At 37.0% G+C, this 144,179-nt stretch overlaps 5 protein-coding genes across 8 annotated transcripts; 1 reads left to right on the top strand and 4 right to left on the bottom strand.

The window, feature by feature from the left end:
- Positions 1–13,357: 13,357 nt before the first annotated feature.
- LOC118924784 (killer cell lectin-like receptor subfamily F member 1) lies at positions 13,358–24,126 on the bottom strand. Of its 2 annotated transcripts, XM_036909886.2 has the most exons (6): positions 23,943–24,126; positions 20,087–20,185; positions 19,226–19,381; positions 16,442–16,581; positions 15,882–15,994; positions 13,358–13,924 (listed from the first exon to the last, which is right to left on the bottom strand). In XM_036909886.2, exons 1-6 carry the CDS (start codon positions 24,025–24,027, stop codon positions 13,816–13,818), a joined length of 702 nt encoding a protein of 233 aa, XP_036765781.2. In that variant the 5' UTR covers positions 24,028–24,126; the 3' UTR covers positions 13,358–13,815. The 2 variants fall into 2 exon arrangements, with proteins under 2 accessions (XP_036765781.2, XP_036765784.2); XM_036909889.2 differs by lacking the exon at positions 20,087–20,185.
- Positions 24,127–57,066: 32,940 nt separating this feature from the next.
- On the bottom strand, positions 57,067–59,852 carry LOC118924785 (NIPA-like protein 2). The gene has a single exon (XM_036909890.2). The coding sequence runs from the start codon at positions 59,726–59,728 to the stop codon at positions 58,577–58,579; it is 1,152 nt and encodes a 383-aa protein (XP_036765785.2). The 5' UTR covers positions 59,729–59,852; the 3' UTR covers positions 57,067–58,576.
- Positions 59,853–66,885: 7,033 nt separating this feature from the next.
- On the top strand, positions 66,886–74,747 carry CD69 (CD69 molecule). 2 transcript variants are annotated; one of them, XM_036909892.2, is made up of 5 exons: positions 66,886–67,076; positions 70,632–70,754; positions 71,774–71,901; positions 72,259–72,362; positions 73,428–74,747. In XM_036909892.2, exons 1-5 carry the CDS (start codon positions 67,013–67,015, stop codon positions 73,534–73,536), a joined length of 528 nt encoding a protein of 175 aa, XP_036765787.2. In that variant the 5' UTR covers positions 66,886–67,012; the 3' UTR covers positions 73,537–74,747. The 2 variants fall into 2 exon arrangements, with proteins under 2 accessions (XP_036765787.2, XP_036765786.2); XM_036909891.2 differs by having other exon boundaries at positions 66,897–67,076; positions 71,702–71,901; positions 73,428–74,744.
- Positions 74,748–93,587: 18,840 nt separating this feature from the next.
- On the bottom strand, positions 93,588–135,078 carry LOC118924787 (C-type lectin domain family 2 member D-like). Of its 2 annotated transcripts, XM_057492499.1 has the most exons (5): positions 134,688–135,056; positions 112,836–112,943; positions 99,940–100,124; positions 95,908–96,011; positions 93,588–93,825 (listed from the first exon to the last, which is right to left on the bottom strand). In XM_057492499.1, the coding sequence occupies exons 1-5, from the start codon at positions 134,743–134,745 to the stop codon at positions 93,687–93,689; spliced, it is 594 nt and encodes a 197-aa protein (XP_057348482.1). In that variant the 5' UTR covers positions 134,746–135,056; the 3' UTR covers positions 93,588–93,686. The 2 variants fall into 2 exon arrangements, with proteins under 2 accessions (XP_057348482.1, XP_036765788.1); XM_036909893.2 differs by lacking the exon at positions 112,836–112,943 and having other exon boundaries at positions 134,688–135,078.
- On the bottom strand, positions 106,873–111,360 carry LOC130680868 (zinc finger RNA-binding protein-like). Its single transcript, XM_057492498.1, is given in 4 exon segments — positions 106,873–109,610; positions 109,612–110,372; positions 110,375–110,565; positions 110,567–111,360. Coding segments are annotated over 4 exon segments (3,117 nt in total). The 5' UTR covers positions 111,337–111,360; the 3' UTR covers positions 106,873–108,215.
- Positions 135,079–144,179: the final 9,101 nt, after the last annotated feature.

Genomic DNA, 144,179 nt, shown 5'->3' with positions numbered 1-144,179 from the left:
CTTTTTAAAAAGTCATCCTTCTTTTCTTAAAACATAAATTTAAGCCACCAAATTCTCCCTTTATCTTTAAGGCAATGTGTATATTCCACAATTTAGTTGTACCCCATAAATTTTAATATGATATGATATATGATATATGATTGATATATATGTAAATACATATCCATATATCAAAATATATGTAACTATTTTCCACTCCAAAATATTTTCTACTTTCTATGATTCATCCTTTGATTCATGAGTTACTCAGTATTGCGTTGCTTAGTTTTATGCTAATTTTATTTTGTTATTATGTGGCTCAGTTCTACTGCTATCAGGTGATATACTGTAAACATCTTCAATCTTTTAAAATTTATTGTTGCCACTTCATTGTTCTGCATTTTGGTAAATATTATATGTGCACTTAAATGTATGTATATTCAGGAATTATTGCATGCAGGTCTCTGCGTATGTAAACTGGCTTAGTTTTGTTAATCATGATGTTCAGATGCCATTATCCTCATATTTTTTGCCTTTTGTTACACTAATGAGTAAGAGAAGGGTGTTAAAGGTTTTACTTACCAGAGGTACTTGGCATCAAGTGACTACAGGTGATAATTTAACTATTCACTTTACCTCTGTGTACCATAGATCGCCAGCATCCCATTTGCAACTGGTGATTGGGATCAATACCTTTAAAATGAATCACATTGGAAAACCAGTATCATGTTTCATCTTTAAGTTTTTTCTCCCTTAGACCAACTTTTAGTACCAAAAATGGATTCAGTCTGGGTGTGTTCAGCAAAATAGACACTACCCATGGTACAAAACAGAATTTTAACATAGGAATTAGGGATAAAATGACTCTGGGAGGAGCTGAAGAGTGATGGTCTGGGAGGCTCCATACCTAGAGGAGAAATAGTCACTAATGGTTTTTGCTTGAAGCACTAATGTGCTTGGAGAACTTGGAGATGAGAGTTAAAACTAAGAAGCTAACACATGTAAATCCCAAAACTACAAAAGGAAAATCTGTGAAAAGCCCTGGGAGCTCTATGCCCAAGGTCTCAAGAAAAATGGCTTCTGCTTTACTTCATCCTTCCAAATCTCATGTTGTGGGTAAAATTGCAATATTTCCAGAATCTCTCACCTGGCCTTAGTGCATCTGCATGTCAATAGGTATTTCCAGGGGCTGGAGAGAAGTAGTCCATCCCCATATCAGTAGGTGATTACAAGGGGAAACCAGGACATATCTGGACCCCAGGGGTTGGGTGAGGTCCCTTTTTGCATCTGGGTCGTGAGAGAAACTGGCGAGCAGAATTGGACGACTGCTTGTGAGCAGTATGTGGGCTTCTCCCACTTTATTTCTCCCTTTGACTGATTTGGTTTCAAAGGTATTTTGTCCCGGGCTGGGAAAATATTTTCTCCCCAGAGTTACACATATGGATTCTTTTCATTGGTTAACCCAGAACCATACAGTGCTATTGGTACTTAATTGACAACAAGCAAGTCAACATATATCTTGTTAGTTATATATTCATTTTTAGTATTTTCATTGCTTTCTTCCAAATTAAAACACATGTTCTTGATTCTAACAATCAAACATAAATTAATATTTTATTACTCACAAGTAATGCTAGGATTTATTTATATTTTGTTTACCCAGAAATGGCAACAGTGAATCAACACAAGTGAACTCACACTGGTTGCTCTAGGAAACTTTGCGTACCCCTGAGGTTGGGGTTGAAGGGAATATTAGTGTTCTCTCATGTCCTGAACTTCTATCATTTAACCTAACATGAAATTTGCTTTCCAGCTTGTTATATAATAGATAGTAATTCTGGTCATGATCATAATCTTTTGCATCACAAGCCTGTCTTTTCCTGAGTGATCTCAAAACATGTCCTCATATTATTTCATCTGGCCCTAAAAATATGTATTTGTTTCTTTTCCAGTTAAGCATTGCTGGTGTAGACAAGTTCAGAGTATCCCACATACAACTCAGTATTTCTGCCCAGAGGATTGGATCGGTTTCCAAAATAAATGCTATTATTTCTCTCAAGAAGAAGGGGATTGGAACTCAAGTAAACACAACTGCTCTACTCAACTAGCTGATCTAACTGTGATTGACACTACAGGAGAAATGGTAATTTAATACACATTCTTTATTAATTATTGTGAGTTGGGGCATTAGAAATATTCAAATTCTATTATGATTTTTTAAACTTTACCCACATGCCTATGAGTATATGCAGAATACTGAAGATGTTCAGAACATGCCATGTGAGATATAATTGAAAAACCTGGTGGTTTTTTTGTTTGGATAGTGTAATACTTGTGCTAAGTAGTAGATTTGATAGCTATTTTTATAGTTGAAGGAGTATCAATAGAAGAGCTAGATTATATTCATAAAGTTTTTAAAAGTTAGTGCACCACAAAGAGAGAATTGCCTCAGGAAGAGTGGGATTCTCCCCTCCGCTCCCTATGAGGAACATTCCTGACTTCTCTGTCTTGCTTCGTTGCCTGTCCCTGGGGTCCCACGGCAGCCTCCACTTGAGCACTCACTACTAGGAATACAGTAGTGTGTAACTGAACATCTCCCTATTCTGGAATATGAATTTCGAGTAAGCAGACAGCATGTTTTATTTGAAATGGTCCCCTTTGCTGTAGCATAAAGGCAAGTAAATTAAAAGCTCAGTGGATCTTTGTTGAATAAATATTGTCTTACATGGAAAAAAAATCCTATGAGTAAAAAGAATCTCCAAGAAATTCAACAAGGGATTGCAAAACTGTACTTCTGCACTTGCGAAATCTTTCTCTGAGTCATTATGGGTTATGTGTATGTTTTTCACTTTTGTGTAGTCTCTTTAAAAGTAGAAGGTCAATACAAGGTAGAAAGACTTTATTTAAAATTTTTTGTATGTGAATAAAGTGCAATTAAGGAGTGTTTAAAATGTAAAGTGTCACAGACAGCAGTCAACATTGTTAATCTTACTGCTGCAGTGAAGAAAGTATATTTATACAATGTGCCTGAAGACTGGCTCAAATTTAAATGGATGTGAACCAGGCTGAGGCAGGTTATAGACCAGTGCAAGGAAACCAAACTATCTGGGAAGGAACAAAAGCTATAGAAATCTGAATAAAATGTGAAAACCTAGATATGTTAAGAGTTGATATAGCAAATCAAACAGATGCAGGTTCAATTTAACAGGAAGAGCTTTGATAATCAACAGTTTCACTGCTGAATTTCAAAAGATTTTGAAAATGAACATTCTGAGAAATGTTTAACTTCCCCTTTACAGTTCTTCATAAGGGGTAAACAGGCTAATAGCAAGATAGAAAAATAAGTGCTAATAAGATTTTTGAGGGGTAAAGAGATAACATGGCAAATATTTTTTAAATCTTCACTTCCAGGAATTTTGTCAGCAAAGACCGACAAAAATAGGGAATATCATAGAACAAAAAGAAAATAAGTCATTAAACATATCAGATGAGGATGATGATACTGTTTGGATCAAGAAAAAAGACTTTGAAAATATAATGTCCTGATGTGTTTTGAAGACCATAGATGCCTATATATGCCAACCATATAATCTGGGCAAATTTAACTGGCAAATTGGGTTTAGTAAAGCTATCTGGGAAGGGCTGATCAAAGTAATGCATAGAAAAAATTGTAAGGGCTGTTTATTTTAAATAGTTTAATTAAAATATTACATATATTTACTTAAATTACAAAATATTTTCCTTAAGGTGACATGAAACCCATTTTATGAAATATTTTCCATATTTATGTTCACCTATTTAAATTTATCTTGATTTTTAATGAGATGCCACAGAGATCCCCTTTATTGAGCAAATAACAGCATTTATCACAGGACAGGCTCTAGGATGCATTTTCCAGGCCCCTGTCACCAACACCACAACTACTGAACCTCACTTGATTTTCCCAGTTATCCAATAATACATATCCTGTTGGTTTCTAATAAATTCATCCTCTTACATTTTTTCTGCCAAGCTTTCTTAAACCTAGACTATGAGCTGCCCTCTTCTCCTTTGCCTTCTGTAGTGGTCATGAAATCTTCTACTCTTGCCTTCCAGATGCACTTCTTAGAACACATCTTTTGTGAAAATAGTCCATGAAAATTCAGGTGTTATGTCCTATAAACTAACTTCACTCTGTATTTATTATACTCATAATCTTCTCCTTAGTTAGTAGAATATTTTCTAACTCTATGTTTACATAAATGTCCTCACTCATAAGTGAAACCTTGTGAATCCAAGGACAGTGTTTTATTAATCTTTTCCTTTATAAAACCAAGCTTGGCCCAATGACTTTCAATTTTTTTCAAATAAATTCATGAAATGCTGCAGAAGATGGTATATTAAAATGCCAAAGGTTATTATTAGTGGCACTGTATTAGGTAGGAATGGACCATAGCCTTGTGGTCTGTCATAATTCCCTTATACTTGCCACTAAACTGAAACATGGAGTGATACAATGTCAAGCTTATGGATTCCCAGTTATTTGGTAGCTGAGTTGACTCAATGATTTTCTATATATGTAATTCTATGGTAAAGGCTATAAGATAGAAAGAAATTTCAATATTGAATGAATAAGGAGGAAAAAAGGAGACATATCAGGAAAAATTGTATTGTTCCCCAAATGATGTTTTTAGAAATCAAAATATTTGTCAGAAACATAAAATTTGAGAATTAGATTCTAAAGGAGTCGGATATAGAAGGGGAATGTGTGTGTACATGTGTGCATGCTTGTGTATGTGTGCATATACATGTGATAGTTTTGGGAGAGAAGTTGAAATACAATATAACATTCAATTCAATATACTACTATTTACTGGGAAATGAGAAAACATAATAAATATCTGATGCTTAGGAAGGCTGAGCAAGAACTCAATAAACTGCTGACTTTCCAGGATTTTCCAGGTTAAAAATCCTAGAGGGATAGATTGTCATATTGAATACTTACCAATTTGGAATAAAAAAATATCTTAAAGAAAATTTATCTCACATTTTTGTTTCACAAATAAGAAACTGAGGGTCAGAAGGTTTAAATACTTTGTCAAAATCCCATAGGGTTTTTTTGGTGAAGGCAGGAATTGAGCACTTGCTGCCTTGTTCCTCAGAATTTGCAAAGCAAGAGAGGATTGGTAGGTTGTAGTAAAAACTGACAAGTAAAATTATGAAATTTATTTTGCCTCTAAAGGACTTTCTCAGGAGATTCAAAAGTAGTTCCGATCACTGGATTGGGCTGGAAATAACAGAAGATCAAACAGCAAAATGGATAAATGGAGCCATATTTAACAAATGGTAAGTTTCTTTCTTTCTGGGATTATTTAAATTTAGCAAACTTCTCAAGAATTTGTGCATGTGGGGTAAACTGCAGAATTTCCAGAATCTTCTGCCTAGCCTTAACTTATTTACATATCAATAGGTGTTTACCACTGCAGCTTCCTGCAGCCCCCAGGGCAAGGGCTGGAGAGATAACTGCCATTCTCTCCTCCCCTCCATCCCTGGTACATAATTGGTCTAGCATCTGTCAGTCACCAAGGACCCACCAGTGGAGTTCCTCCCAGAAGGGGAAGGAAGGAAGTAAAGAGCTTGCCAAGGGAGCAGAGTGTGAGCAGCGGCCAGAGAAGGGGGTCGGGACTGGGCCAAGCTAGCGAATTCAAGCAAGCCGTGAGCAATAAAAATGTTTTTCCCCATATACTTCTCCCTTGACATATTTCAGTTTCACCAGTTTCACAGGGGATTCATTGCAGGCCAGGAATACCCGTCCCCACCCAGAGCTACAGTGCATTAGCTACATTTCTCTAGAGGCCAACATTTGTGTGCATGTTGGGAAAATAGGGTGAGGAAAAATCATATCATGCATTGAAATTACTTTGAAGAGTCAATCCAGCTGGTTGAAAATCAAGGTATAAGAGGGAAGATCTCTTAGTTGGTTATTTTGAAAATAAAGACCTGAGGTTTATATATACAGTCTCCCACCCAGCAAAAAAAGTCAACTTTTGCTGATTTGAACCTATCCTCTTCAATTCTATATCTATTGTCCAAGTTTCATGCACCCTGCTTGCTGATATCTTTGACAGTTCAAGTAAAATTTGTTGTTCATTGTAACCTGATTTTAATTGCACTGGCAGTGCAATTTATCCTGGGCTTTGTATTTTCCATTTTATGACATGGAAAATTGGATCTAAAGACCTGAGATCACTGCACACATGACCTCAGCATGACCTCTCCAAATGGTGACTACCAGCTACTTAGCCACTTAGTCTATATAGAATTTCTCAACAACATAAGTCACATTTTGGATTGAATAATTCATTGTTGCAAAGAAAGGATACTTTCTCTTGCATTGTAGAATGTTAGCAGCATGTCTGGCCTCTGTGCACAAAACAATAGCAATCCCTCCCACTTTTGTCTCCAGATATTGCTAAAGGTCCCTTTTGAGGATTGTGGGAGATAAGTGGAAGGCAAAATTGCCCCAGCTTAAGAACTATTGGTTTATAAAACCTGATAGTTCTACTGACTGCATGTAACTAACTTAATGTCAGTTTGACAAATGTAAATTCTAGAAGAGAGACTCTATACCAATACAGTATACATATCTCAACTCTAGCAAGAGAGGACCGGTCACAGCACATCTTTTTGGGACTCTGGACATACAAAATTTTTTTTAAAGTGTCACTGGGCAAGGGAGAAATCACAGGACTCCCAATACATAGTTTTAATCTCTCTATTGTAGGTTTAATATAAGAGGAAGTGAAAAATGTGCTTACCTGAATGATGATGGAGTGGCAACAGCCAGATGCTACACGGACAGAAAATGGATTTGCAGGAAAAAAATAAACTAATTATCCTACCATTTGCAACAACATGGATGGAGCTAGAGGGTATTATGCTCAGTGAAATAAGCCAGGCAGAGAAAGACAAGTACCAAATGATTTCACTCATATGTGGAGTATAAGAACAAAGGAAAACTGAAGGTACAAAACAGCAGCAGAACCACAGAACCCAAGAATGGACTAACAGTTACCAAAGGGAAAGGGACTGGGGATGATGGGTGGGAAGGGAGGGACAAGGGTGGGGAAAAAGAAAGGGGGCATTACGATCAGCATGTATAGTGTGTGGGGGGGCACAGGGAGGGCTGTGCAACACAGAGAAGACAAATAGTGATTTTACAGCATCTTACTATACTGATGGACAGTGACTGTGAAGGGGTATGTGGGGGGACTTGGTGAAGAGGGGAGCCTAGTAAACATAATGTTCTTCATGTAATTGTAGAGTAATGATACCAAAATAATAAATAAATAAATAAACTAATTAAGTCACTGATTATGGACTTAAACCCATGGGTAAAATGACTTTAATATCTGTAACCATTTTTTCTTTCCCACTGAATAACAACTTTCAACCTTTCACTGCTTTAATTTTATAGCCTAATAACACATCTTGATAACTGATAATTTCCTTCAACTTGTTTTTCCACTTTTCAAACAACTTGTATCTTTGTTTCACTATGTCAATTTCAAAAGAATCATATAGTTTCCAAGAATATATTGGTCAGTCTTAGGAGTGCTGTATTTGTAATGATATTTTATATAATATTTTATAAATACATCACTTATATATGCATTATAGATAATATATATTTATTTTATATTTATTTTTGTTATTTTATATAGCTTACAATTTTTCTAAACAGTTATTACTTATTTAATATGTGTCCTTATTATATGTATCTAATGTTTTATTACTTCAATTATGTAATTTTACTGTATTTCAAAACAGCCATTTTTATATAGAAATGTAATTGCTTTGGATATTCTTCTGCTCAACATAGATTCTGGAAATTCTCATAATTTCTAATAGTTTGTGGATTCTCTTAAACACTATAAAACATAGCCTCTAGTAATAAGTTTTATTTTTTCTGTATTGTAACATACTTATTCCTTGTCTAATTGATGGGTCAGACTGCTGGGAAAATGTTTATGGGAACAATCTTGAGTTGCTTCACATTTAAAAAAAAAATGCTTCTAACATTTCAACTTTAGTAGTGCTTTATCTAGGCTTGCTTAAATACCTTTTTTAAGCCAAAGTAGCTCTTTTACTATTTGCTAAGAGAATATCTTTATAGAAAGAGCTTTTGAATTTTCTCATATACCTTTGTTTCCTTCATTTATTTCAATGCTCTTCCTTTGAATATGGTGAATGACATTTATAAATTTTCTTAATATTAAATAAGTACTTTGCATACCTAGATAAAATTCAACCTGGTCATGATATGATGTCATATTTATTTCAGATGGATTCTGTGGGTAAAATTGTAGTACTTCCAAAATATCTTGCCTGGTTTTAGTACATCTGCATATCAACAGGCGTTCAGAGGTGGAAAGGAGGATGGCTTTAGTGCATTTGCATCATTCCTCAGGGGTGGAGAGAAGTTCATCTCCACATCAATGGATAATTACCTGGGCAAGGAGGGCTTATCTGTACCTGAGAGGGGAGGGGAGGGTCAGTTTTTGTTGTTGGAGCAGAAGAGAGAGATGGGCCAGACTGCAATTTTGTAAGCAATAAACAGGTTTTATACTTTATTTCTCCCTTTGACTGATTTTGGTTTTTAGAGGTATTTTGCCCTGTGATTTCCTCTCCCCAGACTTACAGATTCATTCTGATATTTCTTTTTTAATATTCTTATATCTAAATTCATGAGTGTGATTTCCCTAAAATTTTTTATAAGGTAGGGATTACATTTTAAGTAATTCAATGAAGACATAGTTAGAAGATGTGTTGCTGTACACTTACACTACAAAATTGTGAATGGCAAATTTCAAATGTCTAGAAAATTATTGTTCACATTTTCCTTCATATTTTAGGTTAGGTTTACATTTGTGATCATCCATGCTGCAGCAGCATGGGAGAGAATTCCTGGAAACCAGGAGTCACAGACAGTGCGGTCATGTAACCAGCATTAACTGCCTGGTGCTACAGACCTGAAAGCTCGTGAAGAACCATTTCATAATTCTGTGAATTTAATTTAATAATTATTTCTATGTATTTAACATGAAAAAGTATTAATTCTATCCCATGTGGTAGTAGTAATTTTTGTAACCTCTTAGTCTTATATAGATGTAATAAAACTCTTCTTCTCTGTTATGGGTTGAATTATGTTCTCAAAAAAGATATGTTCAAGTCATAACCCCCAGGACCTCAGAACGTGACCTTATTTGGAAATAGAGTCGTGGCAAATGTAATAGTTAAAATGAGATCATTAGGATGGCCCCTAATCTCCTTATGACTAGTGTCCTTACAAGAGGGGAAATTTGAATTCAGTGAGGGACCTTCACCAAGGGAAGACCATGTGAGGACACTCAGGGAAAAGATGACCCTGTCACAGGAGTGATGTAGCTGTTAGCCAAGGAATGCCAATCACCTATTCAGCTATCCCCAGAAGCAAAGTTTCTTTCTAGGAGCAGCCTAAGAGAGCATGACCAGCCAACACCTTGATCTTTGACTTCCAGCCTCCAGAGCTGCGAGACAATAAATTTCTGTTTTAAACCACTCTGTTTGCACTACTTTGCTGTGGCAGCCCTACCAAGTGAATACATTGTATTATAAAGATCGCTTTATGTTCATTTGTGTGTTCTATCTTTCTCAGATTTGAGTTTGAGCTCGAATGTCCCTTTTTTGACTCAGGACCGTTCTTTAAGTTCAGGAGAATATATCCTCTCAGCGTCTCAGTCAGATCTCTTTGTAATCTATCACCCCACATAAGCAGCTTTCACCAAATCAGCTCTGATCTGTATTGCTGTGTCCTGTGGCCTTGCTTTAGTTAACATCTCACATGTCCTCTCTAGCAAGTTAACATTTCTTTTCTATTTTATCCTCTTCAAATACTGTCTTCCAAGAATTCTGTGGCACTGAATTCACTCTGACTTCTCTGCTCTCTCTGATTTCAGTCCACTCTTTAGTCCCTGCCGTATATGTCAGCCTTCCTCTAGTCCGAGGCTTCTCTTCTTTCTTTGTACGCCTCCCAAGTCAATCTCCTTTACCATTTTGGGTCAACATCTACTCTAAAGCATCCCAAGTTTACATGTGGAACAGTGAAACTTCCTCTGAATTCCAAATTTCATACCTACCTGCCTACACCACTTCAACATCTCAGTTGCATCTTCATCTGAATATATCTAAAATTTAATTTAGAATCTTTCCTCCAAAATATAGCCCTCATCAGTGCACTAGATGGAGACACCATCCAATAACTGCATAACAAGAAATCTGGCATTGTCCTTAACATTGCTTTCTTCCTCATTACCATTTTCAGTCAGTCAACAAGTCCCAGCAGACTGGTGGTTGCCATAGTGAAGGAGGGGGCATGGGTGAAATAAGTGAAGGAAAAATTAGTGAGAATGTTTGATATCTTGGTCTGAGCGATGGTTACATGAGAGTATACACGTCAAACTTCATCAAGCTGTACACTCAGATTTGTGCATTTTATTGTATGTACCTCAAAAAAAAAAAGTCCCCCCCCAAAAAAAGTCCCATTAATGTTTGCATTTCAGTTAATTTCTCTTTATCTCCAAAGCTTTCCTTCTAGCCCAACATCTCTTGCCTAACAGTCACCTAAATTTACCTTAAGAATCCACTTCCTCATGTTCCTTTTCCCACATGATAGCCAGGGTTATGTTTCCAAAACTCAAAGCTGACTGATTTACTCTGCTAATTAAAGCCTTTTATTGGCTTCTAATTGCTGCTGAAAAAAATAACTAGAAATACATGACGCATAAGACATCTCAAAATTCTCAGACCCAGCTTTTCCTTTCTTGGCTTTCAATAACTCTAACTTTCCTTGTATTTTTAAAAAGCATAACATACTCACTAAATCTAAAAGGCTTTTGCACCTATTAGTGACTTATCTGGGGCGAAGGTTTCTTCTTTTTTCTACCCAATTCTACTCACTTCAGATAATAAGTCATTTGTCACATAAAGAAGTACAAGCTAAATTCAGTGACATCAAATCCCCCTACCTTATATTCTTAAATGTATCACACAATTTTTTTTTCACAGCACATATCAAATTTTATTCAATCAATATTTATTGAGCACTTATTAAGTGTCAGGCACAGCTTTAAATTAAAAAAACACAACAGGAATCCAAACAGGAAAAAAACCATTGCCCACATGGAGCTTAATTCTAGATGGGGACACAGAAAATAAAAGCTAACATTTTAAGAGATACAAAGAGAAACAACTTGTTGGACAAATAGAGTTTTGTATGTTTATTTTCATCTAGGTTAATCATTTTATTAATGCTTATGAATCAAGCCAGAATGTAAAGTCTAGTTCAAACATTAGCAAAAATGGTTGCTGGCATTCTGCTGAAGTTATTACCATTTTTTTAAAAACTACAAACCAGCAAAGAATTGTGGAGATTAATGATACATATTGTTAGGCTGCAGGCATCAGGGGAAGGGGTGAGCCTGATGGACAAGCTCAGGCCTCACCAAAGGAGGCAAAGAGAACAACAGATTCCGGTCTGACAACATTCCAGAGCCTGATCGGATAACCCTCCCAACTAGAGCCCTTCCCCCAAGCTAAAGGATTAGTGGTAACTTTCCAGTACCTGGCTAAAGGCCAATGAGAGACCCCCACGTACCCTAGACGAGCCAATCCTCGCGCCACTGTACACCTTTGCTCTCCCTCCCCATGCCTTCTTTAAAAACTTGCTGCCTGCCCTGCTGGGTGTGACTTCCCTGGCCTGTGTTTCAGACCACTGAACATCACCCGGGGGTGGCATTCAAATAAACTACCTAGCCCTTTATTGCCTCTCTTCGCCTGCTTACTTCGGTAGAAATTTATTGGAATTTATCTTACACAGATGTCACCCTGAAGGTGGCTCTCATAACTAGGTTGGGAAAAACTTGACCATCAAAATAGGAGACTATAACCCACTGAACAAAATGTGAAAATGGGAGTCCACAATACTGAGTTAAATTGAAATTTTGATGATGAATGGGATATTTACAGAATTTAAAAGTACCTGCTGTCAAAGCAAAAAATTGCAGCAGACAACATCACACAGGAAAGGCAGACTATTCAAGGCTCTTGCAAAGGGGAGATGCACCAGGGCTCAGTCTGAACTAAAATCTGCTGAAACAGAGGGCAGTAGGGTCTTTCAAAACTGAGGAGAGGGGGACATCATATACCATCTATATTTGCTAAGTAGTTTAACCAAAGGAAAATTGAACTATTCAGATCTTTGTGATAAGAGGTGGTTTTACAACTTGGAGTAAGTACTCACTGGTCAGGCTCCTGCCCTCCCATAAAAAATGAGAAATAGAGGTGCTATTTTTTCTTGATGATTACATTTCAAAGAGATGGCTGCCAGGTCCTTGAGAAACATTATCTCTAAGCTGTAAAATCTTTAAAGGGCTTTTTAACTGATTTACATCACAAAGGGGCAGAGAAAGAATTTCCTACCATAAGTTTTCTAAAGTAAATGCTCTAACAAAGGGGAGGTCAGAGATACATGGTCAGGAAGAAAGAAGCTTGTTCAAACTGAAGGGAATATCAAGGCCATACTTGCCTTAAGGTCCCTCCCCCCAAATTATTTATTAATGTATTAATTTTATTAATTTATTATTAATTACAAAAGAAAAAGCGTAACTTTACAGTGAAGACTGGTAGACACTACATTAATCATGTAAACAAAGTGACTATCACCAATAATGGAAGAAATAAAAGTGTGTCCCACTCTGAAAGGTTGCAGTGAGATGAACAAAGCTCTACTCCATCTTCTCTGCTGTTCCTGCTAAGGAGGCCTAACCTGAGCTAACCACGAGAAATAGATACATTCAAACTGAAGACCATTTTACAGAATATCCATCTTGTAGTATTCAAAAGTGTCAAGGTCACAAATGTTAAGGAAGGCTAAGGAGCTCTTCCAGATGGAAGAAGACTAGAGAGACATAGTATTAAATGCAGAAGATGGTTATTTTACTCTAAAGAACTCGAATTTTGAAAATGGGCAACTTTTAAGGGAGCCTGAGAATTAGATGGTAGTATTGCGTCAATGTTAATTTGTTGATTTGGATGATTGTACTGAGATTAATTAGGCAAGTGTCTTGTGTAGGAATGAGACCTGAATTTTATAATGAAATGCAGCAGTTTGGCAGCTAATTCTTAAGAGGGTCAGGAAAAAGGTTAAGTTCTTTTTTCTGTACCATACTTCTTAGAAATTTGTGATAGCTTCTAAATTTAGATAAAAGTTGTATAAAATCTAAAGCAAAGAACATATTAACACGTTTTACCCAGAATTTTCAGTTTTAAGGTTTATAGCATAGAAATGAAAGTGCTACTATTTAAGAAAATATTTAGAATATTTATTGCAAACATGGTTTATAGTAACAAAACCCTGGAAACAAAGTTAATGCTCATCAGTGAAGGAATAAAAAACATATATAAATCCACACTGTAGTGCAACTCAAAACTACATAAAATTTACATAGGATATTGTTAATAAAAACATGAAATACAGAAATGCAGACATTATTTGATCACACTTTCTGTAAAATTTAAAAATGAAGGAAAGTCCTGAATATAAATGTATGGGTTCACATAAAAATTGGAAGGCTGTCTTAGGCTATTAATGTGGGCTACTCAGAGCTTAGGACCAATGTAGATGATGGAAGGAAAACAGAGATGAGATTTGGATGTTTAATTGCAGTTTTGAATTCTTACTCCTTAAGATTATTATTAGAAGCTAGTAAACAAAAGACTTTGATCACTGATTATTTCACTACCAATTTTTTTCTAATCCTAATATTGGCAAATCCATCTGAAAACGCTGCTGCAGGCTTCGGAGTAAATTTTGTTTTCCTTGGTGGAAGCACAGCTGTTTTCTTTAGCTGGTCCTTTTATGAAGAATCTGCAGAAAAAAGGAAAAATATAATAATACTCATTATTGCTGAAGACATCCATTTGTGTTTCCAGGTAACACTCTCCTCAATAAAAAGGTAATTCAAATTTCAAGGCTTTTCAAATGTGTTGATTCACTAAACATTACAATATCTCTGTGACTGGCACATGTTTCCCAGAGAGTCTGTTTACAAATGACTGAGTGAAAAATAAGTGTGTCCATATACCTGTTCTAGTGTCCCATGCGGTCATTAGATTAAAAAATTAGTTGATGTCACATAGAACAGTTCACTTAACCTTTCTTGGCTTCTCGTATCTAATTGTAAAAAAAATAATAATATTTACCTTATGATATTGTTATAGAGATTTTATAGATGTTTGTAAAGAACTCAGTATGCAAATTGACACTGGAAGCCTTTAATAAATTGTGCATTTATTGTATTGTTTATCCATGAGGCAAATGTTAAATAAAATAATAAAGTTAGCTATAAAATACTGCAGCATCAGTGATTTATTGGAAAAAGTTCAAGAAAGAATCATGGAAAAGATGCACATGATCATTAAAGCTTCCAAATTAATAAGGGGCAAGTAAGTACTGAATTTTTACAGAAGAAAATACACCGCACCCAAGATTATATCTGAATTTTGTACTGAACATATTTTGTACAAAAATCCCTAGGCATAGGATAGAGTTAAAATCAATCCTAACGGTAGTGCTGAGTGTATGTGGCGTAAGGAAAAAGACTGAAGTTATCATCTTCACAGTCGTCTATCAGGTAATGTTCACTGATATGACTCAACCCTCAGGACACACCCATAATTTTGTTCTCCAACCCAAATAATGTCTTTAGTTGACTCCCTTAGATTAATTTAGTGCAGTGAGAAAAAAATAAGTACTATTTATTGATGAAGTAATAGCAAAGGGAAATAACACAGTGGTATCGTTAAGTTGGTTACCATACTATATTATTTTCTTATCACTGTTATAGTGAATTAACACAAACTCAGTGGCTTCAAGCAACACAAATTTGTTATCTTATAGTTCTTGATATTAGAAACACAAAACTGGTCTTATAGGACCAAAATCAAGTGTCTGCAGAGGTGCCTTCAGTGAGCACGAGGGAGAAGTCCAGTCATCAGTCTTCCGGCTTCAGAGGCCCCTGCATTCCTTGGGCCAGGGTCACATCACGTGGACTCTGTGTTTGCCATCACACCTCCTTCTCTGACTTCCCTTACTTATTCCCTCTTATAAGGACTCTTGTAATGACTTGGCCCAGCCAGATAAGCCAGCATAATATTTCTATCTCAAGATTGCTAATTGAATTACACCCATGAAGTCTCTTTTGCCATGTAAGGTAATGTATTCACAGGATTTAGGGAGAGGATATGGACATCTTTGGAGATCATTATGCAACTACGAACATAGGGATAAGATGTGAATTTACTGGTTTTACTATTTGTGTTTCTAATTAAATATTTTTAAAAATTAATATAAGCACACAAAGATGTTGAGATTTTTCAAATCTCCAATAATCTCTTGCAATTGCTACGAGAATTTTGAATTATTTTGTTTTGTCTTGTACTTCTTTTTTCTTCATTAATATTATGATAATCATGCAATACAAAAAATTGTACATGGGTTTTTCTTTTTTAATTACTAAAAGTGGTTTGGGTAAGCATTGAGCACTTTGAAAACAGAAGGCTACGTTGGTTGAGTCCACCTTTCCATATACGGTGTGAGCAGCCTTTAAACATCAAATGCACAACCTTTATTGTTTCCAAATCCTTTTACTTTAAAAACCAAGTCAAAATATCCATCACTACCCCAGTGAATATTAATTTTCATCTTTTCAAATTTTAGTACCAAAAACTATTTCAGAATTGATTCTTATAGACTTGGAGGTGCCTTATGAAGATAAGTTCTACAAATAGGCAACAAATCAGATTGCATATTAAAAAAGACTCACATCTTTGAATCTAATGGAGAACCATCCACCCAAGTCCATGTCTTCTTCAGGGAAGTAAAGTTAAGTCCAATCCACACATAGTTTGATTGTTTTAGGTTTCTCTGAATAAAAGCCTAAAAAGTGAGTGAAAATTAAATAGATGAACAGAATATTTTAATAATTCAGATGCACCAAGTAAGATTTTAGAATTTTATTTTAATATTTAAAATAAATATTTATTTTTAATATTTAAAAATCAGAATTTTATTTTAAATGCAGCCAGGACTCTGAATGAAGATTCAATACTGATCAATTCGTATCTTATTTACACACATTATATAATACCTCATATATCATATACATAAACACACATATATTACTTGCAAACTGAATACAAGTTTTTAGACCAGGACCACCATAAGTCAAGCAAAACATTGGCTTTGAGCACAAAATTTAACAGGGTGCCAAAACCTCATAATCAAGATAAATGATATTTAATGGAAGGGTAGGAAAAAACAAGAGGAAAGTCCCTTTTAACTGCAAAGAGGCTAATGCCATAATCATGATACTAAACCACTTACCATTTCAAATTGGTCCTGAAGGATTAGTAGATGAGAGTTTCTTCCCAAACAATATCCATAACTGTCACTCCAACTCTTCATCTCCTCAGAGAACCAATAACACTTTCTTTTATGTTTGATCCAATCTGATGGGCAGAACCCTATAGGTAAATGATGGAAACAAAGAATATTAAGTTACATATGTTTCTTTGAACATTGACAATGAAAATACTTATGGGTTATATGAGTAAGAGTGGAGCTATAATGAAATCACTCATAAAAAGATGTTCAGACTCACAAGGTATCCAAAATAGAAATGCTAATTCATGGGAATTAAGAATCAATTTAGTGAGATGAAGCAAACCCTAGACATAAATTTTGTTTCATGCCAGGATCTAATATAATTACTAAAATAAGAACCAGTGAAGCTATATATTACATTAATACTATTTGAGAGATTAAATAAAATATTATCTATGCCATTTGCTTATATATCCATATGAAATTTTAGAATCTCCTTGTTTTATGTGTCTAAATTTCTTTAATATATTCTTTTGATATTAAATAATATTGAGATTAAGAGTATTCTTTCAGCCTCTTTATAATTGCAAGTTCATCAAGTCCTTTGACTTCTTAAATTAAAATGAAATTGAAGTCTTCTTAAACTAAAAATATCTGAGATGTCTGCCATAATACTGAGGAAAAGGGAAGTGTATGTAAAATATAAGTGTAGGTCAATATAACCATTCAAACTTGTGACCATTAAAATCTCTTTTTTTTATTGAGAGTTTTTAATATAATCTTAAGATACTAAAGACCTACTTGATACATGATTTGCAACATTTTTCTCATTGTATGTGTTGTCTTTTCTATTTTTGACACTATCCTTTGAAGAACAAATTCCTTATTTTGAAGCTGTTCATTTTATGTTTTTTTCTTTTTCCATCTGTGCTTTTGATATAACATTTGAAATAATTGGCTAATCCAAGGTTATGAAGATCTACATCTGTTTTTCCATGTAATAATTGTATAATTGAGCTGTTACACAGGTTTTTTATTCATTTTGAATTGATCTTTTTATATCATAGGAGCTACGTGTCCAAATTCATTCTTTGCCTGTGGATATCCAGCTGACCCAGGCCCATTGTTGAAAAGACTGTTCATTCCACATTGAATGTTTTGGGACCCTTGTCAAAAATCATTTGCCCATAGGTGTATGGGATTAATTTAGAACCTCGGTTTTATTTCATTGATGTGTCATGTCTATCTGAAAGCCAGTGCCACATGGTTTTGATTACTGGTGATTTGTAGTAAATTTTAACATTAGAAAATGTGAATCTTCCCAATTTATTCTCTTGCAAGATTGTTTTGCTATTCAGGATCCCTTGCAGTTCCATAAAATTTTTAGTGTCACCTTGTCCGTTTCTGCAAAAAAGGCCATTGGGATTTTAATAGGTATTTTTTTGAATCTGTAGAACACTTTGGCTATTATTGCTATCTTAAAGAAATTGTGATATATATATATATAGTGTGTGTATATATATACATATATATATATATATACACACATACACATAATGGAATATATGTCCTAAAAAAAATAAAAAGGAATAGACTGCTGATATATGATACAATGTGAACTTGAAAAACATATGAAGTAAAAAAAAAAGAAGACAAAAAAGGTCAAATATGGTATGATTTCATTATGTGGAAATACAGAATAGGCATAGATACAGAAAGCAGATGAGTGGTTGCCAAAGGCCAGAGGGAGAGAGAATAGGAAATAATTGCTTATTGGGTGTGGGATTTCTTTTTTGAGTGATGAAAATGCTTTGGAAGCAGACAGATGGTGGTTGCACATTTGAATGCCCTAACGTCACTGATTAAATTTTAAATGGTTAACTTTATGTTTGTAAATATTACCTCAATTTAAAAAGAAGAAAAAATATAGTAAATTAATGTCTTATAGTTTTATATACAATATCAGTCTGACTTTAATGAGTGTTCAATGGTATCTACATGATTTCACATTTACCTATCAAAGCTTTCTTACCTCTGAAAAGGTTCTATTACAATACCCAGCATAATGAGGAATTAGGTAGTCAGAGTATAAAATTTTATGTAATAAAATTAAAAAATTTCAGTTAGCTTGGGACTTTTACACATAGAAGAGATAATCTAGCAGAAAAGAGTGTCAATAAAGTACACCAAAATATATGACATTTTTATATGTGATAAAGGGGGACAACATAAACTTGTGGATTAGAGAAAAATCCTTTGATAAACAAGTATAAAATAAATTAATCTTTACCTTCTTCACATACCATGCTTTAAAATAAATGTTGAAAGCTCAAAGAGTTAAGTGTTGAAAAGTTAAACTAAAAAAAAAAAGTAGAATGTACTGTTTCCCAAAATTCTGTATGATAGGAAATTTTAAGCTTAACATCATGAATAGTTTGCTAGATAACTACTTATATCTATTTTTCATTTCAAAAAAGGATAAATAAGCTAGAGACAGAAAAAAATAGCTATTTACATACTGCCTTATAATCAGAATTAACTTTCAGTAGTTATATGTCTCGACTTGATTTTAAATTCATGGAGGAAAAAGCCTATTTGTTACATTCTGTCTTAACGCTCTCCTGCCACCACAAAAAAAATTTTTGAATATGAATCAAGTTTTGAACGAAAAGTAGATTTGTCATACTGTACTTATTAATTTAATCTATTGATTTTTCAATAGGATTTTTCAAACTTAGAAAGTCTTCAGATTTAAACTACTATAGGCCAGGACTTGAAAGATACCTGCATGATTTGTAGCTCTTGAAACACAGTGACCTGCATCCTTATTACTTATATTTCTTCTTGTGTCACTGCTCATTTTCAGATTTCCAATATCATCATGCTGGGTGATATTTGAATCATTTCCTTTTTGACATTTCAGCAACACTCCCTGAGAAACTTGAAAACAAGATTATTTTAAGATTGGGTAAATATCTCCTCTGTGCAAAGTCTCAAAGACAATTTCTCTGGAATAATTCTGATTATTATTATAAGAAATAACTGAAGAAGTAAGTAGAAAGTTTTTAAAAATTTTCCTGTTTATTTAAGTACAGATAATTTCAAATATTATATAATTAATTCATTTATAGAACACATATTTGTTGAGGGTCCATTCTGTGTCAGCTATTGTCCTGAGAACTGGTGATATAAAGAAAGTAAAGCAAAGTTCCCAATTTTGGGAATTTGTAATAATGTTTGGGGTATAATAGCAATCAATATTTGATAAATAAAACAAAAATAAACTAAATGCATCCTTAGATAAAACATATCAACATTTTTAAGGAAAGTAATGTAATTCTACCTATTCACAATTATCTAAGAAATCTGAATATATGGTTTCCAATTTCTAAATACACCATACCACACACACACACACTCAACTTCCCTCCTATGAGACCACATGCCACTTGAGGAGAAAACACTTACCTAATTTGACTTGCTGTTAAATACATTACTATGAAGTATAATATACTACTGCTTTATACATAATAACTCCTTATTAAATTTTTGTTAAAATAATAATAAAGAATGAATGAATATGAAGAGTCACGAGAAAAAGAGAAAACATCTTTTCATATTCTTATTTAAGATCTTTTAACTTACCCAACAAAGTCAGAGAGATCAAAGTCAGAACCAGAATAGAATTTACTGTTCCAGATATTCCCAGCAAGATTTTATACCGGTGCAACATCACAGAACAGTCTGAGAGATTAATCACATGAATTAGCTTAGAAAAGTACATTTTCAAAAAGTGACAGCAAGTGTAATGATAGGATTGTATATAATATTGGCTTCAAATTTCAAAGGATATTAGGCAATCAAAAGTATAAACCTTAAATAAATAGAAAAATACCTATTCATTTTATTTAATAATGATAATATTCTGGGTGGTCAGAAGCTATGATATATAGTACATTGGATCTTAAGAAATTGCTAATACTTGACATAACTGACCAATAGAAAAAAATTTTTTATCTATACACCTAATAATTCCCTAAGCATACCCACATGTATTGTGTACTATACATATGTATATAAAAAATAATTTCTAATTAATCTTATGCTTTAACATAATATTCACAAGTCACTTGACTTATTTCATTTACTGAGGATGTAATATAAATCCAAACTAAATATAACTTCTGGTACTCGCTATTTTAATCTTTAAAAAAATCCTAAAATCCTTCCTAACCCAAGGAATAATGATGCTTCAGCTTCTCATTAGATGGTAAACTACTTAAAAGTAGCAGTTTTAGTTTTCATATACTTGTGCTGCTAGGTTCAAGATAATAGTGCGCCCTCACTGATGGTTATGAATCAATAAACTGATATCATTAAACAGAAAGTAAATAGTCTCAAGCATTACCTCAAGTATATATGTTGTTATTTTTCTCTATCTCATTGAAGAGGACTTAGGTTGGTGGACACTGATTTATAGAATTATATAAGTAGTTTATACTGAATAAATGACATCTATATTTTGCATAATAGATTATGGCCTTATCAAAGATAACTTTTGCAAATGAATCGTAGTTATTGATGAGAAATCACTCTCATAACTGTGATCATTTTATTGTCAGTGAATAAATTGAATTATTAATACTGAAATTCATATTCCAAATACCCTTGAAACCTGTGGGAATAGAGAAATGACATTTAAAGTTGTCAAACCCAGGCAAAAAGAAGCATAATAAACCATACACAGCAGTATTTCAGAGAACTGATATGCAGTTTTTCTCTTATAATATTGACAAAAATAGTAAAATAAGATTTATCAGAATTTCATTAATGAATACCCTGTATTTCCCAGATTATTTTTGAATATTTTTAATTATTAGCAGTAGTAACTAGTAAACTCCAAGAATTCAATAATAACATGTAACAAAATGCCATTTATTATTATTATTTTTAATCAAGCAAATAGTTATCAGAAAACATTAGGAGAAAGCATGTGGAAGCCTATTCATATTCATCTCAGGCTCAATTATTCCTCTCAAGCAACGTGGGCGACCTTCACAGTATGAATTTGAGGCATATTAAAGTTCAGAATTAAGGAGAAAATAGCATTTTCATTATACTGTATTCTCTCTTGTACAAATGAGGTATAATTTAATTTATAAGGTTAAGACATAAGCCTTTACCATCAAAAAAAAAAGTTTTTAAGAAACTGAAAACAATCACTCTTATGACTGTCCATACAAAAATCTTCATTATACTATTAGTAACCAGTACATACTATGAAGAACTTTCCAAATGAAAATGGGTTCAGTATTCCAATGGCGTAAAGTGGCTATATGGATTAAAGAGAAACAAAACCCAGCTACGTGCTGCCTACAAGAAACTCACTTCAACTTTAAGAACACACTCAGGCCCAAAGAGAAGGAACGGAAAAAGATATTTGATGCAAATGGAAACTAAAGGAAAGCAGAGGTAGCTGCAGTCATATCAGATAAAAGCATAAATCTTTAAGTCAGACTGTAAGTCAAACTGTAGCAAGTGACAGAGAAGGTCATCGTATAATGCTAAAGGGGTTAGCTTATCATGAGGATATAACAATCATAAATATAGGTATCCAACACTGAAACACCTAAATACCTTAAGCAAATATTAAAAGATCTGAAGGGAGACACAGACAACCAATGCCATAATAGCAGGGGGCTTCCGTACCCCACATTCAACAATGGATACATCATCCAAACAGAAAATCAATAGGAAAACTTTGGACTTGAACTATACTAGACTGAACAGACGTAGCAGACATACACAGCATCCCATCCAATCCCAGCAAAGTACACATTCTTCTCAAATGCACATGGAACGTTCTCCAGGATAGAGCACATGTTAGGACATAAAACCAGTCTCAGCAAATTTAAGAAGATTGAAATCATACCAAGTATTTTCCCAGCAACAATGGTACGAAACCTGAAATCAAGACAGTGGGAAAAGCAGAAAATTCACAAATATGTCAAATTAAACCACATATTCCTGAACAGCTGATGGATCAAAGGGTAAATTTTTTTTTTAAATCTTAAACAAACATGGAAACACAGCATACCTAAACTTATGGGATGCAGGAAATTCCCTTATAGTAAGAAAGTTTATAGTCATGATTATCTACATTAATATAAGAAGAAAGATCTCAGATAACTTTACATGTCAAGGGACTAGAAAAAGAAAATCAAACTAAGTCCAGAGTTGGCAGAAGCAAAGAGATAATAAAAATCACAGCGAAAATATAGGATGGGAGCTGGATTTATGGGATGTAGAGCTCTCTGGAAGTACCTTGCTGTATATTAAAAATATATAAATACTTTAAATAATTGTAAAATAACTATAATTATATTGTATAAGATGTATAATATATAATTGCATAATATGTGTGCTTACACATAAGAATAAGATAAGTTAAGCCAAGATGGAAAAAAGGTATCTCTAAAAATAACAAGGAATAATTAAAGGTCCCTAACTGGGCATTAGCTAATGGCATAACCAGAGAGAGGAATTATTTCAAGTAATTTTAAAACAATTTGTGCAAGTCTAATGGAATATATATAATAACATATATTATTAGTAATACTATTTCTATAATGATTCTGAAACTTTGTATATATGGCAAAAATGTAATTTCTTATTATCATGAGCACCAAAATAGGAGAACAGGGATACAAATATTTCATCACAAAGTTAAGTAAAACCCTGTGTAAAATGACAAGGCTTAAATTGTCAATTAGATTAAAGTATAACATACACTTCTCACCCTAAGCTTTATCACATATTAGCAAAGGATCCATTAGTAAAAGATAACTATTGGCATATGCCACCTAAATTACTGAGAGTTTAATTTTGCTATTTGCTTAAACTTGCTATTTGCGGCTGCCCGAGTATCTTCTCTGCACCAAACACATTTTGGTTTCCAAGTCACATCTGCCAACTGAGTGTGAAAAAATGTTCGCACAGAGTAACCGGTGCGTTTTGTGGTCTTTCAAGTTAATATTTCTCTTTTCTAAAACAAATTTTTTCACCTAGTGAGAAACATATTTTAAAGTTTTTAACCAGGGGAATTAAAAGTTGGCATTTAAAAATGCTGTATTTTATGAATAATATGGAGGTGGATGACTGGCACAAAATACTCATTTTTTAAATTACTACTTTTAATAGAATGCATGTATTTCCTGAGAATATCTTTGAAGAATTATATGAGACAAAATATTATTTTAAAAGAAATAACTGTTAGTCCCACTTTGATAAATGTGAGACAGAGACAGATACAGACAGGCTAGAGAGAGACAAAGACAGAGAGAGGAAAGCACAAAATAAAACTATCCAAGAACAGAAAAGAGCAGAACATGGGAAGCAACCATCCACATTATTATCCATATTAATATTAGCCCATATTAAATCCACACCCAGATTAGCCCATACCAATTGGATTAATTGGGTAAAAAACTTAATTTCATACCTTTTAATTTAAGTTGGGTTGTTTGGATGGAAATCCTTTTCCTCAACTCTACGTTCAATGTCATATATCTTTCTTCATCTTGCATCTTCAGTGTGAGTGAATGTGTGTTTATATATGCATATGTTTTGTTTTTTTAAAGTATGATATGTAATAAGAAAAGAATAATAAAACTGTTGATAAGACTGTCCCCAAATTGTCTGCTCAGGGACACACAAGGGTTCATGGTTTCATCTATTGGTGAAAACCTCACAGGAAACATTTTTTATTTTTAAATTCATTTCCCATGACCTCGATAATACCTAATTTCTCAAATGTCCACCACATATTGAATTTAGTATCATATTTGTTTCTCTTAAAGCTTTTTCTTGATAAGTTTTTAAAAGTCAGGGGAGTGGAAATTGTATTCCTCTAAAAGAATTGAGCTCAATGATATACAGCTGCCTTTTGGTTTAGCATAAATACATGATCTTTCAATTACACACCCTAATATATTGATATTTGATTTTATATACTAGCTTGCAGTTACCTAAGAATTAAATTATTTCCTGATCCTAGAACAACTATATTGATTCCAAAATATGCTAATAATTTAGTAATATAGTCTGAAGAAACAAATACCAGCAATTTTGAGCATTCTAAAGACATCCTAAATACCAAAAAAAAAAAAAAAAAACAGTCCAGGACTAATTTAAGAACGATATCATTCATGATGCTGGGAAAATAGTTGAGATTTTTTTTTCTCTTAGCTTTAGTGAAAGCTAATTTACATACCATGAAATTCACCCATTGCAAGGGTATGATTGAATTTTAGCATATATGTAGAGGTGTGCAACCATCTTTAAAATTCAATTTGGGAACTTTCCTATCATTCTCAAAAGTTCCACTGAACCCACACTAAGAAGAGTAATACAATTCTGGACATTCTAATATCATAAGTTGAGGTGAAGTAGTTTAAAAAGTTGGCAAATAAATCCCAAATCTCTGGCAACTGTAGCAAATCTAGAATGGAAACTCAAAGCCTTCAGCCATGAGACGTCCTGAGTGAGGCAGAAGACTGAGGACAGACTGCAGACCAGAGCACGCGCCCCTAAAGGAAGCACAGCCGATCCTGGCCTCCCAGGAAGGGGCCCAGGACCATTGGCCCTGACTCCTAGCTCATCCCTCTGCGTTCCTGCTGAGCACCAGCTGGCCAAAGGCAAGTGGAAGCCACTGGGCAAAACTGTCATCACAGTCTCCAAGGGCAAAAAGTGAGATGAAGGTGGGCATCAAAGCTGGAGGGGCAAACTAAGGCTATCTTGTATAGTCATCCTCTTATATTTGGTAGTGACTTAGTGCTTATATTTGATATTATCATAGCTACAGTAGCATTATTTGGGTTACTGCTTTCTGTACATTTTTCCCACCACGTGTCTTCAACTTTCTGGTGCGTTTATCAATAGCTGGATGGACAAACTGGTCTAACCTGTGGATGTCAGTCAGCCTCTTTCCCAAGCTGTTCTGGAACTTATTAAATGGGCATCTATAAAATTGCCTAAGATGAGAAGGATGGAAGCTGTGTAGATGCTCAATAGGGTCCTCCCTCATCAAGGCAGATTTTGCAAAACCTCTGCTGAATGCCTAACCAGCAGAGACCAAAACAGCACAGTTTCTGAGGGAAACCAGCCACCCACCTGCAAGAAGATCTATTACTTAATCCCCTTCCATTTTGGATAGGATAGTGCTTCATCTGCATAGGAATAATCTTATTTTAGGAACGAATTTGACTTCTCCACCTGCTTCTACTAGCATCACCATTCACAGAGTTACAGAATATTTTATCTGTTGTCATGGTTCCTCACACAACCCTGTATTTGACATTTTACAGAGAAGAAAGTTTGGCAATCAGCTCATACCTATAGAATTGACTTTACTTATTGTGGGTAAAATTGCAATATTTCCAGAATCTCTCCCCTGGCCTTAGTGCATCTCCATATCAATAGGTATTTCCAAGGGGTGGAGAGAAGTAGTCCATCTCCATATCAATAGGTGATTACAAGGGGGGATGAGGACATATCTGGACCAGTGAGGTTGGGTGGGGTCCCTTTTTGCAGCTGGGTCGTGAGAGACATGGGTGAGCAGAGTGGATGACTGCTTGTAGGCGATAAACAGGTTTCCCTCACTTTATTTCTCCCTTTGACAGATTTAAGCTTCAAAGGTTTATTTGCCCCAGGCTGGGAAAACATTTTCCCCCAGGAGTTACATCTGGCAGTAGTTGACAGGACCACTGAACCTGAAATCTGTTTTCATGGGTGCAACCCTTGGGTGTGCCACCCATAGAGATGGGAGGGAGATACCCAGAAACCCCCCTGTGGATGGTGGGGAGGACCCAGTGGCTACAGCAGTGGAGAGTGTGGCTTCACCCAGGAGCTCCCTATCCATGAGACTTCCAAATGGGGAGCCCCTAGTGGGGAACTGGTCTAGGGTAAAACATCTCCTAGAGGGGTGGGGTCTTCCCCAGAACTGGGGAAGGGTGGAGACACCAGAAGCTGTGGAATTAGCCCTCCATCAGACACAAGACTGCTTAGAGGCCCTGAGTGGCTGTGTAGCAGCTGGGATTACGGGGTGTTTGTTTCTCAAGATAGTGGAAGGGGTTATGGAGCCCAGAAAGAGACTTCAGAGCAGAGAGACACACTTCAGCATCGCTTGGAGGAGCTGGGTGATGACCTATGGCATGCCCTTAAGAAAGAGAGACAGTTATTGAGAAGACAGGTCATGTTTCTGGAAGATACATTAGCAGCAGCAAGGGAGGGGGCAGCAGGAGAATTCCGGTTACAGTAGGCCATGGGGTCGGGGGAGGAAAGGGCAGTGCCATCAGCCCCAGAGATGGTAGAAGAGATGTCAGGGGAGGATGAGGGTGTGGGACTGAGGGCCAAATTGTTGCTGAGGCCACCACCTGAGGCACCAGCGTTTCCAGCATTAAAGGCCAGTCTGGTTGTAATTAAGAAAATAAAAATGCAACAACCATGGGCTGCTCAAGGGAAGGAGCAGAACCCTCCCTGGGTTGTGGAGCACTCCATGCTCTGCCCCTATGCCCAGGATGAGCTGGTGGACAAGAGCATCTGGTTTTGGCAGAAGCCATAAGAACCTCTGCCTTTATGGCTTTTGCATCTTTGGGATATGGGGGTGGAAAACATTGTTATGTCAGGTTCTGAAATGGGTAGAATGGCTACCCTGATGACTCACCCTTCTCTCCAGTAGTGGTTGCAAAGTGCCCATCACACCTCAGGGAATCGGGTGCTTCTGGATTGACTGACAGCAGCCATCTGGGCAGTTTGGCCTAATCAGGGTGATTTACCAGATTTACTCCACTAGCTGGAAAAACGTATGCAGAACTCCTGCAGGTGTTATGGGAATTGGGCATGAAAAATATCATTAATAATATGGACCCCCAGGACCACGATGAGGAGTTGTTCACAGTGGGAATAAGAAATCTGGTGCTCCATACAGTTCCCCATCTCTCTTTGGGTCCCTAGCGAGTATTCTTGCTCCCCACAGGTGAGGTGAGAGACCCATAGGTGAGGCTACTCATGCTTTAGCAGATCTGGGGGAGGTTGAAACAATAAGAGCCTGGAAGGAAATAAGGGCTACGACTGAAAGGAGACATGCAAAGGGCCCCATGAAGGTCTCGAGAACTCAGATGTGGGTTGACTTGATTGATAAAGGCCAGGGCAGTGAAAGAAAAACTTGATGGGCAGCCCAGTAGGATCCTGTTAGAACTGTGGCGCCAATTACAGCCAGACCAGCACTTCCAGCAGCTGAGGTCCAGACCACAGAGGCCGGAGGCAGAGCCCCAGGTCTGGCTTGTGTCCCTGCAAGACTTCCTAGGGGGCAGTACTCCGGATCTGCCTGGGCCCTCACCCCCACAGAAGGACAACTGGGCATCCCAGTTTGACTGAGGGGTGGGTCAAGGCCGCCACCCTGGGGGACGTGGTAGGGGCTGGAGGCCACATGTAGAATTAGCAATTCATTGATCCCCTATGAATAAACAGTGTGTCCTGGCGCTGGTGACAGGAGTTGAATGTTCTCTGATTTATGGCAACCTTGAGCATATTCCCGGGACCCCTGCTGTGACAGATGGCTGTGGGGTAAGGCAGTTTGAGTGAAGAAAGCCCAAATCCCATTGGGAAGAGGGCATTTACCCCCAATGGAGCATATTGTGTACATTTCCTCATCCTTGAATATATTTTGCGGGTAGATATCCTGCAGGGCCTGTGGTTACAGACCACGGCAGGTGAGTTCAGACTGAGAGTACATGTGGTAAAGGCGGTTCTGAGGGGACATACTAAGCACCCACCTGTAGCTTTGCCTATATCTCAGTTGGTGACAAACACTAAACAATACAAATTGCCTGGGGGGCACAAGGAAATTGGAGAAAATCTACAGGAGTTGGAGAAGGTGGACATCATAAAGCCCACTCATAGTCTTTTTAATTCCCCAGTATGGCAGGTGAAAAAGTCAGATGGCTCCTGCCATATGACTGTAGGCTACAGGGAATTGAATAAAGTCACATCCCCTTTGCATGCTGCTGTCCCCTCTATAGCAGCCCTTATGGACACCCTCAGACATGAACTAGGGATAGTACATTATTTTGTGGACCTTGCTAATGCTCTCTTCTCTATTGACATAGCACAGGAAAGTCAAGAACAGTTTGCCTTCATGTGGGAAGGCCAGCAGTGGACATTCACTGTCCTTCCACTGGGATACGTCCACAGTCCCAGCATCTGTCACGGACTTGTAGCCCAGGACTGGGCCACAAGAAAGAAAGTGCAAATGGTGTGGCTATATCACTACATTGATGACATTATGCTCACTTCTGATTCTTTTTCAGATTTAAAAGAGGCAGTTCCTAGACTGCTGCAACATCTACAGGGGAAAGGATGGGCTGTGAACAGCACCAAGGCTCAGGGACCTGGGTTATCAGTAATATTGTTGGGGGTTGTCTCATCAGGGAAAACTGGTTATCCCAGAAGCAGTAATAGACAAGGTCCAAGCTTTCCCTACCCCTACTACTGTGGCAGTATTACAAGAGGTTTTGGTCTTTTGGGCTACTGGAGAGTGTATATCCTGAACTTGGCACAAATTCTGAAGCCTTATACTGGCTGATATGAAAGAGCATCAGGTGGAACTGGGATGAAACATGTGCAGCTGCTTTTTCTGCTGCTAAGGAAGCAGTCAAGGCAGACAGGCCTTGAGAGTAATGGGCTCATCAAGGCCCTGTGAGCTAGATGTTCGTGTAACTGAAGATGGTTATGGATGAGGCCCTTGGCAGCGACTTGAATGGACACGCCAACCTATTGGATTCTGGTCACAACTATGGAAAGGAGCAGAGGTCCGGTACACCTTGATAGAGAAGCATCTGGCTGCTGTGTGCTATCTCTTGCTGGCTATGGAGCCCATCAGCGGAACAGCTCTGACCAAGATAATAACCACCTAACCGATTGTGGGGTGGATGTGAGACTGGACCCAAAGGCCATGGAATAGTGTGACACAGATGCTTACACTGGCCAAATGGGGTGCATATTTATAGCAGTGTAGCACCCTCACTACTAACCCCTTAGGTGGAGAACTCCACGCTTATTGGGGTCAGTGACCTATACTAGTGGAAAGCAGGAAGAACTTGTTTTTCAGCCCTTGGTAGCAGAGAGACCTTATCAGGAGGGAAAAGCCCCTATACCAGAAGATGCTTAGTACACAGATGGCTCTAGTAGTGGGCAGCCCCCGAAGTGGAGGGCTGTGGCTTTCCATCCTAAGACTGAGACAATATGGATGGAGGATGGAGAGGGGAAGAGCAGCCAATGGGCTGAGTTGCAGGCAGTATGGCTCGTGATCACCCAGGAGCACCCCCTCTCTAGTTGTCTGTACTGACAGCTGGGCCGTCTATAGGGGCTTGACCCTGCGGCTACCAACATGGCACCATGCCAACTGGATGGTTGGTCTCTAGCCCCTTTGGGGGCAGGAACTGTGGCAAGAACTATGGGCCTCTGGTCAGACTAAGATAGTTACCATATATTATGTGACTGGCCATTTGCCTTTGGCATCCCCAGGGAATGATGAAGCAGACACATTGGCCCAGGTGTGCTGCTACAAGGAAAGCCTGCCTCTGATGTGGCCCAAAGGTTACATCAGAATTTGTTGCACATGGGGCAAAAGACAATGTGAGCTGTCAGTTGGGCTTGCCGTTGACCTTTGAAGAAGTCAGCAGAGCCTGGAGGGAATGCCTTGTGTCTTCTATGAGGGACTTAGAAGTCTGTCTTACACCGAGTCCTGCAGCAACATGGGGCAATGATAGAGGGACCAATACCCCTTGTCAGGCGGCAGACAGACTATATTGGGCCTCTGCCCTTATTAGAAGGATATCAGTATGCCATGACTTGGGTGGCCACAGCTATTGGCCTGTTGGTTGCTTTTCTTGCACATTGTGCAGATCAGCAAATGACCAAAAGGGGCAAGAGCATCTCTTTGCAGCCTATGGTTGGCCAGCTGCAGGTGATTGAGAGCAATCAAGGCACCCACTTTACTGGGCATGCAATACAAGAATGGGTGCGGCAATTAGGAATGAAATGGCATTTTCATGTACCATATAACCCTACTGGGGCAGGCATGATAGAGAGGTACAATGGTTTGTTAAAATCTGGCCTGAAGTCGGACACCAGTAGTTTACAGAGCTGGTCAGTTCACTTATGGACAGTCCTACAGTGTTTGAATGAGAAGCCCCTGAAATGGATATGCTAACACTTTGCTGCCTCTCCTATACAACTGTATATGCAAACCAATGAAGAGTTATTGAAGCAAGGATATGTCCATCAGAGCAACATCCTGCTGCCAGCCCCAACTGTGTTAAGGAGTCTCCAGGCCTTGGACATTTTGACACATGGACCAGTAATGGATGGCCCTTCTGGAGCCTTAGGGAAAAGGCCTGGAAGCTGGCCTCCTGTGTGTTCCTGGAGTAACAGTAGAGTGGCTCCCAAAGATCACAGCAGTGTAGCCAAAATATCCGGGAGGTAAGAGCATTTTATGGGGAAGTTTTGTTTTATCTTTATGTCCAGTGCATATGCCTCCCATAGCTCTATATATTGACCCATCTGTAATTCCCACAGGGACGGGGGTGAAAGTTTGGTATACTAGACCAGGATGAGATCCCATTCCTGTACTGTCCTATCACAGGACCACTGTCTTGCATGCATCCTGCCTGATGGACAAGATTTGTATGTGCTGATGTCATTAAAACATGTATCTTCTCACCCTTAAAGTTATTTTCTTCTATAGTCCTTGTGGCCTGCACCTGCCCCCTGGGTGCAGCTGCCACATGATGACTGCTCTGAACTCCCTACCGGTTCAGTTACTCACTACCTGTGGAATAGGTGCACTAAGGACTTAATCTGCATAGGACGTTGAACCTAGCTGAATCCTCTGATTTAAGGATTATCATGATTTTGTTGCTGTTGTTATTGTAGTTATTAGTCTTGTTACAATGCTCCAGTTTTCTCACACAGGGGTCATTGCAGAAGATTGAGAGCAGGTAGATTGTGAGGCAAGATTTCTAGAGTGGTTTGCTGTGGGTAAAATTGCAATATTTCCTGAATCTCTTGCCAGCCTTAATTCATCTCCATATCAGTAGGTGTTTCCAAGGGGTGGAGAGAAGTAGGCCATCTCCATATCTATAGGTGATTACATGCATGAGCAAGGGCATATCTGGACTGGAGAGGTTGGGTGGGGTCCCTTTTTGCAGCAAGGTCATGATAGACACAGGCGAGCAGAGGTAGACGACTGCTTGTAAGCAATAAATTGGTTTCCCCCACTTTATCTTCACTTTGACTGATTTCGGTTTCAAAGGTAATTTGCCCTGGGATGGGAAAATATTTCCCCCCTGGAGTTACACTTATCCATAGGTAACTTGCAGGATATGATGTTGAAATGACTTTCTGAATGCATGTTAGTAACACCAGCTAGTGCCATTCACAGAATGTGCAATGTTAGAATTCTAATTCAAAGTGGCCACCATGATTATACCTAGTAATTCACTTGAAGAAAATTGTTTCTTTCCCCAAGATCTTGTTTTTGTTGGATTTAGAATTTCCAATACAAAGAGAAGACTGTTCTAATAAGTAATGATCAAGGTCACAATGAATTGGAAGCTGAGACTTCCTCTTTGCACTTTTATCTCCTCAACTGTTGAAATAGCAAGCAGAAAATAGAAGCACTGTATAGACTGCAGCTGATTGGAGAACTATGTCTTAAACCCAGGCAAAAGGAGATTCACAGAAACAGCTCTTAGTACCATTTTCTCATAGTCCTGGTAAATACAGTACTATTCCAGTCCAGTAAAAACAGCACCAAGAACTCAGATCCTTCATCTTGCAGATCAGAATAATTTATGAAACACAGGAAATAGCAAAGAGTCTGAAATTTTAGTTTTGTATTTCCAACATCCATCAGTCACTGGACCATTAGTTTGTGTTTCGTAAGTGTTTGGCTGATGGCTGGATGGGAAGGTGGGATTTGGTGAAGGTATCGAGTTGGGGGAAGGGAGATGTCTGCAGAGTGCTGCAGAAGGGCCCTGCACTTCATTGTCCACGTAAATGTGTCTGTCTCACCATTGCCTGCAGCAGGCCCATTAAGGCCTCACCCAGCCACTAGAGGGCACCATTCACAAGCAGAACTCAAGATCACCAATGAGATTACTTGTTTATCCCTGTTGGGAAGGCTGAAAGGCAGCATTGTGTCAGAAATCAGCCTGCTCATTCCTGCAAATTACTCCTAGGCAGTAATTTGGAACACAAGAGTTGTCATGCTTTAACTTACTGGACTCTATGGTGTCTATTAATTAATCTAATTATGTTCTTGAGGCTTATGTTTGTTCAATATTTAATCATCTGGACTGATCTGGACACTGTACTCAGTACTGCTCCATTACCTACAAATACTTGCCTTTGTGCTCCAAGTTTTCTGTGCAGAGATAATGAATCCATTCTTTTAAAATTTAGTTTTCAGGATTACTTTCCCCTCCAAAAGATTAAAATTACTAAAATAAAATGAAGTAGAGTAATCCAGATTTAAAATTTTTGTTGTATACTACCTAAAATAACTGAAAATGTGTTTCCAGTTTATGGCTGAAAATAATAAATATCTATGCTATTCATTTGTAATTCCAGTGTACTAAAGTCAATTCCCTTGAAACCAGTAAAGAAATGAGAGTTTCTTCTTTTCAGTTTTATTATATGAAAAATGCATGTCACAAATAAACAAATTTTATTGCTTTTTAAACATATTTCCTTCTAAGAATGCTAAGTAAAAATAACTTATGAAAGTTTGAATGGAAACACTCTCAGTGCCAGTCTGTTTTGGAGACCCTATGTCAAATACCCTTCAAAGACCTGAAGTTTTTAACATTACTGTAAAATTAATTTATTTTCTCTTTTTTTAAGAAGTAAAAAATGGAATTAATAAATATGTGTTAGGTATTGTTTCAAAGTAAGTCACACTAAGATCTGTTTAACCTTTGTTAAAAAGTCCCATTTTTAAAATTGCAGTAAATAAAAACATGACCTATTTTTTTCAGAAGACATTGCCCTAAATGATGCTAACTTCCTGTTTCATATTCTACCAAGAAAATAAATGGAGTGTGCATTTTTAACACAGTGCAAGTTAAATAATGGAGTTAACATTAGATCTTATCTCATTACAGCCGATTATCTTGCTCATGATAAAATGATCAAAACCTTAATTATCTGTGGGGACCACTATCCACCACCTTTTGAAACAGTTGCCCAAGTGTAAACCAAAGCATTTAGATCCACTAACCCAAAAAGCGTAGTGGGAAAACTTATGAAGGAAAAAAGAAAGAAAATGTATTAGCGCAAGTCTGAAACCAGCCAGCCCAGATAATATCTGAATGTTTTCTATTGTTTTGAATTGAGATCAAAGGAACAGTGAAAAAAGAAAACAAATCCATGCCTAGCTCTAATTAATTCTGGAATTTATCAAAAGAAATCACATCAGGAAGTATGAAGCGTCAACGCAGGCTCATGAGAATAGCATTCATTCTACATTAATCCTCTACTGTTAAATCAGATCACACAGGAAGAGACATATGATGGTTACACATATGACTGATTTAAAGAAAACACCCAAAAAAATTACGATAAGACAAAGCGCAACTTTTATGCATACTTCACATGAGAAAATAGACAGCAGTGTAGTCAGTGGACGTACTATAAGCAATAAAGATGCTGGTTTTGATACTGGTGGTGTCACTCATACTACTTGTCTAGCAGCCAAAGGAAGACAGTTTAGAGAGGAAGGGGAAAAATCAATAGTGTCAAACTCTTCTGAAAAGTCCATTAAGAAGAAAATTGTGTATTAAATACAGAATATAGCAATAGGTCAATAAGGATCTTAACAATATGAGAAACATTATTTTTAAGATTTATCCAGAAGAATACAACAGGGAGCCAAGATTTCTTTCCCCCTAAAGAATATTACAATGTTTTCAATAAGCGGAATTAAATAATAAAAATAATAACAAGTGCAGCAATGATAATATTAAAGTCTTCCCAAACTAAAAGACAACCACATCTAGGCTCCAGCTCAATTTTTAATTTTTGAATAGTCAGACTGGATGTGAAGACTGACGTCATCAATCACATGGATCTGCCTAAAACCCAGGTAAATGCCAATGTGTTCATCTTCATAGTATCTCAGTGGTCTACATACCACTGCTCCTTAAATTTCCATCATTCTCCTATGGAGAAGATGTGGAAAGTCTTGAGGATGCAACTTAAATCATGATAAATATTCAGTGGTTAACTGACACAAGAAAAGGAATCCATACAATAAAAACTGTATGAAAATTGATTGCTCAGACTAGATTCCTCGCCAAGATACCACCAATATCATCTACCCAGAAAAAAGAGCAGGAGATTTTTCAGCAAGCTCAAACTGGGCATATAATGGACCACTGGAAATGATGTTTTTTGTGAGATACAGAGTCAAGGTATCTTTCAAAGCAGGGTAGAACTGAAAGGGTGCATGCTACTCCAAAGATATAAGGCTTCTGTGCCTTCTTTCTTGGTGTTGGTATCTGCACCTCACTTCTGCAGTGTCTGATTCTTCCTTGGGCATGATTATAGCTAAAAATATGACGTCCAGAAGAAATCTCCTGAATTATTCAGAGAAGTCTTCTCTGAACAACTGTTCTAATATGACCACCTTCAATCTATTCGGTTTGTTGCTCACTGTCATATGCACACATTGATTTATTCATTAGTTCAGCAAATAATTATTGAACATCAATTGTCTGCCTGGCAATGTCCTAGGTACTGGAGCACTGAATACAACAAAAATGATGCTCTCATGCTGCTTAAATTTAAATGGAGGGAGATTAGCAATAAGCAAACTAACAGCTGTTTAACAATTCAGGTGGTGGGTAAGTGATTTGAAGAAAACTAAAGCATGATCCAAGCATAAAAATGGGGCGTAAGTGCTTTGCAATTTCTGCAAGGGCAGGAACAGAAAGATCATAATCAAACCCTATTACAATGGCAGATAAGAGCTAGTGTTAATAGAAATGCAATGGTAGCAGTGGAAATGGTGATCTGTAATGTATGAAGGAAGAACCTGAAACTCACAGATGTGTTAGCTGTTGTGTTTTAGAAAAAGTGAAGAGATAGAGAACGCTCAGGACTTTTTTAGTCTGAATTACTGGGATGAAAGTACTGTTAACTAAGATATGAAAAACTGGAGCATAACCTGGTGTGAAAAGCAAAACTTAAAGATTAGTTGAACATTTTAAGTTTTGAGATGCCAATTTAATTTTGAAGTAAAGAGGGTAAGCAGTTGACAGAGAAATGTGGAATGTAGGGAAAAGTCATGGTTAGAAAATATAGGTTATAAAAATATGGATAGCATTAATTCCATGGGGCTGTATAGGATCACCTAAAAAGCTGATGTAGATAGAGTAGGAGACAAAAACAAAAGAGCATAGAAAGGATTCTGCAGAGGATAAAGAAGGAGTGTCCAGTGACTCAGGAGAGCTTCATGCAAGCCAACCTGTGAGGAAGAGACAGAGGTAAGAGGGAGGGAGAGAATAAGGACAGAGGGAGAGAAATTGGAATCTAAAGGGTCATGAACTCCTGATGGGTTAGGGTAGATGGAAACAGAGAATCAATCGTTGGTTTTACAAAATGAAGGTCATTGGTGATCTTGGCAGAAACAGTTTAAAGTGAAATACTAACTATAGAAACTTATTTAGAGTTGTATGTATTTTATAATGAGACATCTCAACATGATTTTGTGTTATTCCCCAGCTAGACAGATCTATCCAGGTGCTCTTTGGGTATAGTATAGGCAGATAGTGGACTTAATTGCCTAAGTTGAATTAGTAGCCAAATTTTATTAGTCAAATCACATAGTTGTGACAAGAGACACCAGTTTCACTACCATCATGATGCAAAGGCAATTCTGTTGTTACTCTAAGAATTTTACAATCCCAGTCCACTTGGTGCTTATATAGACACGAACATTTTAAAGAAAAATAATTTGTTGCTTCACTGAATTTTAAGGTCCATTGGGTTGTATAGTTTTAAATTAATTCTTATTAATATTTCTACATTAATATTCTCATTTTATCTTTTTTAAAGTTAGTTGTTATTTTAAGTCTTGAATGAAATGATGAACTTCCAGTACCTCTAAAAATAACCTTGAAATTTATAACTTCATTTCTAAGAAAAGAAGTTAAATTAACTTCCTATAAATTACGTAGCTTTTGTGGTGAAATCAAGAGAAACGTGTAAAGGAAACAGATGTGAACAAGTCACATCCTTATTTGGTTGCAAATGAATTCTGAAACTTTAATGAAAAGTGAAAGGTGAGTTTCCCTATAACCTGGCCACATGAAGCAAGATTGTTAAGCATATTGTCCACAACTGGTTCATCATACAGCCCCTGAGCAAGGCCCATTATTAAAGTTCTCCCTTTTACCATCTTGTGTAATTATATCATTCTACAATTGCATGTTTGTCGGTAAAACAACTTATTTATGAATCTAAAATCAGAGTGTAGACATCTAGGGCAGAAATCATAGCATTCATCTCTTCACCTCTTATGGTTCTTAACTTTTCTGATATTTACTGAAAAGCATGGGGTACCAGTGCTTTGCAGTTGATAATCTGGATAAATAAAAGTGTTTCCTATTTTTTCATCTTATTAATTTTGGACGTGCTCTGTTACTTCTGGATGCTAGGTGCTCATTGGTTTCACCATTCAGTCACATTCACTTCAATCCTACCATTCAAACCAATCAGTCATTTGGTTAATGGAAAAAACCACATTTATATGGATATATAGCTTCAGCTATGATAGTCATAATTATAAATTTTTGTCTTCCCATCATCCTCCTTCCTATTTCTCTAAAAAATCATCTGCTCACATCATATGGTTGTGGAGGTTCCTCACTTTGGAGATTGTCAGATCATTCCCTGGTGAAGTGATTTGTTTAAAAATGGGCAGATGAAGCTGCTGATGAGATAAAATATGGATCTCCATACTTTGACCTCAGTAAATGGAGCCATGTTTGCTTTTCTTTCGTATGAGACATTTTCATGGTTTCTACAACTGTGATAGGCATCGTGCAAAACACTCATATGCATATGTTTACTGAAGAGTCAAAATATTTGTTCTAATCATCTCCCAAAAATTTCACATGCAAGAAGGCTAGAAAAGCAACTATTGCCAAGACATATTACTCTGCAGAGAAATTCTAATTGGTTCATTCTTTTGTAGTCCTACCCCTAAGGAGTAAAAATTACACGTATCATTCAAAAAAATTAATAGATTAAGGATGAAACTTCACTTTTTTGTCAGGGCGTGTCTGAAGTACTTCTTCAGACCGTGTCCTAGGCCAGGTTCTTTTGGAAACAGATTTTCAGATCGAATTTTGCATACAGGATATTATTTAGGGAAGTATCTCAAAATCAAAATCTGAGGAGGAGCTCATTCTGGCTGGACAAAGGGACACTTTAAACCGTGATTCAGTCCCAGCTAAAGAGTTAGCTGACACCATAGGAAGTTTGAAGCTAAGCAGCCCTTTAAATTTGCCCTGATACAACACAAGAGGTCCAGGCTTCTATAATCTCACATAAACCAGTCATTTGATGCAGCTGGTCCTGAGAGTGTGACTTTGAGAAGGAGGTACTCTTTGACTGAAAGCCATACCGTAGAGATTCAGCTCAAAGCCTGCAGATGCCAGCTACTAGCAGGTGAAGGAATGAGTGCTTCGGGACAGAGAAAAGATATACCGCGGCACCTACTGTAGGTGGAAAGTCACTTTCTAAATCAAAAGATTGAGAAGACAAGCATAGATAGATAAAGCTAGCTAGCTAGATAAATAATATATATGAAGTTTTCTAGATCAGACACTCCACTTAGGCCTAGAACCATATATCCAAATATCTTTAAAAAATACCCAGTTGAACCCCCAGAGGCTCCAAAATCTGAACTCATCATTTTGGTTCTCTCCTAAATCCAATCTTTATTCTCTGTCTTATTTAAGGAATACTACGCACAGTTGTCTGAATCAAAATATGAGGACAACCCCGACTCTTTCTCTTTGTATCTCCTTTCTTTGAATTCCCTCATCCAATCAATCACAGGCTATATTTACTAATCATGTCTTTAATTGAACAGCAACATGCCATCACACTAGTCTTGCATACAATCATCTCTCTATGGCAGCAGTTCACACCAGTCCATGCTGTATTACTCAGCCTGAGTGACTCTTCAAAAAATGAATTTTAATCCTAGTTATTTCCCAAGTTTTAACACTGTAGAGACTTCCCTCTTTACTCATAATCATTCTAAATCATTCAACAGCACCTTGCTGGTCCTTTGTGATCTGGCCCTGTTTCTTGCTGTATTCTCCAGTCTGGCTTCATCCCAGCTTCCTGAATTCCTTTCAGTTCTTCTGAACCATCCTTCCTCTCTTGTCTGAGACTTGTAATCTTTGCCTCTATGCAAAAACCTCTTGTCTTGCCTTATTCACATCTCACTCATTTTTCACTTCAGATATTAAAAGTTACTTTTTATATAGACTACCCTGTCACTAGAGTTAATTCCCCAACATATGCCTCTATAGCTCCCTTTATGTTTCCTATCAAAACTCTAAGCATATTTCATCACAATCCCATGTTTAATTGTCTGGCCAGACATCAGCAGGAATGGTGGACAAAAGACCTACAAAACCTATCCCCTCTTTATCATCAGGAACAGTAACAAAAATTGTTAAAATCAACCTTGTCAAAATGCTGGAAATTAACCAGAGTTGCAAAAATATACAAGAATCTACTCAAGAAAACAGCTGAATCTCATTGTGAACAGTGATATCTGTGGAGTTTTTATTTGTTCTTTTCCCATCCCCTTCTTCTCAGCTTCACAGTAGCCTTGAAAACCAACAGTCTTACAACTACAATAGCTGTGAAAAACAGCAGCTTGACAGGAACTGAAGGGGGCAGAAAGAATTTAGAGGTCCTCAAAAGAAAAGTATCAGAGTAGTCATGATTTAAAGTATGTGGCATTTCCCTGGAAATTCCCACCTGTAGGGCATGTCTTTATTTGACATGAAATAGTCAAACAGAGCTTGCTCAGTGCAAAGTGTTTTCCTCAGGGGTATTTGTCAAAAACCATCAACACCAATTTCTGCTTATTGTTGCTGCCTGAGGTGGCAGTAACACTGGGGCAAAGGAAAGGTGGGCCAAAAAAATTTAAGAGGGAAATTTGAGGGTTAAGGTATTCAAGGGGGAGGGGAGGGCATTGAAAAGAACTAACATACTGTTAGAAATATAGACTGATAAGTGCACAGGTAGGGTTGTGCACATGCCCAAGAAAGACCCGAGAAGGCCCTAAATTCTTCCTTTTGGCTAATCTTAAGTCTCTGAAAAAGCAGAGACTAAGGCAAGGATTTAAGATGAATCATTTTAAATATTTTCAAAGGACTAAAGCAATCACGTTCAAAGAAGTAAAGAAAGTACATGGTGAGAATGATGTATCACCCAACAGAAAATGTTAATAAAAACACAGAAATCATAAAGAACCAGATAGACACTCTGAAGTTGAAAATTGCAAAAAGTGAAATAAAAATTCACTGTAAGGGCTCGATAATAAATTTGAGTAGGCTGAAGAACAAATCAGTGAACCTGAAGATGAAGTGACATATAAACCTGTGCCTAATGGGAGTCCCAGAAGACAACAGAGGGCATGGGTAAAAAGAATATTTGAAAAAGTAATGATCAAAAAATTCCCAAATTTGATGAAAAATGTTATATATCCAACAAGCTCAATGAACTTTAAGTAGGATAAATTCAGAGACCTGCTAGTAGACACATTATAATCAAACTATCAAAAGCAATGACAAAGACAGAATCTTGAATACAGCAAAAGGGAAGTTGATTCTTGAGATTAATGGCCGATTTCTCATTAGAAAGTATGTAGCCCAGAAAGCAGTGGAATGACATATTCAAAAGCCAAAGTGCTAAAAGGACTGTCAACCAAGAATTCTATATCCACAAAAAGTATCTTTCAAAAATAAAGGAACATTCCCAGATAAATAAAAACGATAATTAGATGCTATGAGATCCAACCTATAAGAATGCTAAAGAGAGTCCTTCAGGCTAAAAGGAAAGGACACCATACAGTAACTTGAATTCACATGAAAAAATTAAGACCACTGGTAAAGGTAATGGTATGGGCAAATATAGAACACTTAACCACAGAAGAATTTTCAAATGGACATGGAACATTCTTCAAATTAACCATGTTAGGTCAAAACAAGTTAAACAAGTCAATCAATTTAAACAAGTCTAGAATCATATAAGGTATGTTCTCTTATTACAATGGGATAAAATTAGAAGTTCATAACAGGAAGAAATTTTGGAAATTCATAAATATGTAAAAAATAAATAACACTCCTAAATAACAATGGGTCAAAGAAGAAATCACACGAGAAATTAGAAAATACTTTGAGATGCATGAAAATAAATACACAACATAGCAAAACAAAAACTTATGGGTTGCAGTGAAAACAGCGCTTAGAGGAAAATGTATTGCCATAAACACCTATATTAAAAAAAGAGACAGATCAAAACCAATAACCAGCCTTTCACACAAACAAACTAGAAATAGAACATCAAACTAAAGCAAGAAGATTGAAGGAAATAGTAAATTTTGAGAGAAAATAGGGAATAGAAAAACACTATAGAAAATCAGTGATTCCAGGAGGATTTTGTTATATCAGCCAAATTTTAAAACCTCAGGTAGAGTGACCAAGAGAAGACAGAAGACTAAATTATTAATTGTCCTTCTTGCTAGACTTCATACTCCTTAAAAACAAGGATATCGCAGTTGTTTTGTAAAGTTCCCAATTTCCTGTAACCACTCTTTGGCACAGAGTAAGTAACCATTAAATATTTGTTAGTGACTGAATGAAAAAATGAATGAGCACAACCCAATTAAATATAAATAATTTCCCTAAGTTCATGCATTGGTAGCAGTATTCCAGTTGCATCAATTTATGATTTCCAACTCATGACTCTACCACTAACATCACAAGATGTCAAGTCTCTCCATTTCAAGCTTTTACTACTGAAGTAAACTAGCTGTATTTTGTTTATTTTTTATCTGATCTTACTACTCCCCAAACTTCTCTACATACTATATCATAGAAAACCTGTATGGTGTTGGATAACAGTGCTTTAAATTTTTTTCAAGTTACCTGATATAGCTCCAGGAGTAAGGGGGTTCCCTGCCTGGGGCAAGTTCACTGAATGCTGTGAAACTGAAGGAGGACAAAGGGAAGAGCAGGTTGGGTTAAAGGGTTTTATTGGTCAAAGCTCGGTCTCTCACTCGGATTCCCTTGGTGCATTCCCAAGTCCTTCCCCTCTGGTCTCCACTAGCAAACCAGCTCTGTCCCCTGCAGCCATGGTAAGCGCTCTCTGTCCCTGCCCGCCCCTGCCAGCAGGATCTTCTTATGTGTGTCCCTGGCGACTTGTGGGCACCAGACCGAGTAGATACCAGGAACACAGAGGAGGAGAGAATGACCGTTTTCTCTTCACCCTTTACCCCAGATCAAACAGAGGCTCTGCCACAGAAAACAGTCATTGTATGTAAATAGACTAAGGCCAGGAGGAAATTCTGGGTGAAAACTTCCATTTACCTCACACCTGATGTGGTTTTAAGTTTCCTGTTAGGTGAATGAGATAAATGTGAACTAGGCACATGAAGTTGCAGAGCTAGAACTGAAGGCCATAACAGAGATTTCTTTTCGACAAATCTGTTTCAATAATTGTTGCAGTTTGTGACAATTTCCTATCCAGTAGGCAATTACTCCCTTCATCTTTCCTAATAGGAATTAGAGTCTATTCAAGCATTCACTCTCTTCTGCATGGCCGGGTGTTTTAGAGGATTAGTAGATACAATCCTTGAACTCAAAAGTGAATCCTAATTGGTCCTGATAATTATAGTAATATCAATTCTTTGTCAGAATCTGGGTTATAAAACACCAGGGAATATAAAAGCTAACATTTGTTGAGTACCAACTTTCAACCATGTTTTACATATATTAACTAACTGAACTTTTGCAACTACTTAACATAAGTACATTTCCATTTTAAGGTTAATAAAAATGAAAGACAACTCAAATAACTTGAATTATTTTACACTTGACAATCCCTGATAAAGAGGAACTAGATAGATTATTTGGAATAGACTTTCTCAGAGATGTGTTACACCTGAGCTAGAACACTGAAATTACTAAAGGCTGTGGTCCATGTGTGAAGAATCTAAAAGGTTAAACTTTAATAATTAAAATATGAGCTAGCTCCTGGCAGGAAAAAAAGAGTAGAAAACAGTAAGACTAAGAGAAGAATTTTTTCAAAGATATGGCAATAATAATGGCCTGAATGATATAGCTTATTTCTGCCCTCAATTTCTACCCATTCCTTCTACTCCTCTGAAAAATGTCTCCTACTATTGTAGCCAGAAATGATTTATTTCCTCCCAATAGGAGTTTTTTTTAAAGAACCATTCATTTAGCAAATGATCAAGTGTGAAATTATGCCATATTTCTATCATCATGCTACCGATTATTTTAATCTTTATTGTATTTAACTGTATGAGTTTATTTCTCCTGCCTCAGTTGTCAAGTCTTAGAAGACCATAACTAGATTACAAATTGCTCTGGAACCTCTACAGTACATCCACTATAAATGAAAGGTATTTGTTCAATAGAATAATTTTTTAAATTAATGTCATATTAGTGTATAAGATAAATAAAGCACTGTTCTCTATAGATAAGGGATAATTCAATATAGTTCTACTTCTCATAATAAATATTCTACTGCCATGGGTTTGTAAAGACAAGAAAAATAACTATAAATCCCAATTTTTTAGATTGCTGGTGCTTCTGATTTATTTTTTCTATTATATCTGGACAATTATTTTACCTACAAAACCTAATGTGCCTTTTTATTAAGTTTTCCAACATCCTACCTCCTTGTCATAGTTTTTTGTTACAGAAGAGCTTTAATCTTGAAAATATAGTCCATGAAAAAGAGATTTCAATTGCACTAATATCTCAATTGCAGTAATCACATTTGCTTTGCCTCTTATTTAAGAGTTTGTTGGTTTATCCTAATATAATAGTAGAAATTAGCAGTTTTTAGTTAATCTGATTAAAATTTCCTTGTAAGCAGAGTTCATGCTTATTCTGACTAGTCCATTGTCTTTATGATAAATCTTTTGACAGTTATTCATACTTCATAGATTGTCAACTTAAAACAGAATTCTACAAGTAATTTTTTATCTTTAAAAAATGCTTGGTTTTACCAGGCAAAGACATCACAAAAAAAGAAAATTACAGACCAATATCCCTGATGAACATAGATGCAAAAATACTCAACAAAATATTAGCAAACCAATTTCAAAAATACATCAAAAAGATCATCCATCGTAATCAAGTAGGATTTATTCCAGAGATGCAAAGGTGGTACAACATTCAATAATCCATCAACATCATCCACCACATCAACAAAAAGAAGGACAAAGACCACATGATCATCTCCATAGATGCTGAAAAAACATTTGACAAAATTCAAAATCCATTCATGATAAAAAACTCTCAACAAAATGGTTATAGAGGGCAAGTACCTCAACATAATAAAGGCCATATATGACAAATCCATAGCCAACATTATACTTAACAGGGAGAAGCTGAAAGCCTTTCCTTTAAGATCGGGAACAAGACAAGGATGTCCACTCTCCCCACTTCTTTTCAACATAGTACTGGAGGTCCTAGCCATGGCAATCAGACACAAAGAAATAAAAGGCATCCAAATTGGCAAGGAAGAAGTTAAACTGTCCCTGTTTGCAGATGACATGATATTGTACATAAAATACCCTAAAGAATCCACTCCCAAACTACTGGATCTAATATCTGAATTCAGCAAAGTTGCAGGATACAAAATTAATATGCAGAAATCTGTGGCATTCCTATACACTAACAATGAACTAGTAGAGAGAGAAATCAGGAAAAAAATTCCATTCATAGTTGCATCAAAAAGAATAAAATACCTAGGAATAAACCTAACCAAGGAAGTGAAAGACCTATACTCTGAAAACTATAAGACACTCATGAGAGAAATTAAAGAAGATACCAACAAATGGAAACTCATCCCATGCTCATGGATAGGAAGAATTAATATTGTCAAAATGGCCATTCTGCCTACAGCAATCTACAGATTCAATGCAATGCCTATCTAAATACCAACAGCATTCTTCAATGAACTGAAGAAAATCGTTCTAAAATTCATATGGAACCACAAAGACCCCAAATAGCCAAAGCAATCCTGAGAAGGAAGAATAAAGCTGGGGGGATCACTTTTCCCAACTTCAAGCTCTACTACAAAGCCACAGTAATCAAGACAATTTGGTACTGGCACAAGAACAGACCCATGGACCAATGGAACAGAACAGAGAGCCCTGATATAAACCCAACCATATATGGTTAATTAATATATGATAAAGGAACCATGGACATACAATGGGGAAATTACAGCCTCTTCAACAACTGGTGTTGGCAAAACTGGAAAGCTTCATGCAAGAGAATGAAACTGAATCATTGTCTAACCCCACACACAAAAGTAAACTCTAAATGGATCAAAGACCTGAATGTAAGGTCATGAAACCAAAAACTCATAGAAGACAACATAGGCAAAACTCTCTTGAATATAAACATGAGCAACTTCTTCCTGAATGCATCTCCTTGAGCAAGGAAAACAAAAGCAAAAATGAACTCATGGGACTACATCAAACTAAAAAGTTTCTGTACAACAAAGGACACCATCAACAGAACAAAAAGGCATCCTACAGTATGGGAGAATATATTTGTAAATCACATATCTGACAAGGGGTTAACATCCAAAATATATAAAGAACTTAAATGCCTCAACACCCAAAAAGCAAATAACCTGATTAAAAAATGGGCAGAGGATATGAAGAGAAAGTTCTCCAAAGAAGAAATTCAGATGGCCAACAGACATAAAAAGATACTCCACATCACTAATCATCAGGGAAATGCAAATTAAAACCACAATGAGATATAACCTCACACCAGTAAGGAAGGCCAGCACTGAAAAGACTAAGAATAACAAATGCTGGCAAGGATGTGGAGAAATGGGAACCCTCCTATGCTGCTGGTCGGAATGTAAGCTAGTTCAACCATTGTGGAAAGCAATATGGAGATTCCTCAAAAAACTAAAAATAGAAATACCATTTGACCCAGGTATCCCACTCCTTGGAATTTACCCAAAGAATACAACTTCTCAGATTCAAAAAGACATATGCATCCCTATGTTTATTGCAGCACTTTTAACAATAGCCAAGATATGGAAGCAGCCTAAGTGTCCATCAGTAGATGAATGGATAAAGAAGGTGTGGTACATATACACAATGGAATACTATTCAGTCATAAGAATGAAACAAATCCTACCATTTGCAACAACATGGATGGAGCTGGAGGACATTATGCTCAGTGAAATAAGCCAGGCGGAGAAAGACAAGTGCCAAATGATTTCCCTCATTTGTGGAGTATAACAACGAAGCAAAACTGCAGGAACAAAATAGCAGCAGACTCAGAGACTCAAGGAGGAACTAGTGGTTACCAGAGGGGAGGGGTGTGGTAGGGCAGGTGGGGAGGGAGAGAGAAGGGGATTGAGGGGTATTATGTTTAGTACACATGGTGTGGGTGGTCACAGGGAAAACAGTGTAGTACAGAGAAGGCAAATAGTGAATCTGTGGCATCTTACTACACTGATGGACAGTGCCTGCAATGGGGTGGAGGGGGATTTGATAATATGAGTAAATGTAGTAACCACATTGTTTTTCATGTGAATCCTTCATAAGTGTGTGTATCAATAATACCTTAATAAAAAAAATTTTTAAATATGCTTAGTTTTAAAATCTAGTATAAAGTTTGTATTCATGGTCCTTAAACAATTTGATTGTATAATAAATTTCTAGTTTATTTTATTTCACTGGTTTGAGGGAAGAAATCTTGTATAGAACTGTGCCATCAGTGACAAGCAGTATGTAAAACAACCATTAAAAATATGGGTTCAACTGTCATATGGTTTAATGGTAAAATGTACTTCTAATAAGAAAATGATTTATTTATTTGAGGGAAAAGCCTGTTGTGTTTGTTTCTGAAATATTTTCAATATTAATAGAGCTGGCTGAATGAATTAATTTTTACATATTGAGTTAAATGTGATTAATGAAAAGTAGCTTTTGTTTTTTTAATATTCCTGTCTCCCTCTCACTCATTTTTGTCCCCTTACAATTACTTCTATTTCATAAGAACTGTTCTTAGTCATAGATTTATGTCATGTAACTGAACTATTGCTCTAGAAACAGATATCTAACACATTTGAAAGGAAAGATGTTATGTAAAAGAATTAGGAAGATAAGCATTCATAGGAATGAGAAATATTACATGTAATGTAGAACAATATGAAAAAAGTGAAGTGAAAAAGCAGGTAAAATTATTAGTTAAGTAGAGGCTTCATGAGACAAGAAACAAAAATTATGAACTTAACAATAAAGGAAAATTGGTTTAAAGTGCTTTTAAAAAGCAGTCAAATAAAGTTCAAGTTAAATATAGTGAGCAATCCTATATCCATGAGCCATAGTTGCCAGATGTGTTCACTTTCTAAATGATTTCATATGTGTGTAATTGTGTGCTTTTGTAGAAAAAAATATGGTAGGAGAAAGTGGAGAGGTTGATTATTCCCACCGCAAGAAACTTTTAATTTATGTTTCTGCAACTAAATCATATGAAAATATCACATACTTCTTTTTTCATAAATATAAAGTTAGGATAATATTGTATAAATATTACATATACAATAATATTAGATAAATACTGAATAAATAACACTGGATAAATATTATAATAATACTAAATCTTTATCAGTTTCCTTCGCACATGTAGGTCTATAGCCCACTAAGAATTTATTTGTGTATGATGTCACAGGGGTCAAGGAATTTTTTCTTTCCTCAAATGGACATCCACTGTCTCAGCACACTTATTGAAAATAGCATCAGCTTGTCATACTCTGCTGTATTATTTGTGTTATAAAATCATATTCACGTATGAGTTGGTATGTCTCTGGTCTCTCTATTCTGTTAATTAACTGAATTGTCTATCTGCGGTATGACATTGCACTCTCTAAATTACCATAGGCTTTTAACCACTGATGACTGATAGAGCGAGTCTCCCAATTTTGTTTTTTGTTAAGAATTTCTGGATCATTTCCAGACTTTCAAAAAATTATGTCAATTTAGTATCAGCCTGTCAACTTTCATTAAAAAATTAATCTCTTAAGACTTGTGAGTGAAATTGCAATGAACTTAAAAGTCAGTTTGGAAGAACTGGCAAACCTGTACTATTCATTTCTCTAATCCTTAAACATGATGTATGTTTATTTGTAATAATATTTCATAGTTTTGTTACATGTCTTTTGTTAGGTTTATTCCTTAAACTGGATTTTTGATAGAGTTGAAGTTGTTTCTTTGGTTTTCTTTTTAAAATTTTTATTCAATTTATTTAAACTAAAAAAACATAAAAACAGTCCATCCATTTCTCCACCCCCTGCACTGTGCCTCTTGCAACCACTGATCTGTTCTCTATAAGTGAGATCATATGGTATTTACCTTATTTGTCCTTCTCTGTCTGACTTATTGTTCATTCAGCATAATGCCCTTGAGGTCCATCCATATTGTCTCAAATGGCAAGATTTGGATAATATTCCATTTATACACACACACACACACACACACATACATATACATATGTAGATAGATAGATAAATAGAGATAAATCAGTTTCTTTATCCATTCATACCCATTGATGGATACAGGTTTCCTTATATCAGCTATTTTAAAAATTGCTGCAATGAACATGGGTGTATATATCTTTTTGAATTAGTGCTTTCATTTTTTGCAGATAAATGCCCAGAAGTAGAATCAATGGATCATATAGTAGTTCTATTTTTAATTTTTTGAGGTTCCTCCATACTGTTCTCCAGTGTCTGCACCAATACCTGCCCACCAACAGTGCACGAGGGTTCCCTTTTCTCCACATCCCTGCCAACATTTGTTATTTCTTTTCTTTATGAAATAGCCATTCTAACAGATAGGTGGTGATATCTCATTACAGTTTTGATTTGTATCTCTTGATGTTTAATGATGTTAAGCATCTTGTCATGTACCTATTGGCCATCTGTATGTCTTCTTTAGAAAAATGTCTATTCAGATCTTCTGCCCATTTCAAAAAATTGGATTGCTTGTATTTTTTGCATTTGAGTTGTATGAGTTCTTTATATATTTTGGATATTAGCCCTAATCAGATTTTTGATTTGCAATTACTATCTCCCATTCAGTAGATTGCCTTTTCATTTGTTGATGGTTTCCTTTGCTGTGCTTTTTAGTTTGATATAGTCCTGCTTGTTTATCTTTGCTTTTGTTGCTTTTGCTTTTGATGTCAGATTCTAAAAATCATCACCAACACTTATGTCAAGGTTTCTTCTAGGAGTTTTATGGTTTCAGGACTAACATTCAAGTCTTCAATCCATTTTGAGTTAATTTTTGTGTATGGTGTAAGATAGTGGTCCAGTTTCATTCTTTTGCACTTGGCTGTCCAATTTTCCCAGCACCATTTACTGAACAGTCTATCCCTTCCCCATTGTATATTCTTGGCTTCTTTGTCATAAATTCACCATATATTTATGGGTTTATTTCTAGGCTCTCTATTTTTCTCCATTGGTCCATGTGTGGATTTTTTTTGCCAAAAGTTTAGGACAACTACCATAGAAATACTCTAAGAAGTGATTATGGACACCTAATGAATAAATAGAATATCTCATTTATCAATGAATAAATAGAATGTCTTGGCAAATAAGTATAACTTATAAAGAAGAACCAAATAGAAATTTTAGAACTGAATATTATAATAACCAAGAAAAATATTAAATAAATACATAGGCTCAACAGCAGAATGGCTCAAGGGACAGAGGTATAAATCAATGAACTCAATAATATAAAAATAGAAATTAATCAAACTGAACAACAGAGAGTAAATACATTAGAAAAAAATGAACAAAGACTCAGAGATATGTGGGGCTGTAACAAAAGATCCAACATCCATACGATTGGAGTTCCAGAGGAGAGAACAAAGGGTGGAGCTGAAAAAATATTCTAAGATTCAAGGTTGAAATATTCTCAAATTCAGCAAAAGACATACATTTTCATATTCAATAATCTAAGCAAACCCTTAAAAAGGAAAATATGAAAAAATACATGGCAAGACACATCGTAGTCAAATTTCTGAAAACTAAAGACCAACCCAATTTTGAAAACAATGAGATAGAAACAAAACATTACCTACAGGATGAAAACAAATTAAATTGTAGGATTTCTCATGAGAAACTATGAACAGAAGATGGAAGTGCCATTACATTTTTCTTTATTTTTAATTGAAGTATTTAGTTGATATACAATCTTATGTTAGTTTTAAGTGTGCAATACCTTGGTTCAGCAGTTACCCATATTATTAAATCCTCCCCCAACTAATACAGCTAATAACTGTCAACATAGGAAGATGTTACTGAATCACTGACTATGTTCTCCATGCTTTACTACTATCCTTGCAACCAACGTATATTATGATTGACACTTTTTGTGCCCCTTTATTCTCTTCAATCTCCTCCCCAACCCACCCCAACTCCTCACCCATGGTAACCACCAGTCACTTCTCAGGGTCTATAAGTCTACTGCTGTTTGGATCACTATGTTTTGCTTTGTATTTTTATTCCACAAATAAGTGAAATCGTATGGTATTTTTCTTTCTCCACCTGGTTTATTTCACTGAGCATAATCTCTCTAGATCCACCCATGTTGTTGCAAATGGTAGGATTTCTTTTCTTTTTATGACTGAATAATATTCCATTGTGTATATGTACCACTTCTTCTTTATCCATTCATCTTTTTATGGATGCTTAGATTATTTCTACATCTTGGCTATGGTAAATAATGCAGCAATGAACATAGGGGTGCATATATCCTTTTGAATCAGGGATTTTGTTTTCTTCAGGTAAATTCCTAAGAAGTGGAACTACTGGGTGGAATGGTATTTGTATTTTTAGTTTTTTTAGGAACCTCCATGTGCTTCCCACAGTGGCTGCACCAGTTGACATTCCCACCAACAGTGTAGGAGGGTTCCCATTTCTCTGCATCCTTGCCAGCATTTGTTATTTCTTGTCTTTTGGGTAGTGGCCATCCTAACTGGTGTGAGGTGACATCTCATTGTGGTTTTGATTGCCATTTCCCTGATGAATAGCAATATGGAGCATCTTTTCAGGTGCCTGTTGGCCATTTGTATTTCTTCTTTAGAGAAATGTCTGTTCATGTCTTCAACCCATTTTTTAATTGGGTTACTTGTTTTTTTGGTGTTGAGGTGTATGAGCTGTTTATACATTTTGGAATTAAATCCCTTATCTGATAAATCACTTACAAATATATTCTCCCATACTGTAGGTTACCTTTTTGTTCTGCTGATGGTGTCCTTTGCTGTACCGAAGCTTTTCAGTTTGATGTAGTCCCACTTGTTCATCTTTAATTTTGTTTTCCTTGCCCGAAGAGATGTGTTTAGTAAAAAATTGCTCATACTTATGTTCAAGAGATTTTTGCCCATGTTTTCTTCTAAGAGTTTTATGTTTGATCCATTTCAAGTTTACTTTTGTGTATGGAGTTAGGAATAATCCAGTTTCATTTTTTTGCATGTACCTGTCCAGTTTTCCCAGCACCAATTTTGGAGGAGGCTGTCTTTTCCCCATTGTATATTCATGGCTCTTTTATTGTATATTAATTAACTGTGTATGTGTGGGTTTATATCTGAGCTCTCTATTCTGTTCCATTAATCTATGGGTTTGCTCTTGTGCCAGTACCATATTGTTTTAATTTCTGCAGCTCTGTAAGTACAGCTTGAAGAGAAGGAGTATAATCCCCTCACCTTGTTCTTCTTTCTCAGGATTGCTTTGGCTATTCAGGGCATTTGTGTTTCCATATGAAATTTACAACTATTTGTTCTAGTTCATTGAAAAATGCTTTTGGTATTTTGATAGGGATCGCATTGAATCTAGAAATTGCTTTGGGCTGGATGGCCATTTTGACAATATTAATTCTTCCTATCCATGAGCATGGGATAGATTTCCACTTATTTGTGTCTTCTTTAATTTCTCTCTTCAGGGTCTTATAGTTTTCAGAGTATAGGTCTTCCACTTCCTCGATTAGGTTTATTTTTATGGTTTTCATTCTTTTTAATGCAATTGTAAATGGAATTGCTTTTTGATTTCTCTTTCTGCTAGTTCACTGTTAGTATATTGGGATGCAACAGATTTCTGTGTATTAATTTTGTATCCTGCAACTTTGCTGAATCCAGTTAATAGTTCAAATAGTTTTTTGGTGGAGTTATTAGGGTTTTCTATGTATAATGTCATGTCATCTGCAAATAGAGACAGTTCAATTTCTTCCTTACCAATTTGGATTCCTTTTATCTCTTTGTTGTCTGATTGCCATGGCTACGACCTCCAGTACTATGTTGATAAAAGTGGTGAGAGTGGACATCCTTGTCTTGTTCCTGATCTTAGAGGAAAACGTTTCAGCTTTTCTCAAGTAAGTATTGATGTTGCCTGTGGGTTTGTCATATGTGGCCTTTATTATGTTGAAGTATTTACCTTCTATGCACATTTTGTTGGGAGTTTTTACCATGAATGGATGTTGAATTTTGCTAAATGCTTTTTCAGCATCTATAGAGATGATCATGTGGTTTTTATCCTTCTTTTTGTTAGTGCGGTGTATGATGTTGATTGATTTATGAATGTTATACCATCCTTGCATCCCTGGAATAAATCCCACTTGGTTATGATGGAGGATTGTTTTGATATATTTTCTAATTTGATTTGCTTATATTTCATTGAGGATTTTTATAGCTATGTTTATCAGGGATATTGGTCTATAAATTTCTTTTTTTGTGTTGTCTTTGCCTGGTTTTGGTATTAGAGTGATGCTGGCCTTATAGAATGAGTTTTGAAGTATTCCCTGTTATTTTATGTTTTGAAATGGTTAAAGAAGGATGGGTATTAACTCTTTTTTGAATGTTTGGTAGAATTCAGCTGTGAAGCCATCTGCTTCTGACTATATTTTTGTTTGATGGCGGCATTTTGATTATCAACTCAATTTCATTTCTAGTGATTACTCTGTTCAGATTTTCTGTTTCTTACTGGGGCATTTTGGAAGTTTTTATTTTTCTAGGAATTTTCCATTTCTCCTAAGTTTTCCAGTTGATTAGTGCAATATTTCATAGTATTCTCTAATAATTCTTTGTGCTTCTGTGGTATCTGTTGTGACAATTCTTTCTTGATTTCTGTATTTGTTTATTTGTGTACTCTCTTTCTTCTTGATAAGTCTCACTATGGGTTTATTTATTTTATTTTTCTTAAAGAACCAGCTCTTAGTTTCATTAATTTTTCTTTTGTTTTATTCTTGTCTATTTTATTTATTTTTGCCCTGATCCTAATTATGTCCCTCCTTCTACTAACTTTGAGATTAATTTGTTCTCCTTTTTCTAATTTCTTTAATTATGAGTTTAGACTGTTTGCTTGGGATTTTTCTTGTTTCTTGGGGTAGGCTTGTATTGCTATGTATTTCCCTCTTAGAATGGCTTTTGTGGCATATCACAAATATTGGACTGTTGTATTTTTGTTTTCATTTGTTTCCATGTATTGCTTGATTTCTGTTTTATTTTGTTTATTGATCCATTGATTATTGAGAAGCATGTTGTTTAGCCTCCATGTATTTGTAGGGTTTTTTTTCTTTGTGCAATTCATTTTGAGTCTTATACCGTTATGGTCTGAGAAGATGCTTGATACAATTTTTAATATTTTTTAATTTACTGAGGCTCTCTTTTTGACCTAGTATGTGATCTATTCTGGAGAAAGTTCCATGTACACTTGAGAAAAATATGTATCCTGCTGCTTTTGAGTGGAGTGTTCTGTAGATGTCTGTTAAGTCCATCTGATCTAATGTATTGTTCAGTGCCTCTGTTTCCTTACATATTTTCTGTCTGGTTGACCTGTCTATTGATGTGAGTGGTGTGTTAAAGTCTCCTACAATGAATGTGCTGCAATCTATTTCCCCTTTTAATTCTGTTAGTATTTGTTTTACATATTTAGGTGCTGTGTTGGGTGCATAGATTTTTATAATTGTTATATCCTCTTGTTAGACTGACCCCTTTATTATTATGTAATGTCCTTCTCTGTCTGTTGTTACTTTCTTTGTTTTGAAATTTGTTTTGTCTGATATAAGTACTTCTACTCCTGCTTTTTTCTCATTTTTTTTTTTTTTGCATGAAATATCTTCTTCCATCCCTTCACTTTTAGTCTGTATATGTCTTTGGGTCTGAAATGAGTCTCCTGTAGACAGCATATAGATGGGTATTGTTTCTTTATCCATTATGTGACTCTTTGTCTTTTGATTGGTGCATTCAGTCCACTTACATTTAAGGTAATTATCGAATCATATGTGTTTACTGCCATTTTATTAATTGTTTTCTGGCTGTTTTTATAGCTCCCCTCTGTCTTCCTGTCTTATACTTTCTCTTGTTGTTTGACAGTTTTCCTTAGTGTTGTGACTGGGTTTTTCTTTTTTAATTTTTTGTGTATCTATTATATGCTTTAGGTTTGTGGTTACCAAAAGTTCAAGGATAGCTTCCTGACTATATAACAATTTATATTAAGTTGATGGTTGTTCTATTTCAAATGTGATCTAAAAGTACGTTTTTCTTCCTCTTCCACACTTTTTGTATTAGATGTCATAATCTGCATTTTTTTCTGTATTCCTTGGTTGATTTTATGTATAGTTGTTTTTGCTACTTCTATTTTAATTTCATACTTGCTTGGTAATTAATTGGTTTACTGCCTTTACTGTGGGTTTATTTTCACTGGTAAAACTATTTAGCCTTAGGAACATTTCCATCTACAGCAGTCTCTTGAACAGACCTCCCATTGCTGGCAAGTCTTCCAAACTGCCACCTCTTCATTGGGTCTTATTGCAACCAGCAAACATGCCTGTCCTCCACAAGCAGCAGGAGTCTCATCCTCCCAAAGTTTTCCAACTGTCCTGGTGTTCTGACATGCTACTCACCAGAAACCAGTGCAATATGTTCTTGTGCACCAGGAGCAGCTCTCCAGGGCCAGCTGTGCAGAGTTCCTGAGTGCCTATCCCCTCCCCACTCTGTTCCTCTTCCTCCCACCTGTGGGCTGGTATGGGGGAAGGGCTTGGGTCCTACTTGATCACAGGTCTGCCACTTTACCTTTGTCTGTGTGAGCTTCTTTTCTTCCCCAGGTGTAGGTGGTTTGTTCTGAGTCTTCAGGTCATTTTCAGGTTTAGGTATATTTGCTATAGCTGCTTTCTTGGTTTGTGGGAGGTTTCCACCTTGCCTTCCCACTGTGTCATCTTTTTTTAGGTCTTCATTTTTCAAGTTGAAATAAAAGCTGCAGGTTCAGAATCCTATACCTTGTGAAATTATCCCTCAGGAATGAAAAGGAAATCTAGACATCCTGCATTGAAAGTAAACTAAGAGAATTTTCACCAACTGACCCTAAAAGAACAGTTAAAGGAAGTTCTCTAAATAAAAAGGGAACATGTTCATAAGGAATATTTGAAGACTATTTGAAGAAAGAACAGAGCAAGAACAAAAATATGGGTAAATGCAATATACTTGACTTCTCTTGAGTTTCCCAGATCCCTTGATGGTTGGTGTAGTATACTAAATGTATATAGAGGAAATATTTGAGGGGTTCATATGTATATAAGGGAGGACAAAGAGATATAAAGAGATGTAAGAGATGTAAGATTTCTATACTTCACTCAAACTGGTAAAATGTCAACACCAGTAAATTATAAGTTATGTATATATAATGTAGTGCCTAGAGTAATCACAGAAACGTCATACAAAGACATAGTTCAAAAACATTATAGAGAAATCAAGAGGCAGTTCTAAAAAAATGCTCAAGTAGCCCCAAGAAAAACAGAGAACAAGAAATATCAAAAAATAAAATGACAAAGTTAAGCCCTAACATATCAATAATTACACTGATTGTAAATGGTCCACATACAGCATTTAAAAAACAGAGACTGACAGGGTGGATTAAATAATATGACCCAAATATACACTAAAAAAGAAATACATTTTCATTATGTCATACATAGGTTGAAAGTTAAAGTGTATATATGATGAAAATCTTAATAAAAGGAGAGCAGGGGTGGCTATGTTAATAACAGATAAATTAGACTTATAAGTAAAACAAAAATTACCAGAGACAGAAAGGGAAGTTATGTAATGATAAAAAGTTCATTCACCAAGAAGACATAATGATCTTAAATAGAAATGCAACAAAAATAGAGCTGGTGAAAAATGTGAAGGAAAAACTTACAGAAATGAAAGGAGATAAAAGCATATCCACAGTTACAGTAGAAGATGTTAGTACTCTCAACAACTGGTAGAATAACCAGACATAAACAATTATATAGAAAAACACAACACCACCATCAACCAACAAGATTTAATAGACACTTAGGTAATACTCCACAATAATAGAATACATTCTTTTCAAGAGCCTCATAAACATATTTCAAGGTCGACCATATCCTAGGCAATAAAACAAACTTCAGTAAGTTGAGAAATATGGAAAGAATACAGAGAATTTTTTCTGACCTCAATGAAATCAAACTAGAAATTGATAATTAAAAGGTAATAAGAAAATCTCTAAATACTTATAAACAACATATTTCTAAATCATCCATGGATTAAGTAGACAATCTCAAGAAAAATTTAAAAGGATATTGAAGCGAATGAAAATATAGCATATCAATATCTGTGGGACACAGCTAAGGTAGTGGTGAGAGGGAAATGCTTTTATTATAAAAGAGGGAAAGTCTAAAATCAATGATCTAAGTTTTCACCTCGAGAAATTGAAAAAGAAGAAAATAAATCTGTAGAATGCAAAAAGGAAAGACATAATAAAGAGTTGAGCAGAAATAGGTGCAAATGAAAACAAAAAACCAATAGATATTCAATAAAAAGAGTAGTTGAAAAGTTTCACTCTGTACGTAAAAGACTGTAAAGAGTATGGAAGGGCAAGCTGCAGAGTGGAAGTAATTTTTGTCAATGTATTAAACAAACAATTCAGTAAGGTTTGGACAAAAGGCACAGACATTTCATTGCAGAGCACAGACAATTAAGCACATGAAAAGATGTTCAACATCATTAGCCATTAGGGAGATACAAATTAAAACTACAATGAGGTGTCACTGTACACCTATCAATATAGTAACACCAACACTAGTAAGGATGTGGTGAAACTGTATCACTTACTTACACAGTGCTAATAGAAATGTAAAATGTTACTGTAAAAGAGTTGTGTGATTTCTTTTTTTTTTTTTTAATTATAAGACTTTTATTTGAATTAAGGGGACAATTTCCACAATGGCAAGAATTGTTACCACGAGTTCAAAAACCAGACATGGGCTCTAGGCTATTATTCATACATTGGTGATGGATTCAAATCTCCCCTTTGTGGCCACGTTTGGCTGGTCAGAAGTGCAATTATGACAAAGAAAGACTTGAAGCAGCTCAGCTTTGGTCTCAGTACCTCTGAGTTAAACAACCTATACAAATGCAAGACAGCTGCTCTAACAGTATGGTACTGGCATGTCAGAAGTGACCTGAAGGTTTTGAACTGTCGTTAAGGATAGGACCTATTATTTGATGTTAGTTACAATGAAGATTAGTTCTTTTCTTCTCATTTAAATATTAGGTAGATCATAAACAACAGATATGATTATGGACTCTACCTGCAAATGGGTCTTAGTAGACATATGTGACTAATAGCACCAGAAAAGCCAGGGTACAGGAGCACCTGCCTTCCCCTCTAGACTCAGAGACCACCTGGCTAGGTGCTGTGTCTACAGACTGAAAATGGCTGAAATCCAGTTTCCTAATCATAACTATCCTTTTACTTAAAAGAATTTATAAAGCTTGAGATAATGACTTGGGGAAGAAATAGTGTGTTAGTGAAAATGTCACTAAGAATATAAACACAATTTTTGAGACTTGTGTTGAGAGTTAAAACATATAAACCCACTTGATAAATTATAAGCGCTAAACAAATCCAGGCAGTAGGATATGCAGTTTCCAGTTTCAAGTTAAGTATAATAGGACCATACAGCTGAATAAGATGTCATCATTCTATATTTTTATTTTAAAAAACTGGTCCTACTTCTTAATTCTTTCCTTTCTCAATCTTAAAAAGTCCACTAGCCAAGGGCCTTTAGTTTTGGTATGCGCCATCACAGACTGCCACTTACAAGTACTACTTTTTAAAGACACCCTCAATTTTCAAAGGATGGTTGTTAGAGGGCTAGTTTTCAGAAAAGGTGATTCACCATTCTAATTCAGGAACAGAAAGGTGAGATCTTTATGAGAGGCTCATAAAAGATGTCTTAGGAAAAATGAATGTTCTCAAACCCTTGGTTCAGGAGTGGGATTGTAGGGTGAAGTGTTTCTTTAAATCAAAGCAACTGACACTACAAGCCGTGTGGGGAAAGCAGCCTATGTGTTCTGCAGCCAAATCGTGAATGCACATTTTTGTGTGACATTCCTGCTTGGCTTGCCAGGCTCTAATGAAGACCTAGATGGTTAGACGATCACTGGGGAGAGGTCCAGGGTGCGGGGAACACTTCACATTACATTCCACGAAAATATTAGTCTGTCAAAGCCTAAGAAGGCCCTGATGGTCCATAGGAAGGGGGTGGGGTAAAGGACTGACTAATGCTAGCACATGTCAGTGTAAAATAGCTGCTGACACAAACTGAACACGTGCAATCTTTTACAAAGGTGGTCTGAGTAGCAGGCCAACAGCCATCCCTCTGGCATTCTAGACCTCTTTCTTCTCTCCACTTTGGCTCTTTGTTGAGTCACTTTCATTAGGCAAAGTTCCATAGGATAAGCCATCTGAATCTGGTTGTATTTTGTCCAACATTTGTTTCCCAGGAATATTTCCAAAATCAATGTAAGATTGTGGCAGATGTTTCTTTTCTCGATTTCTTGTGACCAAAAACACACCAAGGAATGACAGAAAACACCCAAAAAGATAGATAAATACAGTGAGAAAAGCTGCTCCAAGGAATTCCTGATAAAATATGATACCTGCAATAATGGCACTGGTTGTAAAGAATATGTGGTTCACTGGCACCACCATCGTTGTATTGTAGAGTTTCGTGGCTTGATTCAGGAACTTGACTTGGAAAACACAAGATGCTATCATGACGATAAACATGATATAGAAGATGGGATAAGTTAGTTGCATTTTATCCGTCACAGAAAATGTGATCATGCCTGAGACGGCTTTTCCTGAAATAACAGTCAATGAGGCTAGAAGTGCCACCAGGGTTAGCAGAATCACAATGTGCTTCATTCCTTTTCTTTTATGAAAATACAGGAGAATGCAGAAAGCTAGTATTTCTAAAATCACAGAGATGAGGAACTGCCAGCCAACAAAGTAATACTGTACTGTTCTTGCAGAGATAGACTGAGTTATATTGGGAGCAAAGTTCACCAATAAATATGTTCCTGCAAATGCCAATGTCATGCCTAGCAAATCTGAGGCTCTCAAATTTTCTTTCAGAAACACAACAGAAATAACGGCACTACCTGTAACAGACATACAGCCTAATGGAGGGATGAGAGTAATGGAGGCAAATCCATAGGCTGCAAAGTTTCCAGTCTCTCCTACGGCTATCAGTAGGATCCCACCCCACCACAACACACTCCTGAAGAATGGCCTCTGGTGTTCTTGGTGGACGAGATGCAGATGAGAATATTTCTGAATATTTAGGGAAATGCTGATTACCAAGTTTCCTAAAATGGCCAGCAAAACTCCAAAAAGGTGAATCTGGTTCCTGCGGTACCACGCGCCCGAAAGGGAGGTGTTGCCGGCGCCGAGCGCCCCGTACGTGAAGTTCCGCGACAGCTCGTCCAGGGCGGCCGAGGCGGCGTCCCCCGGGCCCCAGGGCGCCCGCGCCGCCATGAGGTCCGCTCCCGGAGCTCCGGCTCCGGCTCCGGCTGGCCTGCGACGCCCCGGGAGGAGGCGCGCCCCGCCGAGGCCGCGCCCGGGCCGCGCCGGAGCCACTTCCTGCCGGGTGCCCGGCGAGGCGGGCACCGAGGCCCTGATTTCTTAATAAACCAAATATGCAACTACCAAATAACCCATTTATGCATCCCTATTCCAGAAAAATAAAAACTTATTTTTATATAAGGATGTATACACAAATGTTCATAGTATCCAATTTTATTCATATCAGCCCCAAACTGAAAACAATCTAAATGTCTTTCAAAGGGTGGATGGTTAAACATCAATCCATGGAATACTATTTAGTAATAAAGAGGAACAAACGGTAGATGATTGCAAATACTTGAATCCATCTCCAGAGAATTATTCTGAGTAAAGAAGAGCCAATCCCCAAAGATTACATACTGTATGATTCCATTTATATACCACTCTTGAAATGACAAAATTATGGAAACAAACAGGTTAGTGGTTGCCAGTGGTAATGAATTTGTTCTATATCTTAACTGTACCAGTATATATATCCTGAATCTGATATTATACTATAGTTTTGTAAAATGTTGCTATTGGTTAAATAGTGAAGGGATCTTTTACAAATGCATCTGAATCTACAATTACCCCAAAATTTTAGCTAATTAAAATTGTTTGACTCTTCAATCCTTATTTGTTTTTTATATTTATTTATTCTTACTGAATTACTACGTCATATTTCATTTCTAATTCCACAGGAAATTTTTCTCAATTATTCGTCCTTAAGTATGATCTATTTTATAGATAACCTTCTTCTATAATCTATGAATTAAGGAAGTTCATATGATTTTTAGTGTGTTACAGATTTTCGTCATGAATTTACGGTTAAATTTGTCAAATATTTTATACTTTGGAGCTAATTTTTTTCCTTTTAATTTGTTAATGTGGCAAATTGTGTTGGTTGGTTTTTGAATGAAGTTGTATTCTTGGAATAAGCCCATGAATTTTATGTATTATGTTATTTTTTACATATTGCTGAGTTCAGTTTTCTAAACTTATTTTTGTAGATTGTTCATCTATTTTCATGAGTAAGTTTGGTTGCTCAGATTTTGACTGCCACGTTTTACTGACCTGATCTTTTCTATTCTTTGAAAGGATTTATAATTTCTTATTTCTTCCTTATGTGTTTGGTAGATTGGAACAAAAAACTATCCGGGCATAGAATTTGTATTGGCTTTGTTTCTGTGTTTTCTTTCTTTCCCAAAAGAATGCACTTAATTATGGATTCAACTTATTTAATAGTTACAAAACTATTCAAGATTTCTGGAATTTCTTGTTTCAGTTTTGGAAGAGATGTTTGTCTGGGATGTGTCCACTTTACCTAACTTGTGAAGTATGCTGGCCTAAAATTATTCTTAATACACCATTATGATTCGTCATGTCTATCTTGACCTCTCCTACTTTCTGGTGAATTCCTTTTTATGGGCTCCATTTTCCTTTCCTAACATCTTGTCTCAGTAAAAGGCAATCCAATCCATCAGAAATATTTCAATACATCTAAACTTCCAATTGTTTGGGCAGAAGAACGGTAACAATCCCTGAATGTCTTTCTCCTGCAGGCTTTCCTCTCACTATGTAAATTAATACAAATGGATCCACAGAGAGACACAGCAGCAGTTCTGTTCAAGTTCATTGCACGTCTATCAAGATTCAAATACAAATGGATACATTTTAAATCACTCAGTGGCACAGAATCCAGCCTACCTAAAATTTCTGTTACATTTGCTATTTCCACACCATTATCTTTGAGAATATCGACCCCCACAACAATTTTTTTACATATAAGAAGCCTGGAATTCATTTATGCAAAACACTAAGATATGGCTACACATATATTTCATCTGTGTTGTAGTTCTTTTATGTCTTTTACTTTCAAGAGTAGTCACATCTTTCTGAGTCCGAGTTTATGTATACATGGACATTGTATTTTACCTTCACCATCTTAAGTCAGGAAGAAGAAAACACACCTCAGACTTTCCAAACCAACACATTTCTGTGTCATAGGAGATGTTCCACCGAAGAGGAAAGTTAAAAAGTTCAGTCAATGCAGAGAGGAGGGAACGTTGGAAAGTATTTAGGGCCGGAAATTCCCCATGTGCTCAGGTTGCCTCTGTTGACACTTTACAGTAACTGATTGGGAAGCATACACACATCCTTGATTTAAAAATAAATTTTACCAATTTGTATGATTTATATTATTCTAGGAGAAGATGAAACATGATAAATTAAAGCTTTGATTCCTGAGAAGATTAAAAGTCACCCAGAAACCTAATTCACCCATTGAAAGAAAAAAGAAATTTAAGACAAAAAAAATGATGAACACTCTTGTCTCCGGAAATTGTCTCAGGTCGGAAGTTTGTGGCCTCTGTGAACAGGTGCCACTAAAAGCATCCTGCTGAGCTGCTGTCTGATAAGGACTATACATCCGGTCTTCTCTGCCTCACTTTGCATCCGGCCCACATTACTTCATTTCCTTTCCAGGACCTTCCCCCGGATTCTTCATGTAAGGTCAAGCAGGCACTGATTCCTCTAATCTAATTCCTCCCACCTGAACTGTGAAATGTTAATGACAACCTCTGCCCTGTGGATATACCTTACTTTTTTTATATATTATTTATGAAATAAGATATATAAAATATCTCTGAAAAAGTTGAAAACTGTGTGTTATGTTTCACTAGCTGTGTTTCTTTAGTTTTCTTTACATGTTTCTTTGCTTCAGAGAATTGAGTCCAGCAGGGCTGACCACACAGGAAGTTTGCTTCCATATTTAGCTGGATAAGGGGTAATTGAAAAACACTCTGACCCCAAAATCTCTCCCACACTACATCCTGACCCTCTACACTTTTTGTCCTATTTACTATAATTTCTGTATTTTCTGTAAACATATAGAAATACCTTCTTTTGAACAAAACAGCAGCAGACTCACAGACTCCAAGAAGGGACTAGCAGTTACCAAAGTGAAGGGTTTGGGGATGGTGGGTGGGGAGGGAGGGAGAAGGGTATTAAGGGGCATTTTAATTAATACTCACAATATAGGTAGGTTACGGAGAAGGCAGCACAGCACCGAGAAGACAAATATGACTCTATAGCATCTTACTACACTGATAGACAGTGACTGTAATGGGGTCAGGGTGGGGGGACTTGATAATATGGATGAATGTTGAAATCACAATATTATTCATATGAAACCTTCTTAAGACTATATATCAGTGATACTTTAAAAAAAAAGTTCAACCAAGTTTTAAAAAATCCTTCCTTTCATAGATACTGATTACTAATATGATAATAAAATTTATTGTACGTAGGAAGATACTCTTGCAAGTAAAATGACATGATTTTAATAATTCTGACAACAGCTGTCACCCAGGACTGTGCTGGCAACCCCTATTATTGTTCACTCCTTTGCATGAATTTAATTTGGTGACCTTCTCAGATCTAAGGAAGACTTTTTACACTTCAAATTAATGACTATGGAAGAGGAGGGAGGATTAATGAAGAAATAATTAATTTTGCAATGAAGTTCAGGCTATTCTAAAGGGCTTGAATGGCATGAGGCCCAGTGGACTTTGGCTTCTCCCACAGGGACAGAGAAAAATGATTCCAGAACAAAGGTAACAGGTTTTGATCAATTTTATAATGTTGAAAAATATTTATTTTCTTAAAATAAGGTCTCTAGAGTCATTTTTCTGTGTCCAATGGCATATATATATTATGCAGCTATATTACACATAACATACATATGTAACATATACATACATGTAGTTATAAATATATATGTATAATGTGCATTCACCTGATTATGACTGAAAAAGCAAGAAGCCTGGAGCACATAAACAGGAGTCTTCATGTCATGAAAGCTGTTCTGTGAGGATGGATGCTATTGCAGCTTCCTCTGTCTGTCTGTGCCCTAGACAGACAAGAGTCAATTGCAACACATGAGTGACTATCCTGTGACTTCTCAGTTTTTTCTCTCAGGGCCTTACATCAAATGAGAAACTTTCCCTTTTTGGGATTCATATCAAACTGTTATTCCTTTCTTTATCATTAAATGCCTAATATACGCCAAACACTGCGGTAGAAAACTGATTTTCTAACTGATAATGTTTTCTTCCCCAAAACCTTATAGGTTAGATATGATTTTCATTTTACAGATGGCAAAGCCAAAGTTCAGTGCAGTTGTGTAAGTTCCCTGGAGTTGCACAGTTAACAAATACTTAAGTTAAGTTTCACATATATTCTTTCATGTATTCACCCAAAAAGTATTTGTTGAACTTTTGTGGTCTAGGCCCTATAATAGGTACCAGAGATTCATTGTTGAATAAATCAGCCATGTTCCTGCTCTTAAAGCCCTTACTTACTTCGTAGTAAGGGAAATAAGCAATGCTGATTTTTAAATAATATATAAAATAAGTGAACTACAAAATTTCAGATGAGATATTCTGTAAACAAAAAAAAAGAGAGAGTGAGGTAATATATTGTGACTGATAGGAACTCATTTATACAGGTGGTGAGAGGTCTGATTGAAGAGGTGACATGTGAGGTAAATATAACTGAGAAGAAAGAATTAGCCATGAAAAATCTGAGAGCAGAGAGAACAAGAGCAAGAACATACCCTATTAATGAAAACGAGTTTAGTTTCTCAAGGTCAGCATAGCTTACCCATAGGGAGTAAGAGGAAAATTGTAGGAGATGATTATTTGTCTGTAACACCTATACTTTTCTCACAATGTGAATTGGCCTAACTGTTCTAGAACACTCAAATTTCAAAGACAGTTGGTATCCAACTAAGACAATTAGATTTTCACACTTTTATGAGAATCATCAGAGGGGGAAAGATACATTTGTAGATGGCATAATTGGATCATGATTCCCATGTTAGTCAATCGGTTGTTGAAAAGTCGTGTTTTCCATGCAGAAAAATCAGAGGGCAAGGATTATCAGTGTGTATAAGGATATTGTCTTTCTCTCTATTGATACCCCACACACTTGGAAAAGTTCAAATAATGTTGCATATTTATTATAGTGGTATTATCTCATGTATTCTTCATAACATGGGTGTGTGTGGCTATTAACCCAGCTCTCCCAACTCTAGGAGGATCAATGAAAGATGTAAGTTGCTTTAACCCACATAAATTAGCAAAGTCATTAGCTATACTCTTTAGCACCAAACCCAACTCCTCTGTGATCATTCCTCATCAGTATTCAAGTGTGCATTTGATATCCAGCAACAGTCTAAAGTCACATTTCTCACTTCTACAATTCCACACATCTCTCTGAGGAGTACTCTGTATTTTGGAACTTTCATGTTTTATACATATTCTTTTATTAATTCATATTTATGCATTCACTCACTCAACAAGTATACACTGTATGCACCGAGAACATAGTTTCCAGTTACTATGTCAAGTAGGAGAAACACAGAAGGGACAACTCAGGAAAAGACCTTGCCCCCAAGCTGCTTACAGTCTTGTAAGGAAAGTGCATGATAAATGGTGATATAATATCAGATACTGGCAAGAGACATAAAGAAAGATAAAGGGGCTGTGGAGGCACGGAGGGTGAGGTTCCATCTAACATATAGAAGGCAAGTGGGCAAATCACAGTTGAAGAGTGAGTGAACTGAATTAAAGGAGGAGCAAGGTTTGCAAGTAGATGGAGGAAGAACCTTCCGGAGAAAATGCAAAGAGCAGTGGTGGGAGTATGCTTGATATTTTTGTGAAACAGCAAAGAGTCTACTGTTGGAAAAGGCAGTGGCTAATGAAAATGGTAAGAGAGAGAGCCAGGAGCCAGATCATGGACTTCTTTAGCTATAAGCAGTTAATTGGGCTTTATTTCAAATTCATGGTCATTTCAGTAAAAAGCCTTTGAGGGTAGGAGGGGGGAAAGTTGAACCTCTTGCCAAAATGATATGGCTTAATTATAAAACAAACCCTTTAGCTCCTGTGTGGCAAATATACTAAGGAATTGACTGAAAAACACAATGGAAACAAAGAGAGCCTTTAGAAGCAACATGTATTCTTCATGTATTGGAAAACAAATAACTAGGCTGGCCTAACTAATTTACACAACATGATAATTTCCAACTTACCTAAGCATAACATTTTCACAAAGGCTTTATTCTGAAAACAGAATGTCTTTAAAGAAGTGACATTAATGATAGTATTTTTGACACCAAGATGATTAACCATGGTGATATTTTCATCCCCTCCTTAAATCACCATGCATAGACATTCTGCATTTTTTGTATTGATCTTAATAACATTATCTGTATAATACTGATACCATGGCAATACATTTTTATAGTAGTCATACTCCAGATGTCTAAAGCCTCAGATGTATGAAAAGAATAATCCAGCAGATAGGGAAAAAATAGGAGAATAATATATTATTGGTGGGAAGTAAGGATATTCTAAATGACAGTAAAATAAGACAAGAAATTAACAGGAGGTAAATGAAACAGGTAATTTAAGATAAATAATTTTAGAACATAGAAAGGAAGTTCCAGACCACAATGTTTCTATTTCCTGCATTAAAGCAGCTACTTACTAACTGATACCTTAAAAGAACTAGGTCCCAGGGAAGAAGTGAATGATACATTTCTGGAAGCCACTTCAGAACTTCCTAAGTAAAACTTTTCTGGACTAGAGAGATATCCACGAGGATAGAGATCTTAAAATTCTTATTCAACAATAAATCCTCTAGCTCAAAATAGTGTCATATTATATTGGCTGTTGAAAAATATTAGTTGTTGCATAAATGGATAAATGGGATTCCAAGAAATATTAGTCTTTAAATTATTTCCATCTCAAAGAAAAAAACCCTTAACTTTTAATTCTTATTATGGTGTCTCCTAAAGTATTTGTGTTTTCTACAAATTTAAGGAAGGATGTCTCAGATTCTGGGAAAAACCCACTTGTCTCTTCGTGCTACACCTGTCGTTGTGAGAAAGCACATTTCAGACAGCAGGGAAAACCCACAGCTCACCACAACAACATGTTGTACGTTGTCTGGGCCACCGGAGCATAAATTAAAGAGAATCTTTGTCGAGTGATTAGGAAACAAGAAGGGGGCGGAGACAAGATCACTGAATATAAATGCCACGGTATCTCAGAGACCCAGAGACTGACTGAATAAGAGCTCCAGCAAAGAGTTTCCCTGTGGACTGGCTTAACCTGGGAACCTGGGCTTAACCAGTGGATCTTGACTAGAATAAAGATGAGTTCTGAAGGTTGTTCCATAACAGAGAACAGCTCCTTGCATCTGGAGAGAGGACAACAAAGTAAGTCAGACCTTATTTCTTACATACTGGCAGTAACTGTCTGTGTGCCTGTCTGTCTCTCTGATAGTACTTAGGGAACAAAATGAGGCTTTCTCTTTTGAAGGACTTAGTCACATTCAATTTCAGTCCAGACAAAGGAGACAATGAGAAGAAGTATGTATTTCTTTCTCTGTGAGAGGATAAGATACCTGAGACTTGGGAGGAAACTACAAAGCGAATTTCAGAAGATCTTTTACGATCTGTTTCTTTGTTTCAGTTCATATCATCTTAATTTTTCAGATTTAATTAGAAAACCCCCCTCATGGGCCCAGTGTGCTCTCTGTCATTTCCCCATATCCATCTGTCCAGACCCCATGTCCACACTCTGCACAGACATTGCTTCCCTATAAAGATTATGCTCTTGATTGCCATCACTTTGTAGCTTTGTGAGCTTTCTCTGTGCCCATCTCTTGTTCTCATAACAGCAGCCTTCAGCTGCAGGAAATGAAGGTTTCTAATCGAGAGAAGAGTCATATAAGAATCTGAACATTTACAGTGTCCAATGGTAATTTGTTAGGAGAAGGTCATGTAAGAATTCTTGAAAACGCAACCTTCTGCTCTGTAGTCTTTGTTACACTCCTTTCCCTCCATTTCATTCTATTGTATGCTTCCAATCCCTGGCTCCCGATTCTACATGAATCAGACACTTTCTTTTGTTTCTCATTGAAATATTCTCATTGAAATATGATCATCTTAGCTATAAACTCATACTATGTACTTTACCTCTCTTCTGTTTGTCTGTTCTGCTCCCAGGCCTATTCTATTTCCGATTACCAAAATTCTCCCATTTTTTCCTATAACTTGTTTCTGTGAGACTTTCTTTTTTATCCCTCTTCCTCTCTAATTAGTGCGGTGCTCCAAAATACTAGCACTTAGGAAGTAGAGTTTACTTGTATGCAAAGCTATCCAGTAATAAAGGGACGTGTTATGAACAGCAGATCTGAAACAATCTAGAGGAAGGGATTCTTTCCTGTGTGTCTCCTAGACTGGTTTACATTAGAAAGGCATCAATTACTTCTGATAAACCATCTTTCTCTTAACAACACAGATCAAGTGTGGGTAACAAGTGCAAGCCACACACATTTTTGGTAACTAGGTAACCATGTGTTTGGCCCAGTTGAGCCTCCTAAAAGAAAAATGTACATAATGATGAAACTACTCAGTAAATAGCACAGGTGGAAGAAGAGGACTGAATTCAGGGATTCTTCACTTTTCCTGAGACAATCCAATTTCTTTTTGAATGTTTAGTTTATGCTGCCCTTCATTAGTATGAACAGTCATTGGGCATCACCCTTGGTGACTCAATATGAATAGTAGGTTTATTTTCAATCTCTCCATTGATGGACAGGGCCCATAAGCAGCATGATGTTGGGGAGTGTTTTGTCACATAGGTGATAAATAAAATTGTAACAGCAGCCCTCACTAGTGGGCTTGATGTACAATCTGAGAATCGCCTCCATAGTCTACCTACTGGATAAACCAATAGACTCTGGAGTCCATGAGCTACTTGGAAGAGCTCGTACGTGCCGAGGAATCAGAGGTGTTGCTGCGTTGGGTCTCAGCAATATGAATGTCTCCCACATTGTGAGAAGTGAAACTAGACAGAGAACTTGGCTTGCTACCCTACCTGTGGCCGCTTCTGGTGATACTTCTACACCAGTGACAAAAGGAAGATTTGCTTTGAGAAGCTGAGAGAAACAGAGCTAGACGGGAGTGAAGTACAGCTTCTCTTAGGAAATCTGGATATAGGTCTGCACTTGGAAAAACAATCCCCGGAAGGAGCAAATGCTGATGTTGACATCCAGCACATGATGAAGCACGCAAAAGGAACATCTCTTTGTCTGGTTTAACTTAAGCGAAATGTTTTAAGGAAAAAGAACATGTGAATATCAAGACATGTACTCTATAGACATCCTTTTAATTTTGAAACTCATCCATGCTGAAAAACAGGACATTTTTGCATTTTAAGACTATTTTCATGGTGAATTTTAATGCCGTTCAGGTAGCCATTTTACATCGCAGGTTTTGAGAACATAACAGGGAGCCGTATATTTCTTGTAAGACCACATTTTAAAAATCCTGGCAGCTCATTCTAATATCAAATTCAAACTCTGAGTTACGAACCACCTCACCTTTCTCAATTATTTATAATCTAGAACAAATAACCTTCTATTTTTGGTTTGAGGTGTTTTTTTTGGTAACAAAGAATCATCATTCATATCATATTCATATTCTAAATCCTTCCATAAAAATATTTCTTATTGGTAAAATCAAATTCTTACTGTGTTTCACCATTATACAGAGGGTAAATGAGAAAAACAAGTTCTATCAAATATTTAGTCTATAATACTATTATGTTTCTATTATTTTAACTTGTCTTGGAAAATGCAAATATTTTACTGTTCATTCCCACATCATTTTAAATTAAGGTATAATTTACATTCAGTGGATGCACAGATTAAGTGTACAGCTTAATGAGTTGTAACTATAATTCTAATCAACATTTGCAATTTTCTGTCACCTTAAAAAGTTCCCCTATGTTCTTTCCCAGGCAGATTACCTTCCTTACACACATAACAGAGCCACGTTTCTGATTTCTGTCACATAGTTAGTTTGGTTATTCTTGAATGTCATATAAATGGAAATATGCAGTATATAATTGTAGCTGGATTTTTTGACTCAACATTTTTTTTTGAGATTCATCCATTTTGTTGATTGTATCAGTTGTTCTTTTTTTAATTGCTGAGTAGAATTCCTTATATGGATATACTATAACTTGTTTATCCATTTTCCTATTGATGGATATTTCGATAACTTCTAGGATTTGTCTCTTAAGAAGAAAGCTGCTATGAATATTCATGAACAAAGCATTTTGAAGACATACTTTCATTTCTCCTGAGAAAATATATAGAGTAGCCTTAAACTTAATTGTGTAATAAGCAGTTTTCCAAAGTATTTTTCCATTTTACTCTTCCATTAGTCATATGCAAAATTTCAGTTGCTTCATGTCTGCACCACCTTCACCGAAGAATACTACCAATCTTCTTTTATTTTGTCATGTTAGTTGTAGATATTTATATATTGATTCAATATTTTTATTGCATTATCCACATGTACACACATTCACATTATCTCTCCTAAGCAGTAACTACAGAGAGGTTAAAGGATTGTGGTTTAGATGTTCTATTTATATGCCTTCCAGGGTATTCAGGTATTTAACAAATGCTCTCACTGTGGTTAAAACAATCAGATATACTTAGAATTTTCATAGGTACTAAGTACATATATTAGGAAGATATTTTATGGTCTCATCTTATGCCTTGGATTATTTTATTTCTAGCCAAAAAGAAACTACCCAAATTCACTCAAAATTTGGAGAAAATTAACTTCTCCATCTCATGTAAGATAAGGATACATATATCTACTTTTCTAATTTAAATGCCTCAAGAGAATAACAGATGACCTTATCTTACCTCTATAGTCAGCTTGAATTCATCACCAGCTTTCTCTCTTCAGGTAACATGTCCAGCCCTCATTTTGCAACACATCATGAAGGATCCCTTCAAGTTCCCATCCCATGTGCTGTGCTCACTGTGGTCATCATCGTCTCTTTAATCATAGCTCTCGTTGCTTTATCAGGTGAGTCTGCATTCATGAACTGTCTTTCTTAGCTCCAAGTATTCATTCCCAGTTGAAATCAACAAGAATTACTTGGTCTAATTAATCAGAAAATTCCTTGGATACTTAATACAATCTTTTTTTGAGTTTTCTAGAGCTTCTTTATAAGTATTAAAAGCCCCTATGATTTATACATTACTGTGGGAGAAAATTACACTTGAGCAGATGTTTAAATCTGGAATGAAAGGGTCTGATTTAGATTGTATATAAATACACATTTAGCTAGGGAAAAATATGTTTCACATTCACTGTTGATGGGAAAAATAATACCTATGTCATAGATTAACCAGGAATTGGTCAATCTTTTGTCATTTTTCTCAAAGGTCACAGAATGGTCATTACAGATAATTAAGAATATATCCAGAAGCTAGATGTATCAGAGAGTCAATTGTAATATGGTATTCAAAACACACAGCTATGCCAAGATACATTTGTGTCTTTTACAAACAAAATTTTATGATTTTATAAAACATCCCAGCCACAATCTTTCCATATTTTGAATTACTTCCTTGCAAATTATTATCTCCTTCTCCCAACATAGTATTACATCTACTACATCTTCAAAATCCTCCATCTCTGCATGCAGATTCACAGCGTTACTTTGGCTTTATATTCACTTTACCCTTTCTAGACCAAAGACTTATTTTCAAGATTTTTTTTACTTTCCTGCCACATTATGACATTATAGCCACAAAGACATCCTCTTACTTCTTGTTCCGTGTGTAATGATGATTAGCATAACTGGAGGTCAGATAAGGTGAGAACCTGCCTTCTTACTCTTCTTAGAATTCCCCTTCTTTCTTTCATCTTTACTTTATCACCTCACACAGCATCCCCTGAACTAGTTTTGCAGTCTGTGGGTATTTAGTTTCTTTTGTTGCTAAAACGAACCACTTTCCTGTTCACAGAGGGCCAATACAATTGTCCTGGCCAGTATATGTCCTCAGTGCTATCAAATAGCTATGTTTCTTCATGCTCAGATGACTGGATTGGATATCAGAAGAAATGCTACTTCATTTCCAGTGTGATGAAGAACTGGACCTTGGCCCAAAATTTTTGCTCCAAACATGGTGCTACTCTTGCTCTCATTGATTCTGAGAAGGACTTGGTAAGAAATTATTCAAAAATTATTTCATAAAATATTGCTATTTTATATTATCTAGCTAAACTGTGGTTTCCTTCTGTTTCCTTCTAAGTGAAGACATTGTAACTATTTCCCCTGTGAGAAAATTTAGTGATGGGAAAGCCATGTGATCAGTCTGAGGTCAAAATGAGGGTTCAATTTGGTCTTGTAAATTTGATTTGATTGCTTAGCATCACAGGCCAGAAATCCAAGTGAGCCCCTGCCATTCGAACTAATAAATGATCAGCTTAGCTATCATGCCTGAAATTGGAGTTTTGAGCAACAGGTTGTATTACTTGCCCAGAGGGGCTATCTAACAAGTACCTCTGTGCTTTCTCCAAGACTTTTTTAAAACGGTATGTGGGTAGAGCTGGACACTGGATTGGACTGAAAAATGAAGCTGGTCAGACATGGAAATGGTCAAATGGCAAAGAATTTAACAACTGGTAAGTTTCAAAATGTCTCTTCATCCTCCCCAGGTTGGCAGCTCAGGAAAACAGTTTTCCTTCAAAGCACTGTTGTACATGAAGGTTGTGTCCTTTATGAGCAGATAAATCTCTTCTGTATGCTTACACTCTGTGACATTAAGAAGAGCTTTAATATTCTCACTTTCTCTTTGTGTCTACTTGGAATTCATGCAATAAAAGCTTCTAGTAATTGGATCTCAGTAAATTCTAGTGTGAGTAATAGGCTCAGAGATATTCCAGGAATAATGATGATGAGGCAAAAAAGCCCAACATTTCCAACTTATATTTATATTTTACTGATGAGCGAGTTTTGGGAAATAATTTCCTCCCCCTCTCCCCATCTTCATCTCCACCAGAATAAAGAACAGTACTTTCAATACCTAATTAGGAGCTTCTATGGACCTGAAAGAAAACTTGCCCCAGAATTAAAGATGCTAATTTTATTTTCATTACCTATAATTAAACTACATTTTGAAGTTCAAAGGACATTTCATAAGTTTAGCGTTAGTCCTTACCATCTGAAAATTTGGAGTTGAAAATTTTTTGGCTATCTGTAATTTTATGATAATTACAGTTATGGAGAATAAACGCAAATCTCCAGAAAAAGAGTCTTATGACAAATGCCATATGTGTCTTAGAACATTTCCACAGAGGGGTGTCAGGGGCCTAAACCCCTCAAAATTGTATGCACTAACATGCATCATGCTTGAATGGTTATGCTTCCTGGCAATTGTTTCTTGAAGTGTTCGTAAAGTCACAAATGATCAAGAGTCACTCCTCTGGTGGTATGCCAGCTAGATAAATGGAGTTCTTTACTCTCAATCCACATATCCTTCCTTTCAGTTCTGTTCTACTGTCTCTACAGAATAGTCTATGATCATTTGACTGGCCAGCTGGCCTCATGCATTCCTACTAAGTGAAAAAAAAAAACAAAAAGACAAACAAAACAGAAAACAGGCCACCACCACCACAAAGTGTACTCTCATGTAACTGAGCGGAAATGATGAACTGAAAGTAATTCTAAGTTTTCTTGTTATTTGACAGGTTCAACCTTATAGGATCAGAGAGCTGTGCATCTCTGAATAGCACAGAGGTCAGCAGTGCAGAATGTGAAAAGGATTTACACTGGATATGTAGCAAATCCTACAAATAATGGAGAATCATTTGCTTATAGACCATTATATCGTGGAACTCAAGGAAATTGGTGTCGATGGGTGGTTGCTCTATGGTCAGAAGTTTCCCATTAAGCTTTGTGAAAAAACTTTGTATTTACTTTGAAAATCTTCTTCCAAAAAGGACTATGGAAAAAAGGGAGAAAAATTCCAGGAATTTCTGCATTGAGGAAGACTCCTGCCAGGAGCTGGAAACATCACAGGTTAACTGATAATTATGTCCAAGAAGGAGAAGAAGGACTTTAAACCTTTGGGATGCACTTTATATATTTTTAAAATTCAGAAATAATAAAATAACTAGGTTTAGAATTATTATTTATTGTTGAATGACTGCTGACACTGAGTGTCCTTCATGCATTTGCACTATTTGAAGGAATTTGATGGTGGTATTAAAGACTGAATGTGATTATAGGGATCTTTAACTAGTAACACAGATACTTAGGCTAAGTGCATTTTTTTAAACTCAGAGAACATTTACAAGTGAACAAATGCTTATGAAACTAAGCTTTGTAAAATTTCTCTCTTTTTAGAGAAGTTCACCAAGTTGCTTGTCATTTTTTTTCTCTAAAAGAGTGGGATGATCATCTATTTATGGGCTTTTTGTTTTTCTTCTTCTATGTAGGCTCATCTCCCTCAAAGGTACATAACTCATTGCCTTTAAAACTTTATATACAGCATTTTACAGAGATAAAGACAAAAGCAAAGAATATGAGGAATATTTGCAAAACAGACCAAAGTATTGGAAAATATGCAGTATGTGATGTAGCAAATCCCTATCAGGAAAAATTTTGTATTTTTCAAAACTGGAATAATACAAGTCTTATTTGATAATAAACTTATGCCTTTTCTAATTAATTCTATCATGTGCAATACTTCACGTGAAGTATTTTCTAAGTGCAATAAAGTATGTTTATGTGTTCGTCTTTTGTATTCAGTGCAATTATAAGCTGCTTTTATGTTTGTTCAAATAAAAGTGGAATTAACAAAACAGTTTCTAAGGAGTATTAAGTCCTTCAAAATACACTAAAAATTGTGTGTCGTATTAGAAAAAACAGAATACTATAAAAACATTATCTGTAGTAAAACCTTAGCTTTATAACATGGCTTGTACTTACTGAATTGTTTTCATATGTGTGTTTCCAAAAGAGTCGAATCCATTTTTCTGTGTATAGCAGATGCTCAGTAAACATTCGAACTGACTTGTGATGAATTTGTGTCATTTAAAAATTTTTTACTGTATTATTTTCTTCCTTTCTGTTATTGTTTATCTCCCTCATACAGCACAATCGGGAGACACCTAGAAGTCCTTTTGCAAGGGCCTGTTTATAAGCTTGTCCTCTGCAAAAGAGACTAATTAGTCCCTATAACTGATGCTCTGAAAGCACCTTATTCAATTCTGAAATGCTGTACATGTTTAGTTATTTACATACAGTAATTCATTAAATATAAATAAGGCATTATATAATCTTCATGAGATATCTCAGGAAAAATTCTACTACTTTCAAAATTGTTTTATGAATATACTTCACAATGTTTCCTTCTCTGAAAGTTGGAAATACATGAATATGTGGTATCTTTAAACTGTTCTCACTATTATGGCATATTGAAAAGAAATGTGGATTCCAGACATTGCTTTGTAATACATAATATAGGGGTTTCTTAATATTAGTATCTCTCAGTTCCCACAACTGTAAAATGGAATAAATGGCCTCCAACTCTACTACCTTATCATTAACAACAATATACTCCTGAGTCACATTAGAAAATACTGTCTCATGATTCACGAGCTATGAAATGTGTAGGTGGAAAGTGTGACTGTTAAGAGACAGAGAATGGAAGAAATAGTGCCTGAATTTGTCTCTGCCACTTACTGCTTGACTAGTTATTTAGTTAGAATTAGAAAGTTATTTAAAGTTAGCTAGAAATTAAATTAATGAATACATGAAAATGGACTTAGAACAGTTCCTGGTTCAAAGTGAACCCCAAAGATGTATTAAATTTTAGTAATGTTTGTGATAAATGGGAACACTAGCTCATCAAATTTCCAGTTTGGGCATAAAGCTGTAGTTTTCCATAACACATCTATTTTTACATAGCCTATTTTTTTTTGTTTTGAGGGGCTTTAAAAAAAATTTACTCAATGAGTGATTGTTAAGATCTGTTACTGTAGTAGTTGACTAGAGAATTAGTCACTAAGCAAATTTAGCATGACAAGGAGCCTTGTGGAATTTATGGTCTTTTTGTAAGACAAACAGTAAGCAATTACCTCGTGGTGGTGAAGAAGGCTACAGTAGGGTGCTATGGAAGAATGTTACAGATACGCTACTTTATTTGCTCCTGTATTCAAACTTATGACTAATTTTTTAACCACTAAATCAATTGGCTATATTCACCTCAACTAATTATATTAATATGTGCTGAAAATAACTATCAGTTATATGTGTTTTATTTGGCTTTTCCAACATAACTTTGATTTCTTCTTCTGGAAAGGGGAATAAGAGTTTGTTTACCTGCTTATTTCTCATAATGATAGAGATTCAATAAAATTAAAAGTATTTTTTTAAAAGGCCACTGAAATGCTATATTCTATTGTTAATATTTAGCTGATTCAAAATTTTTATAATACTAATATAGAAATGGGCTTCCTGAGCTTGTTCTCAATTTTCATAATTTTGGTTAGGTTTTCACACCTGAAAATCTATCATAACAGAGATTAAAAGGCTAATAGAATTCTAGAAAACATTTTGGAAAATATATGGCCATAAAGACTGCTGGTGATCATATAAATTGATCTAAATTTTGGAAAACATTTTAAAAATACTTAGCAAAAACTTTAAAAATATTCATATCTTTCCTTTGATGTGACCATTTTTGTTTTTGTTCTGGAGGTGGAGGGGAGAACTTTAAAGGAATAATCTTGAATGTTCCAGACATAATCACAAAAATGTCCATCAAGGGGCTATTTTAAGTAGTGATAAATCAGAAGCCACTTAATATTCCAAAACTAAGGATTTGATTAAATAAGTTTATTCTACTACATAATGAAGTAATATGCCAAAAATGAAAACAAAAATAACGAAGAAGAATGGTTATGAATATGGGAGAACACAAGAACTATTGCTAAACCAATTAAAATAAGATACCTAATAAGGTACCCATCCTGTTAAATATTAAACATATCTGTTGTGTTATTCTATGCAGAAAGAGAAACAGAACTACAAAGGTGAGCACAATGTTTTTTTCTGATTAGTAAGAGGTATAGGTAATATTTATTTTCTCTGTTTCTCCATAGTTTTCGAATAATGAATAGTTGTTTTACTTTTAATAAGAAAAACTTCTGTTTTAAATAAGCCCATATATAACATCACAAAAGAAATAATTTAATTATTTAAAGTATAACTTTACTTTCTAGTGACCAATTACAAATATTAAAAATGAAATTGCTCCAAGAATTGCCCCGATGCTAAATCAAGTTCCCTTATACACTGTGTGGGCGACCCCATACTACAGCGTCATCTAGTGGCTTGATACAATCACTGCAGTTTGATTTTCTGTTTTGTTACTTGGTCTCGAAGATATTAAGGCTGGAAACAATTGTAGCTTTTTTTCCCTTTTTAAGCACTGTTAAAACACAGTTTAAAGCTTATAGGAAATATGATCAAGTTTCTATATTTTATTTCGGAGACATGGTCTCTAATCTTCACAATGCAAACTAAGAAAATTACCTACAGCCTAAATAGTAATTACCCGTGTTTTGTCGTGGTTTGGTTTGGTTCCTAGATTTATTGAAACATAATTAGTATACAAAAAAAACTGCACAAAACTAATGCATAAAATTTAGTGAGTTTCGTCACTAAGTAAATCTGAAGATCTAATTGGCTTTATGAGATGATTCACCAATTGGGCAAGCAGAAAGGAGCTCTGAGGAGCTGTCTTAAAATGGAAGATTTTTAAAGGCACAGATGGGGTAGAAAAAAGGAAATTATTAGCAAAGAATGCACGTTTCAGGCAAAGTCACTCTCTTAAGGGGTCTATCAGCCAACTACCTCCTAGCACTGACCAGGAAATTCCAGGTTGGCTGGAATTCCAAAGGTCACATCTCTGGCATCAAGAAGGTGGTCCTAAGTGATGCTTCTGAACATCGTGTAATGTACAGGGCAACCCTCAGAAACAAAGAACAATGTGACTCAAAATGTCAGTAGTCACAAGGTTGCAAAATCTTGTCCCAGGGTGTCATTTTTTTTGGTGAACCAAGCAGATGTATTGATTTTTCAGTCCCCTGGCCCTGCTTGAGGACTGGGATTACCCTGGCTCCTGAGACTGCCGGAAGCTCAAAGACCGCCCATTCCCTGCTCAGCATCTTGGCTTCTGTCTTTGAAAATCTTCTACAGGAAAGCCCTTATTTCTGGGTTTCATCTTTCTCTTGGATTTGCATTGTGCTATTCTTCACTAATTTGTTATCCCACTGATGCCTTTAATATGGTTTAAAATATCTTGCAGTTTTCAGGTTGTCCTGTGCGGGTAGGGTTGGTATTACCTACAGAATGATCATCCAGACTTCTCTTGAATACCCAAATGAAAGTACTTGAGTTTCATCCTGCCTTAGAGAAATCTCTTCTGAATAACTCTCAGAATTCTCGGGGGGTGCCTAAAAACGTGTTTGTTGCACAGTACCTCTCATTCATCTGCTGCTACAGGCTGCTCTGTTGCTCACATTTTGCTAATTTATACCTGCTTCCCTGTGGTTCAGTCTTCCATCCATACTTCTTCGCTAAGATTGCAGACACTTGCTCCCTGTATTATCCGAGGCACCAAAAGTGTAAAAATAATGAAAGTCTGTATTGAATGGCAATATTGTTAGAATAAAGATAATAATAAGATAGCAATAGTTATAGCCAACATTATATAGTGCTCCCATATGTCAGAGATGAAATACTTTACCTATAAATAATTTATTTAATCTCCACCACAACCCTTTGACTTAGGTGTCATTACAATCTCATTTTATAAATAAGGAAACTGAGTCCAAGGAAATTAAGCACTTTGCCCAAGGACTTTAAATTTCAGATCTAAATTTATACCCAGGCAATTTGACAGTTTAGGAAAATATGCCATATTTTGGCACATAAAAATATGGAATATTTAAAACTGAATATCAGGTTTAATGGCATTTAAAGTTTATGGCAACCCCAATCACACAGGGCCCCCTTGGAGAGAACATTGCCTTTTCTCCAGCTTGCACTCCCTTGCTAAGGCTTGCCTATGTATCTTCAGATGAGACTTTTTAAAAACCATCTACTCTTTCCCTAATTCATACAGGTGTTTGTCAAAAATATCAGGGACAATTGTTTCACTTCTTATGGCAGCAACGAAAACAGTGAAGACAAAAAGCTGACCAAAACGTGAAAGGAAAAACCTTGCTCATCAATAGGTTTTGATAACTTACTTATATTGTTCTCTGTGGGCTTGGGAAAGCTGTAGTGAACTCTGAAATGTGGACTTGGAACATATTCCTCGTGATTAAAAACATCATGTCGGTGTGCATGGCTGGGGCTGAATGCATGTACAGACCCTATGCTCTCACCTCTGATTGACCTTGAGACGCTGCACAAACAGGAAGTGAAAGATAAGAAAAGTTTAAACTGCCTCCCTGAATGTTAAAGATGTGTCTCAATAGGAGCATGGATTCCCTTAGCAATGTCTGGGAGGTTTATAGTTTAAATAACTGAGAGATCAACACAAAGACAGACAACTCACATTTTTAAATGGGCAGAAGACTGGAAAGGCATTTCATGGAAAGGACATCGAAATGGCAAATTAGCTTATCAAAACCCTCAAATTTGTCATCAGAGAAATGGAAATTAAAGCTAAAAGGAGTTACTACATGCTGACTACAATGTTTAAAAAATTTTTTAATAAACAAAAATGAAAACTGAGAATACCATATGTTAGTGAGGATTTGTATCAGTTGGAAGTCTCATATCTTTTCAGAGGGAGTATAAATTGGTAACACCTACTTTGGTTTGGCTGTGTCTACTGAGGCTAATCATAGGAAGACCTAAGACCCACCAATTCCACTCATTTACTAATAGAAATAAATGTGGATCCAAAGAAAGGTACAAAAATTTCATGGCAGTTTTATTCTTAATAACCTCAAACTGGAAACAATGCAGATGTCCATCACTGTTAAATTGTGGTGCATCCATACTGTCAAACTCATTACACTTACAACAGTACAAACAGGTAAAAAATCTGATGAACAAAGAAGCTAGACATGAAAGATTACAAACGGTATGATTCTATTTTTATCAAGTCTTTTGAAAGTCTGGAATGACGAGGCAAACCAGCCTAATACAAATTGCCGTATATCCTGCAAGTACTCCTTTATGGCACATTTCAGTGAGATTCAACCACTTGCTTATCAGCTTTGTTTCTTAATAAAACGAAATACTTGTTCTTCAATGTTCTCACCTCGTTTGAAGTGTTCTTTGTGATGCACTTCTAGGCTGTAATAGTTCCTTATGCATGCTCTGGTGGAGAGTTTTTTTTGCCTCATATAGTAATTGTTAGTAATTGGTTTGTCTAATTCACTAGAAAAATCAGCTCCTTGAGAGGAGGACTTCTAATCTCAAGATCCAGTTCCAGGAGAAACAGTTTAGTTTAGCCATTGAGTTTACAGGCTTTTGCATCAAATAATCTGGTATCAAATTTCTGCTCAACTCCTATCCTTCTGTGGACTTTGGTTAAATTACCATTTTTTCTCATCAATAAATAGCCCCCAGCTCCTGTATTTGTTGTGATGCTATGAGGTTTAAATGAGCTAATGTATGAAAAACATAATGATCTCAATAAATGTTAGCTTTTAGCTAATAAAATCATCAGAATGTATTTACAGATTTCATGTAAATTAATGTTACTGACTTTATGTGAATATCTACATTAAATTTCTGAACATTCCATGTATGAACTTTATATAACATTTCATGAAAATGAATCTACTAATACAAAAAACCACAATGTTTACTTAACAGAACATATTTTGGTATATATTTCTACCAAAAATAAATATTTTAAATATTTTAAGTATATATATAAAATATATAAAATATAAGTGTATAAAATTTGGTCTATCTATATAGATATAGATATATACGTACATCTTATGACATAAAATGTATACATATTATATATCATATGGGCTTGAAAACTCATTAGTTAATAATATAAACTAAGTTGCCCCTTAATAAAATTAAACAAGCAATAAGAGCAATATGTCTATGTTTTTCCTATATATGTAAAGGAATTTTTCTTTTTAATTTCCAAATAAAAGCTACTTAAAACTCAGGAGACTTTCAAGTTAACTTGTAATATTCAACAGGAATATTTATTTCTGTTTCTTCACAAACTCCATTTAAACATTATTTTGAAAATTTTCGTAGTATAAAAAGGATTAGAAGGAAATAGACAAAAGAGAGAAATATCCATGCATCTTGGAATATGTCAAGTAACTTTGGCTATAGAGCCCTGGATGCTGAGGAATTAGGCTATGCGCCTTGAATGTTCAGTGTGGTGGACAAACTGTTTGGTGGCCCCCACAAACCCTTTGTTTTAGTCTCCATGCCTTGTGCGTGGGTGGGACCCATGACTTGCTTCTAACCCACAGAATACAGCAGAGATATTGGGATGTACGTGATTACATGAGTGTAATAATGTTACATGAAATTATAACATCTGTCTCGCTGGAAGAGACTTTTCTCTATTGTTGGCTTGGAGAAAATAAGATATCATGTTGGGAAAAGTCATTCTGGCAAGAAACTGAAGGCCACCTCTGGCTGGTAGCCAACAAGAAACTGAAGCCCTCAGTTTGACAGCAAACAAGGAACTGAAATTCACCAACAACCGTGTGAGCCTGGAAGCAGATCCTTCCCCACTTGAGCCTCAGATAAGACCACAGCCACAGCCAACACCTGGATTGCAGCCTTGTGAGAGTCTGAAGCAGGGGAGCCATGCCCTGATTCCTAAGCCATGCCCTGATTCCTGGTGCACAGACAGCAAAGTAAGAAGTAAGCTCTGTTTTAAACCATTAATTTTATGAAGATTTGTTGTTCAGCAAGAGAAAACTAATACAATAGAGGGGAAATATCAGAAAAATCTGGAGGATTAGTTGAAAATACATATAAAGAACAGTTTGGTTTCTTAAGATCCTTTCACTTTGAACAACTACAACTTACATCTCTGTAGAAGATTGAAGTTTATTCCCTAGCATGACTGAACCAAAGGAATCTGGATTCAAGTTGGGAATTTTTAGGAAAGCTAAGGGAGGAAGTACTTCATTGAAAACAGAGGAATTAACTGAAATTCTGAATAATGATCACAGAGCCCCTTTGACCTATATCCTAATCAACTTCAAGATCCTTAACAGCCAGGCTTAAGGCAACCAGAGAGAAAACTGGAGAATTGATTTATTTTCTTTTAGGTATAATTAAAGATGTAATATTATGTTAGTATCAGGTATACAACAAAATGACTCAATATATGTAGGTATTGTGAAATGATCACCACAATAAGTCTAGTTAACATCCATCACCACAAATAGTTACAAATGTTTTTTCCTCTTTTTTTAATTGAAGTATTGACATGCAATCTTATGTTGTTTCAAATGTACAACACAGTTGTTCAACAACTACCCATATTATTAAATCCTCACACTCTCTAGTGCAGTTACTATCAACATAGAAAGATGTTACAGAATCATTGACTATATTCTCTATGCTATACTACTGTCCCCGTGACCAACTTATATTGTGATTGCAAATTATTGTGCCCCTTTATCCCCCTCATTCTCCCCACCCAACTGCCCCAACCCCTACCCCTTGATGACAACTAGTGACTTCTCAGTGTCTATGAGTCTACTGCTGTTTATTCCTTCTGTTTGCTTTGTTTTATATTCCACAAATGAGTGAAATTATATGGTATTTGTGTTGTTCTCTACCTGGCTTACTTCACTGAGCATAATAACCTCTAGCTCCATCCATGTTGTTGCAAATGGCAGGATTTCTTTTATTTTTATGGCTGAATAATATTCCATTGTGTACATATACCACAACTTCTGTATCTATTCATCATTTGATGGATGCTTAGATTATTTCCATATCTTAGCTATTGTAAATAATGCAGCAATGAACATAGGGGTGCATATATCTTTTTGAAGCAGGGATTTGGTTTTCTTCAGGTAAATTCCTAGAAGTGAAATAACTGTGTAATTCCAGTAATAGAAAACATAAAAATAGAATGGTATTTCTATTTTTAGTTTTTTAGGAACCTCCATACTTCTTTCCATAGCAGTCGCACCAATTTACATTCCTACCAACAGTGTAGGAGGGTTCCCATTTCTCCACATCCTCACCAGCATTTGCTATTTCTTGTCTTTTGGATAGTGGCCATCCTGCCTGGTGTGAGTTGATATCTCATTGTGGCTTTAGTTTGCATTTCCCTGATGATTAGTGATGTGGAGCACCTTTTCATGTGTCTGTTGGTCATTTGTATTTCTTCTTTGGAGAAGCATCTGTTCAGGTCCTCAGCCCATTTTTTAATCAGGTTATTTGTTTTTTGGGTGCTGAGGCATATGAGTTCTTCATATATTTTGGATGTTAACCCCTTATCAGGTGAGTCACTTACAAGTATATTCACCTATACTGTGGATGTCCTTTTGTTCTGCTGATGGTGTCCTTTGCTGTACAGAAGCTTTTCAGCTTGATGTAGCCCCACCTGCTCATTTTTTATTATGTTTCCCTTTCCCAAGGACATGTGTCCAGGAAAAAGTTGCTCATGCTTATATTCAAGATATTTTTCCTGTTTTCTTCTAAGAGTTTTATGGTTATATGTCTTACATTTAGGTCTTTGATCCATTCTGAGTTTACTTTTATATATGGAGTTAAACAACAACCCAGTTTCATTATCTTGCATGTACCTGTCCAGTTTTGCCAGCACCAGTTGTTGAAGAGGCTGTCTTTTCCCCATTGTATCTTCATGGTTCCTTTATCATATAGTAATTGACCGTGTATGTCTGGTCTATATCTGGGCTCTATTCTGTTCCATTGATCTATGGGTCTGCTCTTGTGCCAGTACCAAACTGTTTTTATTACTAAAGCTTTGTAGTGGAGCTTGAAGTCAAGGAGCATAATCCCCCCAGCTTTGTTCTTCTTTCTCAGGATTGCTTTGGCTATTCGGGGTCTTTCGTGGTTTCATATGAATTTCAGAACTATTTTCTCTAGTTCATTGAAAAATGCTGTTGATATTTCTATAGGGATTGCATTGAATCTGTAGATTTGTTTAGGCAGGATAGCCATTTTGACAATGTTAATTTTTCCTATCCATGAGCATGGGATAGATTTCCATTTATTTATATCTTCCTTAATTTCTCTCATCACTGTCTTACAGTTTTCAGAGTACAGGTCTTTCACCTTATTGGTTAAGTTTATTCCTAGGTATTTTATTCTTAATGATGCAATTGTAAGTGGAGTTGTTTTCATGATTTCTCTTTCTGCTAGTTCGTTGGTATATAAGAATGCAACATATTTCTGTGTATTAATTTTGTATCCTGCAACTTTGCTGAATTCAGTTATTAGTTCGTTCTAATAATTTTTTGGTGGAGCCTTTAGGGTTTTCTATGTTTACAAATGTTTTTTCTTGTGATTAGAAATTTCAAGATGTACTCTTTTAGCAGCTTTCAAAAACACAATACAATATTATTAACTATAGTCACCATGCTGTACAACATTTATTTTATAACTGGAACTTTGTACTTTTGACCCCTTTCACACTTTTTGCCCACTTGCACCCCCACCTCAGGCAACCACCAATCTCTTCTCTTTATCTATGAGTTCAATTTTGGTTATTTTGTTTAAAGATTCCACATGTACGTGAGATTATATGGCATTTGTCTATCTCTATCTGACTTTTTAACTAAGCATAATGGCGAATTTCTCTTTGAGAAAACTAACATGCAAAAAATACCTACAGATATTGAGAATAAGAGGAAATGAATAATCTCTGCTGAAATGTCCACAGTGATGTCCAATGGTTCCATACAACGAACCTCCCACTATGACTGAGTACCCTACTCCCAAATATCAATAGCCTCATGAAGATCACTAGGTATTTGGGAAAGCCTCTTAAAAAAGCAGAGACCAAAACAAGCACATATAAAATGAAGTCCACATGAAATATGATGGCAAAGACAATAAAAATTTTAAATATTCTTATACTTAATAATCTTAGCCTGAGAGGAATAGAAGAAAACTGCATCACTTAAACAAGAAGAACCAATAGGAGGCGGGGCCAACATGGCGGCGTGAGTAGGACAGTGGGAATCTCCTCCCAAAAACATATATACTTTTGAAAATACAACAAACACAACTAGCCCTAAAAGAGAGAACAGAAGATGCAGGACAGTGGCCAGACTGCAGCTACACCAGCGAGAACCCAGCGACTGGTGAAAGGGGTAAGATACAAGCCCCGGCCCGGCGGGACCTGAGCGCCCCTCCCCCCAGCTCCCGGCGGGAGAAGAATAGGCAGAGCGGGAGGGAGACGGAGCACAGGACTGCTGAACACCCAGCCCCAGCCATCCGGGCCAGAGCGCAGACACAGTACGTGCCCAGGGGACCCTGGATACTGGGGGAACAGGGAGTAAGACCTCTGAGCGGGTGCCGAAGCTGATGCCCCTGTGACAAAGAAAAGCGGGGGCTTTTTCAAAGTCTTAAAGGGACAGGGACTTAACAGCTTGACGGAAACAACCCAGGTCACAGTACAGCAGCTGGAAATTACAGGGAAAACCGGGTGCACTAACCCCCTGGGCAACAGCTCTGAGACCCCTCACGGAGGCAAACAGTCAAGCAGCACCCCCATCCATTACCCCACCGGGTGCTGCGAAAGCAGAGAAGCAGCCTGAGACAAATTCCGCCCACAGAAAGGGAAATTTCTCCCTTCCGTCCAGGCAAGACACAAAGACCCACTCTACACGCAATTACCCAACACAAGCCACTAGGGGTCGCAGTTGTCCCAGTAAAGAAAGGCCAGTAGCAAGTGAAAATTTTGGCCCTCCCAGCTGACAGTCAATAGCACCTGTCAACATGAAAAGGCAAAAAAAAATGATCCAGACAAGACTAACCCAGACAGCTTCGGCATCTGCTACATCTTCCCCTGAGAAGGAATCTGGGGAGATAGATTTAGCCAGTCTTCCTGAAAAAGAATTCAAAACAAAAGTCATAACCATGCTGATGGACTTGCAGAGAAATATGCAAGAACTAAGGAAGGAGAATTCAGAAATAAAACAAGCTCTAGAAGGACTTCAAAACAGAATGGACGAGATGCAAGAGACCATTAATGGACTAGAAAACAGAGAACAGGAACGCAGAGAAGCTGATGCAAAGAGAGATAAAAGGATATCCAGGAATGAAAGAATTTTAAGAGAGCTGAGTAACCAATCGAAAAGGAACAACATAAGAATCATAGGTATTCCAGAAGAAGTAGAGAGAGAAAAGGGGATAGAAAATGTCTTTGAAGAAATAATTGCTGAAAATTTCCCCAAACTAGGGGAAGAAATGGCCTCTCAGACCACAGTGGTACACAGAACTCCCATGACAAGGGATCCAAGGAGGGCAACACCAAGACACATAATAATTAAAATGGCAAAGATGAAAGACAAGGACAAAGTATTACAGGCAGCCAGAGAGAAAAAAAAGGTTACCTACAAAGGAAAACCCATCAGGCTATCATCACACTTCTCAACAGAAACCCTACAGGCCAGAAGAGAATGGCATGATATACTTAATGCAATGAAACAGAAGGGCCTCGAACCAAGACTACTGTATCCAGCACGAATATCATTTAAATATGAAGGAGGGATTAAACAATTCCCAAACAAGCAAAAGTTGAGGGAATTTGCCTCCCACAAACCACCTCTACAGGGCATCCTACAGGGACTGCTCTAGATGGGAGCACTCCTAAAAAGAGCACACAACAAAACACCCAACATATGAAGAAGGGAGGAGGAGGAATAAGAAGGGAGAGAAATAAAGAATCATCAGACTGTGTTTATAATAGCTCAACAAGCAAGTTAAGTTAGACAGTAAGATAGTAAAGAAGCTAACCCTAAACCTTTGGTAACCACAAACTTAAAGCCTGCAATGGCAATAAATTCATACCTTTCAATAATCACCCTAAATGTAAATGGACTGAATGCACCAATCAAAAGACACAGAGTAATAGAATGGATAAAAAAGCAAGATCCATCCATATGCTGCTTACAAGAGAGTCACCTCAAACCCAAAGACACGCACAGACTTAAAGTCAAGGGATGGAGAAAGATATTTCAAGCAAACAACAGAGAGAAGAAAGCAGGTGTTGCAATTCTGGTATCAGACAAAACAGACTTCAAAATAAAGAAAGTAACAAAAGACAAAGAAGGACATTACATAATGATAAAGGGCTCAGTCCATCAAGAGGATATAACCATTATAAATATATATGCACCCAATACAGGAGCACCAACATACCTGAAACAAATATTAATAGAACTAAAGGAGGAAATAGAATGCGATGCATTCATTCTAGGAGACTTCAACACACCACTCACTCCAAAGGACAGATCCACCAGAAAGAAAATAAGTAAGGACACAGAGGTACTGAACAACACATTAGAACAGATGGACCTAATAGACATCTACAGAACTCTACATCCAAAAGCAACAGGATACACATTCTTCTCAAGTGCACATGGAACATTCTCCAGAAGAGACCACATACTAGGACACAAAAAGAGCCTCAGTAAATTCCAAAAGATTGAAACCCTACCAACTAACTTTTCAGACCACAAAGGCATTAAACTAGAAATAAACTGTACAAAGAAAGCAAAAAGGCTCACAAACACATGGAGGCTAAACAACACGCTCCTAAATAGTCAATGGATCAATGACCAAATCAAAATGGAGATCCAGCAATATATGGAAACAAATGACAACAACAACACTAAGCCCCAACTTCTGTGGGACACAGCAAAAGCAGTCTTAAGAGGAAAGTATATAGCAATCCAAGCATATTTAAAAAAGGAAGAGCAATCCCAAATGAACGGTCTAATGTCACAGCTATCGAAATTGGAAAAAGAAGAACAAATGAGGCCTAAGGTCAGCAGAAGGAGGGACATAATAAAGATCAGAGAAGAAATAAATAAAATTGAGAAGAATAAAACAATAGCAAAAATCAATGAAACCAAGAGCTGGTTCTTCGAGAAAATAAACTAAATAGATAAGCCTCTAGCCAGACTTATTAAGAGGAAAAGAGAGTCAACACAAATCAACAGTATCAGAAACGAGAAAGGAAAAATCACGACGGACCCCGCAGAAATGCAAAGAATTATTAGAGACTACTATGAAAACCTATATGCTAACAAGCTGGGAAACCTAGGAGAAATGGACAACTTCCTAGAAAAATACAACCTTCAAGACTGACCCAAAAAGAAACAGAAAATCTAAACAGACCATTACCAGCAATGAAATTGAAGCGGTAATCAAAAAACTACCAAAGAACAAAACCCCCGGGCCAGATGGATTTACCTCGGAATTTTATCAGACATACAGGGAAGACATAATACCCATTCTCCTTAAAGTTTTCCAAGAAATAGAAGAGGAGGGGATACTCCCAAACTCATTCTATGAAGCTAACATCACCCTAATACCAAAACCAGGCAAAGACACCACCAAAAAAGAAAACTACAGACCAATATCCCTGATGAACGTAGACGCAAAAATACTCAACAAAATTTTAGCAAACCGAATTCAAAAATACATCAAAACCATCATAAACCATGACCAAGTGGGATTCATCCCAGGGATGCAAGGATGGCACAACATTCGAAAGTCCATCAATATCATCCACCACATCAACAAAAAGAAAGACAAAAACTACATGATCATCTCCATAGATGCTGAAAAAGCATTTGACAAAGTTCAACATCCATTCATGATAAAAACTCTCAGCAAAATGGGAATAGAGGGCAAGTACCTCAACATAATAAAGGCCATCTATGAAAAACCCACAGCCAACATTATATTGAATAGCGAGAAGCTGAAAGCATTTCCGCTGAGATCGGGAACTAGACAGGGATGCCCACTCTCCCCACTGTTATTTAACATAGTACTGGAGGTCCTAGCCACAGCAATCAGACAAAACAAAAAAATACAAGGAATCCAGATTGGCAAAGAAGAAGTCAAACTGTCACTATTTGCAGATGACATGATACTGTACATAAAAAAACCCTAAAGACTCCACCCCAGAACTACTAGAACTGATATCGGAATACAGCAAAGTTGCAGGATACAAAATCAACACACAGAAATCTGTGGCTTTCCTATATACCAACAATGAACCAACAGAAAGAGAAATCAGGAAAACAACTCCATTCACAATTGCATCAAAAAGAATAAAATACCTAGGAATAAACCTAACCAAAGAAGTGAAAGACTTATACTCTGAAAACTACAAGTCACTCTTAAAAGAAATTAAAGGGGACACTAACAGATGGAAACGCATCCCATGCTCATGGCTAGGAAGAATTAATATCATCAAAATGGCCATCCTGCCCAAAGCAATATACAGATTTGATGCAATCCCTATGAAAATACCAGCAACATTCTTCAATGAACTGGAACAAACAATTCAAAAATTCATATGGAAGCACCAAAGACCCCGAATAGCCAAAGCAATCCTGAGAAAGAAGAATAAAATAGGGGGGATCTCACTCCCCAACTTCAAGCTCTATTTTAAAGCCATAGTAATCAAGACAATTTGGTACTGGCACAAGAACAGAGCCACAGACCAATGGAACAGACTAGACAATCCAGACATTAACCCAGACATATATGGTCAATTAATATTTGATAAAGGAGCCATGGACATACAATGGCGAAATGACAGTCTCTTCAACAGATGGTGCTGGCAAAACTGGACAGCTACATGTAGGAGAATGAAACTGGACCATTGTCTAACCCCATCTACAAAAGTAAACTCAAAATGGATCAAAGACCTGAATGTAAGTCACAAAACCATTAAACTCTTGGAAGAAAACATAGGCACAAACCTCTTAGACATAAACATGAGTGACCTCTTCTTGAACATATCTCCCCAGGCAAGGAAAACAACAGCAAAAATGAACAAGTGGGACTATATTAAGCTGAAAAGCTTCTGTACAGCAAAAGACACCATCAATAGAACAAAAAGGAACCCTACAGTATGGGAGAATATCTTTGAAAATGACACATCCGATAAAGGCTTGATGTCCAGAATATATAAAGAGCTCACACGCCTCAACAAACAAAAAACAAATAACCCAATTAAAAAATGGGCAAAGGAACTGAACAGACGGTTCTCCAAAAAAGAAATACAGATGGCCAACAGACACATGAAAAGATGCTCCACATCGCTAATTATCAGAGAAATGCAAATTAAAACTACAATGAGGTATCACCTCACACCAGTAAGGATGACTGCCATCCAAAAGACAAACAACAACAAATGTTGGCGAGGCTGTGGAGAAAGGGGAACCCTCCTACACTGCTGGTGGGAATGTAAGTTAGTTCAACCATTGCGGAAAGCAGTATGGAGGTACATCAAAATGCTCAAAACAGACTTACCATTTGACCCAGGAATTCCACTCCTAGGAATTTACCCTAAGAATGCAGCAATCAAGTATGAGAAAGATCAGTGCACCCTTATGTTTATCGCAGCACTATTTACAATAGCCAAGAATTGGAAGCAACCTAAATGTCCATCGGTAGATGAATGGATAAAGAAGATGTGGTACATATACACAATGGAATACTACTGAGCCATAAGAAAAGGGCAAATCCAACCATTTGCAGCAACATGGATGGAGCTGGAGGGTATTATGCTCAGTGAAACAAGCCAAGCGGAGAAAGAGAAATACCAAATGATTTCACTCATCTGTGGAATATAAGAACAAAGGAAAAACTGAAGGAACAAAACAGCAACAGAATCACAGAACTCAAGAATGGAATACCAGGTACCAAAGGGAAAGGGACTGGGGAGGATGGGTGGGTAGGGAGGGATAAGGGGGGGCAGAAAAAGAGGGTATTAAGATTAGCATCCATAGCGGGGTGGGAGAAAGGGGAGGGCTGTACAACACAGAGAAGACAAGTAGTGATTCTACAACAGTTTGCTACGCTGATGGACAGTGACTGTAAAGGAGTATATAGGGGGGACCTGGTATAGGGGAGAGCCTAGTAAACAAAGTATTCGTCATGTAAGTGTAGATTAATGATTAAAAAAAAAAAAAAAGCAGTTCCTATGTGGTGACCTCTAATGAGTTCTACACAATGATATAAAGGGCATATAAAAGTGTAGGCAAAGGGTCTGTTTGTGTTTATACAGAGGATCAAAGCCTAATTTGGCTACCCCGAAAATGAACTAAGATACAATATGAAAAAGAACTTCCAACATCAGCACTCTCGGGAAGACTCATGACAGAAGATGATCAGCAAAAAAAAAATTCCAACAAAGATCCATGCACTGCTACAGGTGTAGATGCACTCATCCCACCAGTTCCTGGACTTACCATGGGAATGAGGAAGGAGATATCTAAGCTGGCCTGTGCATACAGTAAAACAAAAAATTTGTCTGGATCTATACTGTTGAAACTCAACCAAGAATTAGGAGAAGTGCAAATTGTAGCACTCCAAAATCTTACAACCACAGACTATTTATCATTAAAAGAGCATATGGGATATGAACAGTCCCCAGGAATGGGTTGTTCTAGTTTATCTGAATTCTCTCAGACTGTTCAAGTTAAGTCGGACAATATCCACCATATCATAGATAAGTTTTCACAAATGCCTAAGGTGCCTAACTGGTTTTCTTGGTTTCACTGGAGATGGCTGGTAATTACAGGTATGCTTTGGTTAGGTAACTATATTCCTATTATGTTAATGTGTGTGCACAATTTAATTAGTAGTTTAAAACCTATCCATGCTGAAGTTATTCTACAAGAAGATATGTCAAAGAAATAATCAATCTTCCCAGGTTTTCTTCTGCCTGCTACTTCTATAGCTTTTCTTCTTCCTACCTAATCACAACCTTTAAATAGAACTCGTGCCACATGTCGAATTTACCGAGTATCATAATTCTTCCAAGTGGTAAAGACACCTCAAGACAAATGCTGGGCATAGAAGCCACAGGGCATAAATATGCAAAGAAGTAAAAAGCTAACCTTTTCAAACAATAAGGCTTCTCTCTCACTTAACAAATTAACATTTCCCTGTATGGCCCCGGAAGATGACTGGTTAGCCAGAGACGGGTAAGATTCCTCAAGGGAGGAACAACCTAAGACAGGCACAGTCGCAGGGGGCCATGTGGTGGGAAAATGGGGAGCAGCAGAGGTGAGGCTTAGAACCTCCCCCCTCATGTTCTGAGAGAAATCTTCTGCATACGTGGATGTTTATTGCCCTCGTCTAGCTCGGATTAACACATAGTCTACAGGCACACACCTGACCATCTACATTTGCTCTCTTACAACACTAAACTCTGTTTTCTACCTTTATCTCGTATCTACCTACCACTTCAGCATTTTATTAAAAATAATAATAATAGAGAAATGTGGTATCCACATATAAATCAAGTTTAAAAATCAAATGAATATTCATATTTGAACTGACTGTGTATAGTTCATAATGCATGAACAAAACTGAAAGCTTCTGTGATGACTGCCCTTGCACTGCTCACCATGTAACTTATTCACTATGTAAGAATTTGTACTCCATGTAAGAATTTGTTCGTTATGCATCAGAAGATTGGAGACTGACGAAAATTAGGCTTGGGGTGGATTAATGATTGTGCATTGAGTATTGACCCCCCTATACAGAAATTTATTGTGGTTAACAACTATTTGATCAATAAATATGAGAGATGCCCTCAGAAAATATATACATATATATATATATATATAAACACACTTCCAATTGTAAAATAAATAAGTAACCGGGATGTAATGTATAGCATAAGGAATATAGTCAAAATATTGTAACAACTTGGTATGGTGATAGCTGGTACCTAGAATTATCATGTATATAAATGTTGAATCACTGTGTTGTACACCTGAAACTAATGTAATGTAATACTGTTGTCAATTACCCTTCAATAAAAAAAAAAAAAAAGAAAAAAAAATAATGAGAGAAAACCAATAAACTGTATAACAAAAATCAAACTCTATATACAAAACACACTGAAGACTATGTTTTTTAAAAAAGCTTAAAGTTTTTAAAATTGTCTTTAAAAGCTGAATAGATTGTTCATTATTTCTGGATTCCCTCAGAGAGCCACTATCAAATGTCTTTGCTTCCAAATGGAGAAAGTATCTTATGGTTCTTCCTTTTTCCTGTTCCCATTAGTCAAAAACTTATCCTCTAGGGAGTTACTGTGTTAGGTATCTCCAGAGAAACAGAACCAATAGAATGTATATATAGAGAGAAAGAGATTTCTTCTAAGAAATTGGCTCACATAGCTGATAAATCCAAACTCTGTGTGTGCAGGCCCGCAGACTAGAGATCCAGGGAAGAGCGAGCTTTGCAGTTCAGATCCAAAAGCTGTTAGGATGAAACTCAAATGTCATCTAAAAAAACATCCTTATAATTTGAACAACACATCAGATCAAATGGAATTCACAGATATATACAGAACATTCCATCCAAAAACAGAATACCCATTCTTCCTTTGGATCCAGGAATAGTGGGAGGACTGAGAAGCTCCAGGCTGAGGCTTCAAGTGGTCACAGACTTGTGCAAGCCCACAAAGAATAGCTCAAGGAGAAGGCAGCTAGGCAGAGCTCACTATACACCATCTTGATTTTTACCTGGCATATGCATAGGTGAGAACACGAACTGTTCATTATAAAACAATAACTACTACAAACCTTCAACTTTATACTCAAGATTATATACCTAAAAATAAAATGAAAATATTAAAATATAAGCAAAGCAGTTTTACTAGGAAAAAATTTTTAAAAGTAGATAAGAATAACTGGAGATAGCAATTGGTCAGTCATTTCACAATGTGTGTCTGAAGATCAGTTAGGGCTTCGCCTCCTCAGCTGGGCATGTGTGTCTAGTTTGGAACAAATCCACTTCCTCTCTGTGTAGCGCCTCGCACTACTGGCACCTTTGTCATTCAGATAGGCATGCTCCCCTCCTCCTCTGATCGGAAAACTGCAATGAAAGAAGCAGAATCAATCAGTTGACCACTGGGCATTTCTTCAAGAGCAGAGGGAGTAAAGATGAAAAAATAAGGAAACATTACTTTGGCCTCTGAGTATAAGATGAATTATACATATCATCTCTTTAATATTAAAAATTACCTTGTGAGGTAAGTATTATTATCTCTTTTTATAGAAGAAAACAGTCTGCATTCCCCAATTTCCTATAACAAGTAAAACTGGGATTCATACCTAGATTGATGAAACTACAGGGTCTAGGCTATTTCCACCTTCATTTTAGGAAAGGAGTGGAGAAAGCTGCTGAGTTACAGGTAGTTTTGTTGTTGGTCACAGGCCCTCGTTTTTTCTTGGCTTATGTTATCAATCACTAACTATCCAATAGTCTTTTCATCACCTGGAGATACAGCAAAGCAGCTATAGGGACAGTGAACCAATATGCATAGTGTTCTTTCAACTACATCCAAAGCCTTGCTTGGCTGGTGGGAGAGGTCAGACATCTGTTTTTTCTCCATAGTTTCAGCAATATTCCACTTCCTTAAATAACCGAAAACTTCAGAGCTTTATCTAAGTCCTTTGTTTTACCATATCTTCCTATTTCCCTACTTGATATAGTACTGAAACTACAGTGCTGTTCAGCTGTGTTGAAATGGCCTGACACAGACATTTGGGTGGGCATTTAGATAAGTTTTTCCTGTTAGCTGGTTGAAATTGCTATAGTCTGATAGAATTTGCTAATTGTGAGATATGCTAGGCCTTAATAATATAATATTTTCCACATAAACACTTGAATTTCCAATATTTTCAACAACTGTATAGTTGTCAATGTGCTTGATCCTTAAAACACTTTGAGAATTAGTATATTATTATTTCAGTATTGTAAAGGAAGAAATAGAGATTAATCCTAAATATCAACTATCCACAGTGTGATGAGCACTGCAAGTACAAGAGTTCTAAAATTCACCATCTGTCCAAGGTGAAAAAGCTAATGGGAAGACTGTTTTTCAAAACTACCTGTAGCTCAATGCCATTTTGACTAAATAATATTTTTCCAGTGTTGACTACTTTGTCATCATAAAGCAGTATTTCAGAACCTCCTCATCTCCTCAGACAAGCAAACATTTAGTGAAATTGTCTGAACCCAAGTCTTCCAGCATTATCCAAAATCTTTTCAGTACCATAAAGATCCTCTAAGTATGCAATCAAGATTAAATTCAAAAATGCCAAACTTTGCCTGTCCTGAACATTATAACTGTAATCTTAAAAATAATAGGCATTATTACCATCACTCATAAACCCTCTGTAAATTACTGAAGACTGATGCAATGGTAGTTTTATATAGTAATTTAACATGTATTTTTTTTTTCCTCTTTTTTTTTTTTTTTATTGAAGGGTAGTTGACACACAGTATTACATGAGTTTCAGGTGTACAACACAGTGATTCAACATTTATATACATGATAATTCTAGGTACCAGCTATCACCATACCAAGTTGTTACAATATTTTGACTATATTCCTTATGCTATACATTACATCCCAGTTACTTATTTATTTTACAATTGGAAGTGTGTTTATATATATATATATATATATATATTTTGTGAGGGCATCTCTCATATTTATTGATCAAATAGTTGTTAACAACAATAAAATTCTGTATAGGGGGGTCAATACTCAATGATGCACAATCATTAATCCACCCCAAGCCTAATTTTCGTCAGTCTCCAATCTTCTGATGCATAATGAACAAGTTCTTACATTAACATGTATTTTTATATTTTAAAGTTTAAAAAGAACAATAGAGCAAATACAATTAATTTAGTTGTAGAAATAACAAACTTATAGATGGTGTACGGTTTCCTCAAAGTGAGAGTTGCTAAATGTCATGGCTTTGGATTGATTGAAGGAGCTTGCAAAACCTTCACAACATACAAATTGGCACTTTCTTCATTTATGACTAATCTTAGATTAAATTTTTAGAGCACATGCATGGAGAACACATTTAAAGTAAATTCATTTATAAATTCAAATTAAATTCAAATATAAATATTGCTGACATAATTTTCATAACTTACAATTCAGTCCATTCAGTGCCATTTATCCATTTCCATGTTTGGCCTTGTTCTCTGCTCAGCCCAATCCAGTGGTCTGAGGGACCTTTATACCTCAATAGGAAATGCTTTCAGAAAACACAGAAATGGTAGTCAAAGAACTGTCATTGCCTGGCCTCTCCTAGAATACATATTGCTTGTATCCTGTATTCTTAATTGCTCTTAAAATTTCCTTCTTTTTAATTTTCTATTGTTTAATAATACATGGAGAGTAGGTATGCTGTAGACCATGCATACATAGGGAGGATGAAAACTGAAATTGCTGATAACTTGTTTGCTTTTATGTCAGCATGGTACCCCTTTATATTACTATTCCATAATTTATCTATTCTGCTGTTGTTTGATGCTAAGGTTACTTCAAGTTTGAAATTATTATGAATGCTATTATGACATTCTTGGCACCTGTCCTGGAATGGAATTATTAGGCCACAGTGAATGCCTATTGCCAACTTTACCAAATCACACCAAACTCTTTTCTAATGTTATTGTGCCAAATTATACTCACAGCAGCAGTGAAGCCCACTTTCCTTTGCTACACATTCCTGTCAACACTTAGAGTGGCTTTTTATGATTATAGGTATTAATTTTAATATTTTATATGTATAATTTTCCTTTATGATTAATGGATTTAGAGCCTTCTTAGGGAAATCTTTACAGTTTTGAAGTTTTAAAACTGACATTTATTTTTGCTTTTCTTTTTTCAGTTCCCTAAGGTATGCAGTGTTTTTATTGAATTTAGATATTTTTTTAAAGCTGTAAATTTCCCTCTTAGTACTGCCTCTACTGCATAGCTTAACTTTTGACACGTTGTGTTTTCATTTCATTTGTCTTAAGGTATTTTCTAATTTCCCTTGTGATTTCCTTTTCCATCATCAGATGTTTAAGAGTGGGTTGTTTGATTTCCCCATTATTTGTGGTTTTTCCAGTTTTCCTTCTGTTAATGATTTCTAGTGTGATTCCATTGTGATTACAGAATAAACTTTGTATGATTTTAATCTTTTCAAATTTATGAACTTCTTTTATGGCCACCATATGGTCTATCCTGGAGAATGTTCACATGCACTTGAGAAGAATGTGTATTCTGCAGTTGTTGGGTGGAGTGTTCTGCATATGTCTGTTAGGCCTAATGGGTTTATAATGGGTTTATAGTGTTATTCAAGACCTCTCCTTATTGTTCCTCTGTCTGGTTATTCTACCCATTATTGAAAGTGGAGTTTTGAAGCCTCCAACTGTTATTGTAGAACTGTTTCTCATTTCAGTTCTGTTAGTTTTTCCTTTGTATGTTTTGGGACTGTGTTATTAGACACATAAATGTTTATAATTATTATATCTTTTTGCTAACCAAAACTCTCATCAGTATGTAATGTCCTTCTTTGTCCCTTGGAAACTTTTTTGCTTTAGTCTATTCTGTCTAACGAGAATAGAGTCACCCAGTTCTATTTGCAAGGAATATCTTCTTCCATCCTTTTACTTTCACCTTCTTTGTGTCCTTATATCTAACATGAGTCTCTTGTAGAGCATATAGATGGATCTTATTTTCTCTTGTTTTTAATAAATCTGCCAGTCTCTGCCTTTTAATAGGATAGTGCCTTTTAATATGCAGTGTAACTTCTGATGAGGAAGGACTTACACCTGCCATTTATCTGTTGTCCACATGTCTTATATGTTGTTTATTTTTCAATTCCTCTATTACTGCATTATATTGTATTTGATTTTTTTTGCAATGTACCATTTTGATTTCCTTCTTTTCTGTACTTCTTTTAGTAATTTTATTAGTGGTTACCTTGGGGATTGCAATTAACATATTAAATTGATAACAACCTCGTTTATAAGGTGAACTTGGTTTCAATAATGTACAGAAATTTTGCCCCACATATCTCCAACTCACTCTCTTTATATTATTGTCATAGATTGCATATGTATATGTTGTTTGCCCAGATTTATAATTATTGCCTTATGAATTTACCTGTTAAATTGTATGTGAGAAGGAGAACCACAAACTGTAACAAAAGTACAGTAATTCTGGATTTTATATTTGTGTGGTTACCTTTATGACTGTTCCTTATTCCTTTGGCTCTGTGTCACGGTCTAATATACTTTAATTCCAGCCTTTATCATTGCTTGTAGGATAGGTCTAGTGGTAAGAAACTCTCTCAGTTGTTTATCTAGAAATGTCTTAATTTCTCTTCCATTTTGAAAGATAGTTTTGCTATATACTGAATTCTTGATTGATGATTTTTTTTCTTTCAGAACTTTATGCCATTCCACTGCATTCTCACTTCCATGGTGTCTCAAAATTAATCAGCAGTTAATCTTGTTCAGGATCCCATGTATATGACTAGTTGCTTCTCTTGCTACTTTCAAACCTCTCTCTTTGGGTTTCAACACCATAATTTGTCTCAAAGTGGTTCTCTTTTAGCTTATCTTGCTTGGAGTTTGTTGAGCCTCTTAAGACCTGTATATTCCTGTCTTTCCTTAAATTTGAGTTTTCAGCCATTATTTCATTTTTTTTTTCCTACTCCTTTCTCTTCCTTCTGAGATTTCTATAATGCAAATGTTGGTCTGCTTGGTGACATATTACAGTCCCTTCAGGATCTGTTTATTTTCATTCTTTTTCCTTTCTGTTCCTCAAACTGGACATTTTCAGTTGCCCTATATTCAAGTTTGCTGATCCTTTCTTCTTCCTCTTCACATATGCTGCTGACCTCTGTAATAAGTTTTTCATTTCAGTTATTGTACTTTTCAGCTCCAGAATTTCTATTTTATCCTTTTAATAGTTCCTACCTCTTTGCAGATACTCTTATTTTATTCGTCATTTTCCTGGTTTCTTTTAGTTTTTTTGTCTGTTACTTCTTTAAGCTACTTGAACATATTTACAAGGAAGATTTAATATCTTTGACTAATATTTCCAATGTCTGAGCTCCCTCGGGAATGCTTTCTGTATAACCCTGTGAATGGGCTATCCCTTCCTTTGTGTGTCCTGCAATTTCTCATTGAGAGGTAGATGTTACGAGTATTTTGTTGTAGCAACTTTGGAAACCTAATTCTGCTCTTTGGGGACTGTTATATTTTGATTATTGAGGTTTGGAGCCATCTGGTTGTGACTTTTACAAACTATTTTTGTAAGATGTGTATTCCCTATTGTGTATGGTCACCAAAATCTCTGTTTTGTTATCTTTATGGCCAGCCAATTACCTGCCAAAGTTTTTCTCATGTGCCCAACTCCCAAGGGGGAAACATAATTACTGTTTCTTTAAATCCTCTGGAAACCACTTCAGTTGGTGGGGATTGAAAACAGTGGTGGACTGCCTTTGTGCTTGTCCCTTAGCAGTGAAAAGCAGCAATCAGAAATAGCAGCATATAACCCCAAAATTTGGAAAACAAGGTTCTCATTGCCCACCCTGGCCCCACAAGCTATATGAGGACCATGGACAGCAGTCCCTGTGGCTCTCTGCTATGAAGGTAGCCCAGACTGAGTGAGAATGCTGAAATTCACTGAGATTAACTGAAATTCACCAGCCTCTTCATTAAACTCTCCCTTAGATGCTGGAGGACTACAGAGTTTCAAATTAGTTACTTTACAGAATTTCTGTCATTTTAATAGTTGTTTAGGTGAGGTACAGATTCCAGAAGCTTCCTATTCCACCGTCTTTCCTGACATCAATCCTGCTTGATTTATTTTGAAGCAATGTTATTAACTTTGTACAAGTGTAACATGTTCCCATCTTTAATTTTCTAATCCATACTTACATAGTTCTTGCTCATAAATCAAAGAAGGAACTTGCTTACTCTCTGGCCATCTTCTAGCTATGAGTGTTAAAGTAACTATACATGGCCCCTTGCACAATATAGCACCTACTGGTTTCCTCTCTGCTTATGCTGAAAAATCAGTCATCTAGTTAGGTGTCTAAACCTGTATCTTAGACACTCTTGCATAGAATGACAGAGTGCCTTGGTTGGACCAATTTTTTATTTGAGCCAGAACTATTTTCTTACCAGTTCCTGGAGAGTTTCAACCTGAACAAGATCAGCACCTTGTGAGACACAGAATTTTTGACTGAATGTCCAGTTTTTGGTGTCATCAGAAAAGTAGAAACACTTTCTTTGGAAACCAATCCAGCTCTCTGGGCATGCAGCTTCAGGGCATTCTGATTGCTTTTGATGGAATTTAACTCTAGTTACTGAAAATAAAAACAATTTGCTTTTATATTTTCCTATATATATTACCCAATGCTTTTGAATATATTTTGCAGTAGTCTTATGAAATACTAAAATTTTATCCTTATTTTTATCTTTATTTTTCAAATGAGAAAAATGATGCTGAAAATCATTGCATAGATCACACAGCAAATGGCAAAGCTGAGATTCCAACTAAAGCCTTTGTTAGTGGATGAGTTGAAGGAGTTAATAATGCCTTAAATTCTGGGTCTTGTACCTGTCTGCCTGAATTTCAACAATGTTACCTTTCTTTAAAATACCAGCTACATCAATAGCAACATTTGATGGGCCTTAGAGAACAGATAGTTCTGCAAGAACTCCAGATACCTTAAGTAAATAAAATGAGGCACAGGGTACAGAAATCTGTGAGTAGTTACTTGAGATGAAATGGTCAGACACATGTCTCCATAATCCTATGAGGATGAAAGAAGTTTTACCCTGACCCTCCTTCTATTGTGATAAAATTCCCATAAAACCAGGAGAGAGGCACTCTTCAAGTAGGATTGACAGCAAGGAACCTGCCTCTAGATGGTCTCTACTGAGCTGCTGGTTGCTGTCAGTTCCTTCTGTGGCCATCCTCTGTCAGCTCAACAGCTCTGAAAGTTTCTGTAGCAAATCATGAAGTTGTGTACACATAGTATAATTTCTATGATATGATTTGCCTGAGATTTGCGTCTTATGAGACCAGCTCCTGGCCATGGATAATCACTGATACATCCTGAATGTTTAATCTTGTAACACCAGTGAAATAATGTGTCCTAAGGCACTCACTAAAAACCAGACACCAAACTACACCTATAAGAGGAGGTATATAGTAATTTCAGGGACCAGACCTGTTTTTTTCCAAATTGATGCAGACCCATTGTGCTTTCACTTTTAAAGAGTTTAAAGAGGAGGGACAGATTAGAGGATGACCACAGACGTTGGCTCCTCATCAGGGATCTTTTTCTGTTAAAGGGTTAGTTGAAAGGAAGAAAAACAGAATGGGTAATGAAGGAAAGCAGTCACAAGCATCAGTTAAGTTCTTATGATTATTTCAAGAAATGAAGGCTGTAGATTTAAAATGTGTTTCAAAAATAGTTTATTGATTAATATTGAGGTATTTAAGTCTCCTACCTTTTTTTTTGTATCATTAATGTACAATTACATGAGTAACATTATGGTTACTAGATACCCCCCATTATGAAGTCCCCACCACATACCCCATTACAGTCACAATCCATCAGCATAGTAAGATGCTATAGAATCACTCACTACTTGTCTTCTCTGTGTTATACTGCCTTCCCCATGCCCCCCACTACATTATGTCTGCTCATCATAATGCCCCTTTTCTTCCCCTTATCCTTCCCTTCCCACCCATCCTCCCCAGTCCCTTTCCCTTGGGTAACTGTTAGTCCATTCTTGGGTTCTGTGAGTCTGCTGCTGTTTTGTTCCTTCAGTTTTTTCTTTGTTCTTATACTCCACAGATGAATGAAAGCATTTGGTACTTGTCTTTTTCTGCCTGGCTTATTTCACTGAGCATAATACCCTCTAGCTCCATCCACGTTGTTGCAAATGGTAGGATTTGTTTTCTTCTTATGGCTGAATAATATTCCCTTGTGTATATGTACTACATCTTCTTTATCCTTTTTCTTTTATTAAGTAAGTACTGTTGATTTAAATCTCTATAACCTGTATTTTTGCTTCATCAGTATGTAACATTTATGGCTACAGAATGGCAAGAATAGATCATTCTCTGTAGAATTATAAAAATATTAAAAGAGAAATGAAGATCACCTAGAACATGGACTATTTCAAACATTGCTGAGTCTAAGATTTATAAGCAGCATTAGAAGGACCTGTTAGAATACTGCCTCTGGATTTAATAATGGGGGTGGATTTTGTATTACTACTCAGGTTGAGTGGGGTTTAGAGGAATGTTCTTGTAGTTTTCTCTGTCAAACTTGGTTTACATTAGATACAGTATAAGCATGTTTTGAGCTATACTTTCAGAATCAAGTTTCCTCCAGGATATGCAATCCAAGAAAGAATCTGTTGTGTTTCCTCTCTCTCTCTGTCCCTACCTTTGACCTACTAGACACGAGGCTGCTGCACATACCAGGTGGCAAACATGTTGACTCAGCCCAAACAGGTGTTCCCTCTCCATGTTTGTTTTGTGAAGTTCAAGTTTAGGTAGAGAAAGTGATGAGTAATCACTCTACTCAGGGTTTCTGTCCAGAAGTGGATCTGAGCAAATAGCACACAGAGAAATCTTTAAATCGAGGGTGACCTTTAAGGGTTAAATATCACCTCTTCTATCTTTTCTTTACCTATAATCTTATAACATTTCCATTAAAGAAAATAATGATGATGGCCATTATTTTTATCACTTACAGTAATAAAAGTAGCGGCAAACAATTTTGAAGGCTTTATTTTTATTAGGCATGATTCAGTCTTGTGGATCTAATCAGATTGCTTAATCCTAATAACATTTGAATACACCAGATTTACAGTTATTTATTCCATCACCTTAGCTATTGAGCTAAGGATAAATTCTGTACTTCTTGTCCACTAGCAGTTTTTTGCAACCCAGATACTTAAAAGCAGACTTTGCAACTGAACGACTATGTAATTTCTTAGTGACACCAGAGGGCAGTTACAGATTTCAAAACTTAGGATATGACTGAATAAGGGCAAAAGTCACAGGCAAAGGTAGGAACTATCAGGAGTTGTTTTACATGACATATCATGCTGAGTGGTTTTTACCACAGGTCCCCAAATAAGTTTTCAGTTAAAATAATATGAGAAAGTAAAAATTAAGAGTGTAGTCTACATAGGACTGGAAAATCAGTCCCTCAGACATCAGCTGTAATGTTCTTACAGAATATACAAAAGAAAACCAAAGCAGAAAATAACAAAAATTGTCTTTTAAACCTATTATTACATGCCAGGCACTGGCCTATGTATTTTATTTATATTATTTATCCTGATAACAACCCTATAAAGTGGATTTTATGCCCATTTTACAGATGAAAAAACTAGGACTAGGATTCCAAGTAATTTTCCCAAAGTTCCATGGCTCAGACTTGAAGATTTGGAACTTGAATCCCAATAGTTTGATGGTGAAATGTGTATGCACCTAACCACTGCTCCAGGCCCCCTCCAACTTTTAGGAGGTAAAGCCTCTCACCAGAATTTTAGTGAATGATGTGGATAGAGAAATTGGCAAGTTGGAAAATGAAGCACAGATACTTAAAATTATATTCAAAAGGATAAAATATTAGAAACTTTTTCAATCAGTGATTGTTATTGAACATTTATCCTGTATCAAGTACTGGGCTAGGGACTAAGGATACAGGAAAAAAAAGTATTCCCTCAAGTTCCTCAAAGTAAACATGAAAAGCATACACATAAATAAATGCTTACACCATCAGGAACAAGTGCTATGAGAACTCAGAGCATCCAACCAATATTAATTAATACATTCCTGAAAAATAGAAGTGTGAAAATACATTTGTTTTAAAAGGGAGTAAATTCTAGTGGATCCAAAATAACTGGGTCATAATCTTGTCTTGCCATGTATGAAGTGTATGACTTTAGGGCAATTTATTCAACCATTTCTGATTTTCATCAAATTTTATTACATTATGGGTTCATATGATTTTAGGAAATTTTGGCTTTTTTAGCAGTATGCTCATAACTTCAGTATTGTCTTTTAACTAAAAGCAATTTGAGTTTTCTGACAAATTATAATATTCACTATATACTTAGTATGCTCCAAACATTGACCAAGTTCAATCATATACAAATGCATTTAATCATTATAACAATACCGAGTAAACTCAAGCAATGAAAGATTATCAGAGTTGTGCAAGATTAAAAAGCTACACAAACAAAAGAGAATTCACATCCAAGCATTCTAAATCAGTCTACCCTCAACTCTGCTCTTAAACTCTCTACTGTCCTCAACCTGTAATCTGGCCAGCAGCTCGGTGACCTAAGAGGAATTTAATAAAAGGTGAACAAGCATGTATGGAGGATGAGACAGGACATAAAAAACATAGGAAGACAAGAGCATATATTTCAACTGGCTTTCTGTACTTGAATTAAATCATGGATTTTGTTTTGAATTACCCAAGGGAATAGTTCTCTGTATCACTCTGCTATTATCAAGGTTTATCAAGGAGTGTGACCTAGTGTGAACTATCACTGTGTCCTGGGGTATGTAAGTTTGCCTAGGCAAACACATCTTTTCTTGAAAAAATTATATATTACATCTTCAAAGTGGTAGGAAAGTTTTGTGGTATTTTTATCTACCCATGAGATGCTCTCTAATGCATATAGCAGCAGTTTTGATGTAAAGAAAGCAGGGGGTGGGGGGTGCAGACCAGTTCCCTGTTCCCTCTCTCAGAATGCAGGGAGCAGAGCAGACCTTTGTGTAATGTTTTCACGTCTCGGCGCTGCCACAAGGACTGGTGTCTGTTTTGCCAACTTGGATGTGAGACAGCAAGGCAGCAGCCACTGGGAGCGGGAAGTGCAGGAGACTAGGGCCCGCAAATGACTGAAGCGAGAGATTTGAGGTGGAGAGAGAGCATAAACCCTCTGTGGTCCTAAGGAGAAGCCAGAACTGTCTGGGAAATTATGGCATCCAAAAGCAGTTCCACTTATGGAAGAATTTGGAAAACCCCATACAGGCCCAGGAAAGACACAAAATCAGAAAAACCTGAGACAAGCAACCCAATTGAAAAAGTCATTTCTCCCAAGGAGATAACCAGATGGCCACATAGTACATGAAAGATGCTCAGCCTCACTAGTTAGGGAATTGCAAATGAAAACCACCATGAGATACAACTTTGTCCCCACTGGGTGGCAACTATACAAACAAAAAAAGGAAAATAAAGTTGACAAGGATGTGGAGAAATTGGCACCCTTGTGTGTCTCTGGTGGGAATGTAAAATGATGGAACAGTTTAGCAGCTGTTAAACATGGAATTACAGTATGATCCAGTCGTTCCCTTTCTATGTATACACCACAAGAAGGGAAAGAGACTCAGATGTATGTACTACACCATTGTTCACAGCATTATTCACAATATTGCCCAGTAAACACAAATGTTCATCAACAGATGAATAGATACATCATATGTAGATATAATAGAATATTTTTCTGCCTTAAAAAGGAATGAAAATATATACTATGAGATGGAGGAACCTTGAAGATGTTGTGCTAAATGAAATAAGCCAAACATAAAAGGACAAACATTGTATAATTCCTCTCAAAGGAACCCTAGAAAAGGTATATTTGTAAAGATATAAAGTAGAAAAATGGTTTCCAGGGCTGAGTCCAGGGGGAGAATGGGAATTTATTGTTTAATGGGTACAGAGTGTCTGCTGGGATGATGAAAAAAGTTCTGGAACTGATGGTGCTTATGGTTGGACATACATTGTGAATGTATTTAATGTCACAGTACTGCATATAAAAATGCTTGAATGGTAACTTTATGTTATGTATATTTTACCACAATTCAAAAAATACCCCCCCCCAAAAAAAGGATCTAAAACATAGAAGAATATATACACTATAGTAGATTCTGGGTAATTTTTAACTTCTTTTTTCCTCCCTTTCCATAATAATCTAGTAGAACCTGGACAGATTCACACTTCCCAGACTCCTTTTCATTTATGTGTGCCTTTATTACTAAGTTTCCACAAATGATATCTGAGTGGAAGGGATGTATGCTATGTTCTGTTTCAGAGCTTAGAAGATGGAGCATCTCTCCTCTATGCCTCTCTTCCTTTCTTTCAGGAAACCCTGACTGGATGGTGACATTCTCCAGAAGCCAATGATATCCTGGAGAATGATGGAAAATAGCAGTCCCATGGCTTCATCCTGTCATTCCAGGACCATTGAGAGGTCAAAAATATCTGTTTTGTAAGCCATCATGCTTTTTGTGGTCCCTCTTTTTTTTTTTTTTTCTCTGAAGCTCTGATTTCTTTTTTTATTTCTTTCTTTTTTTTTTGAGAGGGCATCTCTCATATTTATTGATCAAATGGTTGTTAACAACAATAAAATTCTGTATAGGGGACTCAATGCTCAATGCACAATCATTAATCCACCCCAAGCCTAATTCTCATCAGTCTCCAATCTTCTGAAGCATAACGAACAAGTTCTTACATGGTGAACAAATTCTCACATAGTGAATAAGTTCTTACATGGTGAACAGTGCAAGGGCAGTCATCACAGAAACTTTCGGTTTTGATCACGCATTATGAACTATAAACAATCAGGTCAAATATGAATATTTGTTTGATTTTTATACTTGATTTATATGTGAATCCCACATTTCTCCCTTGAGGCATGAATTCTATTTAAGAGTTGTAATTAGGAAGGAAGAAGAAAAGCTATAGAAGTAGCAGATGTAAGAAAACATGGGAAGATTGATCATTTCTTTGACATATCTTCTTGTGGAGTAACTTAAGCATGTATAAGTTTTAAACTACTAATTAAATTGCGCACACACATTAACATAATAGGAATACAGTTACATAACCAAAGCAGACCTATAATTACTAGCCATCTCCAGTGAAACCAAGAAAACCAGTTAGGCATCCTAGGCATTTGTGAAAATTTATCTATGATATGATGGATATTGTCCAACTGAACTTGAACAGTCTGAGAGAAATCAGACAAATTAAAACAACCCATTCCTGGGAACTGTTCACATCCCATATGTTCTTTTTTTTTTTTTTTTGAAGTTAAGTTTTTATTTGTGTATTTCACTGTAGTGCTGTGACAACAAAGGACCTCTGTGTACCAGAGCATACATACATCAATGGTAAGGTGTAACTTTTCATTACACCACTGCTAGAATATTTAGCTTTTTGTAGGACACATAAGCATGTAAGATGGCCACACCAAATAATTTTGTTTTCCTTAATCTTAATTTTTATCAGTAATACTTTATCAACCTCACTGTTAATAGAACTGTAAAGTATCTGGGTGATGGGATATGGGGGCGGAGCAGGAATCATTCAATTGTGTTATACTGTAATAGTTGCTAGAGTACTCTCACACACACCAGTAAGGAACTGTCATCATAATTAAGGGCTAGTTACTGTTGTTAGTTGCACAATGATAAAGTTCTTTTGAAAATATTGGTTAGCCCACTTATATGAAAAATGTCCTTTCCACTTATGCAGAAGAAAAAAATATTCAGAAAGTTATTTTTGGCCTTGCTATGTCAAAAAGTCAACTGTACAAAGATCTACGTGTCAAACCTAAAATTATAATTTTAAAAGTCTATTAAAAACAAAAATGTCATGCATTTTTATTATCAATAATGCAGAAGCTTTAAAACTGTTGCAAGACCATATAGTATATATTAGCTTTTATACTGCTAATGCACAACTAACAGCAAACTTGATTAGATTACCAGAAATCTTTCTTAATTACACCTTTATATTCACACTAGAGAGACAAATGCCACAAGATCTGCAGAAACATTCAGTTCTGAGCACTTAAATGGCAGGATAACTTTTTGTGTTGTAATCCATCACATATAGAATAACAAAACAAAAGGAAAAAAATTCTGCAGTTTCACGTTACAAAAAACGTACTGCTGTAAAATATTAAGAAGGGGTAAAGGATATGATCTGTAACACAAAATAACTAGTGTCAAAGAACAAACAAACCCTCTAAATAAAAACATCAAAATACACATAGCAACTGAAGCACAAATACTGCATTAAATACAGTAAAGATTTAATAAGACTAGTTAATAAAAGACACAAAAATAGGGAGAGCTAGGGCAACCAGTAATAAAACCAAAATAAAGGAGAAAAAACCTGAACCACAGTTTTTCCCCTAGTTGGAGCACAGGTTTTTGTGGGGCAAACATGGGGGTGTGTGTCTTTCCATTCATATACCTAACACTGTACATTAAGATTTTAATGTCACAGAAAAACTTGGTTCTTTCATGAAATTCATAAATTTTCTGAAGTAGACATTTTTATGAATGAAAAACAGCCAACAAATGGGGCACCTGTTGTTTAACACTGCAGATTTACAGAAACTTTTTAAAAGTTATCATAATCTTTTTTGTCTTTTTTCCCCTCAGCTTCAAATCCATCAACTCCATCGCTATCCCTTCTTCGTTTCCTATTGTTGTGGATGTTAAAACGTTGGCTCATTTGGGGTAATGGATCCATGCCTAGAACTTTGTGTATCTGGCGGAATGCAAGGAGTCTCAAAGCAAACTGTGCACTGGATGTGATGTCTTCACGCTGCTGGTCAGTCATTGTTGCCAAGGTATCAAAGGGATCTTTCTCACAAGGATCCAGAAGTCCAGGACTACCTTTAAGGATAATCCCTGAAGAAATGCACTCAAAAACTCTTCTTAGTGCATCACCAGGGCTCTGAGGACTAGAGGCACTACTGATTGCTTTCTCTACTAGTAATTCCATAGCCCAGCTTGGAAAATCAGACCAAGTTGGAACTCGCTGACAGATGTCCCAGAGAATACGTATGATAATCACACAGGACTGCAGACCATTAGCTCTAGCCTGGAACCACTTAGCGTGGCGTAGAGCAGCCAGAGCGTCAAGGCATTTTTGCCTGTCCAAGACGTCCGGTGGGTCTTTCACCATACCTGAGGTTACATCTCCTTCCCTCATGTTCTCTTCTCGAATAATTGGAGATGTCAGGGTGATAGTGACTTGCATTTTGGGTTCCACACATGAATTCAAAATTATTGCCACTTCAGACACAGCACATTTTATGTCATACTTCTCAGGACTTATAACAGCAAGCTGTTTGGGTAGGTTTTCTGCAATACGGCTTAATAATGTCTTTGAAGGTTTCTCTGAGCACAGAAAAACAAGGTTGACATTTCTATCTCCTTGGAGAAGTAATCCTTTTGCCAAAACTCCCACTCGCAAAACTCCCTTTAAAGCTCTGTCTTTACCTCCCTCTTTCTTATCATCTCCCTCTTTGTTCTTGCTCTTCTCATGTTCAGACAAACTGTCTGAAACAAGTTTTAAAGCACGTTCAGTGATAGAAACAATTTTCTGAACTGCCTGTAATTCCTCTTCAGTTGGATAAATGGTCGCATGTTTTGTCATCACATAACAGTCATCAGATGAGTCAGGGCGACGTAAAGGTGCAGGCCCCTGTGGCTGAGGAGGCATGCCTGTGTGGACTCCCAGAAGGCCTAATGGGCCTGGGGGACCATGTGGATAGCCTCCATCAGGCATTCGGTGGCGATCATCCCAATGATACTGTTCTTCCTCCATTTGTCTCCAGTACATGTCCTCTTCATAACGTCTCATTTCCATTCTCCAGCGTTCTTCTTCTTCTCGTCTTCGCCAATACTCCTCTTTCTGCATTTGCTTCCTCATTTTCTCTTCTTGAATCTTTCTTGCTCGAATACTAGGCTTTACTTCTACTTGCAAATCTGGATTTACTTTTTTTTTTATATTGAAGTCTGTGTCTTCGCCCTTTTAAGTGCATCTCCTTAGCATTGGGATCATTAAAACTGCACTCGCATAATTTACAATGGAACCGAATTACTTTTCCTTCATCATTTCGTACCTCCTCCACATAATCATGGCCCACTGGCTGCACGTCACTCTGCAACGCAGCAAGAGATGCAGGTGTAACTGGGTCTGACACTGTGTCTGGCTTTACTTCTGGTATCTGAACAGAAGTGACAGGAGTGCTTTTAACACATTCAGCTCCTTTTAAGTCTTCTGTTTTATTTCCTGTTGATTGCAGCTTATTACCACCAACAAAGTTTATTTTGGGTGTAGAGGTTTTCTTGGCAGCCATATTTGTAGGAACTGCTGCTACTTTAGTGTTGGATGTGCTATTTAGAGACGAGTTTCCTGTAGTTGTAAGACCTTTCACTGAAGAAGTTGCAATTGATGAAGTATTCACAGTACAATTGCTCGATGCAATGCTTGAAGGAGAGGCTGTTGGTTTTGAAGTAGACACAGCTGTTGAAGAAGTAGCTTGGCTGACAACATTTGGTTCTGTTGAAGGAATGGGTTTACCAAGTTTCGTGTGTAATTTAACCACTTTCTGATGCTTAGCACCACGAATGTGGGCAGCATATGCATCTGCTCCTGTGCAGGACACATCACAGAGCTCACAGCGCAGCTGGTTCTGAGTCCCACGGGCAGAGCTGTTGCTGCTGCTGGTATTTTGTGAGGCTTTCAATGCAGCTTCTTTTTTTTATGTTTTTGTCCTTCTAAATGTTCTTTATAAGTCTGTGGTCCAGCACAGCTGATCTTACAAACATCACAATAGTGAATCCGGGGCGGTTTGGGAGGCTGTTTTGGCTTCAGCTGTTTATTCTGGAATGGCGCCTTTTTAGTGAAGGTGGTCCCTGTCCAGGCGGGGGTGGCAGCAGTGGCGGCGGCAGCAGCAGTAGGAGGAGGCGGCCGAGTACACCGCTGCCTCATAACCTGAATAAGACGTGCCAGAGTAAGTAACTGCTGTGGTACTATAAGTAGCACTCTGGGTATAGGATGGCACCACAGTTGCTGCAGCTGCTACTGGCTGAACGGTGGAAGATACAGGATAAATGGAGAAAGTAGTGGCAGCCGGACTTGGTGTGGCTGGTTTTATGGCTGTTACTTGTCGAGTTTGCTGGGCTTGTGTATACTGAGCTGCACCTTGACTATAACCTGCTTTGGGAGCGGTCTGATAGTAGGTTTCAGCAACAGAAGGCTGAGGCTGGGCAGCGGCAGCTACAGCAGCAGCAGTTGCTGTGGGCTGCTGGTAGTACTGCTTACTATCATAAGCTACAGCAGGAGCTGTGGATCTTACATATGAGTACGAGTCCTGGTAGTTTTGTGTAGTAGCTGGAGGTGGTGGTGGTGGTGCTTCTTGTTGCCTCTGGGTATAACCATAGTCAGTATCTGTATGTGCAGTAGGGTAGCCTCCATAAGCAGCAGCTGTTGCAGCAGCTGCCACAGCTACTGGAGCAGGCCTGGCAACTGCAACTGTGGCGGCTGCTGGTGCATAGGCAGCAGTAACTGTGTGTGCAGCTACTGGAGCCTGATGGACAGTATAGCTAGCAACTGTAGTTGGATGAGAGTAGGCTACACCAGAAGCTGGCTGCTGGCTATACTGGGCTGCAGCCGCCGCCACCGCCGCCCCGCTGTGGGTGAATCCAAAGTAGTTGCCGGTCGCCATTTTGGCATCTTCCCCCAGCTGGCTGGGCACTGCGGCAGGCACGGAGAGTCGGGTCCCATGGTGGGAGGGGACGCGCGGAGGGGCAGAGACGCCGAGGGAGGGAAAGGGAGAGAGAGAGGCCTGTGAGAAGCCGTCCACACCGGGCCGGGGCCACAGCCGCGCCGCCTCCCCTCCCGCCTCACACTCCTTCACTCACTCGCATGCCTCCATATGTTCTTTTAACAGTAGATAGTCTGTAGTTGTAAGATTTTGGAGCGTTACAACTTGCACTTCTCCTAATTCTTGGTTGAGTTCCAACAGTATAGATCCAGTCAAATCTGTTGTTTTACTGTATGCACAGGCCAGCTTAGATATCTCCTTCTTCATTCCCATGGCAAGTCCAGGAACCGGTGGGATGAATGCAGCTACAACTGTAGCAGCGCCTGGATCTTTGCTGAGGTTTTTTGATGATCATCTTCTGGTATGACTCTTCTAGAGAGTGCTGATGTTGGAAGTTCTTTTTCATATTGTATCTTAGTTCATTCTCTGGGTAGCCCAATTAGGCTTTGATCCTCTGTATAAACACAAACAGACCCTTTGCCCAAACTTTGATATGCCCTTTATACCATTGTGTAGAACTCATTGGAGGTCATGTGGTCCTTCTTTTTAATATCATCTCAGCCTATATCCTAATTAATATATTGACTAAAAATTACATGCTGAATTCTCAACCAATATTCAAGCATAAACACAATTTCATAAATTGTACGCATAGACTTCTACACCTCTATTTAGACATGCCCTCCATTAGCACCAATGCACGATGTTTTAGAAGTAATTTCAGTTGAAAATGTAATTTCAATTATGGTGTACACCTGAAGCTAACATACTGGTATATGTCAATTCAAGCTCAGCTGAACAAGGAAAGGAAAAGCAGAGATGCTATGAGGCCATCCAAGAGACAGACCACACCTACCGTGGAGAGCTTGGGAAGGATCCATGAGAAAGTGACATTTAAAGTGAGACAGGAGGAATTAGCCAGACCTCAAAATTTGGTAGGAGGCTGAAGGAGGATTTAAAAAAGAAAAACTAAGAGACTTTTGGCTTTTTATAAACACTATAACTATATATCCTTAATATAAAGAAATTTTTTTAAGAAGAAAATAATTTCCGTTAGTAAATTTTATATATATGTGTATAAATTTTATATATATGTACATACATAATGTATACACACATAATAAAAAGCCTGGCAATAATGTAAATAAAGCATAATATGACTAAGAGGTTCTACCTGCTGCAGACTGCTCATTCCATTAAACTTGGCAATAATGTGACACTTATCTTACACAATTAAAGTTTTATATCCCCTTGATAAAGTTATTGGAGTTAAACTCAATTGGTGAAGTAAAAAAAATTTTTTATTAGGATCTGTGAAGAACAGAACAATTACTGAGTAATTTTCTCTTTTTTTGGATAGTGGAACTGTCTAGAAGAACAAAGATTAAGAGTTCACTTACCTGCCAGAGCAGTAAACACTATACATAGTATTACTGTCACACACATGAAGCAGACCAAGACTGACCGTAGGATTGTTCCACTAGAATGCTTTCTTGAAGAAAGATAACCTGGAAAATTATTGAAAAGCATGTTTTCTTTTTACATTAAATACAGATATCAGACTTCAGAAGCATTAACCATCAAAATGTTACTTCCACTTAATTTCTTGCCTTTTCACTAGAGGGAGCAATTATCCTGTCACTGCATGAATTTAAGATTTTTTTTGTCTCTAGAATTTAGTTGTTCATAGAAGTTAAAATTGGTCTTGAACACACAATCCATGAAGCAGCCTTGCACCCCTCCCAAAAAATAAATACAAACCTCCAAATCCAGCTATCAATTTACTAGAAATATTATTAGAATCATGTCAATTTAACTGCAAGAACGAAATCAACAAAATCCTGTCTGCTGGAAATTTTACATGATAAATTATCCTGATTCTTAAAAAACAAATGTAAAGGAAATTTTAAAAAGTGAACAGGTGGAATCTATTGATTAAAAGGAACTTAAAAGGCGTTTTTTTTTTAAAGGCAAAATTAAAATGAGAAGATGATTATAAAAGTCAAATTAGGGGGCGGAGCCAACATGGCAGCGTGAGTAGGACAGTGGGAATCTCCTCCCAAAAACATATATACTTTTGAAAATACAACAAACACAACTAGCCCTAAAAGAGAGAACAGCAGACGCAGGACAGTGGCCAGACTGCAGCTACACCAGCGAGAACCCAGCGACTGGTGAAAGGGGGTAAGATACAAGGCCCGGCCCGGCGGGACCCGAGCGCCCGTCCCCCCAGCTCCCGGCGGGAGAAGAATAGGCAGAGCGGGAGGGAGACGGAGCCCAGGACTGCCGAACACCCGGCGCCAGCCATCCGGGCCGGAGCGCAGACACAGCGCGTGCCCAGGGGGCCCTGGATGCTAGGGAAACAGGGAGTAAGACCTCTGAGCGGGTGCTGAAGCTGATGCCCCTGTGACAAAGAAAAGCGGGGGCTTTTTGAAAGTCTTAAAGGGACAGGGACTTAACAGCTTGACGGAAACAACCCAGGTCACAGTACAGCAGCTGGAAATTACAGGTAAAACCGGATGCACTAACTCCCTGGGCAACAGCTCTGAGACCCCTCACGGAGGCAAACAGTCAAGCAGCCCCCCCATCCATTACCCCACCGGGTGCTGCGAAAGCAGAGAAGCAGCCTGAGACAAATTCCGCCCACAGAAAGGGAAATTTCTCCCTTCTGGCCAGGCAAGACACAAAGACCCACTCTACACACAATTACCCAACACAAGCCACTAGGGGTCGCAGTTGTCCCAGTAAAGAAAGGCCAGTAGCAAGTGAAAATTTTGGCCCTCCCAGCTGACAGTCAATAGCACCTGTCAACATGAAAAGGCAAAAAAATATGATCCAGACAAGACTAACCCAGACAGCTTTGGCATCTGCTACATCTTCCCCTGAGAAGGAATCTGGGGAGATAGATTTAGCCAGTCTTCCTGAAAAAGAATTCAAAACAAAAGTCATAAACATGCTGATGGACTTGCAGAGAAATATGCAAGAACTAAGGAAGGAGAATTCAGAAATAAAACAAGCTCTGGAAGGACTTCAAAACAGAATGGACGAGATGCAAGAGACCATTAATGGACTAGAAAACAGAGAACAGGAACGCAGAGAAGCTGATGCAGAGAGAGATAAAAGGATCTCCAGGGATGAAAGAATTTTAAGAGAGCTGAGTGACCAATCGAAAAGGAACAATATAAGAATCATAGGTATTCCAGAAGAAGTAGAGAGAGAAAAGGGGATAGAAAATGTCTTTGAAGAAATAATTGCTGAAAATTTCCCCAAACTAGGGGAAGAAATGGCCTCTCAGACCACAGAGGTACACAGAACTCCCATGACAAGGGATCCAAGGAGGGCAACACCAAGACACATAATAATTAAAATGGCAAAGATCAAAGACAAGGACAAAGTATTACAGGCAGCCAGAGAGAAAAAAAAGGTTACCTACAAAGGAAAACCCATCAGGCTATCATCAGACTTCTCAACAGAAACCCTACAGGCCAGAAGAGAATGGCATGATATACTTAATGCAATGAAACAGAAGGGCCTCGAACCAAGACTACTGTATCCAGCACGAATATCATTTAAATTTGAAGGAGGGATTAAATAATTCCCAGACAAGCAAAAGTTGAGGGAATTTGCCTCCCACAAACCACCTCTACAGGGCATCCTACAGGGACTGCTCTAGATGGGAGCACTCCTAAAAAGAGCACACAACAAAACACCCAACATATGAAGAAGGGAGGAGGAGGAATAAGAAGGGAGAGAAATAAAGAATCATCAGACTGTGTTTATAATAGCTCAACAAGCGAGTTAAGTTAGACAGTAAGATAGTAAAGAAGCTAACCCTAAATCTTTGGTAACCACAAACTTAAAGCCTGCAATGGCAATAAATTCACACCTTTCAATAATCACCCAAAATGTAAATGGACTGAATGCACCAACCAAAAGACACAGAGTAATAGAATGGATAAAAAGCAAGATCCATCCATATGCTGCTTACAAGAGACTCACCTCAAACCCAAAGATGTGCACAGACTTAAAGTCAAGGGATGGAGAAAGATATTTCAAGCAAACAACAGAGAGAAGAAAGCAGGTGTTGCAATTCTGGTATCAGACAAAACAGACTTCAAAATAAAGAAAGTAACAAAAGACAAAGAAGGACATTACATAATGATAAAGGGCTCAGTCCATCAAGAGGATATAACCATTATAAATATATATGCACCCAATACAGGAGAACCAACATACCTGAAACAAATATTAATAGAACTAAAGAAGGAAATAGAATGCAATGCATTCATTCTAGGAGACTTCAACACACCACTCACTGCAAAGGACAGATCCACCAGACAGAAAATAAGTAAGGACACAGAGGCACTGAACAACACACTAGAACAGATGGACCTAATAGACATCTACAGAACTCTACATCCAAAAGCAACAGGATATACATTCTTCTCAAGTGCACATGGAACATTCTCCAGAATAGACCACATACTAGGACACAAAAAGAGCCTCAGTAAATTCCAAAAGATTGAAATCCTACCAACCAACTTTTCACACCACAAAGGCATTAAACTAGAAATAAACTGTTCAAAGAAAGCAAAAAGGCTCACAAACACATGGAGGCTAAACAACACGCTCCTAAATAATCAATGGATCAATGACCAAATCAAAATGGAGATCCAGCAATATATGGAAACAAATGACAACAACAACACTAAGCCCCAACTTCTGTGGGACCCAGCAAAAGCAGTCTTAAGAGGAAAGTATATAGCAATCCAAGCATATTTAAAAAAGGAAGAGCAATCCCAAATGAACGGTCTAATGTCACAGCTATCGAAATTGGAAAAAGAAGAACAAATGAGGCCTAAGGTCAGCAGAAGGAGGGACATAATAAAGATCAGAGAAGAAATAAATAAAATTGAGAAGAATAAAACAATAGCAAAAATCAATGAAACCAAGAGCTGGTTCTTCGAGAAAATAAACTAAATAGATAAGCCTCTCGCCAGACTTATTAAGAGGAAAAGAGAGTCAACACAAACCAACAGTATCAGAAATGAGAAAGGAAAAATCACGACGGACCCCACAGAAATACAAAGAATTATTAGAGACTACTATGGAAACTTATATGCTAACAAGCTGGGAAACCTAGGAGAAATGAACAGCTTCCTAGAAAAATACAACCTTCCAAGACTGACCCAAAAAGAAACAGAAAATCTAAACAGACCAATTACCAGCAACGAAATTGAAGCGGTAATCAAAAAACTACCAAAGAACAAAACCCCCGGGCCAGATGGATTTACCTCGGAATTTTATAAGACATACAGGGAAGACATAATACCCATTCTCCTTAAAGTTTTCCAAGAAATAGAAGAGGAGGGGATACTCCCAAACTCATTCTATGAAGCTAACATCACCCTAATACCAAAACCAGGCAAAGACACCACCAAAAAAGAAAACTACAGACCAATATCCCTGATGAACGTAGACGCAAAAATACTCAACAAAATTTTAGCAAACCGAATTCAGAAATGCATCAAAACCATCATACACCATGACCAAGTGGGATTCATCCCAGGGATGCAAGGATGGCACAACATTTGAAAGTCCATCAACATCATCCACCACATCAAGAAAAAGGAAGGAAAAAAACCACATGATCATCTCCATAGATGCTGAAAAAGCATTTGACAAAGTTCAACATCCATTCATGATAAAAACTCTCAGCAAAATGGGAATAGAGGGCAAGTACCTCAACATAATAAAGGCCATCTATGAAAAACCCACAGCCAACATTATATTGAATAGCGAGAAGCTGAAAGCATTTCCGCTGAGATCAGGAACTAGACAGGGATGCCCACTCTCCCCACTGCTATTTAACATTGTACTAGATGTCCTAGCCACGGCAATCAGACAAAACAAAAAAATACAAGGAATCCAGATTGGCAAAGAAGAAGTCAAACTGTCACTATTTGCAGATGACATGATACTGTACATAAAAAACCCTAAAGACTCCACCCCAGAATTACTAGAACTGATATCGGAATACAGCAAAGCTGCAGGATACAAAATCAACACACAGAAATCTGTGGCTTTCCTATATACCAACAATGAACCAACAGAAAGAGAAATCAGGAAAACAACTCCATTCACAATTGCATCAAAAAAAATAAAATACCTAGGAATAAACCTAACCAAAGAAGTGAAAGACTTATATTCTGAAAACTACAAGTCACTCTTAAAAGAAATTAAAGGGGACACTAACAGATGGAAACGCATCCCATGCTCATGGCTAGGAAGAATTAATATCGTCAAAATGGCCATCCTGCCCAAAGCAATATACAGATTTGATGCAATCCCTATGAAACTACCAGCAACATTCTTCAATGAACTGGAACAAACAATTCAAAAATTCATATGGAAGCACCAAAGACCCCGAATAGCCAAAGCAATCCTGAGAAAGAAGAATAAAGTAGGGGGGATCTCACTCCCCAACTTCAAGCTCTAATATAAAGCCATAGTAATCAAGACAATTTGGTACTGGCACAAGAACAGAGCCACAGACTAATGGAACAGACTAGACAATCCAGACATTAACCCAGACATATATGGTCAATTAATATTTGATAAAGGAGCCATGGACATACAATGGCGAAATGACAGTCTCTTCAACAGATGGTGCTGGCAAAACTGGACAGCTACATGTAGGAGAATGAAACTGGACCATCGTCTAACCCCATATACAAAAGTAAACTCAAAATGGATCAAAGACCTGAATGTAAGTCATGAAAAAATTAAACTCTTGGAAGAAAACATAGGTACAAACCTCTTAGACATAAACATGAGTGACCTCTTCTTGAACATATCTCCCCGGGCAAGGAAAACAACAGCAAAAATGAATAAGTGGGACTATATTAAGCTGAAAAGCTTCTGTACAGCAAAAGACACCATCAATAGAACAAAAAGGAACCGTACAGTATGGGAGAATATATTTGAAAATGACACATCCGATAAAGGCTTGACGTCCAGAATATATAAAGAGCTCACACGCCTCAACAAACAAAAAACAAATAACCCAATTAAAAAATGGGCAAAGGAACTGAACAGACGGTTCTCCAAAAAAGAAATACAGATGGCCAACAGACACATGAAAAGATGCTCCACATCGCTAATTATCAGAGAAATGCAAATTAAAACTACAATGAGGTATCACCTCACACCAGTAAGGATGGCTGCCATCCAAAAGACAAACAACAACAAATGTTGGCGAGGCTGTGGAGAAAGGGGAACCCTCCTACAATGCTGGTGGGAATGTAAACTTGTTCAACCATTGTGGAAAGCAGTATGGAGGTACATCAAAATGCTCAAAACAGACATACCATTTGACCCAGGAATTGCACTCCTAGGAATTTACCCTAAGAACGCAGCAATCAAGTATGAGAAAGACCAATGTACCCCTATGTTTATCGCAGCACTATTTACAATAGCCAAGAATTGGAAGCAACCTAAATGTCCATCGATAGATGAATGGATAAAGAAGATGTGGTACATATACACAATGGAATACTACTCAGCCATAAGAAAAGGGCAAATCCAACCATTTGCAGCAACATGGATGGAGCTGGGAGGTATTATGCTCAGTGAAACAAGCCAAGCAGAGAAGGAGAAATACTAAATGATTTCACTCATCAGTGGAATATAAGAACAAAGGAAAAACTGAAGGAACAAAACAGCAACAGAATCACAGAACTCAAGAATGGACTAACAGGAACCAAAGGGAAAGGGACTGGGGAGGATGGGTGGGCAGGGAGGGATAAGGGGGGGCAGAAAAAGAGGGGTATTAAGATTAGCATCCATAGCGGGGTGGGAGAAAGGGGAGGGCTGTACAACAAAGAGAAGACAAGTAGTGATTCTACAACAGTTTGCTACGCTGATGGACAGTGACTTTAAAGGAGTATACAGGGGGGACCTGGTATAGGGGAGAGCCTAGTAAACAAAGTATTCATCATGTAAGTGTAGATTAATGATTAAAAAAAAAAAAAGCCGTTCCTATGTGGTGACCTCTAATGAGTTCTACACAATGATATAAAGGGCATATAAAAGTGTAGGCAAAGGGTTTGTTTGTGTTTATACAGAGGATCAAAGCCTAATTTGGCTACCCCGAAAATGAACTAAGATACGATATGAAAAAGAACTTCCAACATCAGCACTCTTGGGAAGACTCATGACAGAAGATGATCAGCAAAAAAAAAAAAAAAAAAACTCCAACAAAGATCCACGCACTGTCACAGGTGTAGATGCACTCATCCCACCAGTTCCTGGACTTGCCATGGGAATGATGAAGGAGATATCTAAGCTGGCCTGTGCATACAGTAAAACAAAAATTGGACTGGATCTATACTGTTGGAACTCAACCAAGAATTAGGAGAAGTGCAAATTGTAGCACTCCAAAATCTTACAACCACAGACTATTTATCGTTAAAAGAACATATGGGATATGAACAGTCCCCAGGAATGGGGTGTTCTAGTTTATCTGAATTCTCTCAGACTGTTTAAGTTCAGTAGGACAATATCCACCATATCATAGATAAGTTTTCACAAATGCCTAAGGTGCCTAACTGGTTTTCTTGGTTTCACTGGAGATGGCTGGTAATTACAGGTATGCTTTGGTTATGTAACTATACTCCTATTATGTTAATGTGTGCACACAATTTAATTAGTAGTTTAAAACCTATCCATGCTGAAGTTACTCTACAAGAAGATATGTCAAAGAAATAATCAATCTTCCCAGGTTTTCTTCCACCTGCTACTTCTATAGCTTTTCTTCTTCCTACCTAATCACAACCTTTAAATAGAACTCGTGCCACATGTCGAATTTACCGAGTATCATAATTCTTCCAAGTGGTAAAGACACCTCAAGACAAATACTGGGCATAGAAGCCACAGGGCATAAATATGCAAAGAAGTAAAAAGCTAACCTTTTCAAACAATAAGGCTTCTCTCTCACTTAACAAATTAACATTTCCCTGTATGGCCCCGGAAGATGACTGGTTAGCCAGAGACGGGTAAGATTCCTCAAGGGAGGAACAACCTAAGACAGGCACAGTCACAGGGGGCCATCTGGTGAGAAAATGGGGAGCAGCAGAGGTGAGGCTTAGAACCTCCCCCCTCATGTTCTGAGAGAAATCTTCTGCATACATGGATGTTTATTGCCCTCGTCTAGCTCGGATTAACACATAGTCTACAGGCACACACCTGATCATCTACATTTGCTCTCTTACAACACTAAACTCTGTTTTCTACCTTTATCTCGTATCTACCTACCTCTTCAGCATTTTATTAAAAATAATAATAATAGAGAAATGTGGTATCCACATATAAATCAAGTTTAAAAATCAAATGAGGAGGCGGAGCCAACATGGCGGCATGAGTAGGACAGTGGGAATCTCCTCCCAAAGACATATATACTTTTGAAAATACAACAAACACAACTAGCCCTAAAAGAGAGACCAGAAGACGCAGGACAGTGGTCAGACTGCAGCTACACCAGCGAGAACCCAGCGACTGGTGAAAGGGGTAAGATACAAGCACCGGCCCGGCGGGACCCGAGCGCACTTCCCCCCAGCTCCCGGCGGGAGAAGAATAGGCAGAGCGGGAGGGAGACGGAGCCCAGGACTGCTGAACACCCAACCCAGCCTTCCGGGAAAGAGCGCAGACACAGTACATGCCCAGGGGGCCCTGGATACTGGGGAGAATTTACCGGATACTGGGGGAACAGGGAGTAAGACCTCTGAGCGAGTGCTGAAGCTGATGCCCCTGTGACAAAGAAAAGCGGGGGCCTTTCGAAAGTCTTAAAGGGACAGGGACTTAACAGCTTGACGGAAACAACCCAGGTCACAGTACAGCAGCTGGAAATTACAGGGAAAACCGGGTGCACTAACTCCCTGGGGAACAGCTCTGAGACCCCACACGGAGGCAAACAGTCAAGCAGCCCCCCCATCCATTACCCCACCGGGCGCTGCGAAAGCAGAGAAGCAGCCTGAGACAAACTCCGCCCGCAGAAAGGGAAATTTCTCCCTTCTGGCCAGGCAAGACACAAAGACCCACTCTACACGCAATTACCCAACACAAGCCACTAGGGGTCGCAGTTGTCCCAGTAAAGAAAGGCCAGTAGCAAGTGAAAATTTTGGCCCTCCCAGCTGACAGTCAATAGCACCTGTCAACATGAAAAGGCAAAAAAATATGATCCAGACAAGACTAACCCAGACAGCTTCGGCATCTGCTACATCTTCCCCTGAGAAGGAATCTGGGGAGATAGATTTAGCCAGTCTTCCTGAAAAAGAATTCAAAACAAAAGTCATAACCATGCTGATGGACTTGCAGAGAAATATGCAAGAACTAAGGAAGGAGAATTCAGAAATAAAACAAGCTCTGGAAGGACTTCAAAACAGAATGGACGAGATGCAAAAGACCATTAATGGACTAGAAAACAGAGAACAGGAACGCAGAGAAGCTGATGCAGAGAGAGATAAAAGGATCTCCAGGAATGAAAGAATTTTAAGAGAGCTGAGTGACCAATCAAAAAGGAATAATATAAGAATCATAGGTATTCCAGAAGAAGTAGAGAGAGAAAAGGGGATAGAAAATGTCTTTGAAGAAATAATTGCTGAAAATTTCCCCAAACTAGGGGAAGAAATGGCCTCTCAGACCACAGAGGTACACAGAACTCCCATGACAAGGGATCCAAGGAGGGCAACACCAAGACACATAATAATTAAAATGGCAAAGATCAAAGACAAGGACAAAGTATTACAGGCAGCCAGAGAGAAAAAAAAGGTTACCTACAAAGGAAAACCCATCAGGCTATCATCAGACTTCTCAACAGAAACCCTACAGGCCAGAAGAGAATGGCATGATATACTTAATGCAATGAAACAGAAGGGCCTCGAACCAAGACTACTGTATCCAGCACGAATATCATTTAAATATGAAGGAGGGATTAAACAATTCCCAGACAAGCAAAAGTTGAGGGAATTTGCCTCCCACAAACCACCTCTACAGGGCATCCTACAGGGACTGCTCTAGATGGGAGCACTCCTAAAAAGAGCACACAACAAAACACCCAACATATGAAGAAGGGAGGAGGAGGAATAAGAAGGGAGAGAAATAAAGAATCATCAGACTGGGTTTATAATAGCTCAACAAGCGAGTTAAGTTAGACAGTAAGACAGTAAAGAAGCTAACCCTAAACCTTTGGTAACCACAAACTTAAAGCCTGCAATGGCAATAAATTCATACCTTTCAATAATCACCCTAAATGTAAATGGACTGAATGCACCAATCAAAAGACACAGAGTAATAGAATGGATAAAAAAGCAAGACCCATCTATATGCTGCTTACAAGAGACTCACCTCAAACCCAAAGACACGCACAGACTTAAAGTCAAGGGATGGAGAAAGATATTTCAAGCAAACAACAGAGAGAAGAAAGCAGGTGTTGCAATTCTGGTATCAGACAAAACAGACTTCAAAATAAAGAAAGTAACAAAAGACAAAGAAGGACATTACATAATGATAAAGGGCTCAGTCCATCAAGAGGATATAACCATTATAAATATATATGCACCCAATACAGGAGCACCAACATACCTGAAACAAATATAAACAGAACTAAAGGAGGAAATAGAATGCAATGCATTCATTCTAGGAGACTTCAACACACCACTCACTGCAAAGGACAGATCCACCAGACAGAAAATAAGTAAGGACACAGAGGCACTGAACAACACACTAGAACAGATGGACCTAATAGACATCTACAGAACTCTACATCCAAAAGCAACAGGATACACGTTCTTCTCAAGTGCACATGGAACATTCTCCAGAATAGACCACATACTAGGACAGAAAAAGAGCCTCAGTAAATTCCAAAAGATTGAAATCCTATCAACCAACTTTTCACACCACAAAGGCATTAAACTAGAAATAAACTGTTCAAAGAAAGCAAAAAGGCTCACAAACACATGGAGGCTAAACAACACGCTCCTAAATAATCAATGGATCAATGACCAAATCAAAATGGAGATCCAGCAATATATGGAAACAAATGACAACAACAACACTAAGCCCCAACTTCTGTGGGACCCAGCAAAAGCAGTCTTAAGAGGAAAGTATATAGCAATCCAAGCATATTTAAAAAAGGAAGAGCAATCCCAAATGAACGGTCTAATGTCACAACTATCAAAATTGGAAAAAGAAGAACAAATGAGGCCTAAGGTCAGCAGAAGGAGGGACATAATAAAGATCAGAGAAGAAATAAATAAAATTGAGAAGAATAAAACAATAGCAAAAATCAATGAAACCAAGAGCTGGTTCTTCGAGAAAATAAACAAAATAGATAAGCCTCTAGCCAGACTTATTAAGAGGAAAAGAGAGTCAACACAAAACAACAGTATCAGAAACGAGAAAGGAAAAATCACAACAGATCCCGCAGAAATACAAAGAATTATTAGAGACTACTATGAAAACCTATATGCTAACAAGCTGGGAAACCTAGGAGAAATGGACAGCTTCCTAGAAAAATACAACCTTCCAAGACTGACCCAAAAAGAAACAGAAAATCTAAACAGACCAATTACCAGCAACGAAATTGAAGCGGTAATCAAAAAACTACCAAAGAACAAAACCCCCGGGCCAGATGGATTTACCTCGGAATTTTATCAGACATACAGGGAAGACATAATACCCATTCTCCTTAAAGTTTTCCAAGAAATAGAAGAGGAGGGGATACTCCCAAACTCATTCTATGAAGCTAACATCACCCTAATACCAAAACCAGGCAAAGACACCACCAAAAAAGAAAACTACAGACCAATATCCCTGATGAACGTAGACGCAAAAATACTCAACAAAATTTTAGCAAACCGAATTCAGAAATGCATCAAAACCATCGTACACCATGACCAAGTGGGATTCATCCCAGGGATGCAAGGATGGCACAACATTTGAAAGTCCATCAACATCATCCACCACATCAAGAAAAAGGAAGGAAAAAAACCACATGATCATCTCCATAGATGCTGAAAAAGCATTTGACAAAGTTCAACATCCATTCATGATAAAAACTCTCAGCAAAATGGGAATAGAGGGCAAGTACCTCAACATAATAAAGGCCATCTATGAAAAACCCACAGCCAACATTATATTGAATAGCGAGAAGCTGAAAGCATTTCCGCTGAGATCAGGAACTAGACAGGGATGCCCACTCTCCCCACTGCTATTTAACATTGTACTAGATGTCCTAGCCACGGCAATCAGACAAAACAAAAAAATACAAGGAATCCAGATTGGCAAAGAAGAAGTCAAACTGTCACTATTTGCAGATGACATGATACTGTACATAAAAAACCCTAAAGACTCCACCCCAGAATTACTAGAACTGATATCGGAATACAGCAAAGCTGCAGGATACAAAATCAACACACAGAAATCTGTGGCTTTCCTATATACCAACAATGAACCAACAGAAAGAGAAATCAGGAAAACAACTCCATTCACAATTGCATCAAAAAAAATAAAATACCTAGGAATAAACCTAACCAAAGAAGTGAAAGACTTATATTCTGAAAACTACAAGTCACTCTTAAAAGAAATTAAAGGGGACACTAACAGATGGAAACACATCCCATGCTCATGGCTAAGAAGAATTAATATCGTCAAAATGGCCATCCTGCCCAAAGCAATATACAGATTTGATGCAATCCCTATGAAAATACCAGCAACATTCTTCAATGAACTGGAAAAAATAATTCAAAAATTCATATGGAACCACCAAAGACCCCGAATAGCCAAAGCAATCCTGAGAAAGAAGAATAAAGTAGGGGGGATCTCACTCCACAACTTCAAGCTCTATTATAAAGCCATAGTAATCAAGACAATTTGGTACTGGCACAAGAACAGAGCCACAGACCAATGGAACAGACTAGACAATCCAGACATTAACTCAGACATATATGGTCAATTAATATTTGATAAAGGAGCCATGGACATACAATGGTGAAATGACAGTCCCTTCAACAGATGGTGCTGGCAAAACTGGACAGCTACATGTAGGAGAATGAAACTGGACCATCGTCTAACCCCATATACAAAAGTAAACTCAAAATGGATCAAAGACCTGAATGTAAGTCATGAAACCATTAAACTCTTGGAAGAAAACATAGGCACAAACCTCTTAGACATAAACATGAGTGATCTCTTCTTGAACATATCTCCCCAGGCAAGGAAAACAACAGCAAAAATGAACAAGTGGGACTATATTAAGCTGAAAAGCTTCTGTACAGCAAAAGACACCATCAATAGAACAAAAAGGAACCCTACAGTATGGAAGAATATCGTTGAAAATGACACATCCGATAAAGGCTTGATGTCCAGAATATATAAAGAGCTCACACGCCTCAACAAACAAAAAACAAATAACCCAATTAAAAAATGGGCAAAGGAACTGAACAGACGGTTCTCCAAAAAAGAAATACAGATGGCCAACAGACACATGAAAAGATGCTCCACATCGCTAATTATCAGAGAAATGCAAATTAAAACTACAATGAGGTATCACCTCACACCAGTAAGGATGACTGCCATCCAAAAGACAAACAACAACAAATGTTGGCGAGGCTGTGGAGAAAGGGGAACCCTCCTACACTGCTGGTGGGAATGTAAGTTAGTTCAACCATTGCGGAAAGCAGTATGGAGGTACATCAAAATGCTCAAAACAGACTTACCATTTGACCCAGGAATTCCACTCCTAGGAATTTACCCTAAGAATGCAGCAATCAAGTATGAGAAAGTCCAATGTACCCCTATGTTTATCGCAGCACTATTTACAATAGCCAAGAATTGGAAGCAACCTAAATGTCCATCGATAGATGAATGGATAAAGAAGATGTGGTACATATACACAATGGAATACTACTCAGCCATAAGAAAAGGGCAAATCCAACCATTTGCAGCAACATGGATGGAGCTGGAGGGTATTTTGCTCAGTGAAACAAGCCAAGCAGAGAAAGAGAAATACCAAATGATTTCACTCATCTGTGGAATATAAGAACAAAGGAAAAACTGAAGGAACAAAACAGCAGCAGAATCACAGAACTCAAGAATGGACTAACAGGTACCAAAGGGAAAGGGACTGGGGAGGATGGGTTGGTAGGGAGGGATAAGGGGGGGCAGAAAAAGAGGGGTATTAAGATTAGCATCCATAGCGGGGTGGGAGAAAGGGGTGGGCTGTACAACAAAGAGAAGACAAGTAGTGATTCTACAACAGGTTGCTACGCTGATGGACAGTGACTGTAAAGGAGTATATAGGGGGGACCTGGTATAGGGGAGAGCCTAGTAAACAAAGTATTCATCATTTAAGTGTAGATTAGTGATTAAAAAAAAAATGCAGTTCCTATGTGGTGACCTCTAATGAGTTCTACACAATGATATAAAGGACATATAAAAGTGTAGGCAAAGGGTCTGTTTGTGTTTATACAGAGGATCAAAGCCTAATTTGGCTACCCCGAAAATGAACTAAGATACAATATGAAAAAGAACTGCCAACATCAGCACTCTCTGGAAGACTCATGACAGAAGATGATCAGAAAAAAAAAAAAAAAAAAACCCCATCAAAGATCCACGCACTGTCACAGGTGTAGATGCACTCATCCCACCAGTTCCTGGACCTGCCATGGGAAAGACGAAGGAGATATCTAAGCTGGCCTGTGCATACAGTAAAACAAAAATTGGACTGGATCTATACTGTTGGAACTCAACCAAGAATTAGGAGAAGTGCAAATTGTAGGACTCCAAAATCTTACAACCACAGACTATTTATCGTTAAAAGAACATATGGGATATGAACAGTCCCCAGGAATGGGTTGTTCTAGTTTATCTGAATTCTCTCAGACTGTTCAAGTTAAGTCGGACAATATCCACCATATCATAGATAAGTTTTCACAAATGCCTAAGGTCCCTAACTGGTTTTCTTGGTTTCACTGGAGATGGCTGGTAATTACAGGTATGCTTTGGTTAGGTAACTATATTCCTATTATGTTAATGTGTGTGCACAATTTAATTAGTCGTTTAAAACCTATCAATGCTGAAGTTACTCTACAAGAAGATATGTCAAAGAAATAATCAATCTTCCCAGGTTTTCTTCCACCTGCTACTTCTATAGCTTTTCTTCTTCCTACCTAATCACAACCTTTAAATAGAACTCGTGCCACATGTCGAATTTACCGAGTATCATAATTCTTCCAAGTGGTAAAGACACCTCAAGACAAATACTGGGCATAGAAGCCACAGGGCATAAATATGCAAAGAAGTAAAAAGCTAACCTTTTCAAACAATAAGGCTTCTCTCTCACTTAACAAATTAACATTTCCCTGTATGGCCCGGAAGATGACTGGTTAGCCAGAGACGGGTAAGATTCCTCAAGGGAGGAACAACCTAAGACAGGCACAGTCGCAGGGGGCCATCTGGTGAGAAAATGGGGAGCAGCAGAGGTGAGGCTTAGAACCTCCCCCCTCATGTTCTGAGAGAAATCTTCTGCATACATGGATGTTTATTGCCCTCATCTAGCTCGGATTAACACATAGTCTACAGGCACACACCTGACCATCTACATTTGCTCTCTTACAACACTAAACTCTGTTTTCTACCTTTATCTTGTATCTACCTACCACTTCAGCATTTTATTAAAAATAATAATAATAGAGAAATGTGGTATCCACATATAAATCAAGTATAAAAATCAAATGAATATTCATATTTGAACTGACTGTGTATAGTTCATAATGCATGAACAAAACCGAAAGCTTCTGTGATGACTGCCCTTGCACTGTTCACCATGTAACTTATTCACTATGTAAGAATTTGTACTCCATGTAAGAATTTGTTCGTTATGCATCAGAAGATTGGAGACTGACGAAAATTAGGCTTTGGGTGGATTAATGATTGTGCATTGAGTATTGACCCCCCTATACAGAAATTTATTGTGGTTAACAACTATTTGATCAATAAATATGAGAGATGCCCTCACAAAATATATATATATATTTAAACACACTTCCAATTGTAAAATAAATAAGTAACCGGGATGTAATGTATAGCATAAGGAATATAGTCAAAATATTGTAACAACTTGGTATGGTGATAGCTGGTACCTAGAATTATCATGTATATAAATGTTGAATCACTGTGTTGTACACCTGAAACTAATGTAATGCAATACTGTTGTCAACTACCCTTCAATAAAATAAATAAATAAATAAATAAAATAAATAAATAAAAGTCAAATTATTCTTAGGAGGTAAGTTTAGCAAATAGTAAAGAATATATGGAGGGCTTCTGGGTTGCATAGCAAGCTTCTTCTCTGACTAAAGTAGTTGACAAGGTTGTTCATCTTAGCATAATTCATTAAGCTGGTATTTGATTTGTGTTGTATCTCAAAGCATTCCATATTATCTAAAATCTTAAAAATATTTTTGTTGGAACTCCGTTCTAACTCCATCACTTAGTACTTTTAACCATTTCATGTAGTGTTCTGGGCTAAACACTCTTATTTTTCTCCAACATTCCCTGCCCACTAGAGACTTTACATTAATGTTTCCCAAAATATTTTTCTTAATTAATATACTTTTTCTTTTTAACAGTTTTAGGTTTACAGAAACGTTGAAAAGGGAGTATAGGTATACCATTTTAATCTGTCCTCCAACCCCACCTCTGCTTTTCACTGTTATTAACATCTCGAACTAGTGTGGTACATTTGTCAAAACTGAAGAGATAATACACCATCATTAACTATTAACCATAGTTGGTGGTAGAGTTCACTCTTTGGGTTGTACATTCTGTGGGTTTTGACACATGGGGAATGACATGTGTCCACCATTACAGTATCATAGGGAATAGTTCCACTTCCCCCCAAATCAACTGTGCTCCATCTGTTCATTTTCCCTGCCTCCCCCACCCCAAAACCCTCACAATCACTAATCTACTTAACTGTTTCCTTTGCCTTTTCCAGCATATAGAGCTGGGAGTCATACAATATGTAGCCTTTTCAGATTGGCTTCTTTCCCTTAGCAGTAAGTGTTTAAGGTTCCTGCATATCTTTTTATGTCTTGTTAGCTCATTTCTTTTTATCACTTAATGATGCTATACAGTATGGATGTACCATTTTATCAATTCATCTATCAAAGGACATCTTGATTGCTTACAGGTTTTGACAATTATGAATAAGGCTGCTGTAAACATTCATGTTCAGATTTTTCTGTAGATGTAGATTTTCAGTTCATTTGTGTAAATACCAAGGAGTGTGTTTGCTGAATCATAAGGTAAGACTATGTTTAGTTTTTTGAAACACTGCCAAGCCATCTTCCAAAGTGTCTGTACTATTTTGCACTTCAGTTCCTATTGCTCTGTATCGTCACCAGCATTTGGTGTTGTCAATATTTTGGATTTCAGCCATTTTAAGAGGCATATAGTGGTATTATATTATTGCTTTAATTTGAAATCCCCTAATGATAGGTGATTTAAGCATAATATACTTTGCATTAAGTCTATCTTCCTTGGTGTCAGTTTAGATCTTTTGCCCATTTTTTAATTGGGCTTTTTGTTTTCTTACTGTTGAATTTGAGAGTTCTTAATGTATTTTGGATAATAGTCCCTTTTCATATTTGTGTTTCACAATGATATTCTCCAGTCTTTTCATTTTCTTATTGGTGTCTTCCATGGAGCGGAAGGTTTTAATTTTAATCAAATCCAACTTATTAATTTTTTTCTTTCATGGAGTGTACTTTTAGCACTGTATTTAAAAAGTCATAACCAAACCCAAGGTCATCTATAATTTCTACTATGTTTCTACTCTTCCATTGCATTATATCCAATTGACTGATGACTATGTTAGTTCAACTATGTCTTTATGATTTTCTGTCTGCTGTATCTGTCCACTTATGATACAGGGACATTGAAGTATTCAATTATAATAGTTGATTCATCTATTTCTCCCTGGAGTTCTATAAGTTTTTGCCTCATATATTATGACACTCTGTGTTTAGGTTTATATACATTAAGAATTGTTATGCATTCTAGTTATTATTATTATATACTGTTCCTCTTTATCACTGGTAATTTTACTTGTTTGGAAGTTTTCTGTCTGAAATTAATATAGTGTAACTACTCCAACATTTCTTTAAGATCAGAAACAGTACAAGGCTGCCCACTCTCCCCACTTTTATTCAACATAGTTCTGGAGGTCCTAGCCACGGCAATCAGACAACACAAAGACATAAAAGGCATCCAGATTGGTAAAGAAGAAGTTAAACTGTCACTGTTTGCAGATGACATGATATGGTATGTAAAAAACCATAAAGATTCACCCCAAAACTACTAGAACTAATATCTGAATTCAGCAAAGTTGCAGGATATAAAATTAATACACAGAAATCTGTTGCATTCCTATATTCTAATGATGAACTAGCAGGAAGAGAAATCAGGAAAACAATTCCATTCACAATTGCATCAAAAAGAATAAAATACCTAGGAATAAACCTAACCAAGGAAGTGAAAGTATATCCTGAAAACTACAAGACGCTCATGAGAGAAATTAAAGAGGACACCAATAAATGGAAATACATCCTGTGCTCATGGATAGGAAGAATTAATATTGTCAAAATGGCCATCCTGCCTAAAGCAATCTACAGATTCAATGCAATTCCTATCAAAATACCGAAAGCATTCTACAACGAACTAGAGAAAATAGTTCTAAAATTCATATGGAACCACAAAGATCCTGAATAGCCAAAGCAATACTGAGAAGGAAGAATAAAGCTGAGGCGCTTACACTCCCTGACTTCAAGCTCTACTAGAAAGCCACAGTAATCAAGGCAACTTGGTACTGGTACAAGAACAGACCCATAGATCAATGGAATAGAATAGAGAGCCCAGATATAAACCCAAGCATATATGGTCAATTAATATACAATAAAGGAGCCATGGATATACAATGGGGAAATGACAGCCTCTTCAACAAATAGTGTTGGCAAAACTGGACAGCTCCATGTAAGAGAATGGAACTGGATTATTGTCTAACCCCATATAAAAAAGTAAACTCAAAATGGATCAAAGACCTGAATGTAAGTCATGAAACCTTTAATAACAATCTTAGAAGAAAACATAGGCAAAAATCTCTTGAATATAGACATGAACAACTTTTTTCTGAACACATCTGCTTGGGCAAGGTAAACAAAAACAAAAATGAACAAATGAGACTACATCAAACTAAAAAGCTTCTGTACAGCAAAGGACACCATCAGCAGAACAAAAAGGCATCCTACAGTATGGGAGAAAATATTTGTAAATGATGTATCCCACAAGGGGTTAACATCCAAAATATATAAAGAACTCACATGCCTCAAAACCCAAAAAGCAAATAACCTGATTAAAAAATGGGTGGAGGATCTGAACAGACACTTCTCCAAAGAAAAATTTCAGATGGCCAACAGGCACATGAAAAGATGCTCCATATCGTTTCTTATCAGGTAAATGCAAATTAAAACCACAATGAGATATCACCTCACAACAGTTAGGATGGTCAACACTGAAAAGACTAGGAACCCTCCTACACTGCTTGTGGGAAAGTAAATTAAACTATTGTGAAATGCAATATGGAGGTTCCTCAAAAAACTAAAAATAGAAATACTATTTGACCCTGAAATTCCACTCCTAGGAATTTGCCCAAAGGAAACAAGATCTCAGATTCAAAAAGACATATGCACTCCTAGGTTTATTGCAACACTATTTACAATAGCCAAAATATGGAAGCAACTTAAGTGTCCATCAGTAGATGAATGGATAGAGAATGTGTGGTACATATACACAATGAAATATTATTCATCCGTAGGAAGAAAACAAATCCTACCATTTGCAACAACATGGGTGGAGCTAGAGGTATTATGCTCAGTGAAATAAGCCAGTTGGAAAAAGAAGTACCAAATGATTTCCCTCATTTGTGGAGTATAACAATGAAGCAAAACTGAAGGAACAAAACAGCAGCCGACTCACAGACTCTTAAGAAGGTACTAGTGGTAACCAAGGGGGAGGGGCAGGGAGCGTGGGTGGAGAGGGAAGGAGAAGATTGAAGGCTATTATGATTGGTACACATGGTGTGTGGGGGGGTCACAGGGAAGGAAGGCAGTGTAGCACAGAGAAGACAAGTAGTGACTGTGGCATCTTACTACACTGATGGACAGTGAATTCAGTGTGGTGTTGAGGGGACTTGATAATATGGGTGAATGTAGTAACCACAATGTTTTTCATGTGAAACCTTCATAAGAGTGTATATCCGTGATGCCTTAATACATACATATATATATGTATGTGTATCTCCATATATATATATATAAATACACACATACTTACATACTTAGACAGAATGTGTAGAACAGCTGTTGATTATATATATGTATACATATATTTACACACACACACACACAAACTGTATAGTAGCAACAATTCCATGAAAAACACTTGAATTCAAGGTAGCACCAAAGCATTGTTGAATAACCTCCCCTCCACCCAGGATCAGTGCCCTGACCATAATGCATCCAGAAATCTGGAACTGAGCACTGATTAGGGCACAAACAGAGAGGGCTCCAGGAGAAGCACTGTAAATGGTATAAGAGCAGGAAAGTGAACTGCTAACAGAGTATGAAAATACCCCATTGTTTTTACCCTCTTCTGCATTCTTATGTGTCCCAAACCTCAGACAATTTCATGATGGCAGTAGCAGTTTGACAGCACCTACTGGCCAAAACCCCTCTTTCCTCCTGCTACTTAGACTTACAGATGCAGCCAGATTTGCAGAAGTACATGGTCGAGCAGGGTAACTAGAGGCACAAATTTCTGGCTGGAGGAGAGAAAAGAGAAGCCCGTGGAAACCATTAAGTATTGAGCAGATGGTGAAAAGGAACTTCTGAATCATACTTGTAAACTCCTGGACTCAACCAGCCACTAGCCTTGTGTGCCTGGATCTGATGCTAATTAACACACCAGAGACACTGAGAGCAAACCTAATAAATTAAACATTGCCCAGACAAGAGATTGACCTGGTTGATGCACATACAAAAAATTCTGAGTAACACTACTCAGGCTCCGAAAACTGAACCGACATTGGAGTCAGAGCCCACAGAAGGCCTGAAACTAGCCAGAGTGATTGCCTGCTAAAGCCAAAAGTATCAATATACTCCAAAAATCTAAACAAAGAGTCTCACATCAAAATATTATTCAGAATGTCCAGAATATAATACAAAGGTATTCAGTATATAAATAACCATGAAAATTTCAGCTTGCAAGGAAAAAGGCAATCAACAGGATCTGAATTGACATAGATGTTAGAATTATCTCACAAATATTTTAAAGTAGCTGTTATAAAAATACTCAAAATACCAAATGAAGAAATAAATGAAGTCACTAAACAGGACTTAGAAATCAACTTTTCCTCATCTGAATTGCTTTCTGTCTAAATCGTTTACTACTTTTATCAGGGGCAAACATTTTTTTCCAGTCCTAAATTATAATACCTCCATTTTTCCCAGTTGGTACAAAATCACTTTTTTTCCCACTTGTAAATCATATTAAAGACTCAAATACAAGTTTTTTAAAAAATTTCAAGCTTTGTATACAATATATGAGATTATACACACACACACACACACACACACACACACACACACACACACACACATATTTTTATAGTGTATCTAATGTGAGATAATTCCATTTGAATGCTCCGCTAAGTTTTTCCATGGGCTTATTGACTATTTTTATTTGTAAATCTCCATTACTTACTTTTTATTTTTTTCTCTCCTATGGGCTTCAATGATAGCCTTTTCTCTTACTTAATAATGATAGTTTGCATCTATATCTGTGTAACAGTTTGCAGTTTGTAAAGCTTTTCAGTGAAGTTTATTTTTATTCTCAATCATAAATTTAATCTGATCCCAGTCTCTTACATCTTTCTCTAACAGTTTCTTCTTTTTACTTATTAAAATGAATATTTATGCATATTTTTACACAAATTATAAGCCAGTTTATGACTGTCCATCTCTCCTCCTTGAAAAATCTCTACTTTTTAACCATTCTCCCCATGTAGGAACTAGTTCTAATCATCACCACTCCTTACCACCCAATGCTCACACTCTCCCTGAGGTCCAGCTTCTTACCTTGCTTTGCAAGTGATTCAGTAAGTACAAAGTCTTTTTCCACATTACGGGTATGCATTTTGCTGCCAGTCTTTCTGAGGGAGCTAAATTAGAGTCAACAGGCTGAGTTTAGAGCTTCCTCAATAACTGAAACTGTTTTCATTTAAATCTGGCTAGAAGTGAAAGAGCAACACAAAAAACGTGTTTCCAGTCCGTTAATTTACCACAACAAAAAACCACGCATGTTAAGAATGTCTTAGTAGATATTGAAGCTAATTCACATACATTGGTTGCAAAGCAAATTGATACTTGTTAATTTAAAGAAAGAAAATGAGAATTTAGTGGAAAGAGGTATTCTCAGAGGACCTGAATGTTAGGCAAGTAAAAACAGCAATCCTAACCTCAAATTAAAATCCATTCCCAAGGGCTCACTTGCCTTAAAAAAAAAAAATTCTGTTTTCAAGAGGTACATATATTGACCTTACCTAAGGATTTCTTACATCTCAGAATACCTGAGTAGTCTTTTTTAAAATCATTGTTTGTTTTACCTCTTAGTACAATAAGAGAATTTTTGTCTTGAATGTTGTAATAATATATGTATATACAATATATATATATTGTATATGAAATCTTGCTCTGAGAAATACATTATCCCTTGGCAGACATGTAGATGGGTACATATTGCCTTAATCTAGTATAGTTTCCCCTTCCACTCACCTACCCTAACTCCTACCACCATGGTATTTATCACCAGTCACTTCTCAGTGTCTATGAGTCTACTGCTATTTGTTCATTTTGTTTTCTTTAGTCTTTATATTCCATAAATAAGTGAGATCATATGGCATTTGTCTTTCTCCACCTGGGTTATTTCACTGAGCATAATACCCTCTAGGTCCATCCATGTTATTGCAAATGGCAGGATTTTTTTATGACTGAATAATATTCTATTGTGTATATGTACCACATCTTCTTTATACATCCATCTATTGATGAACACTTTGGTTGCTTCCATATCTTGGCTATTGTAAAAAATGCAGCAATAAATATAGGGATGCATATATCTTTTTCAAATCGGGGATCTTACTTTCTTCAGGTAAATTCCTAAAAGTGAAATTCCTGGGTCAAATCGTATTTCTACTTTTAGTTTTTTGAGGAACCTCCATACTGCTTTCCACAGTGGCTGCTCCAATTTAATTCCTACCAATTTAATTACTGTTCATTCATTTTTATTCTAGCAGACAGACATCCTGTTTAGATGGATTTAGCATGAATATTCTGGCCTACTCTTGTGATCTGTGGTTGCAGGGACACTCTAATTTTCAGAGTGCTTGCAGTGTTATTTTGGTCTTCTGGGTTTATCTGGTGCCATGGGGCTCTCATGGTCTCTGCTGGTGCTACATGAGGGAGTCAGAAGGAGCTTCCCCAAGTTGCTCAGCCTGGCACATGTGAGTGGAGGAAGGGAGTTTCCAGACTACATAGATGAAAGAAGCTTCATGGATAGTGTGCTTGTTATGGTGGGCTCACTCCTGTTGGTGTTCCAGGCCTTGTGGTGTCTCTGGGTGGGAGAGGGGAGTTTGAGATCTGGAGGTATGAGTACTTTCCTTAGCTGCTTATTATCAGCCAGGCTCCCAATAGATCCCCTTTGCTAGTGCTGCTGGACGCACCCGGTGGTGTCAGTGGGAAGCCATCAGTCAGGGTCAGGAAAGAGTCTTCTTGCATCTCCTTTCATTGTTAGGTGGGGAGTCAGAAAATATCAAGTCATAGCAACCATCTTCTTTTGGGTATGATGGAAAGCAAACTCAAGATGCCCTTCCATTGTGTTAGTTCTCCAATTCTGGGATTCCAAACCAGTTCACCTTCATCGTACCATCCTTAAAACTACACTGATTGCTCCTTGTGTTATTTTCAAATGAGAATCAGGGAGACATGAGTCTACTCCAGCTTTTCCTACTAGAGGTCATGGTTCCACCCACATTTTTCATCCAACTTCCTGTAAGGATAAATATAATCCAAATTCACATATTTTTTCCTGGTTTCTTTCCCATTCTTACTACTTTGCATCTTTCTGTTTCTTGTTCTCCTCCTATTCTTTGGTTATCTCTGCTCTCAAGGTCCCAGTGCTCTCTCTGGTTATCACATTGCATTCTGAGAGACACTGGAAGTCTAATTGTAGTTCTGACTAGAATTATTTTTTATTTGTTAAGGTATCATTGATATACAATCTTATGGTCAGATTTCATATGAGCAACATTGTGGTTACTACATACCCCCTATTATCAAGTCCCTATCACATACCTCATTACAGTCACTGTCAGTCAGCATAGTGAGATGCTATAGAGTCACTACTAGTCTTCTCTGTGCTTTACTGCCTTCCCCGTGCGCCCCCTATATTATGTGCTAATCATAATGCCCCTTAATCCTCTTATCCCTCCCTTCCCACCCACCCTTTTCAGTCCCTTTCCCTTTGGTAACTATTAGACCATTCTTGGGTTCTGTGAGTCTGCTGCTGTTTTGTTCCTTCAGTTTTCGCTTTGTTCTTATACTCCACAGATGAGTGAAATCATTTGGTATTTGTCTTTCTCTGCCTGGCTTATTTCAGTGAGCATAATACCCTCTAGCTCCATCCATGTTGCAAATGGTAGGATTTGTTTTCTTCTTATGGCTGAATAATATTCCATTGTGTATATGTACCACATCTTCTTTATCCATTCATCTACTGATCGACACTTAAGTTGCTTCCATTTCTTGGCTACTGTAAATAGATTCTGTGGGTTTGTCCTATATGACCTTTATTATGTTGAGGTACTTGCCCATTTTGTTGAGAGTTTTTATAATGAATGGGTGTTGAATTTTGTCAGATGCTTTTTCAGCATCTATGGAGATGATCCTGTGATTTTTGTCCTTTTTATTGATGTAGTGGGTGATGATGGATTTTCGAACATTATACCATCCTTGCATCCCTGGAACAAATCTCACTTGATCTTGATGTATGATCTTCTTGATGTATTTTTTAATTCGGTCTGCTAATACTTTGTTGAGTATTGTGAATCTTTGTTCATCAGGGACATTGGTCTGTAATTTTCTGTTTTTGTGGTGTCTTTGCCTTTTTTTGGTATTAGAGTGATGCTGGCTTCATAGAATGAGTTTGGAAGTATTCCCTCCTCTTCTATTTTTTGGAAAACTTTAAGGAGGATGGATATTATGTCTTCCCTAAATGTCTGATAAAATTCAGTGGTGAATCCATCTAGTCTGGGAGTTTTATTCTTGGGTAGTTTTTTGATTACCAATTCAATTACGTTGCTGGTAATTGGCCTGTTCAGATTTTCTGTTTCTTCCAGGGTCAGTCTTGGAAGGTTGTATTTTTATAGAAAGTTTTCCATTTCTTCTAGGTTATCCAGTTTGTTAGCATATAATTTTTTATAGTATTCTCTCATAATTCTTTATATTTCTGTGGTGTCCATAGTGACTTTTCCTTTCTCATTTCTGGTTCTATTTGTGTGTAGATTCTCTTTTTTTCTTGATAAATCTGGCTAGGGGTTTATCTATTTTGTTTATTTTCTCAAAGAATCAGCTCTTGGTTTCTTTGATTTTTTTCTATTGTTTTATTCTTCTCAATTTTATTTATTCTCTGATCTTTATCATGTCCCTCCTTCTACTGACTTTGGACCTCATTTGTTCTTCTTTTTCCAGTTTCAATAATTGTGAATTTTTACTGTTCATTTGGGATTGTTCTTCCTTCTTTAAGTAGGTCTCAGTTGCTATATACATTCCTCTTAGAACTGCCTTCACTGTATCCCACAGAAGTTGGGTCATTGGCCTGTAGTTTTCATTTGTCCCCATATATTGCTTGATCTCTGTTTTAATTTGGTCATTGATTCACTGATTATTTAGGAGCATGTTGTTAAGTGTCCATGTGTTTGTAAGCTTTTTTGTTTTATTTGTATAATTTATTTCTAGTTTCATACCTTTGTGACCCAAGTTGGTTGCTACAATTTCAATCTTTTTGAATGTGCTGAGGCTCTTTTTGTGGCCGCGTATGTGATCTATTCTGGAAAATGTTCCATGTGCACTTGAGAAGAATGTGTGTCCTGCTGCTTTTGGGTGGATTGTTCTGTAGATGTTAGGTCCATCTGTTTAATATATTTTTCAGTGCCTCTGTGTCCTTATTTTCTGTCTGGTTGATCAGGCCTTTGGAGTGAGTGGTGTGTTGAAGTCTCCTAAAATGAATGCATTGCATTCTATTTCCCCCTTTAATTCTGTTAGTATTTGTTGTACATATTTGGGTGCTCTTATCTTGGGTGCATAGATATTTATAATGGTTATATCTTTTTTTTTGAACTGAGCCCTTTATCATTATATAATATCCTTCTTTATCTCTTGTTACTTTTTGTTTTGAAGTCTGTTTTATCTGATACAAGTATTGCAACTCCTGCTTTTTCTCCCTATTGTTTGCATGAAATATCTTTTTCCATTCCTTCACTTTTAGAGTTTCTAGCCCGCATAGATGAAGGAGTCTGTGTATGTCTTTGGGTTTGAAGTGAGTCTCTTGTAGGCAGCATATATATGGGTCTTGCTTTTTTATCCATTCTATAACTCTGTCTTTTGATTGATGCATTCATTCCATTTGCATTTATGGTGATTATTGATAGATATGTACTTATTGCCATTTCAGGCTTTAGATTCGTGGTTACCAAAGGTTCAAGAGCAGCTTCTTTACTATCAAGCTGTCTATCTGAACTCACTTATTATGCTATTATAAACACAATCTGAGGATTCTTTTCTTTCTCCTCCCTTCTTTTTCTTCCTCCTCCTCTCTTTATATGTTAGGTGCCATATTCTGTACTCTTTGAGCATACCTTGACTGACTTGTGGGTAGCTGATTTAATTAGCATTTGGTTAGTATATAATTGGTCTACTTCCTTTGCTGTGGTTTTATTTTCTGTGGTGACAGCTGTGTAGCCTTAGATGCACTTCCATCTAGAGCAGACCTTTAAAATACACTGTAGAGTTGGTTTGTGTGAGGTAAATTCCCTCCACTTTTGCTTATTTGGGAATTGTTTAATCACTCCTTTAAATTTAAATGATAATCTTGCTGAGTAGAGTATTCTTGGTTCTTTGCCTTTCTGTTTCATTGCATTGAATATATCATGCCACTCCCTTGTAGCCTGTTAGGTTTCTGCTGAGAAGTCTGATGATAGCCTGATGGCTTTTCCTTTGTAGGTAATCTTTTTCCTCTCTCTGGCTGCTTTTAATACTCTGTCCTTGTCCTTGATTTTTGCCATTTTAATTATTATGTGTCTTGGTGTTGTCTTCCTTGGGTCCCTTATGTTCAGAGATATGTGGACTTCCATGGTCTCAGAGACTGTTTCCTTCCCCAGATTGGGGAAGTTTTCATAAATTATTTCTTCAGAGACACTTTCTATCCCTTTCTTCTCTCTTCTTCTTCTGGTACCCCTATAATGCAAAATATTGTTCCATTTGGATTGGTCACAGTTTTCTGAATGTTCTTTCATTCCTAGAGATCTTTTTATCTCTCTCTGCCTCTGCTTCTCTGTATTCCTATTCTCTGACTTCTATTCCATTAACTCTCTCCTCCACCTCATCTAATCTGCTTTTAAACCTCTCCATTGTTTGTTTCATTTCAGTTATCTCCCTCCTGAATTCATCCCTTAGCTCTTGCATATTTTTCTGTAGCTCCATCAGCTTGGTTATGACTTTTATTTTGAGTTCTTTTTCAGAAAGATTGATTATTTCAGTCTCATTGTGCCCTCTTTTTGGTGTTTGAGGTATTTTGGATTGAACAAGGTTCTTCTTCCTTTTCATAGTCCTGGAGCAATGGGAGTGGTCATAGGCGAGTGGCATGGGTGTCAGCTAGGACAACAAAGTCCCTTCCTGCTTTCCAGTCGCAGTGCTTATCTGTGCCAGTTAACTGCACACAGGGAGCAGCCTCTGCTTTGATCCCCTAAGCTGCTGTGGGCAGGGCGGCCCTCGGGATGGCCTAGCATAGTGGCGGGGGTTGCAGGCAAGTGGTGCGTGTGTCTGTGGTGAGGACAAAGCCCTTTCGTGCTTCCTGTTTTCCATGCCTGTCTCCACTGTCTGTGCCAGTTAACTGTGCACAGGGAGTGGCCTCTGGGTTAATCCCCTATACTGCCATGTGTGGGGTGGCCCTCAGGATGGTGTAGTGTGATGGAGCATGTCACAAGGCAAGCAGCATGGTTGTTTGCATCAAGGGCAAAGCCCTTTCGTGCTTCCCAGTTGCCATGCTTGTCTCCGCTGTCTGGGCCGGTTAGCTGCACGCAGGGAGAAGCCTCTACATTAAGCTGTGTAGTTGCTGTAGGTGGAGCTGCCCTTCAGCTGTTCTGCAGCAGTGGCGTGGACAATGGGTTTGTGTGCAGGTGCCAGGGGGGAGGAAGAAGCGGCAAGCTACTTATCGCAGTAGGGGACCTGGGGCTGCGTTGCAAACCAGGGGGATGGAGTGCCTGAAGCTCCTGAAAGTTCCCAACCTGCTAGGCTGAGTGTGCTGGACCGATTTTGTCCACCTGTTCCTTCTCCTAAATCCCTGCCCCTTTAGCAGCCTTCTGACTGTTGAGAAGTGTTTCAAAGTGCCTGCTTTTCTTTTATCCCAGGGCAGCCGGTTGTGGGAACCTGTTTGCAGTCTTAGTCTCTGACTTTGGTTTTCAGCCCCTCTAATCTCCAGAGCACCATGCAGTGTGGGTCTGTGCTCCCAGGGTAGATTCCTAGGCCTGGGTATTTAGCAGTCCTGTGCTTCCACTCCCTCCCTGCTCTGATTCTCTTCCTCCCACCAGTGAGCTGGAGTGGGGGTAGTGCTTGGGTCCTGCCTGGTCGCAACTTTTTTACTTTACCCTTTTCCATGAGATGTTCGCTTCTCCCAAATGTAGACTGGCTGGTGTACTCTTACTTCTGGTCACTCTTTTAGGAATAGTTGTACTTGCTGTATTTTCAAAGTGTATGTGGTTTTGGGAGGAGATTTCCACCACACTTCTCACGCCACCATCTTTTTTCCATTCTGACTAGAATATTAAAAGCACCCAACTTGCAAAATGAGACATCCTGCTTGGGGTTCCCACAGAAAAGATTTAAATGCCAGCACCTACTTTCTTTCACACATTGCAAGTAATAGCTGTACATACATTATACATTCATTTCCATAGCACAAAGAACAAAATCTATTTTCAGTTTATTTTTTTCATATTCAGAACATTAGTATAATGAATGTGTTTGAATACAACTTGCATCATTGCTGTGCCATAGAGTAGATACTCCTTATCTCAAATACTTCCAGTTTATTTTCTGGAGAGTTTGTGTCATGGCTGTACTTTTTGTGACTCAAAGTAAAGAAACTCAGATAACCATTAAATATATTCCATGATACAGAAAAACTATATGTTTTAAAGCACAATGAACACAAACTATTAAGAGTAAATACGATATTTGAAAATACACAAGAGCAAAATATATTCAAACAGATTAATTCATTTAATAGGCATTAATTAAGTTCCTGCCATCTGTCAGGAACTACACGAAGCACTGAGACATAGTGAAGGAAAAGTCACTGTGGCCTCTTCCTGCATGTAGTTACATTCTCATTGGGAAATGAGAAAATCGATTAAATCATAGCAACACAGTGTACTAAGATTTAGGTTGGCGGAATAATGACTATGAGAACACAAGATAGGGAATTATTTTAAAAATTTAAAAATAAAAATAAAGAATTCTAGACCAGGTGAAAAAAAGAAAAATGAAACCAACTACTGTAAATGACTAACTTTCCAGTTTTTACCTTTAAAAACCCTAAACTTTGTCAGAAATTTGGACCATAATTTGGTTCACTACCTAAATCAGTGTCCCCCTCATTGCAATCCCAAAGACCCCAAATAAACACAACTAATTGTTTAAAAAAAAAAGATGGGGAGCTATAACCTAATAGAAAGATCATTTATGGAAAATGATGATTAAATTAAGACTAAGGATGAGCTCGCCCAATTGCCTGTCTATGGTTGCGTAAAAGCTGATTTGCTCCAAAGTTGATATGCTCCATCAGAGCCTTCATCCTCTCCACTGTAATTTGGGTCTTTGGAACTGCAGCTGCTGACATGGCTGTAGTTATAATTACCCACGGGTGGCTGTACCCTGAGTGCTTCTAGAATTGCTAAAACTGCTATGTAGTAGCCCACCTAATCTGTGGGGATGTATTGCGAGACACCTAGTGGATGCCTGAAACTGCAGATAGTACTGAACTCCATATATACTATGTTTTTTTCCTATGTATAACAGCTATGATAAAGTTTAATTTATAAACTAGTCACAGTAAGAGATTAACTTCAGTAATAAAATAATTATAACAATATACTGTAAAAAAAGTTATGTGAATATGCTCTTGTTCCTCTCACAAAATAGTTTATTGACTGTGTTCACCCTTATTCATGATGATGTGAGGTGATAAAATGGCTGTCTGAAATGATGAACTGAGATGAACAACGCAGGCATTGTGCTGTAGAGTTAGGCTACTGTTGACATTTTTGCTGATATGTCAGGAAGATTGTCTGCTTGCATGCCTCAGTTAACCACAGATAACTGAAACTGTGGAAAGAAAACCCACAGATAAGGGGACAACTATATCATTTCCAATGGACATGAACACCATGGAGTTTCTGCACAAGCTCTGGCTTGACAAGTTGCACTTTCTGGGACCCTTCTACAAGCTAGGATGCTGTCCACTAGCAGGAAACTTACTTGATATTTTTCTTTTATTCATTTATTGTATGTATGTCAAATCTAAGCGCAGAGAGGGAAGGATTTTGAAGAGAAAGGCAAAAGAAGTTTGAAAGGAAAGCAGTGACATAATTTTAGTGTATGACCTTGGTTACCATTAGTAGTTTGGGTTTACTGAGAGCAAATGAGGAGTCACTGAAAGATTTTATACAAGGGAGTAACCTGATCATATTTTAGATTGGAATGATCATCTTGGTTGCAACATAATGAATGAATCAGAATGCGTTTAAAGTGGAAAAATGGGTAAGTCCCAAATTATGTAGATTTTTTTTCCTATGTTTAAACCATGTACTTTCACAGGTTTGTTCTTGTGAAGAAATGTTTCAGATGTGTGCTTTGAATGATGAATTCAACTGATAGTGATTTCCACTGAAACATTGGAAATTAATCTGATAGAAACCTATTTAAACAGCTCACTGACTTTCTGCTGGGAGCAGCAAGAAAATGGCAGTGAACTTAACATCACTTACAAGTTTCCATGCTGGTAGCAGAACTATTGCTATTATGTTTACTTTTCTTTAGAGTTATAAAGGAAAAACAACAATTTATTGCACATTTACTATGAGCCAGATATACTGGCAAGAGACTTTCATCTGTTACCTCATTTGATCTTACAACTAGCCAGTGAAACTGGTATTGTTATGCTCACGTTTCATATTAAGAAACTCTGAGCAGCTTGCTAATTTACCCAGGTCATAGTTGGCAAGAAATGAAATCCAC

The sequence above is a fragment of the Manis pentadactyla genome, chromosome 14, assembly GCF_030020395.1.
Source record: "Manis pentadactyla isolate mManPen7 chromosome 14, mManPen7.hap1, whole genome shotgun sequence".
NCBI lineage: Eukaryota > Metazoa > Chordata > Mammalia > Pholidota > Manidae > Manis > Manis pentadactyla.
Note: the sequence above shows the minus strand (reverse complement) of the source record. Positions and strands in the feature narration are given on the sequence as shown.

Coding starts and splice junctions, on each gene's coding strand:
- LOC118924784 (XM_036909886.2), bottom strand. CDS start 24,027: ATGCAAGATGAAGAAAGATATATGACATTGAACGTAGAGTTGAGGAAA. Junction 16,582..19,225: donor AAGAGCTACAAATCATGCAG/GTATCTTTCAAG, acceptor ATTTACCTATAG/GGTTCTGCCCATCAGATTGG. Junction 15,995..16,441: donor TTCAGGACCAATTTGAAATG/GTAAGTGGTTTA, acceptor CTCACTTTTTAG/GCTTTTATTCAGAGAAACCT.
- LOC118924785 (XM_036909890.2), bottom strand. CDS start 59,728: ATGGCGGCGCGGGCGCCCTGGGGCCCGGGGGACGCCGCCTCGGCCGCC.
- CD69 (XM_036909891.2), top strand. CDS start 67,013: ATGAGTTCTGAAGGTTGTTCCATAACAGAGAACAGCTCCTTGCATCTG. Junction 67,077..70,631: donor TCTGGAGAGAGGACAACAAA/GTAAGTCAGACC, acceptor TTCTCTCTTCAG/GTAACATGTCCAGCCCTCAT. Junction 70,755..71,701: donor AGCTCTCGTTGCTTTATCAG/GTGAGTCTGCAT, acceptor TCCTGTTCACAG/AGGGCCAATACAATTGTCCT.
- LOC118924787 (XM_057492499.1), bottom strand. CDS start 134,745: ATGCATACCCGTAATGTGGAAAAAGACTTTGTACTTACTGAATCACTT. Junction 100,125..112,835: donor AGTGTTTACTGCTCTGGCAG/GTAAGTGAACTC, acceptor TTTTATTTTCAG/TAACTAGAGTTAAATTCCAT. Junction 93,826..95,907: donor GGCACTGAATGGACTGAATT/GTAAGTTATGAA, acceptor CTTTCATTGCAG/TTTTCCGATCAGAGGAGGAG.